This window comes from Papaver somniferum, chromosome 6 (genome assembly GCF_003573695.1).
Source record: "Papaver somniferum cultivar HN1 chromosome 6, ASM357369v1, whole genome shotgun sequence".
Lineage (NCBI taxonomy): Eukaryota > Viridiplantae > Streptophyta > Magnoliopsida > Ranunculales > Papaveraceae > Papaver > Papaver somniferum.
Genome location: NC_039363.1, coordinates 116,506,722 through 116,650,900, shown reverse-complemented (window position 1 = coordinate 116,650,900; position 144,179 = coordinate 116,506,722). Strand labels below are relative to the sequence as shown.

General features: G+C 36.3%; 6 protein-coding genes, 2 long non-coding RNA genes and 1 pseudogene across 12 annotated transcripts; 6 read left to right on the top strand and 3 right to left on the bottom strand.

The window, feature by feature from the left end:
• Window positions 1-30,361: 30,361 nt before the first annotated feature.
• Window positions 30,362-32,953, top strand: LOC113288993. 4 transcript variants are annotated; one of them, XR_003330794.1, is made up of 4 exons: window positions 30,362-30,666; window positions 30,868-31,022; window positions 31,605-32,421; window positions 32,533-32,953. It is a non-coding gene; the product is annotated as an uncharacterized LOC113288993 (long non-coding RNA). The 4 variants fall into 4 exon arrangements; XR_003330795.1 differs by having other exon boundaries at window positions 30,868-31,888; window positions 32,296-32,421; XR_003330793.1 differs by having other exon boundaries at window positions 30,873-32,421.
• A 5,233-nt stretch (window positions 32,954-38,186) lies between these two features.
• On the top strand, window positions 38,187-41,848 carry LOC113288992 (ribonuclease P protein subunit p25-like). The gene is made up of 9 exons (XM_026538151.1): window positions 38,187-38,324; window positions 38,495-38,621; window positions 39,142-39,222; window positions 39,485-39,573; window positions 39,771-39,845; window positions 40,715-40,776; window positions 40,869-40,940; window positions 41,096-41,290; window positions 41,382-41,848. Exons 2-9 carry the CDS (start codon window positions 38,499-38,501, stop codon window positions 41,477-41,479), a joined length of 795 nt encoding a protein of 264 aa, XP_026393936.1. The 5' UTR covers window positions 38,187-38,324; window positions 38,495-38,498; the 3' UTR covers window positions 41,480-41,848.
• A 434-nt stretch (window positions 41,849-42,282) lies between these two features.
• LOC113288990 (probable 26S proteasome non-ATPase regulatory subunit 3) lies at window positions 42,283-47,032 on the top strand. Its single transcript, XM_026538150.1, has 9 exons — window positions 42,283-42,443; window positions 42,540-42,630; window positions 42,741-42,931; window positions 44,533-44,667; window positions 44,790-44,926; window positions 45,017-45,071; window positions 45,158-45,268; window positions 45,743-45,982; window positions 46,283-47,032. Exons 2-9 carry the CDS (start codon window positions 42,552-42,554, stop codon window positions 46,796-46,798), a joined length of 1,464 nt encoding a protein of 487 aa, XP_026393935.1. The 5' UTR covers window positions 42,283-42,443; window positions 42,540-42,551; the 3' UTR covers window positions 46,799-47,032.
• A 9,322-nt stretch (window positions 47,033-56,354) lies between these two features.
• On the top strand, window positions 56,355-57,827 carry LOC113288989 (expansin-A11-like). The gene is made up of 3 exons (XM_026538149.1): window positions 56,355-56,581; window positions 56,666-56,987; window positions 57,128-57,827. The coding sequence occupies exons 1-3, from the start codon at window positions 56,443-56,445 to the stop codon at window positions 57,435-57,437; spliced, it is 771 nt and encodes a 256-aa protein (XP_026393934.1). The 5' UTR covers window positions 56,355-56,442; the 3' UTR covers window positions 57,438-57,827.
• A 2,921-nt stretch (window positions 57,828-60,748) lies between these two features.
• LOC113286080 lies at window positions 60,749-62,715 on the bottom strand. Of its 2 annotated transcripts, none has more exons than XR_003329094.1 (2): window positions 62,284-62,715; window positions 60,749-61,818 (listed from the first exon to the last, which is right to left on the bottom strand). It is a non-coding gene; the product is annotated as an uncharacterized LOC113286080 (long non-coding RNA). The 2 variants fall into 2 exon arrangements; XR_003329095.1 differs by having other exon boundaries at window positions 60,749-61,585.
• Window positions 62,716-73,612: 10,897 nt separating this feature from the next.
• LOC113291356 lies at window positions 73,613-76,608 on the top strand (annotated as a pseudogene).
• Window positions 76,609-85,588: 8,980 nt separating this feature from the next.
• On the bottom strand, window positions 85,589-85,945 carry LOC113291355 (pentatricopeptide repeat-containing protein At5g47360-like). The gene has a single exon (XM_026540899.1). It carries the CDS (start codon window positions 85,943-85,945, stop codon window positions 85,589-85,591), a length of 357 nt encoding a protein of 118 aa, XP_026396684.1.
• Window positions 85,946-99,783: 13,838 nt separating this feature from the next.
• LOC113291354 lies at window positions 99,784-100,524 on the bottom strand. The gene has a single exon (XM_026540898.1). It carries the CDS (start codon window positions 100,522-100,524, stop codon window positions 99,784-99,786), a length of 741 nt encoding a protein of 246 aa, XP_026396683.1.
• Window positions 100,525-104,867: 4,343 nt separating this feature from the next.
• LOC113291353 (extensin-2-like) lies at window positions 104,868-108,507 on the top strand. Its single transcript, XM_026540897.1, has 3 exons — window positions 104,868-104,999; window positions 105,084-107,351; window positions 107,417-108,507. Exons 1-3 carry the CDS (start codon window positions 104,868-104,870, stop codon window positions 108,260-108,262), a joined length of 3,246 nt encoding a protein of 1,081 aa, XP_026396682.1. The 3' UTR covers window positions 108,263-108,507.
• The last annotated feature ends 35,672 nt before the right edge of the window (window positions 108,508-144,179 follow it).

Below are 144,179 nucleotides of genomic sequence, written 5' to 3'. Positions count from 1 at the left end.
GCATGCAGAAACTCTATGTCCTCATAACTCTTTGGATGCATGGGACGCTGGAACGCTTTGAAGTTGTAAGTTTTAGTTTGATTTGCTGTAGGACTAGCAAAGTCTAAGTGTGGGGGAATTTGATGGGTGTCTAAAACACCTAATTTACTATGTAGCAGTTATGATTTCTTTGCTATTTTTTCTTGTGAATTTTGTATTTTACGTTTGTTTTGAGTGTTTTAGGTATTTTAGAGTCGCACGGAGGAAAAGAAGAAGAAATCACCCAATTTGTGCGAAAAGGGCAAACTTGCCATTTCATGGGAGAACACTTTCTGGAGCCTTGTCATGGTTAAGGGGCAACTCTTTTGGAGGAGCATTAAAGACAACCTAGCCAAGGATAAGCGGAAACTCATTCAAGTGTTAAAGGCATCCGGTTAGATACTCAAGGCACCCATGTAAGATAGCTTGGGATGTTATTGGCTGGCCCATGTTAGTGCCCGGTCCGGACCCAATGTGTACGACCTAAAATTGAGTTTTCTCTCTATCGTTATTATTTTCACCTGAAACCGAAAAAAGAAAAAAGCTGCGCAAGCAACTGTGGATGCTGAAATTGAGGAATTGGACTTGAATTTGGAAAGAGAAAGTGGAAGAATTTTACAAAGACAAGGATTTGGAAGTTGAGCTAAAAAAGGGAAAGGGATTCTATTCCTAAGAGGATTGCTAGGAAATTGAAGCCTATAAATAGAGAAGTTCTCTACACATACTTCTACACCTCTACACACACAACATTTGTGTTTTTGCTTGCTTTCAAAATTCTTCTTTTAATTATTTGTGTGAACTTTAAAACCTCTCCCTTTAATTATTTGTGCGAAATTTCAAAAACATGACTAGCTTATTTTCTTATTGATTGAGAATGAATTCCTAGTTCTTAACATGTTTTGTGTTTTGTTTTTAAATTTACTTTGAAGTTTTTTTTACATGATTATCGTTTGTTTTTACTAATAGGAATGTTCGTACATTCATGGTTGGCTGATAGATTGTTTAGGTGACCAACTAAATTGATTTGTTAATTGATCTAAATCTAGTGAAAGTTAGGGGATAAGTAATCGTTTCTTGACTCTTTACACAAGTAGCAAACACGAGACCTTGCGGAGGGATTCCTTGGAGCAATTGTATGTGGAAACAACGTTAGCAAGTAGACCTTGAGCTAAGAGTCTAACTACTAATATCAACCTAATAAATTCATAAATCTTAATGCGTTTAACTAAATTACATCTTGAGTGAGCTACTAATAGGTGGTTTAGTGAATAGAATCCGGTAGTCGGGAACTTCCGTATCCGATGATACTAGGGATTTAGGGGTTTAGCACTGAGCTAGCTGCTTTACCTACGGTTGGTGATAATCTGTGACTAATAAAAAGTGGAAAAGAACATAACTTGATTTATTGTTTTGCAACGAAGAAGGATTCCTTGATATAATCTCTCTTATTGCTTTCAACTTAAACTTTTAATTCCTATATTTACTTTCTTTTGTTTTTAAAATCTAAAACCAATTCCCCCTTTTTGTGACAACTAAACAACTAAAACCTCTTGCTCCTCGTGGGAACGAACTTGACTATACTATATTACTTGTTAATTAGGTGGAAAAATATTAATTAATTTGTTGTGGTTACGACACGCATCAGCAGTTTTCAAACTTACAAACTCAGCAGAAATTTTCGAACCTGTCTCCTTCACCAATACCGTATGCACACATATGTATACACTTGGTTTCCGGCACATGGATTTATATGCTAATGTGCGAACACACTATATATGCTTATATCCATAGTTGGTTACGTAATCTCAACTCTACATTTTAATCATTGAAACATTCTTCTTGAATGTTATAACAGTCGTTATTCACAATTATCGCCATCAAAGCTATTTTCAAGATTGAAACGTCATCATGACTTTCGTCACGGGTTAAGATGAAAAGTGGTTAAAGCGAAAGCTTACCAACACATATTTCGAGAAAAAAATTAGGCGAGTAAACTCGGCTCGAAATAGCAAATGTGTATGTATGAAAACTATCATACTTATACGACTTTGTCTCAACGAGATAGATAGATAGACTTTTGAGTGATAGATAAGTTCAAGTCTCCACATACCTTTTAGTCGGATGAAGTTCCACTGGTTCCTTGAGTAGTTCTTCGTCTTCGTAAGGTGATCGTCGTGGATTCTGGAGCTCAACTACACTTAACTTTCCTAGTCCGAGACTTAGCTATAAGTAGTCTAGAAATCAAGACATATAGTTTTGACAACTAAACTTGACAAACATGCTTGAGATAGCAATGCTTGCGAGTTCGACCGAGCAATGCTCTAACAAAAACCATATCTTGATTTCTGGTCTACAAATAGTTAAGTCTCGGTCTAGGATAGAGGTAGTTGAGAAACGAACTAGTGATCATTTGCGTTCTACCGTTTGAAGGCGAAGATCAACCGAAGCTTTTGGAGAACTTCATCGACAAAAGGTAAGTGAAGACTGAACCACATATTTCTCAAGTTATATTCACCTTCTATCCTTGAGACGTTTGTCGCATAACTAATTAAACTAGCTTGCATAAACAAGAATTTCGAGTCGAGAACTAATTATTTAGTTTATGAATTCCTCGAAATATAATGACTAAGCTTAATGAACATTTGTTCATACTTGATCAAATTCGGTGGAGAACAATTTATTGTTCAGAACCATTTCTTGATTCAAGTTTATCATTCGAAAATAGCCTGAAACAGGGATATGTGTCATTGACGTTATTCAGGAATGTTTCGAATTGATTTAGAGAAATATAGAAATACTATATTCGGAATACAAGACAGTGTTATCAGTCTTACAAATCGGGAAAACTGTTATATGTCTTAAGTCGTATTACATGTACTCGTACACGTAACGCAGTATCTAGATATCGACTTTTAGATTTGTGTGATACGCATATTCGTATGCGCATCATGGGAAAATATCTTTGTTTCGTGATCCGGATAGGTATATATTTTCGTATACAAACCATTTGGAACTGTGGAATCGGGTTAAAGTATTCAAATTGGTATGCGAGCCAATATAGTTTTATGTTCTACAAATAGTTTAGTACCCAAACCGGAAAGCAAAATGAAAAGGTTCTGTGAACTCTGGAACTGGTGAAGGTCTTAAGTTTGCAAACTGGTAGGTGAATTGAAAAAGTTCAGTCAACTCTGGAGCTTAGTATTGCACCTAAGTTTTGCAAACCGGTACGTGAACTGAAAAAGTTCAATCAACTTCAGAACTCGGTTTTACTTGTAAGTTTGAAAACCGGTCCGTGTACCTTGACTCAACCGATTCACGAACTATTTAAGTATTTGTACTTTGTGCATTTACCAACTATGTCAATTGTGATTCAGTTGCGATTAATTTATTTTTATGAGATAGTTTTCATTTGATCAATTCTTTAATTAACACTAGACTCATTCAATCACATGATTGTGCCTCAAGATAAATGTTTTTATGTTCATGGAAATGAGTATTAAGCTTTTAAGTTCAAACCGGCAAGTTTCGGCTAACCATGTTGGACATAGTCTTTGTACACGGTTCGGTTACGGTTTACCTAAACAAAGTGTATATCTTATTTATGTGAATAAGATTCAAAGCTTTCATCTAACGGTGAATATTGTTTTCTTGGTTCTAAAGCTATCTTATCTTAAACCTAACGCAACCTAGGCTCTGAATTCTATATAAGGGGAACTCTAGGCAACTGGGATCTTTGATCCCGACATTACTTTTTGGTATGTCCTAGTTGTATCTATAGTCGTCCTCTCCAGAAACCCTTTTAGGATTTAGCGACTATCAAAGACTTCATTGGGACTCTTGAAGCAAGGACTAGTTATCTTTTATCTTAATAGCTTGAGTATCCTGATCTTGTTCGATTGTTGATTTATCAATTGAACAAAGATAGATAGAAATTATAAAGTTATCTTTGTCTCAAAATTTGTGATTCCACAAGTTTTATAATTGTGAGGTGAATAATAATCTAGGCTGCACTTCGGGTTGCATAAGTCCGAATTTTGAGGATAGCCAGACTTTTGTCAAGTTGCTATCGATTTCCATCACCTGGATCTTACCTTTGACATGATCATCCGTTTCGATCGTAAAATCAGAAAATCAATTATATAGGCTTAATCTTTGGGAGGCAGATTTGGTTTAAAGTCTTCAATTGAGTTGAAGAAACTCTTAGTCGATTTGAGATCATCTAAGGGAATCAATTGCGTGGAGTCCTGCTGAGATTAAAGAGGCGTAAGGAGCGTGACTGTACCTGAATCATTAAGAGACTGTGTTCGGGCTCAACTACATTCCATGCCGAAGTTAATTGATAGTATGCTAGTGTTTGATGTTTAATCTGGATAAGATCCCGGGATTTTTCTGCATTTGTGGTTTCCTCGTTAACCAAATTTCTAGTGTTTATGTTTTTTTTTCTCCGTATTATATTGTTTATCTTTATAATGGAAATGTCACAGGTTATGCGTTGATCAATCACAATAGATAAGTACGACCTTGTTTGTTGGATAAGACTTGATTGATCTTTGTATATTGGTCTTTGTTACTGTCCAAGAACTCTCTTTGAGATAAGTTTCACGGATTCAATTATGTAAACGTTCTAATCACAAGAGAGATTGAGATATAACTCTAGACATTTTCCTTGATTGAGTTTTAACTCTCGTAATTGTGTTGAATTTGTCCATACATTACCTACGAAAAAGTTGGTGGTGTATTTTGGTATCCCTGTGTTTTCAATTATTAATAGGGGTGAAATTTTTAAATCTACCCCAAATCGGCTTTCCGTCTAGTAAAATTGGCTTTTTTTCCTAACAATTATCTAATGTTTGCACCATAGCGTGTAATTTACTTAATTTCAATTGGAACGCATGTGGTGAATACAATATGGGGAAAGAAAGTTCATTCACGCGAAAGAATATGGGGTGTTAGTCAATCGTGCTCGGAAGTTCATTGACGATGTATTGATGTGCAAAATTTAAGAATATGCATACTAAATTATCCTATTAATGTACAATGTACTAATCTTTTAAACTATATAATATGTTTATTTCCCACAACTATGAATGAATATTTTCTTATGTTAGTTTATATGTACATCCACATCCACCTAGTCCGAGAAACAATTTATTTAGCAAGTGATATCTATCGATTTTGGATGTTTTTCATGAATGCAGAACATCAATCAGAATCTGTATATGAGGGCAGGGACGGAACCAGTATATAGCAAGGATGTGCAACTGCACACGCTGCCCAACTGACTCCAAAGCCCCAAATCCTTAACATATTGGATTTTTAAGTCTCATAGTTGCACCTCTTAGAATCTTTTTACTTTCTTTAATTAGATCTGATTCTGATTGATTCTGGTTGCTTCCTTTAATTAGATCTTTTCCTTTTTTTTTTGTATTTTTTTTCTCTTGGTGATTCGTAAGTTAGTTTATTCCTAAGTTAACAAGATCTAACATCTTTTAATCAACCAAATTAATACTACTAATCAATCATTAGTGAAAGTAATACTAAGCTTCCATCCCAAGAAGGCCAGGCCAATAGAAAAGTACCCTGCTCCTAAGCTGCCATTTAGGGGTACAGAATCCCGTCGATTCGTAGCGTTTTGTGTTTCGGTGGTAGGCCCCAAATTAGCACTTTATCTTGATTTTCTTATTTACTCAACTAGGAGCCCTCATCTTTTTCTTTGCTATCTTTGGACCCTGCTTGACCGGGTTAATCAACATGTTCCACACCTTGTGCATTTGTCTCTCTAGTAAGTCCCTCCCTACCAAGTTCCTAACGCTGCCGCTATTAGCTTTATTTAAGACATCCAATCTGTATTCGTACCCGATAGAGATCATGTGTCTATGTTTTGACTAATGAGACATAAAATGAAACCTACGTTCCTAGTGCCAAAGTTTGTCCATGGTTATGACTCACGGAGACATAAAATGAAATCTACATTTTTACTTCCAAGGTGACTGTGAACACCATTAATTTGGTAGCACAACCAATTGAAACACATGATAAAGTACTGTCTATAACAAGATATAGATTCAAATCATGAACAAAATTAAGTGCAGTGAAATGAAATAGAAATCAACACAAGCATATACGTGGTTCGACAACGGAGTGTCTACATCCACGGGTGAAAAAGAGTTAAGGTGTTTATTAAGATTGTTGGGTTACATCGAAGGAGCTTCGTCAATTTCTCTGTGAGTAATCGATAGCAAGAATAGAAAAGAGAAATGAAATAGAAACAGAAGCCTCCTCTCTCTTCTGCCGACCAAGCACCCCCCTCTAGACCTAATCGTTTTGGTTTATAAAGGGAAAATATCTTCTGTAGAATTACTATTCTATCCTTAGCTTAGGATTGAAGCTGTGTTGGGGTTGATATGGTGTGTGTTGCTGTAGTCTTGTGTCCAGCTGCAGCTTCTAATCATCCTCCATGTGTCCATACAGATTATGGTATCTACAATTTGCCCCTTTTCTTGAGGGTTGTTGGTGAACGATCCTTGAGAAAAATCACTTCCACCTTATTTGTCATTGCATCTGTTGTTGTTTCCTTCAAATGCCCCCTGTCGAGAAGCGCGCATTCTCTTGAACTATTATCTTCATTACTCGTACTACAGCCCCTACGTAATTCTTATGGCCCATGGAACCTGCAGGGATTAACACCATCGCCGACTTGGTACCCTCGTCACAAGGTTGCACCCTCGTGACATGGCTTCGCATCGTCGTCGGCAATGCCCCTTCGTGACATGGCTTTGCATTGTCGGCGGCCATGCCCCTTTGTGACATGGCTTCGCATTGTCGTCGGCTATGCCCCTTTGTGACATGGTTTTGTCTTCTTTATGGAAGAACTTCGGTGAAGGATATACTACGACAAAGTATTAATACTTTCCCCTACTCTTCACCGAAGTTCCGGGACACCTTGAGACAAAGAGATTCTTGCATACCTTGATTTAATTTTCATCGGGTTATGATTAGCAGTATTTGGTCGTTTGTTTGCCCATGCAATCTTCGAGTTAAAAGCACTTTGTAGGCTCTTTGAGCATAAGATTTGGGTATACCTCTACAACCATAGATATACAACTGCCCAACGCAGTTGTCGCTGGGTGCGATGAGTGTTTGAGACCATAACGTCACAAAGGGATTACCTTGTGCTATGTTTGGGACCTGTCACCCCGTTGGCCAATCCAGGGCCAGGAGATTACCGAACGGTGGGGGTCTAGAGTTTATATATGATGGGTATCTCTTTCTGTTGGATGCCTTCCCCTGGTCATACACTCGTAGACGCTTACTGGGGAGTCCGGAGAGATTGCACAGAAGTGCTTTCCCCGGTATGATGATATGAGACCGGTGGTGCTTTCCCCGGTTCTCCATTGTATGCATTATTTAGAATGTATGAAATGTATCGCATTTTCGAAGTGTATGCAATTTCTATGAAACAATTTTCATTGAAATGTCTACACTATAAAAATGTATGCATTGGATTTGCAAAACGTATGTCATATAAAAAATTTAAAATTATTATAAGAGTATATAAGCATTTGCAACCTCTTTAGTTGTGTGTATGCCCCCTTTGGGTTTCGGAAGGTGGTTCTTGAAGCTTGCGAAAGCAAAAGTATCTGCTCTAACGTAGGCTGCTTAGGCTGTCGAATTTGAGCTGCCCCTTGAACTATGCTTTTGAATCGATTGCCCCGACGAAGAATTTATTAACTTTTCCGTTGCTGTCACTTTTTCTCTATTGCAGTTGCCAAAAATCATGATTTGCTGGAGATCTGTAACAACCAGCACATGCTTCTGTGTGTATTGCCGCCGGGCATCTTTGAGTGAAAAAAGTTTCGAGGTTACAGTAGAAGGCTTGTTTACTTGGCATCCACGTGAGATATTTAATCTCATATTGTATTACCCGCTAATTTTAGGATCGGTCCAGTACAAGAAATTATTTTATTTCTTGTGCTTCAAGATACTCGTTAGTAATACCAACACTATGAAATTATTTAATTTCAATTAGCAACTTGAAAACCGCCAAGAAGACCTCGAGATTGACCTTTGTTTATTGATTGGGTTAAAATTATTAAACCCCAAGGACACTGTAGGAGCTTGTAGGGAATCGTATTGTCATCATCATGCATCATCAGAATTTAACCGAAGCCATATTTTCGGAGTGGGGCCGACACCATATTGGCCAAGCTTCTTATGCTTCTCAGTAGTTAACTAGTGCGGTGTCTGGAGCAATAATCGTCGTCTTCAGCAAGCATCATGTCTGCGCTACTTCTCATTTATTGTACAGACGCCTTCGTCTTTGAATCGTCGTTGCAAAGCTTTGCACTCTCCATTGGATTATGCATCGTTGATGTCTTTGGAGCATCCCCACCGGATTTTGGATCATCGTTGTGAATCCGAAAGAGATATCTTCCTATCTCTGTGGTAAGGGATATCTTCATTTACGAAGATCATATCTCTTTTTTAAGGGATATCTTCATTCATGAAGATATGAAGTTCAGGGAGATTGATCCGTAAACATTGACCGTCCTGCTCGACCATCATATTTTGGATCATAGTTGTGAGCCTTTGGCTCATTGTTAGTCTTTGGATACTTGAATTAATGCAAAATGGGATGCTGAAGAGACCCTTATCATAAATCATGTGAAAATACGTTATCACAACAACCGCCTTGTTGTCATTGCATGATATATTATACTTGTCTTATACAGACAACGAGACAATGAGAGTTGTCTTATATATTAAACATTGATCTTCGTTCCCTGAATGTTGCTAGTGTTTTTCCAACGTATTGCAGATTCTCTAGATCTCCTCGTCCGAGTGGCGTCATCGAAGTAGAGTTTGTATGCATCATAGGGCTGAGCTGAGCATCGGGTGAACTCTTCTCAAGTTTGCTTTCAGCATCGTTATTGGAATGAAGATCGAAGCTGGGAAGAAAATGAAGGTACACCATCGCTGGAGTGGGGGAACGCAGGTACATCAGACTCGTGCTTCGTCGTTAGACTTGGCATCTTTATGGCATCGTAATGGTGCCATCGATGGCATCCCATTTTGCGTATGAACGAGGTTCGTACTTTGCGTATGAACGGAAGTATAAGAATCATTCTTATAAAGAATGAAGCATCAACTCTCATATCATCATACTAAGCATTGATGCTTAGTTTAAGGCAAGTCCATCGTACTGATATAAAGCTTTCGTCATTCTCTTCGTAATTTGAAGGTTTTGTCATCAGCTTCGTATTTTGAAGCTTCGTCCTTAGCTTCGTGTTTTGAAGCTTCGTTAATTATGATGATGACGTGTTTTGAAGTTTCGTGTTTTGAAGCTTCGTCCTTAGATTCGTGTTTTGAAGCTTCGTGTTTTAAGGCTTCGTGTTTTGAAGCTTCGTCCTTAGCTTCGTGTTTTGAAGCTTCGTGTTTTAAGGCTTCGTGTTTTGAAGCTTCGTGTTTGAAGCTTCGTGTTTTGAAGCTTCGTTAATTATGATGACGTGTTTTGAAGCTTCGTGTATTGAACCATAGTGTTCAGTATGAAGCAACGTCATCATATTTGCATATCGTTACCAGGTCCTTGTATTAGGTATGTAATCCCTGAAACTTTTGATACTTCCATAATTAGTGAATCGAGCCACACTGTCGATATTGGACTTAAGATCATCTCTTTAGACTTCACATCATTGGCTTGCCTTCTTAAGATCAGCGGACTTAAGATCATCTCTTTAGCTTGCCTTCTTCGCTCCTTGAACTACGAGACAGATAATCTCTTTAGCTTGCCTTCTTCGCTCCTTGAACTACGAGACAGATAATCTCTTTAGCTTGCCTTCTTCGCTCCTTGAACTACGAGACACTTTGTAGTACGGGTTAACTTGGATTATTAACATCGAGCATCATATGACTTCGAACCTTGGCTCAATGTCTTCAGGCCTTGCATCTTTGTCTGCGGATTTTGAATCGACATTGCAGGATTATGACAATCAGTTATGAAACATTGGCGTCAGTCTTCGGTTCTTCAGTTCATCTGTATTCGGATTCGGGTTTTGGCAAGCACTACTGGCATCGGACTTTGGCTGGTGCTCTGTGTCATCGGGGTGGAATAAGAGTCATTGGGATTGAGTTGTACGCTGGTAGACCTTGCATCATCGTCACTAGACTGCAACAACCTCGTTTATTACGATCGTGCCAGTCATAGACCTCCTTGAAGTATGCTTCGTAATTAACTCTTGTAGAAAGTAGGTTAACCCATCGTCGTCTACATCAGACTTGGGATTTTCATGCCATCGTTGACGTCAGTCTTGAGTTAAACCGTGGATTCTAGTTGTATTCCGACACATGCTTTTAACTAAGCTTGAGCCAAACTCTTTTAGTTTCCTCCACTGGTATTTTAGCTTAATTTATAGTCCCTTTTGAGCCGGAGCTGCATTATCTGGATATGGAGCCGAAGATATATTGTCGTGTTGATAGACCAAAGTTGCACCACTGGGGGTAGAATCGTTCTCGTCGATGTACCAAAGAAGGTTAGACCTGCAACAACTTATTGTAATCCCTTGAGTCGAACAAGCAACATCACAAAATATTAATACTTTAGTATTAATACCCTGTGCAATCGTCCCTGTTGGACTTCGTAACTTAAAAATCATACTTTGGTTCACATGCGTCATCTTTGGACCAAAACTGAGCTTTGCATTTTTGCTTCCAGGTTATACGTCGTCGTCATGTCCGGGTTTGCATCAGCAGACTTTGGATATTGTAACAAGACTTTAGCTCTTCGTTTCCCAAGACCGTCGTCATCAGATCATGGATCTTCGTTGGTTTTGCATCGTCATTGACTTTCAAAAGCCATCGACTTTTGATTGGCCTGAAGATCACTGCAAATTCTCTTGGTCCTCTCTTGCTTGGTTTTCTAGCTGGCCACTTCGAGGATTAGCATCCTATCAAGACTTTGGATTGTCATGGGAAAACTTGGGTTCTTGGTTTTTGTTGCACTTTGGCCGTCGGACTTTGATTCATTGTCATCATGGTTTGGTTGTGGTGTGCTTGTTAATCCATAAAAACTGGATAAGAATGCATGAGGAATTCCGAAGCATTCATCGATAAGAATGCATGAAGTATGAGAAATTCCACAACAAGTATTCTTTGATAAGAATGCATGAGGAATTCCGAAGCATTCATCGGTAAGAATGCGTGAAGTATGAGAAAGAAGATGTATTAGAATACTTCTTGTTCCCGGTCTCATGACCATTAGTGGTTGGAGATGCATCATCGGAGTGGACTTTGAACTTCATCGTCCACTTAGGTGAACTCTGTTATCACTCAATCGTCGTCGATATCAGTCTTGGCATCTTCATGCCTTTGTCGATATCAAACTTGGCGTCGACATTAGAGGTGGGTTAACTCATCGTCGTCGATGTCGTACTTGGCACCTTCATGCCAACGTCGATATCAGACTTGAGTTAACCGTGATCTGGCTCATTGTCTGTCGTTGCATTGGAAGCCTACATTGTCATCATTTTGATAACAAAGCATGCTTCGTAATTATACCATCGTATGTCCGGTAGGCTAACTCATCGTCGCCGACATCAGACCTGGCATTTTCATGCCATTGTCGACATCAGAGATGAGTTATACCATGACACTGGTTCATTGTCTTCCGTTGCATTGGACCACATACAGTCCTTGTGACTAATCTTAAAAGCAGGATGGTTCAAATCTTGTTTTAAAATGAAAACTAATCAAGAGGAGGTTACGATCCTCATAAACTGGTTAAGTTATTAGCCATGTAAAAACCCATTTGATGAAAATAAGGAAATTCAAAGATCACAAAGGGAAGGAATCAAGCTAATCGATTTGAACCAACATTAGCTTGGACTGCAACTACAGGCCAGTTTTTATAAAATCAGCCCCAGGCAAAAACTGCGGGGAATACAAAGCTACCGATGACAGGGTTAAAAATCAAAGCGAGGTTATGCTCGTTTCAAAACGAAAGCGACAAGAGTTTGTATAAAATGATAAGGCCAAACAATACTGGGTTAGAAACCAACATCGTTATAAAAAACAAATCCAAAGATTGGGTAGCGATCAAATCTAAACATGACGGTTCCATGAAAGGTTGGAGGTATACTAAAAAGTTGAATACAAGGCTGGTTTATCATTAGGAAACAAATCTGAAAAGTTTGTGTAACATCTTAGCACCTCAAAAATCATTCAATACGCAGGAACAAAGCCATGCATCAAGAGCAAATATAAGGCCAAAGTTGTGTTTGGGAAAAAATGTACTGAAAAGATGAGGACCCCTTATATAGACCCAGGAAAAAAATACTCATCAAGATACTCGAAGAGTTAATAAAAGTCTGCACATATGATAAGCTAAGTAAAATAGATTTTTGAAAAGAACCAAGTCCAGAAAAGAGATTCTTGTACCATTTCCATGAACAGTAAATTGAAAATTTGTAAAATTGAATACCGATTTTAGAGATAAAAACTTAAACAGTAACAGATCTGGAACAACAGGTAGGATAAATCCTTTACCCATTGCCTGATTCTAGCGCCAAATTGTGAACACCATTAATTTGGTAGCACAACCAATTGAAACACATGATAAAGTACTGACTATAACAAGATATAGACTCAAATCATGAACAAAATTAAGTGCAGTGAAATGAAATAGAAATCAACACAAGCATATACGTGGTTCGACAACGGAGTGTCTACATCCACGGGTGAAAAAGAGTTAAGGTGTTTATTAAGATTGTTGGGTTACATCGAAGGAGCTTCGTCAATTTCTTTGTGAGTAATCGATAGCAAGAATAAAAAAGAGAAATGAAATATAAACAAAAGCCTCCTCTCTCTTCTGCCGACCAAGCACCCCCCTCTAGACCTAGTCGTTTTGGTTTATAAAGGGAAAATATCTTCTGTAGAATTACTCTTCTATCCTTAGCTTAGGATTGAAGCTGTGTTGGGGTTGATATGGTGTGTGTTGTTGTAGTCTTGTGTCCAGCTGCAGCTTCTAATCATCCTCCATGTGTCCATACAGATTATGGTATCTACAGTGACACTATTATTTTCTTTCTTTCTTTCTTGTTGACAAGCACTCACTCGTCTAACTAATTTAGCGGGTCTATAGAAGTTGAGGATCTCTATCAGTATAATATTTCTTGAGGGTTATGTATTAACAATTTAAAATTTTGTTTGTCTTGTTTGTTCAGACTAGCATAGGCTTTGCAGTGTTAGACATTTATTGACTGACAATCCCACGTTCCTCACCGCCTACTGCTGTTCAAAAATATTTTCTGTCGAGATTTGGTGAGACTCTTACTTTTGTCAGTTTTGTTTGTATCCCATGTTTGTGATAAGCAACAAAACTTTTCTCCAACATTGCTAATAGGTAATACCAAATTAAGTTGGGTTGTACCAAAATTATAATAAAACAAAATAGATTTTCATATAAGTATATTTTGGAAATAAATATTGTTGGAAAATTCGGCTCGAAAAGTTGCTCGGAGTACCCTGGAGGATATTTGCTATACGGACCCTTACTTTTGCTAAGGAGCACCCACGGCTATGTGTAGCCCATTTGTCTATAGCACCCACTGGTTATTTGGCACCCAAGAAGTTGGATAAGGGATACCCATCTTCATCGTTTCAAAACTCTGGTTTTGGCGGGAAACAATGGCAGCAAGAACACATTTCTGGTTCGATTTTTTGGTGATGATTTAGCCAGACTCAATAGCTGGAATTGCATGGGAAGACTTGACTGAGCCTAACAGGATTGGTATGGGTCATCGGTTCGATTAAATTTGGCTAGAACCCGTGTTGAAGTGAAGCAGCGAAGATACATGCGAACACGACCTGGATGGAGATATTCACGGGACTTGGAAAGTTTCGTGAGACTACACCATGTTATGAGTCATGCAGAGACGTGTTGGAACGTGTTTGCAGAGATTTAACGCGTGCAGGAGAAGAAAACGGGAAGAAAATATTCTCGAGAATATTTTTCTTTTACTGCCGAGTATTGGAAGGATTTTCCGGAGTAATGAGCGAATATTCTTGTCCCTGTTGAGTATAAATAGCCTATTAGGGTATCACTAAAGAGGAACAGAGAGTTTGGGAGAGGCGGAAAGCAACAACAGAAGAGAAAAATCGAGTTGGAGGAAAGTCCATTTCCGCTGCTGCTGAAGAACACGAAGAATAAAATACCACTAGAGGCAGTCGTTCATGCTACAGTGACAACGACAGTTTTCTGTGGGTCGTAGGGTTTCAAATACTACTGCACTTCATATTTATCGTTCTTTGTAACAGTGTTTTGCAACAATTATAAACATTGCAAACACCCGATTTTTATCATTTTCTCCATTTCATCATTTGTAAACACTTTGAGCAATAAAATCAACTTTTGAGTGTGTTTCCAACATGATGAGAGGCTAATTCTCCCATAATCAAGGCAATGAGGAAGTTATTTACGCATGAATAATTGGTAACTATTTTATTTTCTCTAATTTATAATTTATAATTCACTCAATCACTGCTTTTGCAGAGCTTTAAATTGTTTGCGTAATTTTCTTAATTAGTTGTGATTCAGTCCGATAGGTTATACTTTGTTTAGTCAATTGATAATGTATGTTTAGGGAATACAATTGATATTTGAGAATATGCCTGATTATTTGTGAGTTAAGAAATAAAGGACTTAAAAGATAATTAGAGTTTTGGATTATTTACCATATTCATTCATGTGTAATATTGGAATCAGAGTCTTGGTTATTTTTAATATCTTGAAATCAATTTTGAATTAAGTTTTCTTTGTTTTTAAGTTTTATAAGTCTAAAATCTATTGCTTTCACAAGACTTAAACGAATCATCTTACTACAACAACTTTGAAAATTACATCAGGTAGTTACAGCACTGGCTGTTCTTATTACCAAGAGAGAAATGATTATCACCATCGAAGGTAAATCATACCATCTGATAACTGTATAGCCAGTGAGACAAGGGATGGTTATTACCGTTCGAGGTAATTCATATCATCTGTCTCGGCTCGTGAGTTAAGAAATGGTTTTTATCATACGTGGTAACTCATATCATCTGAGAGATGGTTGTTGTCTTTTAAAGGCAATTCGTACCATCTAACGAGGGATGGTTACTGCAGGGTAGTTCATACCATCTACTAGTCCAAAATTGGCACTCCCACCTAGATGAACCATCTGGATTGTGAGATTGTTAAGCCTAAGGGGCAACCCTTGTCAGGCCCACTGGAGAACCCCACTTCGGTGGCTACTCGGAAGACCATTGGCACCGGCCTATGGCGGTTGGTATCCATAACTACCCTGACATTGGCATTGGCCATCCTTCACCCGTCTGATACGGTGTGTGTGTTGTCAGGCCCACTGGGGAACCCCACCACCTCAATGGCTACCAGGAAGACCATTGGCACTGGTGGGTGGTGGCTGGTATCCAAAATACCCTGACAATTCTGACATTTACCTGACCGTTAACCGAGATTTCTGTTCAGCAGAATCTCAGTCTCTGAACCCTGATGTTCGCTTGGAGATGATAATCACGCTTGCACAAGGTGATTCATTTCATTTGGTTGGTTAGCAATGTTATCTAAAATTGATACATCAGTTTGACGGATTTCATCACCCTTGTGAATGAAAATAGAGTTTTCCTGCTCAAGAAGCAGTTAAGGATAAATTGGTGAACATTTGCTTGGTAAAAACCTAAACAGTCCGAAAAATTTGGAAGCCCACTTTTTCGAATGGTGCATCAGAGAGTCGGAGCTTTCCAAGCCGGTTGTAATCCGACCTGTTGGAAACGAATTTTTTTTGATCCGTCACAGTTGGTATGAGAGCAGTTCCGGTTCAAATGGGACTGTACATTTGGTATCCGCCAGTCTTCTACTCGTGCAATGAATACATGTAAGTTTCTTTACTGTTAAGTTTTATTTTCAACTTTGAGGACAAAGTTCTTTTTTTAGGGATTAATGGTGTGACAGTCCCTGCCTTGGCATAGGTAGTGCCCAAAATCCAAAAAATAAACGGCTTCAATTGTTATGTGGCAAGTGCCTTGATAATTTTCATGCAAATAAATATGTGTCAAATATCCAGGGACACTTTAGTGATAAAAAAAAGTAGATTAGGTTTGGGTATTTCTTTTTTTCAAGGATTGCACTCGTCTTAACTGGGGTTACTCTCATTCTATTGTTCTTTCACTCCTCCATCCTCCAGAGAAACCAGAAATCATAGGAAGAGATTCTTAGTACTTTTTGCAGGATTGGGTAAACCCATTCAGAGAGAATGAAAAACCCTTGATTTTCTGGTTATATTTTTTCCCCTTCTGTTTTACACACCAAAATTTGCACGAAAATAAGTTGAGAATGATATGCTGCTGCCATTAATTTAGAAGATTTATTGAAGATAATGGGTTCTTAGATTATTTTGCTAGCAACATCAACCCGTTTTGCTGATCTTTTATCACTTGAGATTTGAAAGGGAAACATGGTTTTGGTGTTATTGGAAATTGCTTGGGAGGCTTTAGCTTCGCTTAGTGATCGCTCATCGCTTTGAGGTATGAATTTTCTTTCGTGATAGTTTCCTTGATTTGAATCTGTTCAATCCAGTTGACATATATTTTGATGAATTTTGTTAAATAGTTTAATTTCATATTAAATGGGAAGTCATTGTAGAAAATCTCTAGCCAAAGTGACTCAATTATATGTAATGGGTTTGTAGATGATTTCGACCCAATTAATTATTTGAATGGATACAAAAGTTTGCTGTAGCTAAAGACTTACCCATGACTTGTTTGTGTAAATACTTAAATTAATGAGTTTTCAATGGTAAGTGTGTTGTTGTTTAATTGTTTTTCAAATATTCCTATAGGATCGCCAATCCTTTTCGGCAAATCTCAATGGGGTTTTCAGCTAGAGACCTTACTGATCCTTGCTCTCCATTTTAATTCAAAAGATATTCATTTTTTTTATTGGACTAGTCAATGTATTTGGGTAGTGCACTTTGTACCTTTTGTTAAATTGTTTGAAATAAGTTTTCTACTCTATTTGGATTGTAAAACCAAGGAAATTCAGAAGGCCACAGGTATTCTAACTACATAATTAGACAACCATCTACATATCATGGTTTTAACACTCGTATACTTGTGGTACAACTGCCTACTTGTTCCTTTGACATGGATGAGTAATTTAACATATGTTTGGTTGCATGTTGATGCATATATACATGCTACGGTCTGGTGTAAGGTTTGGATTGAAAAAATTCTAAAACTTCTTTTGGAATTTTATGTTAATATGAGTGAGTGACTAACTAGCTCATGTATATAAACTTGTCTGCATTTGAAGTGCATGGAAATGAAATGGTCACGAAATAATTATCTACTAGTAGTTATTTTGTTGATTAGATAAAGCAAATTACTCTTATCGTTTTATAAATGAATGGGAATCAAGGTCTAATGCTGCCATATATTTATTTTTTTATGTATGCCTACTCTTTAGAGATCTAAGAAGGTCTTGTACTTTTCTTTTGGAAGTCAGTTACATTGCAGCCACTGAAAATGGGAATATGCCTTCTTTTTCAGCTTATTGTTCACATGTAAGTAGAGAGTAAATTAATTTTCTATCTTGGAATTAATGCCTAAGAGTTGTAAATGATGATTTATATAATGGTATCATACGTTTCTTTGGTTCATTGGCTTATGAGCTATGGATTTCTTAGTGCAGGCCATACAAAACGTTATTAGAAACTAAAATCAACCTTATTCGTTTGTGACAACATTTTAATAAAAATCAAGATTATATTGCTAATCAATACAAAGCTGATAGTTGTAAAGTTCAGTATTTTGGGAAAAAAAACTAATGAATGCTAATGTACATATAGTTAACAAGGAAATGAGTAGATTAGTAATTAATCTACCGTTAGATTTGTATGTATGAGTTTCCTTTGTACCCCTTTTGTAACTAGTGTTGTTTAGCATCAGCCTTTCTTATATATATTATACTTATATGAAGTGCTAATATTTTATTGCGGAATGAACGTGGAACTCTTGAGAGATATAATAGTTACTTGTCCTGTTTCTCTTGAATTTGCAAAATGTTTCAAATTACATTTTCCAGTCGTCGAGCAGCAGTCCTAAAGATGCCGGAAACTGTAGTTATTGGTTGGTATCCACGTGATGCTTTCTTAACAAAAAGTGTTTCTATATGTGTCATCTATAATGTGTAAAAGGGGCTCCTTGTTTCCTATAGTAGTATATCTAGTAAATATGGGCAAAAATGCAAAGTGTGTAAGCTATGATTTCCGCATAAGTGCAGTTCCGTGCAGCGGGTACAGGCTTTTGGAAAATCAATTGAGATATTTAAAAATACTTATGAAGGCACGGTCATGAAATCAAAGGAGCAAAATTCAAGTGGAAGGAAAACGGTTTGAAGTTTCGAGACCGTAGTTCCCAGAAATGGTACGAGTTAAATAATGTTTTAGGAAATGGATTTTTTGTTCATATATGTAAATATTGCGAACTGATTGTTAGGATTAAAATTAGCATAATGTTTTAGGAAATGGATTTTTTGTTCATATATGTAAATATTGCGAACTGATTGTTAGGATTAAAATTAGCATATGTCTAGGAATATATTTAGTATGGAATACTAATGGACTGCGACAGGGACATTGTAAAGAAGCGGTTACCATTGGGTGCACAGAAAAATACATACTTCTGGTCGTTCCTTTATAATTTTTTCATGGAGCCAAGTTTGGTACTGTTAGTGTAGTATACATTTGTCAGAAATTGATTTTCTTATTAGCAAATTGAAATTGTGGGAATATCTTACTAAATGATAAAGTGCTAGCGGTATCAGTTTACTTGATAAATGATGAGAGACGGTCGCTACTGTGGGTAGTTCATACTGTCTAAATAAAATGACGAACTACGGTCGTGCTTGATCCCTTCAAGCAACATAGAGGGTACGTAGGCAGCCGTTTTGTGGTTCAGCACAACATTACAAGGTTGTTCATATCATCGGAAAGTGTTGGTTGCTGCTTGGCAGTTCATACCATCTATTCAGATATGATTGTGATCTTGGAAGATCATATAATGTTTGTTAGAGGTAGTTGCAGCACTGGCTGTTCATATTACCTAGAGAGAAATGATTATCACCATCGAAGGTAAATCACACCATCTGATAATTGTATAGCCTGTGAGACAAGAGATGGTTATTACCGTTCGAGGTAATTCATATCATCTGTCTCGGCTCGTGAGTTAAGAAATGGTTTTTATCCTACGTGGTAACTCATATCACCTGAGAGATGGTTGTTGTCTTTTAAAGGCAATTCGTATCATCTAATGAGGGATGGTTACTGCAGGGCATTTCATACCATTTACTAGGCCAAAATTGGCACTCCCACCTAGATGAACCATCTGGATTGTGAGATTGTTAAGCCTAAGGGGAAACCCTTGTCAGGCCCAGTGGGGCACTCCACTTCGGTGGCTACCCGGAAGACTATTGGCACTGGTCTATGGTGGATGGTATCCAGAACTACCCTGACATTGGCACTGGCCATCCTTCACCCGTTTGATACGGTGTGTGCTGTCAGGCCCACTGGGGCACCCCACCACCTCGGTGGCTACCCGGATTGGCACTGGCCGATGGTGGCTGGTATCCAGAACTACCCTGAAAATTCTGACATTTACCTGACCGTTAACCGAGGCTTCTGTTCAGCAGAATCTCAGTTTCTGAACCCTAATATTCGCTTGGAGATGATAATCACGCTTGCACAAGGTGATTCATATCATTTGGTTGGTTAGCAATGTTATTTAAAACTGATACATCAATTTGACGGACTTGATCACCCTTGTGAATGAAAATATAGTTTTCCTGCTCAAGAAGCAGTTAAGGATAAATTGATGAACATTTTCTTGGTAAAACCTAATCATTCCGAAGAATTTGGAAGCCCGCTTTCTCGAATGGCGCGTTAGAGAGTCGGAGCTTGCCAAGCCGGTTGTAATCTGACCCGTTGGAAGTGAAAATTTTCTGATCCGTCACAATGTGTCTACGTGCACTAGATCAAAAGATGTTTGGAATAATTTAGAAATCGTATTTGAAGGTAATTCTGCAGAGAAGGGATCAAGGCTTCGAAACCTAACTTCTGATTGGGAACACCTTTGTATGACTGATGAAGATTCGTTTGAGGAATTTAATCACAAATTGTCAGAAATATTGAACGCTTGTCATTCATTAGGGAAGACTATTCCTGAACCGGATATTGTGATGAAAATTTTGAGATATTTTTCGGCTCGATACGAGTACAAAGAATCTGCCATCATGGAAGAAAACGATCTTACTACACTTTCCACAAGCACGCTTATTGGAAAGTTAAATATCTTTGACCATGAACAGTAAGCTAAAGTTGATAAAGCTATTGCGTTCAAATCACTTAAAAAACACTGATGCACTTGCTAAAAGTGAAAGTATTGGCATCTCTGAGAAAGAGTTTGTTAACGAATTGTCAGATGAAGATCTTGAAAATTCGGTTTGTCTCATTACAAGAAAGTTTAGAGATCTTATCAAAAACAGGAATAACTAATTCTCAAGAGAACGTGTGGCATCATCAACCGAACTACACGATCTTATTCCCCCTAAAAAGTTTGATGAGGAAAGCGATGATGAAGATATGGCACAGTTCTTTGAGTGTAGAGGTTTCTGTCACTTTGCTAATTAGTATCCAAATCGACGAAAATACACTGGAAACAAGGGTCTTGCTGCAACTCTTGATAAAACTATTGATCATTATGATTCAGAAGAAGAACAAAGTTCAAGCTTAGCACTTCTAGCTGAAACAACTAATCATGATGAGAATAGTGATTCTTACATCAATCTTGATGATAGGGGTCTAAAACACCTTGATATTTATCTATTGTTTATGCTTTCTTTGCTAAGTTTTCTTGTTAATTATGTATTTTATGTTTGATTTTGAGTTTTAGGTACTTTGGAGCAAAATAAGAAGAAACGTCGCTTAAAAGGGCTAAAGTGTCATTTCATGTGCAACTGCTGTCGGAGGCGAATCATTTCTCATTATTTGCTTTTGTTTCTTCATTTCTATCTGAAAAGCATGTCGGCTTTAGTGATGCAAGTTACGTCTGAAAAGCATGGAAGCTTTAGTGATGTAGAAAAATTGAAGAAAATAAGTGGATCTGAGAGGTAGAGATGGCTGCTCGGGAAACTACTAAAGGCACCAAGAAAAGTATTGGAAGCATCCCAGAAATGCGTTGAAGACACCCTTAGGAGTTGATAAAGGCATCCGGAGGAGTTTTTTCTATTCACAACCCAAAATTACTCCTTATACCCCATAAATTGCTATTCGCACATCCAAGATTGCTAAATACACCCCAAATGTTAAAGGAACCCCCGGATTGGATAAGGGGCACTTTTCTTCAACATTTTATGGTTGGTGACTTGGAGTTTTAAGAAGACTCAATCATTGAATTTCATGGGTTAGGCATGTTTTGTCAATACAATGATGATACGGGTTTTTGATCGGATTAGATTGGGCCTGATATTCGGTTGATGAAAACAGGGGTTGAATAGGATTATCGGATTTGTTGTTGACTTGGGAGTGTTTCTTTCCCGGTTCTACTCATTTTGTCAATTGATATAGTCCTGTTTTGGTTACACAGGGAAGGTAATAGGTTTATTCACGTAAAAAGGGAACATCACAGCCGAACAAGGAAGAGAAGATATTTTCGGATTCTGTTGGAGGAAGTTACTTGCGGTACAAGAAGATATTCTGGGAGATTTAACTATATCAAGAAAGTTTAGATAAATAAGAGAGTTTTACAACCAACAGCCGCGTAGAAGAGAGAAAGAAGATTCGAAGAAAAGGGAAATATCTTGTGACTTGCAGAGAAGAAAAAGGAGTTATTACAAAGATATTCTCGAGATTTATGGGTCCTGTTGATTATAAATATGTTGCCTGGGATGTCATCTAGGGGGATACAGAGAGTCTGTGAAAAAGAATAGTTAGCTTGAATTCGAGAAATAAGAAAACACAGAAAGCTCACCTGCTGCTGCAACTTGAAGAAAACAAAGAACATGGCCTGTCAGAAACAGTCGTGGAAGAATAGCGTTATTCAACAGCAGAAAGCATATATCGTACTTCTTTTGGTAGCGAAAGACCTTTAGCAACAACAGTGGCTGAACAGTTTCGATCGCTGATTACCCTTAGCGACTAAAAATTGTTGTAAGCAGAATATCTTTATTTTTAATACAATGATTAATAAAATATTCTTCAATTCTCGATCTATGAGTAGTTAAGTTTCTTTTCCAGGGTTTTGGAGGAAACTATTTTTAATGGGTAATATTTAGTATTTAAATTCTTTGACATGTTTACTCCATATTTGTGCTTTCAATTGTCTAAAATTTTTCTCTTCTTTGTATGCTTTATAAAAACTACATCATATTTTGGCGCCGTCGACGCGGACTTGCCTTTAGGTTAGGTTTTAGATTTATTTTTTTGTAAATATTTTGGTAGTTTAGAATTTATTTTATTTTCTTTGTTTTACGTTGGGTATTTTTTTTTTAGATTTTGTGTGCAGGTCTAATTTGACATTTATTGGAGAATAAAACTTGACAACCAAAAAGGTGATTAAAGATATTCCATTTTTTTTTTTTTGTTAATATTGATATTTGGTAGATTTTTATTTTATTTTCTTTGTACATAATTAATTTAGGATTCTTTTTATTTTTTTGTAAATGTTTTATTTTATTTTTTTATTTAAAAAAAATACACGTGCACACACAACAATTGCATCTTCCGGCACCGGTTTTAGGAAAACTCGTGGTTTAGTACGGTGAACCCTCTGGGCGTTATTATCCGAAACACCACAAGCCTTAGTCTCGTATCGTTGACCAGTCTTTAACTGTAGGTATATTCTGCTTAAAGTAACCTGAGCCTACCTATTTTAGTTGACCTTGCATTTGCATGTGCACCAAGAAAATGTCGAACTTGTATTATGAGGACCAATATAATAGATATCGACCCGAATTTCAAAATGGACAATATTTGTGCTTTGACCATAGTGTGGATAGTACTTGGGACCACTGCCGACCTTCTGAAGGTAATGGTTCTTACCACGGTGATCCCAATTACTATTCACACGAACACCAGTCATATGGACGGGTAAGTGAGCAATATTATAATGACCAAAATGGAAGTTCTCCGTCTTTGGAGGATTTGATGAAACAGTTGCAACAAAATAATTCTTATGATCCTAGTATTTCTTTAGAAAATTCACTCAAGCAGTTGACTGAAAATTCAAATAGGAATGACATACTAAGGGAACAATTTTATGAAGAGTCACTCAGACATGACTTAGATACGAAGGAAATAATTACAGCTTTAAGTATTGCTCTAAATTAACTTAATTGCAAATTTGATAAGGTTCAAGCATCTTCATCTTATTATTATGATGATGAGGATAGTGTCGATGAAGAATTTGAAATTTGTAGACATAATGTCGAGGAAATTGTTACACCAATTGAGCCTTATGATTATAATGTTGTTTTTAGCTCAAATACTAATAATGTTGATAATTATTCACCAATTCAAAAAGGATAAGGATTTGACTAGGGATACCATTTTTTTAGATGGTGTAGTGTATCATTGTGATTATAAAGCTGATGATGGCTTGGAGGAAAGAGTTTATCCTGAGACTAGTGTTTTAGAGTCTAGTGATTCGGAAACAATAGTCCCTTCTGAGGATTATAGAAATGTAGAACCACATGATTACAATCTAGAAGAAATAAAGGACCATTTTCCAAAATCTGATAATTTAGAAATTAAGGAAATTGTGACTAGTTTATCCAAGGATATTGATAACTCTAGGTTTGGGGGTAAATATCAGTATCCCCGTGGTTTACCCTTGATTCTTGAAAAGGTCCCTAACGTGGGATTTAACATATGTGCCTCTACCATCTTAAGAGACTATCTTCATGCACGTTTTCCCGAACTTAATTATGTCCAAAAAGAAACTCAGTTGATAGAAACCCATCCCATGGTCGATGTGGTCAATCCGGTCCATGATACTATAATTGATTTTGGTTTTTATTTTCCAAATGTGGGAACGTATAAGTTTCAAATGTGTCAGTTATTAAGTTCCGAGACTAAACCTAAATACTTTAGGAGAATACAAACGACACATTTGTTTCAGAATGACCACCATTTTCATTGTGGTCAACTGTGTGAGTTAAATTTGATTGACTTAGAGGATCCTCAATTATTCAGGTTATTATTGTGTGCTTCTAAATTATTATTTGAGTTTTTCTAGACTCCACAACCTGATAATCCAGATCTTACTTATGAGGAGGAGCAACCCATGAAAATATTTTATTTAGACCCCTTTATTGAACCTGAACCAGAACCACAACTAGATGATGTTTTTTTAAATAGGAAACTAGGCAAGGGTGTACTATGTTTATTCTTGGTTTCTTGCAGTTTCCTATTATCTGTGGTAACACTTTTTAATGCAGACGACCCACAGTTGTTCCGGCTATTTCTTTATGATATGAGGTGATTAATTCTTTCTTATGTCTGGATGAAGACGTTAAACTTAACGCTTCTTGGGAGGTAACTCATTTTTATGCAACACGGTAATATCTTTCCTTAACTCTTTTGCTTCAAATGGTAACAGTTTCTCATTGTTCATGCTTTTAATTTCATATTTAGAACATTGAGGACAATGTTAGATTTAAGTTTGGGGGTATGGGAGAAACTTTTTAGTTGCAATAAATAAACTCCAGAGCCTAGAAATTTATGCTTATGAAGGATGGAACTAACCAACCTAAGTGGATGGAAAGCATCTTGGTTGTAGGACTTGAGGAACCAATCTGATTAGATGTAAACATCTAAAGAGTTTATTCATAAAAGCACAGAGCTCGGGTGTTAGAAATAACATGGTAGTTTCGCCATATCTCGTTGAGTCCTTTTCACTTCTGTTTTTATTTTGTTTTATTTTTAAAATATGTTTCTCTAAGTGATTTGGTGGGGCACACGATTCAAGTTGTTACCACTGCTAGGATGAAGTAGAGTGATTGAGATACCAAAAAAAAAAAAAGTCCAGGCCAATCAGACCAAACAGAATAATTCTCAAAAATAAAAATAAATTAACACTTGGATATCAATACGTGTGTGTTCTCCCTGTCTCCGTCGCCTAAACAAGCGTGGAACGCAGGATCCACGGGAATTACCATGTAATCTGCTGACAAGAAGCATGCGCTTAGATCCGCAAGATCTAATCATGTTGTTACAATTTTTTTTTGTTAATGTTCAATAAGTCGACCACTGGTTCCCTTGTATATTCCAGCTGAGTTGATCTTGAATTAGGATTATCGATCAGTGGTTCCCTTGTATATGCCAGTTGTGTTGATATTAGACCAGTATCTCGGTCCTTTAGGATATGTTCGTCTTGGCAGTGGCCTTCAGACAGATATGGAAAACACCGTTCACTTTAGTCAACATCGAAAGCCATCTATGTTTTCTCTATATCCATCTTCTGGATATATACATGTGATTAGTTTGACTCCAGATATTGATGTTCATAGTGCGACTATCTGAATAAAGCTCTGTCACTTATATATGAATTTTAGTATGCTTGAGTGCAAACTCGTGTACAACAATTGGAATTTCGCATCAGGGTATTTCCTCTTGTAATCAATGATAGTATGCAACCAAGGAGGTTCTTTAGTGCTATTCCAAGGTTTTGCGTAGATAGCTAAGGTCTGGAGTAAATATTTTGTGGGTACACCTCTGGTAAATCCTCACGAGACTACAACTCGTCCACTAGGACCACCTAGGAGTTTAAACGCTTGTTGCATACGCTAAATGTAATCGCGATATCTGCGACAGTGAGTTAGGATTTTTATTTTAGTTTCGCTCGGGACTAGCAAAATGTAGGTTTGGGGATGTGATGAGTGCATAATTCTCATATATTTACCAATCAAATTTATATTTATTAGTTTCGATTTTTATACATATTCTATAATTTTGTTTATTTTTGCAGTGTTCTAATAAATAAAGCTCTTTTGGACCAAAATGTCCAACTTTGCTGGTAAAACGGAGGAATGGATCAATATATCTCAATACACTGATGGACAAACAAGGAGCTGGTGCTTATGCGGTATACCAATGATGCACGAGAGCTTAAGTTAAGGGAGAGCATTGGCTTTATTGTATTTGGAACGTAGAAGAGGATGGACAACAATAATAATGGTTTGGAAATGAAATTAAGAGAAAATCTCAGTTGGGTCCCTAATGTGTCAAGCGTGTGCAGTTTAGAAGACAGCATACACTATTACACTGGACTTTGGAAGAGGCATGCATGGAATTAAACAATTAAGGAAAGTGGAGATTTGGAGGTCCACTTACATTATCAAACATGCAAGCACGTGAAAGAAATGTTTATGTCGACACTATGTTAGAATTTCCGTATTTTGTTCCTCATGACCACCACTTAATAAGCTAAAGAGAATCAATGGACCAATAAGATGTAAGGAAGTGGACACTTGTCACCCATTCATTGGTTAGTGACGTGGAGGGAAAAATCAAAATAGGAAAGTTACACTTTGGAACTTCTATAAGTACGATCACAATATCAGTTTCGAGGGCGAATTCCGGGAGGGTCAATACCCGACATCACTATAGTTTCTTTTGTTCTAAATTTTGTAACGCGATCTTATAGAAAGACATAACGATGCCTTATGAAAAAAAGAGGATTTCGTGCTGGGCTAAGGAGGAAACCAATAAATCGTGTAAGAAATTCCAGTAATCTTTAAATAAATATTATTTGAAGCATAAATGTTTCAATTAATCTCTATTCATATTTAGCTTTGTTTTAATTGTTTTGGATAGTCTTCGGCTGTCGATCTTTTATAAGCGAATGAGGTTATACTATTTTGGTATAACATAATAAAGTTGTACTTGTAATATTTGTTTTAATCGTTATATATTCCAAGACATGAGATTGAGTTCGATACTGTCTCGAATTATATCAAAAATATTTTTAAGGGGAATGATTATTTTACACAATTGATGTGGTGGAATCCCAAACCCTAGGTTTTTCTCCTATTGATTATCTTAGCAATTCTTTCTTTAGTATTTTTCTTAATTATTATCAAAACCAAATCTTTAGAAAATAGTCCGAGCAACGAATCTTTACTTCCACTGTTAAAACTACATCACTTGATAAGTTATTTGAAGATCCCACATCTATAAATTTTGATGATAATATGGATTTTTCTCCTTCTAAATACCATTACTGATTCTTCAGAAACATCTATGGTGCGTCTGTCAGCTGAAAATGAAAGTGTTCCCGAATCTCTTCCCAATAGATCCTGTCCTTACTGTACTACTGAAGGTCATGAACTTCAACAATGTTTCAAGTACAAGCAGAAAGTAAAGTACATTAATAAACTGCAACATAGAGCTAGTCGTTTGACAAATGTGCTTAAACTCTTCCAAAAACCAAACCCGGCTAAGGTATATGTAACTCTGTTTCCCATTCAAAGGAAAAAGATAATCCAAAAGAAAAGAACAGATCGAGATCTAAGCGATCGGTAAAAATGGATATTGATAAACTCGTGCAAGAATCAAGTGGTGATCTCACCGACGCTCAACTCAACACAAACTAATTTTGTTGAAAAGGTGTTTTCTTGTCTCATGTACCCTGAAAAGAGACAAGAATTGTGCGCCTCCAAGGGCTTTGGGACAAACTCTCTTGTTTGTGTCTTAACTTGAATTTTCTTTTATCACATACTCAAATTTAAAATCATTTTGAGTATATGTCATGTCATGTCAAACGAGAATAACAATAGTTCATGTTGAGCCTTGCTCCATTGAATCTTGTCCAAATTCCTTGTTTTTGACTAGGTTTGATTACTAGATGGTCAAGATTTGTTCTCACTCATTCCGTGAGGAAACTGACTTGAAAAAGTTAAAGTGGCTTGAATATTCAAAGAATTTTATGTCTTGAAACTATTATTTACGTTCTCCTCACACTATCTTTCAAGTAATAAGTATAAAGATTTTCCTTGATACTTCGTGTATCCTGATCTTGCTTGCGACAACAAAACTTGTGGGTTCAACCGAGAACTACTCTAACAGTTCGCATGTTGCAGCCATGGATAAACTCATTCCACTATGTTCCAGCTTCACGAGCATCAGTTGCTTTGTATTTCGAAAGAACGCCCAGAATGAAAACTTGACCCCATCGGCACAATATGCAAGAATTGACTAGGGTACCCAAGTACACCACAATCTTTTTGTATTCGAGCCATAAGATGCTTTTATAATTAAATAAGTTTTAATGCGGAAGAAGTAAACGCACACAAACACAACAATTTTGTTAACGAGGAAACCACAAATGCAAAAAAAAAAAGAAAACGGTACCTAGTCCAGTTTTGAGTACTCTCAGAGTTAAGCCGTTATACAAAGAACAAAGTCAATTTCATATAGTTGTGACCAAGTAATCAACCCTTAGTTACTTAGTGATGTAGTTTTTACAGTGGTAAGAAAGGGATTCGATTCTCGGACATGTGAAGTTGATTTTAGACTCAATTATAAATTAAACTAGCAGATAAATGAAAGATTATAACAAAACTGAGTGATATTGGGACTCAGCATTCCGTCATATTTCATATTAACGTGGTTCAAAATTATTTTAAGCAATTATAGCTCATATGATAAAAATTCGTTGACTTCTAATTCTTTGCCTAAAATGGATTTTGAAAGCAATGACTGTAAATCTAAAGAATGGAACATCAAAACACTTAAGCTAAGCATGGCCCGTCAATTAAAATCACAACCATACAATAAAAAATAAAAAATTCTCTATATAATAACAGAGTTTTTTAAAGCGTTCTCATTTATCGGAGCTCCACGTTAATTCTGAATTCTAGCTTCTGGTTGATTCTAACTTCCGATTGATTCTGGCCTCACCATTTACTTTTTCTTAGTAATAAAATATTGAATAACTAATAAAAAATTCAAAAATATTATTATTTCCATTAATAAGATAGCTAAATCTTAAAAAATAATCTTCCCTGCAATAGCTAAATCTTAAAAATTTCGATACATGCCAGAAATATATCAATGGATAGTTAATCATGATAATCAACAAATTAACTCACACCATGATAATCAACAAATTAAATCACGAACATCCACGATTTCATCGTGATAAATCGCATGATCAGAAAATAACAGTATTCCGTTTACATTCTTAAAAAATATAATTTTCCTAATTACATCCCCAAACTATCAAACTATCAATTAAATCGGGAAAAAAAATCTCTTAAAAGAAACTTGATTAGCGCGGTCATGAATCTCTTTTCCGAAAATCTTTATTGGTGGTCCTGCATAACAATTGGAATTTTTGTTAGTATTTTGGATGAATAATTTAGAGCAAATATTATGATCTAAATGAAGCTATACAAATCAAACAAGCATGAAAAAAAGCCTACAAATCAATAATCAATAGTTGTAATAATTTGCAAAGATTAATTTTTCTTAATTTGTTTTTCTCTATAATTAAAAAGAAGAAGAAGAAGATATGTTTAGATAATTTGTGTGCAAAAATAACCGCGGATACTAATTGCGGATATTTTGTATGAGATATTATTTCTCGATTTGAGGATTTTCTTCTATTTTCTTATTCTGTCTAATTGGAAAAGGATTATTTTACCAGATATTATTTCCTTATCTCAGAATTTTTTTACTATTTCCTTTTTGCAAAAATGAAAATAAAGCAAAAACTACAAATTAATAATAAACCAAAATATTTCCATAAGTAAATTTTCGGTGAATATTAAGCATTTACTCCCTCAGAACCTATTATATAGGCTGAATTTTGATTTTTCTTGATACCACTAGATAAGCGGAGTCCTATTTTCAAGATGAAATTTCTCACAAATACTCTTATTTATTGTACATGGAAAATTGTGTTAGTAATAAGACAAAGGATAAAACAAGAAAAAACATGAAAAATGATGAATTCAAAGTAATTTTTTTGATCTATGAGATTTGGTCCCTCCGCCTATATATGTGGTACGAAGGGAGTAATAATTTTTTTTTTTGTGAAGCAAGGCTTTAGTTTAGTTAACCATAAATAACAATATTGTAGATATTTTCCAAAAATAATTAAATCTATAATTATATTTTTAGAACTTTTTTCGCTTTTTCTTTTTTGGGTAAATATGAAATTTTTATTCCAAAAGTTATAATACGCAAAGATAAAGGAAAGAAAAATCTTCACAACTTTTCTTAATAAATATAAAATAAATTCTAAAAATAATGTTATCTTCTTCTATAAAAACGCTTGAGTAGAAGCAAACCCTAATTCTTTTGGCGTGGCTTCTCTGGTTGTTTTAACTTCTTCTATAAAAACGCTTGAGCAGAAGCAATTCAAGCAAACCCTAATTCTTTTGGCGTGGCTTCTCTGATTGTTTGTTTTCTTATTTCATTTTGTTTATGGATGCTTACGAATGAATTATTGGTCTGATATCCGGTTGTCATTTGTTTTGCAGGATGTAATGGAAACGTGGGCAGTCGATTGGCGATGCTTCTATCCTTTGAAAACTGAAAATAGGTCTGATAAGTTTTATTTTGCTTCTAATCCTTTATACATGTCAAAAATTGTTAGGATTTATGAATGCGGGATTTGCGTCTTTTTTATCAATGCTAATCCCGTTGAAGCGATTTCGTTTTTTTATTTTTTATTTGAGATTTTTCATTAAAATTATTAGTTGTTTACTTTTGAATCCCTGGATTTTTGTGATTAAAATGGTAGAGAAGCTTCGATTCTGGAAAAAATGGTAGTATAAGAGAACTCATCTCAGAAGATGTAAACTGTGAGAATTCCACCTGTTGCGGCTGTCAAGAATTCGGTTGCTTTAGCCATGTACGAGCTCACATATATTGAATAGAAAGGGTGCACGTATTAAGGTAATATCATTTCATTATCATGTAGGATTAAGCTCATTGTGATTAGCAGCTCTGTTGGGTTCTTATTTTAATCTTTTGTGAATTTTATTAATTATTGTATATTTTTCTAGGAAGGAAAAATTGAAAATCTGAAGAAGTTTTTGTGTATTGTTGCTTTTGGTTTTCATCTTCTTAAAAATTTCAAATGACCTTTTAGCATAACCTAGTAGTAAGGAAGATTTATTTCTCACATCATTGATGTTTACCTTGGTAACGCTTTCTTTTAATTCTGATTAAGCGTGTCAATCTTAATATGGGTTTTCTTTATATTGGGAAAGCGCTTTCGTTGGATCTCCAAAATGGTTTGTAATTGAATATGGGTATGCAAAGCAAACCAACAGTGATGTGATGTTTAGTTTGTTTTTTTGATTTGTAAAGTGGACTGGGTATTTTGTATCAGCATGTCAAGGGTGCGAGTCATTTGACTCTAGACAATGAATCTGATGTCATGTTATATGGGTAAAGTTCGTGATAATGTGCCCGTCAGGGAATTTAATCATCATAGGTTGATCATTCTCAATATTTTTGCAATGTTCGATAAAGGAAATGAAGGCATCGAAGTCCAGATGGTTGGAATTGGCCATCAGGCCGTGTTGAAGAGGGTTGTATCGTATCTTGCTTACTCATTTTTCAAATCCGACACCGTAGTGGTAAACTGTATGGTTACATGAGAACGAAAAGGTATTTTTTCAATTGATATCTCCCATTTGTGCTTAATTTTATCTTCTTTCAGTTTAGCCGGAAATGAAGATGGCTACTTCGTGTATATGAGTCACCACCGAAGTTACCCTCTTATATGTGGGCATCGGCGATGGAGAATTTTGAATGTAGGCCATCACATTACAACTCAAATGACGTCTGAGGATATCTCATAACATGCTAGAATTGATCCAATGGTGTATATTTTGTTTACTGTCACCTTCTTCAATGTTTGCCTAATTAATATGTTATGTTTTAATCTTCCCAATAACATGAGTTTACATGGAGTCCCCATAAGATCTTTCGTACAATTGTCTACTAGACTCTTAACTAGCTATTCGATGGAGATAAATAGAAACCGTGGTCAATTCGAATGCGAGTTACTCCACTAAGTTAGAATTAGAAATTTAGAATAGAATTAGAAATTTAGAATCCTGAATGTGGTCTATTTTACACCAACGAAGTTACCGCCGGTGAGTTGAAGTTATATGTAGAAGATTCTTTTGATGGAAACTAAAATGCATCTGTCTTGCAGGTTGTTGTTGAAGTTATATGTAGAAGATTGCTCGGGATATGCAGTGTTTGTCCTGATTGGTAAAACAGCTGAACAGATACTTGGGATGATCTAAGGAACTTCAAAAAACTCTTTGGTGGAGATCAGGTAATAAATTGTATTTCTTCCCTTACTAAGTATATTGTCATTTTTTTTATAAATGGTTACTAAGGAATGTTTAGAATTGGTTTCTAAGGAATTAAGATGTTATAACTGTAGGTACATCAGGTGGATATAGCTGAACAGATGGCTCGAAGAATCCAACGTCGTGAGTGGGTATTCTGCTTGGAGATTAGGAAGATAACTTGGGGTTCGAGAACCTTTGAGGTCAGCGAAATATAGCCAATTCAGGCATCATCCGATAATGGTTTTGTAAAGTTAATGGAACCTGAACTAATTAGCAGCGGTCATGAATTTTCTCCCAGGACACCTGTGAAGGGTAAAGATCACAAGGTTGTGGTGATGTCGTCCGATTGTGACGATTGAGTGATTTTAGACAATCATGAATTTGGAGTAGGTTTGAGTAGTTTGTTTACAGTGAACATGATTTTATTTAGTTTAGTTATTTATTTATTAGTTCTCTCAGATTCATTGGAATTTTGATTTTATCGAATAATTATTAGAATTTTACTGTCTAAAATGCATCAGAATTACATTCAAGGTTAACTTTTCAGAACAGCAAAAAAAAAATAATGCCTCCAAAAATAAAATTCCATGTATCCAGAAAGTACATGGGTGCTTAAAAAAGGAAGTACAAGGGTTGTACCTTTTACCCACTTTATACTGGCAAACACGTGCACGCCTGTGAACATATACGATGGTTACGATAAACTAATGCACCATGACAGGCTTCAAAGAAGGTTTTCCCATGATCATTCTTCATGGATAATGGTAAAATAAAAAATCCCGTGATCATTGTTCATGAACAAATAATGGTAAAAGAAAGTACATCATTTCCCGTGATCATTGTTCATGAATAATGGTAAAAGGAGGAAACTATTTTCCCATGATCATTATTGTTTCTATCATTGTCACGACAAAACTGATGCACCTTGACAAGTTCCAAAAAAGATTCCTGAACAATGGTGAAGAAAAAAGGAATTGATTTTCCCGTGATTTTCCCATGATCATTGTAATTGAGTTATTGAAAATTGTTTCCATTTAGCGCAAAAATATTTTATCCTTTTTGTTATCGAGTAGGTACAACTAAGATTCTCTACCTTAGTTAAGATTTACCATGGGGTCCCTATATTTTATTTTCTATTATTATGGAGTAAACATAATATACCCTTTGGAATACCAAAATTCTCCGACCCTTTGATATTATTTTTGATCGAAGTAGCAAAAAAAAAAAAAATTAACCAAGAATATATATCAGATTTCCTTACCTAAATTTATTGGAATTTTTAATTCATTATCACCGAATAGATTCTTAATATTAATTCGTAGATTTTTTTGCCTTAAATATGATCCACCGTGAGCAGGTAACCAATTTTTCTTTAGCGAGCCGAATATTTTTATTTCTAATTTAAGATTACTATTAATTAATTTGTCTTTTTTTTTGGAATACCGATATCCTCTGCCATGCTGTATTTTGCTTTTGACGAGACTTATATTTACATTTCTAATATTATCATTATTGAGTAGAATACCAAGATTCCCTACATATAAAAAAAAGTAAAATAATTTAGTTTTAACAATAACCATTATTTTAGGTATAGTAGATATACGTACCTTTATATATATATATACACATATATTTGTAAGAATCAATTTTTTTAATCTTCTCATTTTTTAAGCAAGACATGATTAGTTTTATTTGGATAAATTCCAAATCTGCAAATAAAAAGTATCCTTAATTAAAAAATTCAAAGTAGGTAGAAATATTTATAGACGGAAATAAATATGTATATAAAAATCAAAAAAGTATTATGTTAAATTAGAAATGAATTAATGCTAAGTATCATCAAAAATTTCGAGTCTGTAGACCGTATTATTCTCCGAACAGTGACCTATTGAAATGATACTCATGAATAGAAGGTTAAAATATCTTGAATTAGAGATTTGCTTTTATTTTTTCTTAGGAATGAATTTGTTTTATTTTTCTTAGGAATAAATTTGTTTAGATGGGATTTATGTAAATCACAAACAATACCAACTTTGTTACGGGTTCCCTTTTAGTAAATATTATGGAAATGGTATATATAGCTTTGCACTTATGATACCATTTTAAGAATATTTTTTTTTACTTGATATGCTATTGTGAAGTGTTTATTCGTGAAATATAGATATTCTCTGTTATTTATGGAGTGAATTGCCAAACAATAACGCATCTGAAAAGCCCTCCAAGTACAATGACCCTTATTAATTGTTAAGAAACAACCCGATTAATTTACATGGTATGGGATTATTACCATATGGATTTAGATTTTTGATGCCATAAATTTCAGTAGCTACATTGTCCAAAATCTTTCCATCATTCTTTACATGGTATGGGATTATTACCATATGAATATAGATCTTTGCTGCCGTAAATTTCAGTAGCTACAACGTCCAAAATCTTTTTTGTGCAAAAAGATGGCTTGCTTACCCTAAATAAGAATTAGGGTTTCTCAATTTGGATAAAAATATGGAAACAAAATAAGATATTTTAGAATATAATTCAGAATTTCAATAAAAAAATCTTGAAACAAAATATGGAAAAAAAAAACATTACACCCTAATTATCCTCTATATATATAAACCAAATGTAAACGATCTTTAGTCCAAAAAAATACACATGATGAAGCTAGAAAATCTTCGTAATATATACAGGTACGTGTATCACTACCTACATGCGGTAACTAAAAAGAATAGCAAAAAATGGCAGAAAACAACATATTCACAAAAAGAAAAACAGAGAAGACTTGTGAAATAATATGAAAAGAAGTATACTTATCTCTACCTTGAAGAACTTCACAACAAAAAAAATAAATAAAAGAGACATACAAGGACGACAAAGAAATCATAGGCGAAAAGGATGTGAATCTTCGATTGATAAGAATGGTATATGGTTTTATTCAACCAACCAAAACAAGTTTAATCATGGGGAAAACAGCTAAGGAGTCATCAAAACCACAGACGACAAAAAATGTTTGCTATTTTTGATCAATTCTTTGTTGGCTGCATAACTATAAAAACTATACAGTTTTATTGCTATAAATTTTTTTACCTTGGGCTTTAGAGTTTGTTTTTGTTTGACAATAGTTTATAGGAAAGATAATTTTGATCAGAGTTTATAAAATTTTAATAATCTTCGTGTTTGGCCCTCTTTGGTTCATTTTATTTATTGGGAATACTTATGTATAGTGACGTAGTATCAACCCAGTACCAAATGTGGAAGTATCAATATCGATAGCAACAACAAAATTCAGCAATTTGACCGAATTGGATGGAGGTGCGGAATCCCAAGCTTCTGTTTAGTGGGTACGTAATATGTCCTGTAAGCATTTAATATTCCATAAGCAATGAACAGACTCATGCATCGCACGTGTAACAAACTAGTTAATTTAATAATAGTGCAAAAATTCATAAAAAGAATTAATTTATTTACCACAATCTTGAAACTTGGCTTCCTCCATTGTCCCAGTGATGGAGTTAAAAAGAATAAAAAATTCTAAAACTATTGCTTGAACTTCCATCACTGCATGTATCATAGCGTATTTATAGCTTTCAAAGAAAACCACTTTTCTTTTCTATTTCCCATTATTGGGAGGGTTGTTTACAAACTGCTAAATATGTCATCAACAAACTGCTTGTAAGAAGTGTTGTTTTTATTTCATTTCTTATGAAGACCTTATCCATCAAACAAGCTTCAACTTAGGAGTAATCAATATTTTCCATTGGCCATTTGTTGGAAATTGTCCAAAAATAGAAGGATAAATGTTGGCTTCTGATTCCTCATGTCCTCTTCAAATTTTGCCTCCATCAGAAAACTCTCTATCACAACATAGCTTTGCATGATGAAGCACCTAAAGCCACACCTTACACATGAACATCTAAGTCTTGCACTCATCGCAAGCATATAATCTCGCCTCACATGCGAGTATAAAGCCTTGCATCAAAGCAAGCACAAAATTTCGTCTTAAGCGCAAGCCCAACATCCGGTGTTTGTCAAAAATTTCGTCTTGGACACAAGCAACACACCAACCATCCCTAACAACGAGCTATATATCATTGTTACGTCACAAGCAAAAAGCTTTTTCACTTCCCTAAACACACTACATTCAACTCAAGTCTCGATTAAATCACGGGCATCAAAAGTCTAATACTTGGCACAAAGTCTTACCTAACACGCGAACAAACTGAACATAATAACGCAGTTGCGGTGGTCTTTACAAATGCCCCTGCAAACAATGGGTGCGAGGTAAGTAACACTCCAAATAACATGTTTGGGGGCGATTTACGAGCACCTCACTAAACATGGTTCAAAAGGGTACTTGAACTTCTTAATCCAACAAAAGTTATAGGATTAGGAAGGAATGTGTGTACTCTAATATTTTGACACCAATGTCGCCTAAAAGCGGCTCATTCTCGCCGACCTACTTTCAAACCCAAAGGAAAGTTTTGGAACATTCCATATTGATTGACACACAAGTCTGCTCAACTGTATAATGAATAGGGAGATCTAGCCCCTAAAGAGAACGATAGTTCATCATTTTTTAAGAACGGTTTTTTTGGGACCATCCTTTTTTTTGGACACCATTGTTTTATTTTGAGTAAGACATAAGAAATAAATCTAGGTCACCCCTTATCTAAATATTTATATTAATACCAAAATTATCCATTTTAATTAAGTTAGTGTAATGATTAGTTGTATCGTTAGGTTAATAAATTAGTATGCAAGATTAAATCAAAAAAAATTAAACTAAATAATCAAAAAAATTAAGTTGTATCATTAGTTAACTAAATTACCCCTTAACATAATTAATAGTTTTGTTGGGAAATGTTTTTGCGACGTAACCGAACTGATGTTCGGTTGGGAAATATTTTGCGAAATGAAGTTCGGTTGGGAAATGTTTTTTGCGACTTAACCGAACTATTAGGGTTCGGTTAGGAAATGTTTTTTGCAACTTAATCAAACTGATGTGTTGTTGGGAAATATTTTGCGAAATGACCGAACTAAAGTTAGGTTGGGAAATGGTTTTTGCAACTAACCGAACTATTAGGGTTCGGTTGGGAAATGTTTTTTGCAACTAACCGAACTATTAGGGTTCGGTTGGGAAATGTTTTTTGCGACTTAGTTCGGTTATAAATTATTTTTGTGAAATAGCCAAACTGTTCTTCATGTTCATCATTTCCATTAGGTTCGGTTAGTTCGACAAAGTTTTTCACATAATTCCTAGCCGAACTTCTCTCTGCAACTTCCATTTAATCTCATTTTGATGGTTAATACTCATTTTTCAATCGAACGAGGAACGTCAGGGAAAGAGAGAAGAAGAAAAAAATAATTTTTTTTTCCAAAACTAAAAAATTTCGATTCCCCCTATTTTTCTTTTTGATTTTGGTTAATAGATTTATTTAGATTAAATACATATGATTAGATTTATATAGTTATTAGGTTAGTTTTGATTTAAATTAAAGTAAAGGGTAAATGTGTATTTACCTAACTTTAGGACACCCCTTATAAGTATAGGGAGGTTGGCCTAATAAGACCATGGTCCCCAAAAAAAAACCATGGTCCCTAAAAAGTGGTTCTTTTTTTAACACAAGGACGTGCCACAAGCTTCTGGGATGGGCTGGGCTTGGATTAATCTTCAGCCTATCCAGGCCACCCCAAGTTTTATCTAAAACCCTGCCACCAAATATAAAACCCTAGTTAGAACGGGTTCCACGCCACCTTGTAAAAGCTGGAAGAGTCTCGACTGGGGAGTATATATAGAAGAGAAGTGCCCAACTAAGCAAGTTTAGGGCGTAACAGAAGAAACGAAGCCGGAGAAGAGGGCAGTTCTACAGGAGGACCTAAAAGGAGGGTAAGTTACAGAAGCCTGTAAATTTACCCTACTTATCCAAAACCCTAGCTTCAATTTTTTAATTTCACTCTAATTTTATCTCCAATAATCATCTGTACACTATTGAGGTTAATAATTTGCTGGTAAGATTTTTGTGAAAGAAATTGATCTCTTTTGTTTGTGGGTGATAGAGAAATGGATCGGTACCAGAGAGTGGAGAAACCCAGAGCAGATACACCCATAAGTGAGAATGAGATACGGATAACTACTCAAGGGAGAATGCGCAACTATATCACTTACGCCACTGGTTTGCTTCAGGTATATCTATTTTGTTTCTTTTCCGCCCTTAATTTTAGTGTGTCTGAGTGTAGTTATTTCATAATCCGTGTGTGGCATTTTTAGGTACATATTCATGACATTCTATTATACTGTAACAGCATTCATGGGGGTAGTCTTTAAAACACAATATGATGATTGTGTTGAGTTTTAATTTGGTTTGTAAAGAGTTGCTCAGTCCATTCAATTGCTTACTTTTTCATGCAGGGGTGGGGGAAAGTACAGATTTTTTTTTGTTTGCTGGATAAGGCTAGAATTTTTTTGTCAGATGAAAATACATTGCTGTGTTATCTTTTTTAGCATGACATCTCAACTTTAAAGTGCTCGTGCTGTTATTCTCGTTAAGGGGTTCCGAATGATTTTGAATACTACCGTTATGAGCATCATGCAAAGGGGTTCGCTAGAACAAACATTTATGTTCTATATGACTTTGAATACTTGCAGTTATTGGTATATTGATGTCATTGGATCCTGACTTTGTTTCGAATTTTAATTTCAATAGGAAAAAGGCTCTGATGAGATTGTCTTTAAAGCAATGGGCAGAGCTATCAACAAGACTATAATGATCGTGGAGTTGATTAAGGTAGTGCATCAAGTAAACTGAAGTTTAATTTTCACATTGATCTTCATCCTCTAGGCCTCTGCTCTCTCTCTCTCTCTTTCTCTCTCTCTCACACACACACACACACACACACACACACACACACACACACACACACAGACGCACACATAGGAATTTATTTGCATAATAGTTATTATGCTACCATGGATTGTTTTTAATAGTTTACTGTTTTGGTTTGTTTGTGTCCCTTATAAATAAAGTAATTGTTCAATTTGTGATGCAGAGGAGGATTGCTGGTCTTCACCAGATAACATCAATTGGATCTACTGACATTACTGATACATGGGAACCCCTAGAGGAAGGCCTTCTTCCGTAAGTGATCTACTTAATATTTTCTATGCGGGTCTTATAGGCATAAAATTCTGCCGATTTTTCTGTCCCATCGAGTCTTCATACTTTTATCTTTTATTTACGTACTCTAGAATATTGGATATGCTTGGTAGCATGGCTTTAACATCTATACATGCTCTGCTATGTTTTCTTACATATACCTTTCGTTTACTTTATAGTCTGGAAACGACAAGGCATGTGTCAATGATTACAATTACTCTGTCAAAGAAGGACCTTGATGCATCCTCGATTGGGTAAGTTATAGCTGATAGTGTTATGCATCAGTGTGACTTGAGATGAGATATACTTGCTTAGTCATAAAGTATAATGTTTCAGCTGATTACTTGTGGTCATTTTTTATATGATTAAGCTAGTTAGACACTTGGACTGTAGAGATGGTGATGCATTTTTTAATTAAATTGAACCATCAAAAGCTCTTTCTCATTTGCGGTATTGTCACACATTCTCTAAGCATTTTTTTCGCAATGGAATGCCCTTCTTAAGTAAATGTGTGTATTATATTCAATATTGCTGATGCCACACTAAACTAATAAAACGAGGAGGTCAACATTAGTATGCATCTGTATGTTTGGTAGCAAATGTAGATACTTCTATGGGGTTCATAATCTCTGGTGCCAAATTAGTTATCACTGCTTGACTCTGAGGTGTACAGTCTACTATGAATTTGATCTTAATAGATTAATGTCTCTATACTATATACATCTTTTTGCTAAATTGTTTCATGTCTTTTTCACTCCGTCTGTTTTATAATTAGTCATTGTTGTGGTCCAATTGTCTTATTTTTGCCATAATCTCTGTATGTTTGGGAGCAAGATACTTTTATGTGATTCATAATCTCTAGTCCTGAATTGGTTACTACTGCTTGAATCTGGGTGGTGGTGTAGTCTACTATGAATGTTATCCTAGTTAAAAAATGTCTCTGTAATCTCTTTGTCCGATTTTTTCATGTTATAATTCGTTATTTTGGTCCAATTGGCTTATTTTCAACTTTAGAGGGATTCCGTTCTAAGTAAGATCTTCCTTTTTAATTGGTTTGAATGGTGCTAGTAATTTTGTTATGTCACCGTTGATACTCATCACCTCATCTTCATACCAAGTGCAGGTACCAGTCTCCATTGCCAGCTGATCAGGTTAAACCTTGGACAGAGTTCGATTATGAAGGAGGTATCTCAACAGAAATTCTATATCACTTATGGTTCTCTTCTTCTATTTTAATTGCTCCACAAGTTTCCTAACTCCTTTGTTTCAAAATGCAGACGGGTCACCTCGTGCTTCTGGCAGGGGTCGGGGACCTCGTGGTGGTCGAGGAAGGGGAAGGGGTGGAAGAGGTAAATGTTTACCATCTAATGTGCTGGATTAATATGTAATAATTTGTTGTCCCCAGGATTATCTTGTCAACCACTCTGACTGAAAGTTACACTGTATGGGTTGTGTATACTAATTATCACCGGGTTCATCTAAACACATTGCACTTCTATTTCAGGGAATGGCTTTGTGCCTGGTGATGATTATGGAGAAGGTGGTGGTTGGGACAGGGGTCGCGGCTTCCCCCGGGGTGGTTGGGGTCGTGGAAGAGGTCGTGGGTTCCGTGGCCGTGGAAGGGGTGGGTACAACGGTCCTAGAGAAGAGACCGAGCTAGATGGTGGAGGATATAACAATGAAGCACCTCAAGGCCGAGGTAAATTTGATTTCAGATACTTTTGCTCAACCTTGTTCTAGCTGACATACATAATAGAAATCTGAAACAAAGTGTTGACGATGATTCACAGGACGTGGTCGTGGGCGAGGAGGCCGGGGAAGGGGTCGTGGCTTTAGATCAAATGGTCCGTCCCATATTGCTGCTGATGCTGCTGTTGGAAGCGCATAATTGGCCCATCCTCTTTAGATTCCAACGCCAATTTGGATGTTAATGAAGTGTTTTGAATGGCTGCTCATCTTTTGCTACATGTTTAGGCTCTTTTTATCTTCCTAGAATATGTGTAATGTATCGACCCTGAACCAACGATATGTAATGCTTTCCCGAATTTCCCTTGGTAGAATATAGATGAACAGTAGGTGCTACAATTAACTAAATGTAGATCCCCCCTCCCTAACTCAGGCCTGAGCAGTACATTCTTCAATTTTTGTAATTTTCTCCTAAATCGACGGTTCAGTGGTTGATTAATCTTTCTCAAATCTTGTTTGCTTTTGGATAACATTAACATGGTATTCTCAAGTTTTTCCCCCTTGTTTTCAACTGATCATTTTTATACCAGTCGATGAAATTAACATAGAAAAATGATTCCGTTTAAATGCCTAGGCAAGCCACCGTAGAAGATGGAAGGATATTATTAAATTGCCTTCTCAATTATTTCCAGACTTTATCTTCCACAGTTGATGTGGAGACATTGTATATGGATCCAGTGAAGACACCACTAGATTGAACCCATACTTCGCACTGGTGACTGCTTTTTCCTATTCGATTGTATCATCAGATGGCGTATGTGGAATGTATGCATACCGCTAAACTATATGTTTGAATACGTCTCGAGAAGTTATTTAAAAGAATTAAATTTTTCTGAACCAAAATTTGAGTTGCAAAGTTTAGGTGGTCTCTCGACCAAAATACAATTTTGACTACCCCTTATCCTGACGGTAGTTTGCAGTTTGCACACGGCATTAGACTGGGGGAGTGAGAGTAGCCTTTATTCGTTTCCCGAGTTTTTAACTTGCAGAGAAAGAATAAATAATAAATAAAAAAACAACGAAAAGCTCAGTAGAAAACCCTAGTTCTCTTAAGCTGTGGATCTCTTCAGATCCCACCCGAAATCTTCTTCGTTTGATAAATCAAGGTCAATTACCTTGATTTCACTTTACAATTTTATCATTCATCTCTGATTTTAATCGAAGCCTCACAGTTTTTCATTTTTTTTTTTTTTTATCTTCAGTGTTTCTTCAGAATGACTCAAGATGTGGAGATGAAAGAACAACCAGCTCCTTCGAATTCTGTTCCATCTAATGTTCCCTCAACTTTGCATCGTAAGTCTATCTAAACTGTTAAACCCTAGTTTTTGATTTTGCTGGTTCGATTTGTTAATTGGGTTTTAAAGTTAGGGTTTGAATTTGTGAGTTTATTTTTTGTATTTTAGATTTGAAAGAGATAGCGGCTATAGTTGAGACTGGTGCATATACTAAAGAGGTTCGAAGAATCAATAGAGCTGTTCGACTCACACTCGCATTAAGGAAGAAACTGAAGACTTCAGTTGTCTCTTCGTTTCTCAATTATGCCCTTGCTTCAGGTTCAGAGGCACTCATTCGATTGCTTTCTTATCTTCCGAAGGTAGTTTACAAAACCCTTTTGCTTTTTATATATTTGTTTTGGTGAAATTGTTCTTCTGTGTTACAGGGTTTTTACTGATCTTGTTTAGGAAATATCTCAAATTTTATTCAGTTGATCATCACTTACCCGTGTTTGCTTAACATATGTTTGTTTGCAAAACAACCACTAGGTTGCAGTTCTGTAGACTGTGGTGTAGAATGGACATAGTATAATTGCTGCGGGAAGAGTTACACTATGATAGTTATGTTAGGTAGTGTTTATTTGTATGATCGAATCAGGATAATACATAACAAATACAAAACATGCTGTTCCATTTAACCGTTTGTTAAAATCGAATTACATTTTTGTTGACAGTATGCTAGTTAGGTTTGGCGATTGTTAGTTATTGATGAGATACCTATGTGTTTGATGGGTATGCTAGAACTATGAATACCTAAGGAATTGATTTTAATAAGTTTTTAGTTAAATTGGTCCAGAATTTGGGATACAGCAAATATTGGAGTGCTAGCATAACTAGGTTAGTGTGTAGGAGGCTTTGAAGGGAAAACTCAGTGACGGGCCTTACTGTACCAGTTTTGAGTTCATTTCAGTAAATTAATCAGTATCTGCTTTGGGAATTGTTGCATTAACTTTTCAGTGAGTTGAATGTAACACCAAGAAGCATATAGGAGTTAGGACACAAACAGATCATTCCAGTGTTAATACATGTTATATGTTTTAATCTAGTTTAGAAAAGAGGAAAGTATAGAAGTTTCAGATGGACTTCGTCAGGCAGGGGTCTGTACCATGTTCATATTTAAATATGGTGTTAACTGTGTCCTTAGAATAATGGCTCATCTTAATTGACCTTGGAGTTGAGTCCTTGTATCGTATTTTTGGATAGAACCTTCCTGATGCTAATATAAACCGGTGGACTGCAGTTACACTGGCATGATGTGTCACTTCAGTCTCCTCCTTGTCCAGTCCCCAAACTTATGACATTGGGAGTCATTCAGATTTAGAAATGTGTAGCAAATTGGCATGCCCACCTGGCCACCCATGTTTCTTCCTTTCAGCAATTAACTTGTGGGAACCTCTTCATACCCTCCTCGAATTAATATGTATATGTGAGAGGTAGACTCTACACCCAATGTGTGGCTGCTGAATGATGACTGCTCAGCATCAACGTTGTCGGTATAGCATTTGCCTCATAACATCAGCCTGAGTCTGTAACATTAACACTATCAACCTCCCTCACCCCTGAGGTATGCACCCACCTTGATCGTCTATCAAATGCTGGCATGACCATTGCTCCCTTCAGGTTAGGGGGATACTGGCGATAAAGTTGACCATAGTTGTTCAAGTTTTAGCAGACTGAGTGTAGACTTTAGTTTATGCTGGAAAATTATGTTTACTTAATGGCTTTAAGGTTTTGAGTCATGGTTTTAAAACGTTCCCTATTGTTGTGGGGTGAAGGATATACCCAAGGAGATACATGAGTAGGTCATATTGGAGACTCTTGCTTAATGGTTTAAGATATGTATCTTTCTCTGCTGCTACCATTGTATCACATCCACAAGGCATATCACATTGATCTTAAATGCTTGCTTATTTGGTTGCAGGAAGATGACCATGACATGGAAGTTGATACTGCAATATCTGCAACACACACCCCTGCTAAACACTCTCCAGAACTTGAAATTTACGCATACCTGCTTGTTCTGATATTTCTGATTGATCAAAAGAAATACCCTGAGGTGAGGCAGACAGACTATAAGTACATAATTTTCAGTTTTTTTTTCTTCTTCTTTTCTGTCTGTATTTTACTCCAGGCTTAATGTTCTATTGGTTGGTTGCCTTTGGTGTTTACTGGCTTTAGGCTAAAGCTTGTGGGAAAGCAGGTATTGCTCGCTCAAGGAATATGAACAAGAGAACCATTGATGTTCTAGCATCGAGACTGTATCACTTTTACTCTTACTGCTACGAGATGACTGGTGATCTTGTTGAAATCAGAGGGTGAGTCATTATTAGCACAATTGAAGTACATCTGAATTATTTATCTCATTTTTCTTTGGAATTACAATTTCGATGGTCTTTCTTTACCAGAGACCTCTTGAACTTGCATCGGATTGTCACTTTGCGTCGCGATGAGCTTGGTCAGGTAAGTTTCCAAATAAATTAGACATTCTATGTTATGCTAGGTTCCTTGAGTTTGAGTCTAATTAAGTATATAACATTGAACTGCAGGAAACACTACTCAACTTGCTACTTCGCAATTACCTCCATTACAACTTGTATGACCAGGCAGAGAAGCTGAGGTCAAAGGCTCCCCGTTTTGAAGCTCACTCAAACCAGCAGGCAATTCCTGTTTCTTTCCCTTTAGTCACACATTCTGATTTCCTTTGAATATCAGTTGCATTGATTTTCATTATAAGAAGCTACATTTTTTTTGGTCTTAGGAGCTTTACAGGTGTTTTACATGTTCTTCAAATGTGTAGTGTGTAAAATAAATGACGTATCTTCCTTTTTTTTTGGTCTTAGGAGCTTTATAAACGTTTACATGTTCTCCAAATGTGTAAAATAATTGATGCACCTTGTTTATTTGGATAACTTTGATGCACATTCACCCAAAAGGGGAAGTATCATGAAAGGTTTTTGTGTACTAGGTCTTAATATATCAGACATGTGAATACATATACCATTTCTGAGGCAGGTTGTGCGGTTATGGTTAGGGAAAGCCTAGGTAGTCTACATAGTAAGTTGTAGTATAGTAATCATTAGGTAAGTGAGGTACTTGTTGTCAGGTTATTTAACTGTACTTTCTTTCTGCAGTTCTGTCGATACCTTTTCTACTTGGGAAAGATTAGGACTATTCAGTTGGAGTACACTGATGCTAAAGATAGCCTTCTGCAAGCTGCTCGTAAAGCTCCTGTTGGAGCCCTTGGCTTCAGAGTTCAATGCAACAAGTGGGCCATCATAGTTCGATTGTTGTTGGGAGAAATACCAGAGAGAACTGTGTTCATGCAGAAAGGCATGAAAACAGTTTTGAGGCCATACTTTGAGCTTACAAATGTGAGTCCGACTTGTCAAACTTGCACTGAATTAGTTATTGCTTATTCTGCTCATGTTGGTTACATGCTTGCTTATTTTTTTCATTCTCTTTTTTCGGTGTCTATTTAATTTTGTATGTGTAATTTATTCGTGACCTGTTATCAAACCTATAAGAACTTATAAAATTAAGTCACACTACTCGATTAGATGGGTGCTCCTGTTAGAGTTATTCCTCCTAGCGATCCCATCATATTAAATGTTACTGTTCACATTATTTAAGGATTTTTACAAGAGATCTTCAAATTTTCTTTTGGTTTTCAGGCTGTTCGTATTGGTGATTTGGAGTTGTTTAGGAATGTCGCGGACAAGTTTGCAAGTACTTTCAGCGCAGACAGGACTCACAATCTGATTGTAAGGTTGAGACATAATGTCATCAGGACAGGGGTTCGCAACATAAGCATCTCTTATTCCCGCATTTCACTTGTCGATGTTGCTCACAAGCTGAGGTTGGACTCACCAAACCCTGTAGCGGATGCTGAGAGCATTGTAGCCAAGGCAATCCGAGATGGTGCCATTGATGCAACTTTGGACCATGCAAATGGGTGGATGGTATCAAAGGAGACTGGAGATGTTTACTCCACAAATGAACCTCAATCTGCTTTCAACTCGAGGATTGCCTTCTGCCTCAACATGCATAATGAGGCTGTGCGTGCTCTGCGATTCCCTCCAAATTCACATAAGAAGGAAAAGGAAAGTGCAGAAAAGAGGAGGGAGAGACAACAGCAGGAGCAGGAGCTTGCAAAGCATATTGCCGAGGAAGACGATGACGAGTTTTAAACCCCACCTTGTTAAGTTGTTACCGAGACAGTACCATTCCTTGTATTTGTTTTTGTTCAGCTTTTCCTTGAAAAATTTCATCCCCAAGAGGGATGCTATATTACTTTCTTAATACTGTTACTCAGGATAGCTTTTCTTTAACTTGTACTTGTTCTCGATCTTATTTTTTGTTTTATAGTTTCAAGATCTGAATCTAGTATTGTTGTCTGATTATTAAGAGTTTTTCTTTTCTAATTCCGGACTTCTAAGTTCTAGTGGTCTATGGGCTTTTGCTGCTCTCCCTGATGTTTTGGCACTAATAGGACATCTATGCGCGTTTTACTATTCTCATATATTAAAATGTTTCAAGATGGGTTGTTCTTAGAAGTTGTGAAAGCAATTTGTCTTCTTCTATGAGCTTAGTCTTAAAACTGGAAATTTGAAACCTCGGATATAACAATGTTCCGGGAAAATGCATGCTATTGAGTTTGAATGTATTCGAGAGAGAACATTTCAGCAGCGCAGGGAGTTGGATATTGTTTGATTATTGAGTAGAGTTTTCCTGAGGTGCGACTTGGACTAGGCATTCATGAAGAAACTGTTAGGGCAGTGTAGTGTATTGTATTGTTTCAAGAATTTGCAAGACCCTAAGCAAGAGCCTCATGCGGCCTTTGATTTTTCTTTTTTAAAGAAAAAGAAGTTATCAACAATCAATGTCAAGTGGTGTTAGTCCTTTTCTTGGAAGATGTTAAACAGACGTACAGAAAAGGTACTTATCAGGAGCCCATATCCACTCTGTCCTCTTTCTCATTGTCCCTCTGCAGATTGGTAATTTTTTATTTTATTTTATTTTCTTTTTCTTTTGTTTTGTTCTTATAAATGTCTATTAGTGAGAAAATTCCCTCTGCAGATGGCAATTAAACACCAAAAATGCAGTTCATTAAACTGTAAGTCACAAATGTAAAAGTTGGCTTTAGAGAAACATGAAATATCACCACCGACAAATGATCTGTCTTGCATGTGTTAAGATCAAAATGATAATGGTACGAGAGATGTGGGTTCTTAGTTCGTCCCATTAACACATTATTGTGCAACGACCGACCTACAGCTGGCCTAAAGGGGTTTTAGTCCGGGTAGGCTTTCCGGTCCACAAGTCAATCTTTTTTTATTTTTGCTCGACCTAGGCTTCCAGCCTGGATCTTAAAAGGAAATTTACCTTTTCCGGGTCCGTCCATGTTATTGTGTATGTGGCACCGAGTACGTACGGCTAGCATCTAGCTAGTATTTACTAAAACTATTCCTATATACAGATTCAACTTAATTAAGACTCGATCATCGTCGATCCATCCATTATATATACACATCTCTGCTCTTATCGATGAGTTGTGAAGTTTTAAAAGTAACACCAACCTCTGATGAACTTGTACGTCTTATGGTACATTGATTAATTAATCATGTTGATGCGGTTGGTACCCGATTAATCATTACACAAAAAAGTCTAAGTTTGAGCTTAACCCACTCTCTTCGTTGTTTATTTAATAGCTTTAGATTGCAGGAAGAAGGGATTACAGATCTGATCATCTAAACTTAATTAGTTAGTTATATGTTTATAATTAAGAAGCAAAGCACATGGCTGATGCCTGTTGTTTGACTCCAATCCACTCTCCCGCCCCTTGCAAGTTGCATGTGTTATCCATTAACTGCTCAGAATGATAGAGTTGTGGCAATTGACAAACAAATAGAGCCTAACTTTGTTTCCTTTTAATCTGTTATGATTGATCGAACTGCAATCATTTTTATCAAAAATCAGCATTGGATGCATATTTTTCAGGCCACTAAAAATAACTTTCAAATGTTACAGAGGAGTAACTAAACTGATTATGGACTCTTCATTCTTGCTGTCCCCGTACGTTGTATGAAAATCTTCATGGACATTATCTTTGTTGCGTATTAGTTGCATTTGTTGGTATCTGATTCTGACCTTCTCTGTTTGTGTTAGACCAGATGGTTCTCATTTTATTTTGGCTTATTCTTGACAGACTGTCTTAGTTGTACGGATACCTCTTTTATTGTTCTGTAAGTTGTAAACACATGAGTCACGTGTTTGTCTTTGTCAGGTCTATATAAGGACCTTGTCTTGTATCTTTCAACTTTAACTTTTACCTTCAATACAATCACTACTCTTACATGGTATCAGACACCATAAAAGAATTCTAACTTCTCTCTGATCCTACCTGTTTCTCACCATTACACCTGCAATTTTTTTCTTCATGACGAGATCCACACAAACTACTCAACCTTCTTCCGCTGCATCACAACAACAACAATCTCATCGTCAAGTATCAAATCTTGATATGTTTCCACCTCTTACATCTCCAAACAGATCTTATCAACCACCACCACCACTACAACCTTCTTCATCTCAACCACCGCCACCACTACAACCTTCTTCATCTCCTTTATCTTCTCCACTGGTTAATTCTCATGTTTCACCACCAATTTCTCAAAGATCTCCACCTTTTCTTCAACACACACCGATACAATTTCCATCTTATACTTCTGCTTTTCAAAACTTTTCTCAACAATACAGACCTTTATACCAACCGACATCACAACCAACACCACAGTTTACCTCATTTCCCCAATCTCAACCTCAACAACCACAAATTCCACAACAACAACCATAATTTCAACAACAAACCTATCATCCTTTTATGCTTCCAAGTAAATTTAGTATTCCTTTTCCTAATATTGCAAATTTTATTTCAGAAAAGTTAAACAATTCCAATTATCTTGTTTGGAAAGATCAAATGGCCTCTATTTTGATTTGTACGAATCTCTATGGCTTTGTTGATGGTTCTATCACTGCAGAAGAACCTTTCGTCATGATCAACGACACTCAGGTTCCAAACCCTAACTATCTTGAGTGGTTACAATTTGATAAATTTGTTGGATCTTGTATCAATGCTTCTGTTGATAAATCTTTATCATCAGAACTTCTTGGAAAAATAACAACTAGAGATACTTCGAAACTCTTTACTGAACAATTCTTTGCGAGGAAATCAATGCTTAGATCTCAATTACACTCCATCAAGAAAGTATCATCTACTGTTAGTGAGTTTCTACATCAACTGAAAACTATTTCTGATGTATTAGCTGAGATCGGAGAACCAGTTTTAGATTCAGATCTGGTCATGTATGCTCTTAAAGGACTAGGGAGAGAGTAGATTCATTTTGTTGTAAGTGTTCAAAACAGAGAACCTCCTCTTCCTTTCTCTGAATTACGTTCTCGTTTAATCAGTCATGAGCAATTTTTAAAAGAGCAAGAAACTGAGTCATTCTCTTCTCTCGTCACTGATCCAACAAACTCAGATTTCTTTGTTAAAAGGAAAAATTCCTCTTCACATTCATCCTTTCGTAAACCTAGTATGCCTCCTGGTTTTCCTCCATTTAGCAGCTCAGTTCCATCTCAATTTCATCATTCATCATCTAGTTTCAAGAAGACTGAATTTAATCCAACTCAGAAACAAGTCATTGATTCAGAGGTTCCTTGTCATATTTGTTATAAAGTTGGTCATTTGGGTAATACATGTCGTTTTAGATATATGCCCTCAAAGAATAGTGGTCCACCATCCTACAAAGCTTTTCTTGGCCTTGATCTCAATGCTGGAAGCAACATGGATTCTACTCCTTGGTTTCAGAATGAATTTGATTATAATGCTCAATCTTCTTCTTCTCCTGGTTTTGAATCTGGAGGTTATTGAGGACATACTTCTTCTGGACCTGTTTGGATACCAGATTCTGGTGCTTCTAGTCACATTACCAACACCTCAAGTTTGTTGACCCAACCTACTTCTTATTCTGGTTCTGATCAAGTAATGGTGGGTGATGGTAAGCTTCTACCTATTTCTTTAACAACGTCTTCTACTCTTTCTACTTCAAATACTACATTTCAGCTAAATAAAGTGCTTTATGTCCCTCACATTCAACATAATCTACTATCTATTGCTAAGTTTACACTGGATAATAATTGTGCATTTATCTTTTATTCATGGGGCTATGAAATAAAGTCATTGAAGAACCATCATACTCTGGCTAGTGAAAAAGTACAGGATGGTCTATACCCAATCAGAACTAGTTCACCAGCTCCACATGTGGCTTTCTCTTCCATTGTGGCTTCTTCAACTATCTGGCAATCAAGATTAGGCCGTCCTGCTTCAAAGATACTTCACAAATTAGATGCTGCTGCTGCCATCAAGATGTCTACCAAGTCTGTTAATTTTGTTTGTGAATCTTGCCAATTGGGTAAAAATAAATGTCTTCCTTTTAAGTCTACTGGTTCTATGTCCAATGCTCCTCTTGTACTAGTGCATTGTGATATATGGGGACCTGCTCCAATGCAATCGCATTTGGGTTTTAAGTACTATATTCTTTTTGTAGATGATTGCACAAGTTTAGTTGGATTTACCCTATGAATAATAAAACAGATAGTACTCAGTGTTTCAAAGCGTTTAAATCTCTTGTTGAGAATCATTTTAATATGAAAATTAAACACTTTCAATGTGATGGAGCACTTGAGCTAACTAAGGGTCCATTCAGGGAGTTTCTTGACTGCAATGACATTGAATTAAGAATATCTCGTCCTTATCTTCATCAACAAAATGGCTCTGCAGAAAGAAAACACAGGAATGTCACAGAAGTTGGTAATACCTTATCTTTTAATGTTTCTCTGTCATAAAAATTCTGGTTTGACTCCTTCTTGGCTGCTGTGTTTCTTATTAATAGACTTCCAACCAAAGTTTTATATTATAAATCCCCCTATGAAGCTTTATATCACACCATTCCAGATTACTCTATGCTCAAAGTGTATGGTTGTCTTTGTTATCCCAAATTGGTTCCTTATAGAAAAGACAAACTCAGTCCAAAGTCTTCATCTTGTGTTTTCTTGGGTTATAATAGTCATCATAAGGGTTATAGATGCATGGATTTGAAGACTCACAAGATTTATGTCACTACTAATGTAGTGTTTGATGAATATAAATTTCCATTTGCTGCTTCTCCTTCTACAATGGTACAACCTAGTGTAACTATAATTTCAGTTGAGCCTTCTTCTGCACAATCTGTGGACATTCTACCATCATCAACTTCAGATGACTCAAGTTCTAGTCTTCCTACTTCAGCAGATACTTCAACTCCTTCTTTGCCAGATATTCCTTCATCAAATGAGGCTAGTTCATCTGATACTTCTAATGTCTCCAGAATGCACACAAGATCAAAATAAGGTATTTATTTACCTAAACAACTTTCTAAAGACTTTGTGGCAAATAATGCTCTTAAACACCCAGTTCCTTTTGCTCTTCTTAGCAAAGTAAAACCAATATCTGATCCCAAAACTTTCAAGGAAGCCATTAAGAAACCAGTTTGGATTAAGGAAATGCATAATGAATATGAGGCTCTTCATAATAATAATACCTTTATTCATGTTCCTTATGATCCTTCCATAAAATTTCTTGGTTGTAAGTGGGTTTACAAAACTAAGCTTAATGCAGATGGCACCATTGAAAGGCATAAGCTAGGCTAGTTGCCAAAGGGTATCATCAAGTTAATGGCATTGATTTTGAAGAAACCTTTAGCCCTATTGTCAAAGCCACTACTATTAGATGTGTTCTTAGTCTTGCTCTATCTCAGAATTGGTCTCTTAGACAGTTGGATGTAAGTAATGCCTTCTTACATGGCCATTTATCTGAAACTGTCTATATGGAACAACCCCCTGGGTTTGTAGATCCTAAGCACCCAAATCATGTATGTTTACTTCAAGAATCCCTCTATGGCTTGAAACAAGCACCAAGGGCATGGTATGAAAGGTTCAGCAAATATCTTCTAGCTTATGGCTTCTTGAATTCTGTTTGTGATACTTCCATGTTTATTTATCAAAAAGGAGATGCAAGAATGATATTGTTGGTCCATGTAGATGATATTATTCTAGTAGGATCTTCAGATGCTCTTATGACTTCATTCATTGCTTCTCTCAAAACTGAATTTTCCATGAAAGATTTGGGTCCTTTGCACTATTTTTTAGGCATTGAGGCTACATATGATTCTGCAGCTAAGAAGTTATTACTGACACAAAACAAGTATTCCTTAGAACTTTTAAAGAAGCATGATATGATGGGTTGTAAACCATGCAAGACCCCAGTTGCTCAAGGACAAAGAGCTTCAGTATGTGATGGAACACTCGTATCTGATGTTGCTTCTTATAAAAGTTTAGTGGGTAGTCTTCAGTACTTGACTCTCACCAGACCAGATATCACTTATGCAGTTAATTATGTGAGTCAATTTCTATATTGTCCAACTGATGTTCATCTCCAACTTGCTAAAAGGATATTGAGGTATATCAAGGGATCACTTGGTCAAGGGCTTACTCTTAGTGCAGGAATTTGTTCTGAGTTACAAGCTTTTAGTGATAGTGATTGGGCAGGCTGCCCTGATACTAGAAAATCTACCTCAGGCCATTGTATTTTTTTTTGGTGGTAACCTTGTATCGTGGTCCTCAAAGAAGCAGCAAACTATTTCTCGTGCTTCTACAGAAGCAGAATATCGTGGCTTAGCTAATGCTGCTGCGGAGATCTTATGGCTGTCATATTTGTTTGAAGAATTGTCAGTTCATCTCTCCTTGCCTTGCAAGTTATTCTGTGATAATCAAGGTGCTGGAAGTCTCACTGCTAATCCCATTTTTCATGCGCGCACCAAACATATTGAAGTGGACTATCATATGATTCGAGATCTTGTTCGATTTGGTTTTCTGCGAGTCTCCTACATTCATACTTCTCATCAGGTGGCTGACATATTCACTAAGGGACTCTCCAAATCTCAATTCAGTCTGCTTAAGTCCAAACTTATGCCTGTTGTCCAGACTTCAGTTTGAGGGGGGCTGTTAGACCATCTAATGGTTCTCATTTCATCTTGGCTTATTCTTGATAGACTGTCTTAGTTGTACGGATACTTTTTTTATTGTTCTGTAGGTTGTAAACACATGAGTCATGTGTTTGTCTTTGTCAGGTCTATATAAGGACCTTGTCTTGTATCTTTCAACTTTAACTTTTACCTTCAATACAATCACTATTCTTACAATTTGTAAAAAGAAACCTAGCGGTCTTGATCGGTAGTTGACTTCTCAATCATAATGTACTTCCTAAGCAATTGAACTCTAAATTTTAATCATCAAGTTGATGTATTTTAATCCATAAACATAATCAAATACCATGTTCACGGAGGTTAAGCCCACCGAAGTAACCGCCGGAATTACTCGATATACGAGGGGAGATTAAACCTGAACCCTCTTATTTTATGCTCATTTATGTAAACCGATCCTTTGGTTCTGCATCTAAAGTTCATAGATTTTCCTTAAACAATTTAATTAATTTTCCCGCTCAATTAGTTTGGCATACTAGTTAAGAGAGGAAGCATGTGGTAGAAGGTGAGTTAGACCCTTAGGAATTGGCTACAAATGCTGCGAAAAATATAATACAAAGTAATCAATTACTTGTCTTATCAGAAAAGTTTAATTATAATCAAGATTTATATGGAGATTCCATTTAGTTGGTTAACATATCTTGATTAATACATAATTACGCAATGAACAGTTCTCCTGTCTCCCTCTCACGTGCAGTCAACTCTACTTTGACTTTCATTAGCTATTTATCAACTTGATTCTGCAGTAAAAAAAAATTGTTGGGTTTTCCCGGGAGATATGGCCAATGTACTGACCTTTTTTTTCCTTCTTTTCTCCGAAGTATAGAAACTTAGACACCAAGGTCTCAAAGAAATTTCGTCTTTAGATCAACAAAATTGCTGGGTAAAAACTCTTCCAAAATCGACATGGACACATAGAATTTGTTTTACGAGGTCTTTTGGCATTCATTAAGGATCTACCATCTCTCATGTTGAGCTTTTGAAATAGATTTTAATACAGTTTTTCTCACGATTTATAAAGGGGATACCAGTCTTATTAAGTGCTGATACCATTTCATCGATCCAACGGTCAGGATGGATGGGATCTTTTTGTCCTATTTGAAACATTATCAGCACTTAGTAAAAATGGTATCCCTTTTATAAATCATGGTTTTTCTTTCTACTATGTCCAGATGTCTATCGCCGAATGTAATAGAGAAAAATGAAGAACATCCATATAGACCATATGCGTCAGCAATGGATACGCACGTAAATTTGTTTTTACTCATTTGTATACATAGTACGGTTCAACCAGACTTGTACCTTCTAAATTTTGTAGTAAATCCAACCACAATCCAAGGGGTCACACGCTAAGTTTAGACAGATCGATAATATAATATTAGTAGTAGTATGCATCCACAAATCCAACTTTTGGCCGTCTCCTTATTGAAATTTGATTCGGATGTACAGTTCATTCATCTCTCATACTGCGAAAACATCAAAATCTAACTAAAAACTTGGTGCACCAGAGCATCTCCATCCATGGATCATAAAAAAGCAAAACCAGCATATACTTCCACGAAACATATATAGGAATGGCAGGATCTCTAAAAGTCTTGTGGGGTCAGGTGTCCCCGCGATCCTCCCAGTCCCTGGATCAGACGGTGGTTAGCAAGAAATGACAAATGTGCATATGTTTAGTGATATTGCTAGATTATCAGACAAGTAAGTTCCTGTTAGACGAGTAAGATTCAGACAAAGTCATGGCTAAAAAACAAGCTTAGCGAGCTAGATCATGTCACTCAGACACCGTCAACATTCTACTGCTGTAGATAAAAAAATATCATATTCATGGACATGTGCAGGTAGATGCATAAATTATGGTTTTGTTTGCTCATAATAGTAGAAAAGATCATTAATGTCCCCAAAAAAAGACCATGTGAGATGTACCATTTCCCCTCTCTTTCTTCAATCAAAGCAAAACAAAATTATTCTGATCTGATGGATGTATATGCATCATGCACATCTAACCAAGCCAGCATGCAATTAATTCCCTTTTGCAGATCGGATAGCAACAAAACCACACACATCAAAATGGTGTCCTATAGTTTTTGATTCATCCACGACTCTTAGAGTCTAGAGAGAGTGATAGAGGAGGGGTCTGAGCATGTGGGCTTGTTGTTAAGAGAACGTGAGAATAATTGAATGTGACCTCAGAGATGATAATTAATAGAAATAGTTTGCAGTTGTAGCAATATCAAGGGAATTGATTGGCAAAACAATAAAAAAAATTTCTTCTACTTTGCAGTTTCTCACATGTACTTGTTTTTCATTTCAGAGTTGATTTTCTTTCACCTATTTAAAGACCTACAAAGTCGTTTCTCATAGTGTAAGTAAGCCATTACCCATCTTCTTCTTCTTCTTCTTCTTCTTCTTCTTCTTCTTCTTCTTCTTCTTCTTCTTCTTCTTCTTCTTCTTCTTCTTCTTCTTCTTCTTCTTCTTCTTCTTCTTCTTCTTCTTCTTCTTCTTCTTCTTCTTCTTCTTCTTCTTCTTCTTCTTCTTCTTCTTCTTCTTCTTCTTCTTCTTCTTCTTCTTCTTCTTCTTCTTCTTCTTCTTCTTCTTCTTCTTCTTCTTCTTCTTCTTCTTCTTCTTCTTCTTCTTCTTCTTCTTCTCTTCCTTTTGTCCGAAATCTTAACTACTTTCTGATTCTGAAAATGAATCTCATGATTCTTTCACTGGTAATTGTGTTCGGATTGAGTTATGGGTCTATCCATGTCGATGGATATGCAATTGGTCCATGGAAAAATGCACATGCTACATTTTACGGCGGTAGTGATGCCTCAGGAACAATGGGTATGTTGATTCTACTGATGCTTTCATTTTCTTTTCTTTTCCTGGTAAGGTTGGTGTGAACGTTTTGGATATTGCTCTGAACAGGGGGAGCTTGTGGGTATGGAAATTTATACAGAACTGGTTATGGAACAAGAACGGCAGCTTTAAGTACTGCTTTGTTCAACGATGGGGCTTCATGTGGAAACTGCTATCAGATGACTTGTGATTATGCAAATGACCCTAAGTGGTGTTTAAAAGGAAAGTACATTACAATCACTGCAACTAACTTTTGTCCTCCCAATTTCGCTCAAGCAAGTGACAATGGTGGATGGTGCAACCCACCACGCGAACATTTTGATATGGCTCAACCAGCATGGGAGAAATTTGCAATTTACAGAGGCGGGATTGTTCCAATCAAGTACCGCAGGTTTGTTACTTTGATCTCTCATCTTTTCCATCTTCAACAATGCATCCTTGTTCCTTACTAGTGTATCCGTCTTCAATCTCACTAATGTGGGATCATCCATTTCAACAATAACTCAAACGTTTTCTGGGTTTATGCTGCAGGGTTCCATGCAGGAAGAAGGGAGGGGTTCGGTTCACAATCAACGGAAGAGACTACTTTGAACTTGTTTTGATAACTAATGTTGGAGCGGCCGGATCAATTGCGTCGGTGCAAATTAAGGGTTCAAAGAACGGTCAATGGATGCCGATGTCCAGGAACTGGGGAGCTAATTGGCAATCCAACTCCTACCTCAATGGCCAAACACTGTCCTACAAGGTCACTACTACCGACGGAGTTACCCGTACTTTCGACAATGTCATCCCGTCTTCTTGGACATTTGGTCAGACCTACAGTACCTCTGTACAGTTCTAAGCTCCCCAGGAGCTTAGAATTGCAGGGTTTCAAGCTGGCAGAGGCGTGCTTCTTTTTTTACTGAAGCAGCCCGCCATTGTTAATGTGTCACTGGATGAGTTACAGACAGGAACATTTCATCCCATCCTTGTGATTATTAAACATGGATTGGGAACTGTCAATCTGGGGTTATTAAGAAACTTGGATCTCAAACAGTAAGACACAAAGCTTTAAACCCAAAAATGATTATTAGTATTATGGAAACCTATTTTTGTTTTTTAAGGATGAAATTGTAGATTACAGCCAATTTTATAGTGCACTGCAATGTTTTCCCTTTCATTATTTGTCTAATGTAACATGATTTCTCATAATGTTCTGTTTTATCCTAAATGAAAAAGGCTTCTAAAGAAATCTTTATCTGTTTCATCTTAAAAAATGTCTGTAACTGAGGTTTCTTCATTTCCTGTATTTATCAGTGGCATTCTTCAAGTCTCTAACAAAACAAAAAACTAAAATAAAGAGGGGTCTAGTTGTCAGATGGTCACAATCATTTACATTTTCGATTCCTAAATATGTGTCATACATGAATTGTTCATTAAAAATCCTGCACAGCGCTTCTGATTGTTGTTGTTAAGGTTCTTAAGGATCAGCAATGCAGACCAATGAGTTTTTGTCTACCCAGGGCACAAACTAATCCATGCATTGGCAGAAGAGTATGCCTATAGTAACTTATGATAACTAAGAAACAATGCCTGGAAGAGTTTAAACATTCAAGTGGAACAATTTTACAGAATAAAAACATGTCAAATTGAATCATTCCGTGTTTCGAAAGAAAAAAGACTACCATCATACAAGAACTGTACTGATCCTCCATAAGAAAAAAAATATTTAGAAGCATACTTTAAAAGAGGGTAACATCATACAAGAATTGGGCTGATGCAACAATAAGAAAAGATTGTGTATAAGAAAAGAAATATTTAGCGGCATACTTTCTAGATGCCTTTCTAATAAGTTGCAGAGTGGGGTATAGCCTAGGTTATATTGCACAGGGGTATTATGTATCTTTGGATTTGTTCACCTTTCATATTGTTGGGAAAATTGGCACTACGAACACAGCGGAATCACAGGATCATAAAGAGCAATTGGTGATTTGAACCAAACATGAGAGAAATAATAAGATAGACAGAAGATGAACAAGCACACAACCACAACACAAGATTTACGTGGTTCACCTTTACAGGCTACATCCACGGCCAACACCACCATAAAACTTCCATTAAATCAAAGACCATTACATGCTCTTTACGCAACCCAAGACAAGACCAAAGAGTTAATATGACATACTCGAGAATACCATTGAAGAAATCATAGAAACCAACTCTCTAAACCATTCTCCAAACCAGCCTCCTGTCTTCTCTTCTACACCGTCTTCATAGTCGCTAGTAACAGAGGAGCAACATGAAAACACTAGAAATTAGGTTTAGGGCAAAGTCCCAAACCCCAAATCCTAGAACACCAAAATCCTCTCTCTACAAGTTTTTTCTCTCGCACCGATATTGACCTTCACGTTAACACGTGATCCTCCCAACAAAGAGACAAAAAACCTAACCACAAGGTTCTACCACTCTTCTAGGTTGGATGTCTAGAAACTTACAATTCTAGTCATATATATAGAGAACACAAACTTGATCACCAAGTATTAGTCTCCAACTTGGAAACTATACTCTTTCCTAAATTCTATACCACCTAGATTAGGAAACCCACCCAATGTGGAAAAGGCCCAAAACAGGAAATCCACTTATTTCCTAACACATATGTACCTTCTTTTGATTTTAGGAGGCTCTAGCTAATCCAATGGAAGCTTAAGACAATCAACTTTTGCACATTTGATAGCTATACAGCTTCAAACTCACTAAATTGATCCGTACCATCTCGAATCTGTTTATCTTGTCTGAGAAACTACTACTTTGTAAGTTAACCTTCCCTGATTAGTTACTGAAACTTAGTGTTTCAAAGGTTCAGGTTTCAGAACAGTAGGAGTCACATGTCACCGAGCAGAGAAACCAGTATTTCTAGTATGGAAAATGTTAGTATAGTTATATGAGTTCTCTTACGAAACACACATCATCTACGTATAGGGGCAGCATGACAGTTCACGAATGCTAAAACAGAGAATTAAAACAACGCAGTGACTTCGTTTGTCACCCAATTTAAGTTTTGTAGGCATCACGAGTGTTCAAAAACTACAAACACGAGAAAGTCAAGGACTTGGTTGCTTGAAGTCCTGGAAACATTAATCAACAGTTCATTATGCCAGTTTACCAGCCACATCATGGGTTGACAATGTAGGTTTAGAGAATGCCAGTAGCAAGAACAATGGTGGCTAGAAAATGAAGAGGAGAAATGACGTTGAAGATGCTCATATTAAACTCAAAATAAAGAAAGGTGTGGGAATACCTCAGCATTCCTTTACCAGGAATGGTAGTCTTGTTTTTATAGATGTTCCCGAGGCTTGGCTCCTAGGGGTGTAAATAATACCCGAAAATACTCGGTCTGCCTGTATCCGCCCGAGCCCGCCTGTACCCGAAGTAGCCCAAAGCCTGTTATGGCCCGTCATGGACCACCCGATCTGGCCTGGATTAATTTATTGGGCGGTCTCGGATTTTGCGATTAATTATGATGCCCGGCCTGGTGCCCGACCTGAAAGTCTTATATGTGCCATTAATCATTTAATATCCTCTTAAAAAGACTTAAAAGTTACAATTTTATAATTGTCAATTTTGTGTCAAGAAAAATAAAATATATAATTGTTTTTTTACTTATAATTAACCTTTTCAAAACATTAATGGTAATATATTTTCTTATTAGAAAGTTTATTGTACTCTAATTAATTATTTATTATAGGCTAAAATTAAAAATTTGTCAGTGTAATTTAAATATAAAATAATACTATCACTTATGATATGCGATGTTGGAAAGTAAAGGATATTGTATTTAATACCGTTCATTTGAAAATTTAAACTTAAAAGAAAAAAAATTCAAAATAGTGGCCTGTCCGGCCCGATCTGGTCTGCCCGTATAAAAAGCGGGCTTTGGGCGGTCTTTGGGTAGTAAATTATCTACTTGTGCCCGGCCTGTCCGGCCTGAATTTGTTTACGGGCTCATAAATATTAAGCCTGACCTGGCCGACCTGTCTTAGTTTTTGGGTCGGGCGGCCCGGCCTGCCCGAATTTACACCCCTATTGGCTCCTGATGCTTGAGCTTTGAAATTTTTTGTATGACCTAGTTTTTCACTGTAATAATTATGCTTTTGGCTTGCAATTCAGTAATGCTGAAGAAGAAAATATGTATCGGACTACAAAAGACTTCATAAAGCTCCACATCGGTTTCACTTCAAACTCATCAAACGCTGAGCAAGCTCCTTTTCACCAATTCTACTGAGGAGCACAGCTACATTATCAAGATAAGGAGCTTTAAACTGGATCCTTTTCTCAACCATTACATTAACTACATTTGCAGCTATATTACCTTTTTGAAAAACTCAATCAAAAGAATCGAATAAATATCTGAATCAACATGTGTTGAGGAAATCTTTCTTTTGCATCTCACTGTACCAGTCCAATGCTTCAAGAACCTTTACTGTAAACAAAGTTGCTTAATAAAAGAAATGTATGCCAACCCGACTGGCCTGATTCCACTTGCCAGCGTCTGCTTGAAGAGTTTCTCTGCTTCTTTCATATTCGTAATTTGCAATAAAGCCAGAGGTAGATAACTGTAACACCCTTCAAGTGTAACGCTTCCATCTGCACCCACTTTGTCAATCAGCTTATAAGCAAGTCTATAAGGCCGTCATTGCATAGACATTTGATCAAAGTACTAACTGTAATACGATATGCAGGACAACCTTGGCTACCCATTCGTTCAGAAAGTCTGACCGCCTCACTTGCCCTACTTTGCTCACAAAAACTCTGTATCACAGAAGTGTATGTAATGACATTAGGCCCGAAATCTTTACCTTCATTTTCCATCTCACCTAGCAACTCCAATGCTCTGTCGAAATCCCCAGTCTAACAAACCGCATCCAGCAATGCAGCATAAGCAACGACATTCAGGTAACATTCATGACTTTTCATAACCTTAAACAATTGACGCGCATTTTTTTAACTGATCTGCATTACAAATTACAATACCCCTTAATCATCGAAGTATAAGTATAAGTTAACACATTCTTACGATTTACACATTGACACTCATTCTTTCATTAAACTCACTAGCCAAATCCATTTCCTCTTTCTCACAAAAAATCAAAATAACACCATTATAAGTAGCCTTTCCGGTCGATATTTAAACTCCCCCATTTTTTTTGAACACCGTTAAGGCTTCTTCAGCAAGCTTAGCTTCTCTACATAGATTAAAAATGATCTCAAATGTCTTAACAGAAACCAAACAGACCTCATTTCCATAAATATCTAAAACAACAGCCAAGGTTTTTTTCGGCTTTTGTTCAAACAATTTATAAGCATTATTCTTAATCATGTTGAAGAGCAGCCTAAATAAAAAAAAACTAAGACCTAATAGTGATCTATCTGAAGAAAATTTCCGCATAATTTCTTCAACAATAGAAGAATTCAATTTTACCTTAGTTTGAGCTAAGGCTTTTTTTAAATTCCTTCTAGTCAAAAGCTTCCAGTGTTGTTACTATCAGAACTATTCCCAGTGAGCAAAACACTAGAGCTTTTAAATAGATATAAAGACATTGAATGGATTGGCATCAGAGCAATTCAATAAAACTAAACTAAGGTTTAAGCAAAAATTGGTGACTGAAATGAAACCCTGATAAGAAATGAAAATGGTGATTGAAACGTACCCATTGCAGTGTCCAGCATTGCTAGTCCGCAGCAACCCATTATGCTTATGTTTGAAGTCTGCTTCCTGGTAGTATCCCGTCGGTCAGCAGAGTTCGCAAACAAGGCTTGCCAAAGCTCTTGTGTATGGTCCCAGTACTCTTACCGGTCTTACCAGCAGTTAGCAGAAAAATTGCCTGATTGACCTAAATCATGACTCATTACTGATAATTTTCTTTAAAATAGATAATAATGCAAAAAAAATAAAATAAAAATTGCAGTAAAAGTGGGAGTCACAATGTTGAATCGCTCAATCTACATGTATAAGCTTAGCAAAAAACCGAAAAAAGAAATTTTTTTTGTAAAATGATACTGATAAGCGACTTAGTATTTCCACACTAACTCAAGGTACTGACATGTGCAGAAGGACTAGGGTACAAGTGTATATGCTAGTTACTTAGTGTTAGCTGCTTTACTAATTGCTGACTTTGAACTTGGAAGTAAAGAGGACATTTCATTTCATTACTCAAGTTCTATATCTTTTTTACACAACCACTCAAGGCTATTTATAGCCAAACTCAAAAATCACCCACACAATAAGGTGTTGCCAGACTCAAAACATGTGGCATCAAGTGGAGTCACTAGTCAGTTTAATGTTAATCTAGAAGTGGATTAATCTTATCACTAAGTTGGGCGGGTCCCACGGAATAATGTGGTCAGCCACATTTTCAAATGCCAACAATACATTACACTCCCCCTTGGATGACCACAGTTGTAATAGTAAAGTTCTCCCGATTCTTCTTAAGGCGAAAAAAAATGGTGGGCCACCCACAAGGCATGTTCACACAACACTGGTAGATTTAGAGTGATGATGGTCGTCACGAATATTCTCCCGTCGCCGAAACCGTGTCAGGAAAACCATTTAGGAAAAAACCTGAACTTGAAGTGAGCTTGATCACCGCCATGAAATGCTTCCTCTGTCAAAGTTGCGTCAGGAAAAACCATTTAGGATAAAACCCGATCTTAGAAAGAGGGTGGTCGCCGCCACAAAATATCTTCTTTGACAGGATTTACGCCAGGAAAACCACTTGGGATAAAACCTTAGCGCCGAGAAATACTTCCACCATAAAAAATTGCGTTAGGAAAACCACTTGGGGACAAAACCTGAACGCTTGTGCCAGGAAAACCGCTTGGGACAAAACCTGACCACCAAAATTCAGAATAATGCCGACGTCGAAGAGCATGTTGCCTCGTTAAAAACCTCGTCTGGAAAACCACGTGGGACAAAACCAGACCAAAGGAAAAGAGTACAACGGACGTCGCCCAATGACAGTGCTGGATACGTATATGCTGCCTCGTTAAAACCTTGGCAAGAAAAACCCCTCGGGACAAAACCTTGATGAAGGAAAAAGAGCACAACGCGTTTAAGCTCAGCCAAAGATTCTACGAGTTTACTCCTCCTGAAGCATGACTTCTTAAAGCGGTTGGTGGTGTGGACATTTTACAACCTTTAGAAAAACTGCTCTACTAAGTTCAGTTTATGGAGGATTGACTGCCAGATTTTGCGCCGGGTGAACAATCGCCATTGTACACCTCGCATTTAAATCCTCCGCCCATTGCACACCAAATTCAGTTTTCCGCTTTAACTTCAGGCATAACAATGAAAGGCCTTTTGTAAACTCATAAATACCATAGAATCAATTTCAGCCTCTAAAAGTGTAACCTGCAAAAGAAAAGTTGAAAAAACAAGATAATGCATGCATTATATTCGTATATGGTACTTCTGGACCATAAAGTATTATTTCGACATACATATCATATAGATCGATCACTTCCCATTTTGGGGAATCACATAGTAATGGTGTTAATTTTGGTAGCACAATAAGTATTACCAGTATCAAAAGTTAGATACTCTAGTCTGTGCTAGCATATTCTCGAACTTCTGGCCGAGAAATATTTCAATTTCGACGAGATCTCACAGTTTAGTTGAAGTGTGGATTTTAGCGCTATTAAGTGCTCGTTAAGAGGCCAAGGATGATACCATCAACTTATCCGGACTTTAGTCATTTTTCAACAATTCAAAACACACAAATGATTGTTCACAAAATTCTCCTCTTCTAACTGGTGATTATGACTTGATTTCAAGCCTCACATAGTTCATAAAGTCAGGTGGCTGCCTGAGTTGGAAACTCGAATCCTTCAGGGATTCATCATATTCACTAGTCATAACAAGATGCAATATGAGTCCTTCATGGAATACCACGCTAAAGTGCATCTATATTAGGATAATACTGTTTGTTTTACAGAATCAATCCTGGGGGGTTCAGCAGGAAAAACCCTTAAATCGCACCTTGAGCGATTATATTACTCTCTCTGCGCTTCATCTCAAACACCAGCCTGTAATATTCAGGCCTCATGATTTTTACGGTGTGAGTCGGATCCGAACTTTTGCTCTTTTTCGAGAGATTCCATCTTCTACCTTAGTTTGAGGTAACATGTCATATGCCTACCAATCACAATGTCGATGTTCCTCTACATAGGGGTACACAACCATTATTGTAAACAGTAATCGACAATCATATATGATCTAACACATTCTCTATTGCATGCACATTCAAGAAAATTTTACAAACTGGTACCAGCGCCACTTCAGGGGGTTTATCATATCCTCATCTTCAATAAGGAGTTTCAAACTTAGAGAATGTGGATCATATTTTGATAGTCTCCACGAGCACTATCTGTGTCTCTCTTCAAGAGCACTACATATTAGAAAAGTGATTGGAATTTCTTTTAAGAGGTATATATGAGGCAGTTATTCAGGCCTCAAGCGTGTTTTAACACACGACTTTGGTTATTGCGAGATGCATGATTTAACCTGTTGTGACAAATTCTCGTGTCTGCATCCTCAATCAAGTGACAAACAATATTTTTCCAGAACTACTGCAGTTATTTGTTTTAATCATGAGTAATCTCCAACACCTCAATTACATCCAATATCTTGGTATGAGAAAAACAAATGAGATGTTTCACGCCAATTCTTGTGGCAGCCAAACTTTGTTTGATCAGGATAAATACTTAATCAGATAACCTGTTGAATTGTCAACATTGCTTACTGCAATCTTTAGGTGGTGTCTGTCATCTTTATGACTTCAAGGGAAAAGTCCTTAAATTTGTCGACATAATACGTGCCATCTTCAGGTGGCAGTCTTTCTCCCCCTGGTTAAGGCGGGAAAACATTTTAGGTTATCATAATTTGCACCATCCTTTTATGGTGACGTTTCTCCCCCTGACTAAGGTGGGAGAACCTTTAAGGTTATCAACCCTACTCTTGCCAAACTTCTGGTGGCGGGTTTCCATGCCAACTTCTGGTGGCATTTTAGTTTTCCTGATCATGGCGGAAACATTATTATCTCATTTCTGGAAACTTCTGGTTCCATAATTGCCTGATTTTCAAAGGAAATTCTGCTCATGATAGTTTTTGGGTAGTAACTGTAGGACCGATAAGAAATGAGACATTTCACGCCGTTCCATGCAACGGCTTACTTCCTCCCCCTAACGGCGGGAATACAGTCTCATCTTTAATAAGACATTACCACTGTAGGGTTTTGAATGTCTTATGAATTGAAACCAACATATATATAGTTCGGTGACGCCATGGGCCAAACACGTAAATTTGAAATGTAAGGTTGCTTCCCAATCCGGTATTGATGGTAGATAGTTGGTCGAGAAATAAACTAAAGATGCTTAAACAAAGAACTCAACTATACCATGTTGAGTACGCACATGTGCTACATAGTTCTCGACATAATACCAACTGAAGACGAAGCATCAAAAGTCTGTCAATTTACCATTAAAATAAATGGACTTGATTGGAAAGTCCAAAAATGGATACGCAACCACAAGATTTGCACAAACAGTTTGGCAAATTATGTGTTAATATGAAAGATACCGTTCAACGGTGCAAGGCCTCTACTAAAAAGTATTATATAAAGATGATAGCTCAAATTTTACTCAGTTGACCAGGTGTATCTATCAATACCACAAAGTATTGAAAAATTGTTCATAGTGTAGGGTGAATAAGTCCTACAAATGTCACCAAATCCTATGCAGGAATGTTGGTGATTCAACGGGTTACCATAATGCTTATGTTAATGCCATTTAAATAGAAAAATATCTCAGGGAACAAGCAACACAATTTACATCCTCATCTACTGGCAGAAGCTTCTGGTTCTATAAAGGATGTCTATGAGCATTTTGTATTGTCTACTCATCTTGGTAGAACTTTGGTGTCCGTATCGACCATGCCTGAGCATGAAAAAAATCAAAGTCATCAGACTTCTGGCTAATGACAATGTGAGATTCTACTTATAGAATTTCACATGCACACCTCGTAAAATAGATAGCCTCAAGCTTCTCTAAACGTGCTTCTAGCACAAAAAAACAAATGAAGTAACACGATACTCCATAAAAATGCTCATTTATCATTTCAAGGTGGTAACGCCAAATATTCTCAAAAACTCAACAGATTCTTCAGGAATCCTGAATAATATAAGGCGTCAATAATGATGATTGTTATACCACCAAAATGATACACGCTCTTCCGGAGCCGTCTATCATATTATTTGAAACTGAAATGATGTTTTGCATTCCCAAAAATCAAACCTCTTCAAGGTTGTAAAATTATTGGTAGTTTGAAAAATCGTGTCTGTTGTTCCGGTTTCTGAGACAGATATCTCTATCGTCTATTTAAAATGGATAGATTACTTCAGGAATACATATCCGTTGTCACAGATAGATGAGAGACAAATATTAATAAATCATTACGCAACCATGGGCTACTTCGGGAATCCAAAATTTTGTAGATTCCTGGAATCCAACTATTTCGATAGGAGGCATTTCTTCTTTAGTCCACTAAACCCGATCCATCTTAATCCCTAGTCCAGCAGGACAAACAATTTAATCGCTAGTCCAAAAAGGTTTGAAAACAGTAAAATTACTGTGCTAACCCTAATAACACGCGTGTCAGAGTCACAAACAAATTAGGCAGAGAGAAAAAACACGCGTTATTCAGTTTCTCCTAGTTTTCATCGACCTTTTTTAGTTTTCATTCTTCTTCATCTACAGTTTTTCATTCTTCAGAGAATACAAAAATCAAAACTAGGTCAGTTCATCTTCTTTATTCAAAATCGAGATCTTCTTCTCCTAAATCGAAAAACGAAATCAAAAAACAAACCAGATCTGTTTCATCTTCGTCAAAACCAAAACCAGGCATCTTCTTCATGAGATTCAATTGAAAGTTTCCAATCGAAAAACAAAATCAAAACCAAAAATGGTTACCAATCGAAAAATTAAACAAATAATTACGGAAGTAATTGTGGAAGAAAGTGCTTCACGCTCAAAAAGTAGAAGAAAAATTGTTGATGATTCAAATAACAAAAAGAAAAGCCTGCTTCTAATTCACCAACAGTACATAATATATCCAACAATAGTTTATGTTTTTTTTTTTATGTATCACATGCTTTTATGCTTTCATGTATTACATAAGGTAAAAGATTTCATACATATTAGTATGTATTACATTGTTTTTTTTTTATGTATTACATGCTTTCATTTAGTAAAAATATTGGTATGTAGTGCATGTTGCTTTCATGTTTTTTTATGTACTAAATGGTTCCATGCTTTCCTAAATATTGGTATGTATTGCGCTCTTTCATAAAAAATGTCCTAAAAAAAGTACATGTCTATATGTACTAGGTAACCCCTAATTCATGCTTTGAATAAGTATCAGTGCATATCAACATGTACATATATATTAGGTACATATCAATATGTATGCTACCTTGCAAAAGAAATAATATAATTGTTTTTGAGCTTATTGATATGTATTGATTGTGCTTATTGATATGTACTGAAGGAGAAAACTGATTTATGATGATTGTGTACTAACAATTTGTCTTTGACCAAATGAACCTGTACATATTGATATGAATTTGGGGTTCATATTTTTTTGAGAATTTTTGTTCCAACATTACTGCTATGAATTTGGGGTTTTTGTCTAGTGGAATATTGGAAGTTTCACAATTTTTTTTCAAGTTTTGGATATATAAATTTAGGAGTTTTCAGATTTTTGCTAAACCCTTAGTTCATGCTTGAATACATATAAATATGTAGTAATACAAAGAGTGATTAGTTGATGATATGTACTGTATAAAATCCTAGCATAGTTTATGCTTGAACATATCCATATGTACTTAGGTAAAAGTGATTCGTTGATGTAATACATGTCAATATGTATCCTTTGAATACCAAAAAAATAATATGTAGTATGTGTTAATACAATACATAGCAATATGTATTGTAGTGTTGAATACAAGTAGAATTCATCAGCGCTGTATATCAATATGTATTATCGAATACTTGGATTGCATATGCATCAGGTACATATCAATATGTATTGTCGAATACTAATGGATATTTGGTTGTACCGTGAATAAATGGATAGTTTTGATAGTGTCAACTGCCAGTACGTATTTGCCTGTATTGCGAAAAATGAAGTGCATATCTCCATGTACTTGTTGATGTATTGTTGTTACTTTGTTTTCTTATGAATACCCTTGTTGATTATGCATGTGATATGAAAGAAAAATCCATATGTACTGGTAAAAATTGCAGTACATATTTGGTTGTACCGTGAAAAACTGGATGGTTTTTGATAGTGTCAACTTCCTGTATTGCGGAAAGTGGGTGGTTTTATTTTTCTTTCAATACATAATTGTTGCAAAATTTTAGTTCTAACAATATGTTTGGTATTGCATGCCAGGTCACTTACTGTACTACAACAACAAGGCATAATATTGGTTTCAGTAAACTCATGCTGAAAACTCGAATATAACAAAATGTTTGGGATTTCTGCCAAAAAAGGTGTTGCTTATAATTTTAAAAATACAATCCAATATGTGTAATGTTTTCAGTTTTATTTTTGTTGATTTTTTATACCAATTTTCTATATGCTCCTAGCATACATATCAGTGTGTACTGTTAAATTCTTGATATGTACTGCTTACCCCCTTCTACTGCATGTTTATGTATGATCTTACAATATATATCCATATGTACTGTATATATGTTGTGTATAATCCTACAGAACATGCTGATATATACTGCTAAAATCCCTAGTTTGTAGTTGATATATGTAATGTTGATGTAATTTGTTCTTGAATTAGTACATATCAACATGTATTGCTGGGTATATATATGACCACTGCAATAAATATGTACTGGGTAAACCTTTTTATGCTTATTATGTACTATAGGTAAACCCCCAATACATATTGATATCCAAAACACACTATCTTGACATTGTTCATTCTTGTTGCGTTACCAGCTTTGGTGCAGGGTTCCTTGGTTCTTCATGATACGCCTGCATGGTTGGGATCAGTTGGGAAGGCTTGGCAGATGGATCTAGAGGGGCCATCAAGTAAAATTTCTTTTCCTTTAAACATACTTTGATCTTTTAACATCTCAAATTGCACAAAATCACTATGTGCAGTAGTTGGTATAATTAGAGACATTATGTAACTCTAATTATATCAATATGTACTAGGTAAACCCAACGATACATAACAATAGGCACCATGTAAAAAAACCTAATTTATGTATGTTTTTGATAGTACATATTGATATAATTAACTATCTATTTGTGTGTAAAACATCATTTATTCTTGAATATAAGAACTAATACATGTTGGTATGTACTGTTTGAACCCTTATTGATGCAAACAGTACATATCAATATGACATGTTATTTTGCTTTATGATGCAGACAGTACATATCAATATGACATGTTATTTTGCTTTATGATAAAACAGTAATACCAACTTGAAAAAGAGCATGTTATCTTGTTGTGGAAAAGAGCAACATGGTTAGTGTATGAGTTGTTTAAACACATACTAACCATGTTGTTTAAACCCAATATAACAGGTAATACCAATATGACCTGTTATCTTGTTGTGGAAAAGAACATGAACATGGTTAGTGTATGAGTTGAAATGAATAAGCGTTAGCACATATCAATATGTAGTGTTGCCGAACATATACTTTTGAAGTACATATTCATCAGTACATATCACCATGTATTTGTTGATGTATTCTTGTTACTTTGTTTTCTTATAAAATACCCTTGTTGATTATGCATGTGATATGAGAGAAAAATCCATATGTACTGGTAAAAATTGCAGTACATATTTGGTTCTACTGTGAATAACCGGATAGTTTTTGATAGTGTCAACTGCCAGTACGTATTTGTTTTCGCTAACTCAACTGCAAATTAAATCATATGCATCCTACTGATCATATGTATTGTTGGGTACTAGATTACATATGTGATGTTGACAGTACATATTTATCAGTACATATCTTCATGTACTGATGGATACAAATTACACAGATACTAGGTGCATATCAACGTGTTATTGTTACTTTGGTTTCTGATAAAAAATGACTTCACATATCCAACTTCGAGTATTCATAGAAGAAGAAAAAATGACTTTACAAAGCCAGAATTTTCATGAAGGCAACTCTTTATCGTCATATGTTTTAACACAATGTTAGCATTTTATTCTTTCTGTATTACTTTTATAGCCTCGTCAAAATCATAATCAACACAAATGATATATGCAGGCACCGTAGATGGAGGGGAATCTGCGGTATTCTGGGTAGTATTGGCTAGGTGAGGCTGTTGATGAGGAGCTTAAGAAACTGAAATTAAAAGATAATGGGGCAAATAAAGTAGTAGGTTCTGCTACTGGGGTGCTACTCCATTGCTGACCCTGAAGCAAAATCTGAAATCTCACACTCTAACTTAAAATGACATGGGTGCTGAGAATAACTAGTTGAAAAGAGCTCTATTACGATCTGAATGGATGCATTCATGGACAGTTGAAATCCTTTTTATATTCAGTGTTTTTCTTTCTTCTATATTAGTTTCTTGGAACTGAGATTTGCTGGTTGGTCTCAATTTGTTATTTACTGTTTCCTTGTATATATATCTGGAGACTGGAACTGAGAAACTATTGCTTACATTCATCTGTGAAACAGTGTTTATTACTTTGATATTCATTTTTTCTGAAAGCTGTGTATTAGAATTTCTGGTTTCTAGTTTTATATAAATGATTAAAATGAAAATTACATATATTACAGGTCATGTCTGAATAAAGTGATGCAAGGTTGAGTGCGAGCTAATTTGGCCATTTCGAAAAAATATACACGTGCGACAAGATCAAATCATTGAGATATTGGACCTCCGGATAATATTTTTAGTCCAAAATCATGACTTTGGACTACACAGTAAACAGGTTCCCTAGAAATAGATTAACCAGTAATTCCTAGTTTCGATAGACCACTTCTGGAGTCTATTTTATGGATTATTACAGGAAAGCACAAAATATATGTTGGACTACTTCTGGAATCGACAACATCTCATGGATTGCTTCTGGAATCCAGTACTTACAAAACAAGAAAATAAAATAAAACTCAAAACAAAGATAACATAATTGAAAATATGGTACCAACATAATGAATTTCCATTTTCGTTCCTCGGGGGTCGACGGAATATTAATTTACAAGTGTGCAAATGGATACACGCTTTATAGGAAAATTTCTCAATATCAGTCGCAGGTCACTTCAGGGACCGCTGATAGAAACCGGATAGCACTTTGTAACGTGTCACTTCTGTGACCGACCGGCTAGCGGAGCGAGTCTTTTGTACCCATACGATGTCACACAATATTCCATCTTCTGGTGGAATTATTTCAAATTTTCCGGAGATTATCAAAGCTGAGAAAATCAAATTTACGTCATCCTAGGAAGGAGGCAATTTCTCTCTCAACCGATATTAAACTATTAGTAACACAGTAAATAAAAAGATAATTATTAAAATTCGACAAACTACAGTTCTCACCAATTCCTGTCTTGCCCGTGACCCTGCTTATGCTTGCCAAAAGCACAAATACCTTTTAGACATACACTGTTTAATCGATCACCAAAATGATAACGCGTTTTGATCCACTAAGATCCTGGTCACACAAAATACCAATTAGTGGAGATTATACGTACAATACAAATTAAGATAAGTGTACATAAAATCGAAAAAAAAGCTTAGCCATCATATTTGTGCCGCCAACTTCACAATATTTAGTGAAGTTCAATGTCTGTCCTTGTTTAATCAACAAGAGGACACGTCCATGGTTTATATTTCTCCACCATGGCATTTCGGGAAGCAGCTTTCATTTGTATTGCGATTAAATCATCCGATCATGGTTGAAGAGCTAATTTCGTGCTGATAATGTTTTATAAAATGATACTGATAAGCGACTTAGTATTTCCACACTAACTCAAGGTACTGAGATGTGCTGAAGGACTAGGGTACAAGTGTATATGCTAGTTAATTAGTATTAGATGCTTTACTAATTACTGACTTTGAACTTGGAAGTAAAGAGGACATTTCATTTCATTTCATTACTCAAGTTCTATATCTTTGTTACACAACCGCTCAAGGCTATTTATAGCCAAACTCAAAAATCACTCACACAATAAGGTGTTGCCACGACTCAAAACATGTGGCATCAAGTGGAGTCACTAGTCAGTTTAATGTTAATCTAGAAGTGGATTAATCTTATCACTAAATTGGGCGGGTCCCACAAAATAATGTGGTCAGCCACATTTTCAAATGCCAACAATACATTACAAAAAACAAAAAAAGAAAAAACCAAAAAAAGAAAATAAGAAAAATATAAACAGTCATAAAGGAAGTTGGCATATGTGTGCAGTGTGCTGTCCTGCAAAGGACAGTAAAAACGCCTTCGGCAGTTTCAAACTTAAACAGAAATCATCCTGAATTCTAAATTACCATTTTGATATATTCTACGAGGATATTAAAATGAAAATTATTAGCAGACACTAAAATTTTGTGCACCCAATGGACCATTGAAGGCTAAATGGTATGCATTTTCGTTGTCTAGATTAATCACAGGTAACGCACGTCGCTGAGGCAGCAAATGAATGAAGCATGCGGACTTGAAGTTATTATGGGTTCATTGATGGTTGAAACTCTAAAATCGTGCTATATTATTGAAATTTTCTCAACTACTAACATCCTTGCATGACTCGGCCCATTGAAATATGCAATATACGTGACAAAGCACTAGTTAGCAATATAATACTTTCAATAATGCATGTTATATTATCTATATAAAGGGGTTTGGGATCGGTTCTAAAAATAAGCCGAACATTCTCGTCTATACATACCTAAATTCTCTCTTCTTCCTCTTTAACGGTTTTCCCCATCTCCCACCATGGCACGGCTCTTGCCTTGCCTAGTCTATGCATTGGCTATATGCTTATTGGCCAATGTTGTAATTGCCGAGTATGAGCCATACACTCCAGAAAAAAAAACTCCAAAACCAATTGTGGATGCTACCATTGAAGTAGCTTTACCAAAACCAGATTACAGCTCTACTTCCCCACCCCATCCTTATGAAGAAGTGGCTCCTAAAACTGCTTACTCATCGCCTCCACCCCCAGCCTACGAAGCACCTAAGGAAGTTCACTCATCACCCCCTCCTCCAGCTTACGTAGTTCAAAAAATCTACCCATCACCACTAGCATATGAAGCTCCAAAAGATGTATACTCATCACCCCAACCTTCAGCTTATGTAGCTCCAAAAATTTACCCATCACCATCACCACCAGCATACGTAGCTCCTAAAGAAGTCTACTCATCACCTCCACCTCCAGCTTACGTAGCTCCAAATTATGTCTACTCGTCACCCCCACCTTCAGCTTATGTAGTTCCAAAAGTTTACCCATCACCACCACCATCACCAGCATACGTAGCTCCTAAAGAAGTCTACTCATCACCCCCACCCCCAGCTTACGTAGCTCCGAAATATGTTTACTCATCACCATCACCACCTGCTTATGTCACTCCCAAAGTATACCCATCACCATCTCCTCCCAAATATGTTTACTCATCACCACCACCACCAGCTTACGTCGCTCCCAAAGTTTACCCATCACCGTCGCCTCCAAAATATGTCTACGCGTCACCCCCACCACCAGCTTACGTCGCACCCAAAGTCTACCCATCACCACCACCTCCCAAATACGTGTACTCATCACACCCACCACCAGCTTATGTAGCTCCTAAATATACGTACTCATCACCACCACCACCAGCTTATGTCACCCCAAAAGTTTACCCATCACCTCCTAAATATGTTTACTCATCACCACCACCGCCAGCTTACATCGCTCCCAAAGTCTACCCATCACCATCACCTCCTAAATATGTTTACTCATCACCCCCACCACTAGCTTACGTAGCTCCTAAATATGTTTATTCATCACCACCACCACCAGCTTACGTTGGTCCAAAGGTATACCCATCACCATCACCTCCTAAATATATTTACTTATCACCCCCACCACCAGCTTATGTAGCACCCAAATATGTTTACTCATCACCACCACCACCATTCTACATCGCTCCCAAGGTATACCCATCACCATCACCTCCTAAATACGTCTACTTATCACCCCCACCACCAGCTTACGTCGCTCCCAAAGCATACGCATCACCATCACCTCCTAAGTATGTTTACTCATCACCCCCGCCACCAGCTTACATAGCTCCTAAATATGTTTACTCATCACCATCACCACCAGCTTACGTCGCCCAAAAGTTTACCCATCGCCCACACCTCCTAAATATGTTTACTATCACCACCACCCCCCCAGCTTACGTCGCACCCTAAGTTTACCATCACCACCACCTTCTAAATATGTGTACTCATCACCCCCACCACCAGCCTTACGTTGCTCCTAAATATGACTATTCATCACACCACACCAGCCTACGTTGCTCCCAAAGTATACCCATCACATCCCCTCCTAAATAGGTTTACTCATCACCACCACCACCACCAGCTTACGTCGCTACGAAAGTATACCCATCACCACCATCTCCTAAGTATGTTTACTCATCACCCCCTCCACCAGCTTACGTAGCTCCTAAATATACATACTCATCCCCACCACCACCAACTTATGTCGCCCCAAAAGTATACCCATCACCACCACCTCCTAAATATGTTTACTCATCACCACCACCACCAGTTTACGTTGCTCCCAAAGTCTACCATCACCATCACCTCCTAAATATGTTTACTCATCACCTTCACTACCAGCTTACGTAGCTCATAAATATGTTTATTCATCACCACCACCACCATCTTATGTTGCTCCAAAGGTATACCCATCACCATCACCTCCTAAATACGTATACTCATCACCACCACCACCAGCTTATGTCGCTCCAAAGGTATACCCATCACCATCACCTCCTAAATATGTTTACTCATCACCCCCACCACCAGCTTACATAACACCTAAATATGTTTACTCATCACCACCACCACCATATTACGTCGCTCCAAAGGTATACCCATCACCATCACCTCCTAAATACGTCTACTCATCACCCCCACCACCAGCTTACATCGCTCCCAAAGTTTACCCATCTCCATCACCTCCTAAATATGTTCACTCATCACCCACATCACCAGCATACATTTCTCCCAAAGTTTACCCATCACCATCCCTTCCTAAATATGTTTACTCATCACCACCACCAGCAGCTTACGTCGCTCCCAAAGTCTATCCATCACCATCTCCTCCTAAATATGTTTACTCATCACCCCCACCGCCAGCTTACGTAGCTCCTAAATATGTGTACTCATCACCACCGCCACCAGCTTATGTCGCTCCCAAAGTTTACCCATCACCTCCCAAATATGTCTACTCATCACCTCCACCACCAGCTTACACGGCTCCCAAAGTATACCCGTCACCATCACATCCTAAATATGTCTACTCATCACCACCACCACCATCTTACGTCATTTCCAAAGTCTACCCATCACCATCACCTTCTAAATATGTGTACTCATCACCTCCACCACCATCTTACATAGCTCCTAAATATGTCTACTCATCCCCTCCACCACTAGCATATGTCGCCCCTAAGTATGCCTACTCATCCCCACTACTACCATCATACTATTGCCTATCTCCCCCTCCAAATTCACCTAAGGTTGAACCTAAATATGTATACTCATCCTCACCACCACCGGCATATGTTGCCCCTAAATACACTTATTCATCTCCACCACCACCGGCATATGTTGCCCCTAAATACACTTACTTATCTCCACAACCACCGGCATATGTTGCCCATAAATATATTTACCCATCTCCACCACCAACAACTGAAACACCTGCATACTATTAGAAATTTGCAACTCCCCTATTCATTCCCACGTTTTTCGCATTACTAAAAATCCAGGACCAATTCACTGCTCCGACGTTGGTTATTCATTAGTTTGTTTATTTTGAAAATCCATAGCCTCCAAGGTCACTTAGTGGTACCTCAATCAGAATTTGTGTTCTTTGAAATTTATTCTACATGGAGGGTTGAATTGCAGAGGAGTTCAACGAAATGATCTCTTGCGACCTTCTAGTAACGGACCGTGCAAAATAAACCAACATATGCCTTTGGAGGGTGCTTCCTTATTTGTTTGTTTTTTAACTTACTTTTTTTTATGACTATTATCGTTTTCCGTTCTGTTGTGTTGGTTATTATTTCATTTAAATATCTTGGAAGATCCATGTATTTAATTTGTAATAAAGATATTTAATTATTTACTTTCTTGTTTGAGCAATTTTTTTTTTCTTCTTTTCGCCTCACCTTAGCCTGGTGTTTTAACCTAATAAACTCATTAAAAAATAAACTAAAATCTTAAAGCTTAAAATTATAGAGGTTGTAATTAATAATGAGAATGATATACCCTTAAACAAATTCAACATTCATTATTTCGATAAAGATCTCATAGACTGGTCTAAGTGAATGTAAAGAAGTGATATTGAAGAACTAAGAAGTTACAAAGCATGGTAATATATTTTGATCCCAAGTGCCATTAATTTCTGATCCATAGGATTAATGGGGAAATCTGGATTGGCTTGCCTGCAAAAAATTGGAGTATGAATTACACTGAAATTTGAGTAGACAACAACGTGCAAATAAGCCTTAGTAGAGAAAATAAAAGAGACATTGTTATTCATACCTGCAAAACAAGTATCTTAACTCAAGATACTTCATGACTATCATAACATCTAAACTTGTAGTAGGTAAATGTATGTATTTTGTAAGTTTTAGACGATAATATCCTAACCAGTACAGGGCAAAAATTCTGTTGTAAGTACCGTAACTTCTAATCCAGATCATACTTGAACTTCTACGTAAGTTTCTAATGATACTAACTAATTCTTACACTATGATTCCGCGGTTGGTGTAACATAAACTCATTTGTAAACTAACGAAATTTTCTAAAATGCTTATACTTCAATCACGAAATGATATCTACTGTTATAAGATTGTTTAATCAATTAAAATTCAGGTAATTGCATATAGGAAATGTAAACTCTGTTTCAAGTTCTGCTTTATACAATATGAAAATGGTCAAGTACAGATGCAGGAAATGAAGTGCCATGACTGAAAATCTTCACCAGTTTCAAGTAAAGGCCTCCGAGAAGGTCTGCTCTTACTTACACAGCTGCACCCAACCCAAAGGACTTGACGATGGTACTGACTATTTCAGCAAAAATCCTCGAGGTTATTTTCTTCCATGCTTATGTTGCTCCAAAAGTCTAATTGTTAGAGCATTGCTCGGTCGAACTCGCATGCGTTGCTATCTCAAGTATGTTTGTCAATGTTAGTGACTAAACCTATAAGTCTTGATTTCTAGTTTACTATAGATAAGTCTCGGATTAGGATAGAAAGTGTAGTTGAGCTCAAGAACTCCATGGTGATTATCATATAAGACGAAGAACTACTCAAGGAACTGGTGGAACTTCATCGACTAAAAGGTATGTGGAGACTTGAACTTATCTATCACTGTCTATCTACTTTATCTCCTATCTTGAGACAAAAGTCGTTTTGCTATATAGACTTTGATTATACACATTTGCTATTTCGAGCCGAGTTTATCTCGCCTATCTATTTCTCGAAATATGTGTTGGTAAGCTTTCGCTTTGGCCAAGTTCATCTTTACCTAGTGAAGAAAGTCATGTTATGTTTCAATCACTTTGAAAATGGCTTTGACAAAAAATGGTTTGTGAATAACAACTATATAACGTCCTCTAAGAATGTTTCAATGATTGAAATGAGAGTTTAGATTACATAACCACTGTTGGATATAAGCATTTTGTGGAAACACATATATGTATAAGTCCATATTCCTTGAACCAAAGTATGCGTACTTTGTTGATCAGGAAAACCAGAACAAGAGCTGTGAGCTCAGTTCGCGAACTCAGTCCGCGAACTGGCGGAGGTTCTCATTCCGAGAATATCTGCTGGAGTTTGTGAACTCCCTCCGGGAACTTAAGTCCCCGAAATAAGTCCGCGAACTTGAGTTGGTTATATCTAAAGACGATTATTTGTGAACTTATATTTATATAAACTAAGGAATGCAAATTGCAAACCGTGGATATAAAGTTCATGAATCGATTCGAGTGAATCAAATCGTTTTTGATTCGATTGTGTCTTGTGTAGTTACATAAGATTTATACAATTGAACAACTCTCTAACTAGTTCATTTGAGTCATTTGAACTAGTTATGGTGAAGAAGAATATGATTGATATGAAAATGCTCATATGGCTAACCATTTGGTTAACTACTGTTGAACCAACAAATGTACATGTTTGGGTACGGTTACACAAACCTAAAATCGTGCATTTCATTTGTGTGTAACAAGCTAAGTTTTCGATCTAACGGTTGAAAGATATTAGCTTGAATCTAATCAGGTTTTCATCTAATGGTGAATATTGAATGCTTTGTTACCAAGCTAACATTGATTGCAAACCTTGATTTGAAAGACTATATAAAGGAGAACTCTAGCAACTGGGAAACCTAATCCCCACACCTCCTGTGTATTACTAGTTGTATTAGCTAGAGTCGATTTTCCTTTAACCTTAGGTTTCTTCTTGTAAACCAGGTTAACGACTTAAAGACTTCATTGGGATTGTGAAGCCAGACCGATACTACTTTCTCGTAGTTGTGTGATCTGATCTTGCATATTCTATCATGTTGAGTACAATCGTAACGACTGGCTTGAGATTAATATCTCTGATAGGAAAGATAAAAAAGTAGTCACAAAAATCTTCGTCTCATCATTTGTGATTCCACAATATCTTCTTTCACCGCGTCGATTAAGATTATTGTGAGGTGATTGATAATACTAGGCTATTCTTCGGGAATATAAGTCCGGGTTATCAATTGGTTGTTGTTCAACTTGATTTATCAAAAGACGGAACAAAAACTTGTAGGTATTTCTGTGGGATACGGATTTATCTATTACCGTAGACTTTTCTGTGTGATACAGATTTTTTTATTAAAGTCTTCGACTTTGGATCGTAGAAACTCTTAGTTGTGGGTGAGATCAGCTAAGGGAATCAAGTGCGTAGTATCCTGCTGGGATCAAAGACGTAAGGAGCGCAACTGTACCTTGGATCAGTGTGAGATTGATTGGGGTTCAACTACAGTCCAGACCGAAGTTAGTTTGTAGTAGGCTAGTGTCTGTAGCGGCTTAATACAGTGTGTGTTCAATATGGACTAGGTCCCGGGGTTTTATTGCATTTGCAGTTTCCTCGTTAACAAAATTATGGTGTCTGTGTTATTTCTTTTCCGCATTATATTTTGTTATATAATTGAAATATCACAGGTTGTGTGTTAGAATCAATCAATTGGAAATACGACCTTTGGTTGTTGATTGAAATTGATTGATACTTGAACATTGGTCTTTGGTATCGTTCAAGTGATTTCTCTTGTATTCAATTAGACTCGCAGAATACTATTTGCTTGAGTAAGATTTGAATCGATAAAAAGAGATATAACTCTTGATATACTTTATTAAGATTGAATCTAGCTGATTCTCTTGAAAGTATATTAGAGTTAGTCCATACAAATTGCTAATCGAAATATTGGGTGTGGTTGTTATACCCCCGCTTTTTCACTACCCATCACCATCCCCTTCTAAATATGCTTACTCATCACCACCACCACCAGAGTACGCAGATTCTAAATATGTTTACTTATCACCACCAGCAGTTGCTCCCAAATTTTACCCATCACCATCACCTCCCAAATATATTTACTCATCACCACCACCACCAGCTTACGTCGCTCCCAAAGTTTACTCATCACCACTGTGAGTACCAAAAATCTAATGTGCCATGTGGCACAACATTAAAGGTGGAGTAACTTATTATGTTACAATGACACACTACATCGCTTCTTAGACTGCTTAGTTATGAAGTTATCTCCATCAACGTGTGGCACACTATTAAAGGTGGGAGTATCAAAGTACACTACAACGAATATACCACAACAATACCAAGAGTGCTTAATTGTTAAGAAATAGGCTATAGTGTAGGCACGTGTGTGTGTGTGTTTGACATAGGCAGATGAGCAATCTATACAACATTTAATGCGACGGCGCGGTCTTCAACCACGTGGGTTCAGAGTACGTGGAATTCTCTGACTGGGGAAGGTATGCGGCCAACGAAGGTACAACTTGTACGGAGGATTCACAGTTCACGATGGCACATGAAGGTAACTTAGGTGGCATGGTCTGATTGGAGATGGTGAACGTCTAACGAAGGTACCAGTTTGACCAAGGACCATCATATCTCGATGGAACTAAAGACAAAAAAGATATCCCGGACACAAAGGGATTTATAATTGGGTTGGTTTGGAATTAGGGAAAGTCTCTCTCTTTACTCTTTTTATTTTAGGAGCTTCGTACTCTCTTTAATGGAGTTTTTCCACCCATTTGTACCAAGATTATCAATAAAATTACCATCTTTACCCGTGGACATGGGTTAGAATTAACTGAACCACGTAATCTCTCGTGTGTGATTTGTTAACTTAGTTTCACTTACATTATCTTCTCACTAATTAGCTATTTATTTACTGAGTTATCTATGTTTTCTGAGTTATCTATTCATCTGAGGTATCTCTTTATTTAACTTATTTGCTTACCTGCCTCTGTATTACAAACATAACTTTGTTTTCTTAGCATCTGCTCTTGCGAAGTATCCTTACTTACTTAGTATATGATCTTCTGAGCATATCTCATTTCGAACGTATTTTTTATTTACTCAGCAGTATCAGTTCAACTGAGGTATCCATACTACTTAGTATTGAATTCTCTGAGTTGTTCATATTACGTAAACTATGGGAAAAATAGTAGTCACAGTTTGGCGCTAGAAACAGGGACCAAAAAGCTCTCGATTTTTGTTAATTATGTTTGCTATTTCATCAACATTTTTCTTTAGATCTTCGTTAGAGGATCAGATATAAGAGTAAAGAGACAGATCTCACTCCCTAGTGAAGATTTATCATTCTTTGACAAGTTTTCGAGTATTAAACTTCGAAAAAATCTTGAAATCTTATGGATCTACAAAAAGTGGTTAACAAACACCTTTAAAGACACTTTTCAAAACTTAAAAAGCTATTATTTTATTCTTATTTTCTTGTTCATGAGAAAACCTTCTCTGAATCTGAATACCTCTGTTTTCGAGGGCATCTTAGTAAAAAGTTTTGCAATAAAATCCTTAAGATCTTTGGATTCGTTAATCCTTAAGATCTTTGGATTCGTTCACCTTTCATATGTACCTTCTTTTGATTTTAGGAGGCTCTAGCTAATCCCACGGAAGCTTAAGACAATTAACTTTTGCAAATTTGATAGCTATACAACTTCAAACTCACTAAATTAATCCGTACCATCTCGAATCTGCTTATCTTGTCTGAGAAACTACTACTTTGTAAGTTAACTTTCACTGATTAGTTACTGAAATTTAGTGTTTCAAAGGTTCAGGTTTCGGAATAGGAGTCACATGTCACCGAGCAGAAAAACCAGTATTTCTAGTATGGAAAATGTTACGAAAAATGGGTTATTTGTCCAAATATTTATAAAACATGGTTCAATTGGACGAGTAAAAATTATTATGGGTGAAATGGACACCAAAAAAATAGCAAAGATGAAACTGGATTCATCCTGACTTAAACTTAAAAAATAGCAAGGATGAAACTGGATACATACTGATGTAAATTAAAAATAAGAAAAAGTATTTAAAAATGGGTAGGATGAAATTGTTTACATCCTGACTATTTTTACATTTTTTTCCATTTAAACAGTATCAAAATTTAAATGTCTTTTTCACCCAGGAATTGTTGATTTTGATCTTTTTAACCAATTTTGTGAAAATATTAGTATAGTTACATGAGTTCTCTTAAAGAAGCACACATCATCTTTGTATAGGGGCAGCATGACTGTTCACGAATGCCAAAACAGAGAATTAAAACAACGTGGTGACTTCGTTGGTCACCCAGTATAAGTTTTGTAGGCATCATGAGGGGTTCAGAAGCTACAAACACGAGAAAGCTAAGGAATTGTTTGCTTAAAGTCCTGGAAATATTAATTAAAAATTCAGTATGCCTGGTTACCAGTCACATCATGGGTTGACAATGTAGGTTTAGAGAATGCCAGTAGCAAGAACAATGGTGGCTAGAAAATGAAGAGGAGAAATGACGTTGAAGATGCTCATATTAAACTCAAAATAAAGAAAGGTGAGGGAGTACCTCAGCATTCCTTAACCCATGAATGATAGTCTTCTTTTTATAGATGTTCCCGAGGCTTGGATTTCAGCTTTGAAAATCTTCTATGACCTAGTGAAAAAGTAGGGGTCTAACAACCACACCCAATATTCCGATTAGCAATTTGTATGGACTAACTCCAATATACTTTCTAAAGAATCAACTAGAAAGTCAGACTCAATCTAGAGAAAAGTATATCAAGGAGTTAATATCTCTCTCACTTGATTTGATCTTTACTCAAGAAAATAGAAATCTGCGAGTCATTATCAAATACAAGGATAACAACTTGGATGGTACCAAAGACCAATATCCAAGTGTCAATCAATTTAAATCAACAACCAAGGGTTGGATATTCTAATTGATTGATATTTAACGCACAACCTGTGATATTTCAATTATATAACAAAATATAATGCATAATAGAAATAACATAGACACCAGAAATTTTGTTAACGAGGAAACCGCAAATGCATAAAAACCACGGGACCTAGTCCAGATTGAACACCACACTGTATTAAGCCGCTACAGACACTAGCCTACTAAAAACTAACTTCGGTCCGGACTGTAGTTGAACCCTAATCAATCTCACACTGATTCAAGGTACAGTTGCGCTCCTTATGTCTCTGATCCCAGTAGGATACTACGCACTTGATTCCCTTAGCTGATCTCACCCACAACTAAGAGTTGCTACGACCCAAAGTCGAAGACTTGATAGACAAATTTGTCTCACACGTAGGATTGAATAAATCTGTCTCCCACAGAAATACCCAAGAGTTTTTATTCCGTGTATGATAAATCAAGGTGAACTGGAACTAATTGATAACCCAGACTTATATTCTCGAAGAACATCCTAGTATTATCAACCACCTCACAATAATCTAAATCGTATGGTAGCGAAACTAGATATTGTGGAATCACAAACGATGAGACGAAGATATTTGTGATTTCTTTTTATCTTGCCCTATCGGAGATATAATCTCAAGCCATTTATTCAATTGAACTCGTACGATAGAAAATGGCAAGATCAGACCGCTCAACTACAAGAGAAGTAGTTTCGTCTGGCTTCACAATCCCAATGAAGTCTTTCAGTCGTTAACCTACAGGGTCTCGAGAAGAAACCTAAGATTAAAGGAGAATCGACTCTAGAAAACCAACTAGTATCACACAAGAGGTGTGGGGATTAGTTTTTCCAGATGCTGGATGTCTCCTTTATAAAGTTTTCAAATCAAGATTTGCAATCTAAGTTACCTTGGTAACAAAGCATTCAATATTCACCGTTAGATGAAAAACCTGATTCAACCAAGATAATATTTCCAACCGTTAGATCGAAACTTAGCTTGTCACACACACAAATGAAATGTATTCATTTAGGTTTGAGTAACCGTACCTAAACGTGTACATTTAATTGGTTTACAAATAGTTAACCAATGGTTAGCCATATGAGCACTTTCATATTAACCGTATTCATCTTTCTCATAACTAGTTCAAATGACTCATAAGAACTAGTTGAAGAGTTGTTCAATTGCTTAGGTCTTTATTCATAGACACAATTGAAAAGATTGTATTGCATATAATTTATTGTTTTAAGTTCATGAACTACTGATTTGAGATATCACCAGTTTGAGTACGCGTACGAGTATGCATACCTTAACTACCGGATTTGAGTTACAAACTCAGCAGAAATTTTCGGCTCGAAAACTTCCGTGGGTACGCGTACCTAAGGTGACTGGTTTACAAGTTTGCAAACTACAAGCTCAGCAGAAATTTTCGGCGGAAAACTTCCGCCAGTACGCGTACCCAACCTGTCTCCTTCACCAATACCGCATGCACACATATGCACGCACTTGGCTTCCGGTATATGGATTTATACACTAATGTGCGAACACTATATATGCTTATATCCATAGATAGTAATCTCAACTCTACATTTCAATCATTGAAACATTCTTCTATAATGTTATAACAATCGTTATTCACGACTATCATCATCAAAGCTATTTTCAAGATTGAAACGTCATCATGACTTTCGTCACGGGTAAAGATGAAAATGGTTAAAGCAAAAGCTTACCAACACATATTTCGAGAAAAAGATAGGCGAGTAAACTTGGCTCGAAATAGCAAATGTATATGTATGAAAACTATCATACTTATACGACTTTGTCTCAAGAGTAGGAGATAGAATAGACTTTTAAGTGATAGATAAGTTCAAGTCTCCACATACCTTTTAGTCGGATGAAGTTCCACTTATTCCTCGAGTAGTTCTTTGTCTTCGTAAGATGATCGCCATGGAGTCTGGAGCTTCAACTACACTTGACTATCCTAGACCGAGACTTAGTCATAAGTAAACTAGAAATCAAGACATATAGTTTTGATCACTAATATTTTGACAAACATGCTTGAGATAGCAACGCATGCGAGTTCGACCGAGCAATGCTCTAATACCTAGTTTTTCTCGGTAAGAGTTATATTTTGGATTGCAATTCTGTCTAGCCAGTAACGCTGAAGATGAAAATATAGATCGAACTACAAAAGACTTCGTAAAGCTCCACACCCGTTTCACTTCAAACTCATCAAACGCCGAGCAAGCACCTTTTCACCAATTCTACTGAGGAGCACATCTATATTATCAAGATAAGGAGATTTCAATTGGATCCTATTCTCAACCATTACACTAACTACATTTGCAGCTTCCACCAGATGACCTTCTTGAGAAAGATCAATTAAAAGAATCGAATAAATATCTGGATCAACATGTGTTGAGTAAATATTTCTTTTACATCTCAATGTATCACTCCAATGCCTCAAGAACTGTTCCTGTAAACAAAGTTGCTTAATGAAAGAAATAGATGCCAACCCGCCAGGCTTAATTTCACTTGCCAGCATCTGCTTGAAGAGTTTCACTGCTTCTTCCATATTATTACTTATGCAATAAATCACATAAGTAGATAACTGTAACACCCTCGAGTGTAACGCTTCCATCTGCAACCACTTTGTCAATCAGCTTATAAGCTTCGTCTATAAGGCCCTCATTGCATAGACCTTTGATCAAAGTACTAACTGTAATACGATATGCAGGACAACCTTGGCTACCCATTTGTTCCAAAATTCTGAGGGCCTCATTTTCCCTACTTTGCTCACAAAAACTTTGTATCACAGAAGTGTATGTAATGACATCAGGCGCTAAGTCTTTACCTTCATTTTCCATCTCATCTAGAAACTCCAATGCTCTGTCAAAATCCCCAGTCTAACAATCCCCATCCAACAATGCAGCATAAGCAACGACATTCAGGTAACATTAATGACTTTTCAGAAACTTAAACAATTGATTCGCATTTTTCTAACTGATCTACATTACAAATTACAATACCCCTTAATCATCGAAGTATAAGTTAACGCATTCTTACAATTCACACATTGACACTCATTCTTTCATTAAACTCATTAGCTAAATATATTTCCTCCTTCTCACAAAAAATCTAAACAACACCATTATAAGTAGCCTTTCCGGTCGATACTTAAACTCCCCAAATTTTTTTAACACCATTAAGGCTTCTTCACACTACACCATTTTTCCCGATTAGCAACTAAATTTTGCAACAGCTCTTACGCAATTGCGTATCCGCAACTGATTTTGCAACGACTTAAATATGAGATGGTTCGGGGTCGAAGGAGAAAATAATTTTCTTGTCATGGATTTACTTGGACCTATTCCGGAAGATCTCTTTAAAGGCTGATTTAATGCTTGTTGATAAGATGGTAAGTCTTTTTCTTAAAAAAATCTAGTGTTAATGCTGTTAACTTTTAGTGCCATTGTTTTTCTATAAGTCGTGTCTTTATGGTGTTTGCGAATAATTTTTCAGATCAATCGAGTAGAATTAGTTCATGTCAAATCTTTATTGCATAGAATTATTAAGCCATACATGCGTTAGAGGTTTAGAACTAATTATAGACACTCTGATACTTAACACATGGTAACTGGGTTTGCTATTTGTAAGAGTCATCAAATAAATAGAAGACAATATCTACCGCATGTGGATATATTTTACTGCATTTTTGTAATGTGTAAGAAGTCAGAAGTCTCATCTTAAATTGCAGCCTAATGACCTTCTGAATATTATACATGTATTTCATGTCATAGTGGAACATGTATTGTTAGAGCATAGCTCGGTTGAACCCACCAAGCGTTGGTATGTCAACTTTGTTTATCATATTTTAGTGAATCAAAACTCATGTTAAGAGTCGCTTGATTATGTATGAAAAAGCGGGGGTCTACAACCACACCCAATATTTGTTTAGCAATCTGTATGGACAAACTCCAATATACTTTATAGAGAATCAACTAGATAGTCAGACTCAATCTAGATAAAAAGTATATCAAAGAGTTTATATCTCAATCTCTCGATTTTATATATACTCAAGCAAATACAAATCTGCGAGTCTTTATCAAATACTAGAGAGATAACTTGGATGGTACCAAAGACCAATATCCAAGTGTCAATCAATTTAAATCAACAACCAAAAGGTCGGATATTCTAATTGATTGAACAACCCACAACCTGTGATATTTCAATTATATAACAAAATATAATGCGGAAAAGAAATAACACAGACACCAGAATTTTGTTAACGAGGAAACCGCAAATGCAGAAAAACCCCGGGACCTAGTCCATATTGAACACACATTGTATTAAGCCGCTACAGACACTAGCCTACTCCAAATTAACTTCGGTATGAAATGTAGTTGAACCCCAACCAATCTCACACTGATCCAAGATACAGTTATGCTCATACGTCTCTGATCCCAGCAGGATACTACGTACTTGATTCCCTTAGCTGATCTCACCCATAAATAAGAGTTGCTATGACTCAAAGTCAAAGACTTTAATAAACAAATTTGTATCACACAGAAAAGTCTATGGTAATAGATAAATCCGTCTCCCACGAATATACCTACGAGTTTTGTTCCGTATTTTGATAAATCAAGGTGAACATGAACCAACTGATAATCCGGACTTATATTCCCGAAGAACAGCCTAGTATTATCAATCACCTCACAATAGTCTTAATCGACGCAGCGAAAAAAGATATTGTGGAATCACAAACGATGAGACGAAGATGTTTGTGATTACTTTTTATCTTTCCTATCGGAGATAGAAACTCAAGACAATTATTACAATTGTACTCGTACGATAGAAACAGCAAGATCAGATCACACAACTACGATAAAGTAGTATCGGTCTGGCTTCACAATCCCAATGAAGTCTTTAAGTCGTTAACCTGGTTTAGAAAAAAAACCAAAAGTTAAAGGAGAATCCACTCTAGATTAACACAACTAGTATCACACAGAATGTGTGGGGATTAGGTTTCCCAGTTGCTAGAGTTCTCCCTTATATAGTCTTTCAAATCAGGGTTTGCAATCAATGTTAGCTTGGTAACAAAGCATTCAATATTCATCGTTAGATGAAAACCTGATTAGATTCAAGCTAATATTTATCAACCGTTAGATCGAAAATATAGCTTGTTATACACAAATTAAATGCACATTTCTAGGCTTGTGTAACCGTACCCAAACTTGTACATTAGTTGGTTCAACGATAGTTAACCAAATGGTTATCCATATGATCACTTTCATATCAACCATATTCTTCTTCACCATAACTAGTTCAAATGACTCAAATGAACTAGTTAGAGAGTTGTTCAATTGCAAGGAAATCTTACACAAGACACATTTGAAGCAAAAACGATTTGATTCACTTGAATCGGTTCATGAACTATATAGCCACGGTTTGCAATTGCATTCCTTAGTTAATATGAATAAGTTCACAAACATCATTTTTAGATATAACCTATTCAAGTTCACGGACTGGGTTCGTGGACTTAAGTTCCTGGATGGAGTTCACAAACTCCAGCAGAAATTCTCGAGTTTGAGAACCCAGTTCGCAGACTGAGTTCGCGGACTTAGCTCACGCACTACTCCGGTTCACTTGATCAACAAAGTTCCCAAACTTCGGTTCAAGGAATAAGGACTTATACATATATGTGTTTCCACGACAATGCTTATATACTCCAATGATTATATAATATAAACTCTCATTTCAATCACTGAAACATTCAGAGGACGTTATATAGTTGTTATTCACAAACCATTTTTCATCAGAACAATTTCCAAAGTGATTGAAACATAACATGACTTTCGTCACTAGGTAAAGATGAACTTGGCTAAAGAAAAAGCTTACCAACACATATTTCGATAAATAGATAGGCGAGATAAACTCGGCTCGAAATACCAAATGCTTATAATAGCAAAATGACTTTTGTCTCAAGATAGGAGATAAATAGACTTTTGAGTGATAGATAAGTTCAAGTCTCCACATACCTTTTAGTCGATGAAGATCCACCAGTTCCTTGAGTAGTCCTTCGTCTTGTATTATGATTGCCATGGATTTCTTGATCTCAACCACACTTTCTATCCTAGTCCGAGACCTTAGCTATAGTAGAATAGAAATCAAGACTTATAGTTTTGATCACAAACATTGAAAAACATGCTTGAGATAACAACGAATAAAAGTTCGACCGAGCAATGCTCTAACAATGTACTAGAGTCAACTTCGTATTGGTTAGCTTGAAAGTATTAGGATATGAGACTTTACAAGTATTGCGAAGACTTGAAAATGTGAAGAAGCAAGTCGTTCATATTGAAAACAAAACTGCGAAGCATGTTTGAACTCTAGATAGACATAGTATTAAGTAATACAATACAGGTTTATTGCTTAACCATTAAACTTTGTAGATAAGACATCAACATAATAGTTTAAATGCTATTGTGATTATGTATGGGTATAAGGTGAGGATTTCATCCTAGGGAGCAATGTTTTACATGTGTTATACGGAAGTAAATTCATAAACTTGGTTTGTGAATCGAAAAGGAAATCTCCAGGTGTTATTGGTATTGTTATTCATTGCATATATTGTGAACAACCAATATGTGTGATTAGTATAACCGTTCAAGACTTGTTATGTTCTTGGTAAAACTATTCACAAAGTCCTGACTTATGTATTGTATGACTTTTATTAGTGAAACCGATCTTAAGTAATCACCTGAGATGGTATGATCGAGTTTGTGATTTTATGTCTGACCAAATCTGGGAAAAGGGGAGCCGATCCTAGTAAGAGGTGCAGTACATCACAAAGAGAAACCAATCCTTGTATGAGGTGCGGCAAGGTTTATAGCAGAAAAGGGAACCGAACCTATGAACATGTGCAAAACGTTTTTATGTAAAGGGGAACCGATCCTATGGACATGTGCAACACATATAAGTTAGATACCATATATATGTGGGGAACCGATCCTAGTACCTAGTCAACCGAATTTTGGAAAGCTAGTGTGACTAAGCACAATACTCATATGGAGGTAGAACCGAAACTTGTTTTGGTAGAACCGTTACACCCATGATTTGTGATTGAGTGTTCTTAATCAATCACATAGTTCTTGAAAGTCAGATAAACCAATTCTAAACTTGTTTGGAAGTGTGGCAAATCGGTTTCAAGGTTGTAAGTATGAAAGAGGACTTACAAAGTAAGGATGTCGACATACTTTGAACACGTGTTGTGAAAGTTAATGTTTAATTGTTCAAAGTTATTCCTTAATAGCTAAGGAAAGAGAATCCCATGATCAAAACATAAATAAGTTAAGAATATTTTAATTAAGGTTATTAATTTCATTTTAAGAAAAATAAGAATTAGTAAGTGCATTTACTAATTAGAGATTTTCCGAGAGATTTCGATCATTATTTTTGGACAGAGCGTTTCCAGGAATTATGGAAACCGAATTTGAAGTTTGGATATCTAGCAAACTAATTCTTCGTAACAACAAACTACCTCTTATTATGCTGCTACTGGTGAAGCCGCCTATTCGGAGAGGAGAGTAACCTAATTAGGCGAAATCTCTTACGACCGCTCGTTTTAAAGTCTTATTTGGGATTGGGAAACTCTATTAGTACCGTTGGTGGGAACTAGATAATTGCGGTTTATCTTTTGTTTTCGATTGATTTGATTGACTAACGGTGGTTGGACTTTGATTGCACCTAGTTTGTTTATGCTTGAGGATCTTCTCTTATGATATAAGATTCACTCAAACTAGTTCAGAGTTTCCACAGGGATCTTTAGACTGTTGTTAGTTCTAAAGACGATCTTGTGATAATCCATTGTTAACAGACTCCGTTCTGTGCATGATTGATTACAAGAGATTCAAGTGATTGTGTGCAGGTGTTTATTGAAGATCTAAGAAGATTTGAAGACAAATAAGAGTTTGAAGATTTCTGATTTGAGGTTCATAATCTTTAGTGTGCACTATACTTGTTTCGGTAAAAAGAGGATCCAACTATAATCGTTTTTATCCTTGTGATATTGATTAGTTGTGTATATCGGCATCAACACAATTCTTTGGATTAAGAGTGTTGATTGCAAAATATTAACGATTACTTCGGTAATTGAACATAAGATAGATCTAAGGACCTGATGAAAGAGTTTATGTTAAGATAAACAGAAGAGCCTTTGTCCGACTCATATCACTTGGTTGAAGAGAGTTGATACCAAACAGATTTTTCGTTCCTTTATTGTTTGGAATACGAACCAAAGGAATTGTTCCAAGTACGTTACTTATTCATAAGTTGGAGGCGTTGGAATACATACGTAACTAGTATGGGTTTAGTTGCTTGGTCTCAACTATACGAAGTTAGGTTTAATTTTGTGTAGCGGCTTAATCCTGAGAGTATTCAATTCTAGACAAGGTCTCGGGGTTTTTCTGCATTTAAGGTTTCCTTGTTAACAAAATCTTTCTGTGTCATTTACTTTTATTTTTCGCATTTTAATTGTTTTATTATAATTAAAGTAAATCACACAAAACGTTAATTCTTATTTACTTGATAAGTGATCCCATTGTGTTTGGTTAAGTCTGAACCTTTTTATCAAGTAAACATACTTCGTTGTTGTATTTTCTCGATCTCGTATCCATAGACGATCACACGAAGTGTGAACCGATTAGTTGCATTGTCTCGACTCAGTCCATAAACAATCACTTTAGGAGAAAGGACTTATAGGTAGGAAAAGTTTTAGATTGAGGTATATGGGTACCCTCGTCTTTTCATGTATGTCCTAGACATTCGGTCTTATTGGATAATGTGATTGTGTAGGTTTGTGGATTCCGTAAAGTTTCTTAATGAGTGGCTGCATTATTAGCGCGAAAAACGCCCTCAAGCCAACAAGAACTCTGCTCTTAATAATAAGTTTATCACCCTAGATAACGATTGTAGCTCGGGCGAGAACTATTCTGAAGCGTAAAGTGTTGATGAAGGACTTAAGAACGTTCTTTAATTACAGGACCAGTTGGGGTACGTTCCTTTTGTATTTGACGAAAAAATGAAGCTCATCTGTTTTTCTCTGTAGTCTTTATCTTTGTTATTGGCTTAAAGATTTTATCTCTTGATACATGAATCTGACTGTAGATTTATGTCTTGTGCCATAAACCTTAGTAACTTTACCCAAGAAATTTTGTTATAATTTTATGTTTTGTATTTAAAGGTTTTCATTTTGGCTTGAACCGTGGCCTGAATGTTCGCCTGAAAATGTTGCAGGGAACTGACTAGGTCAACAGAAGATTGACTTGACTTTTTTTTACTGTTGCAAAAATTTAGCAACGGCCATAAGCTGTTACTAAATTTTGAACCAGAATAACAAAATCTGGTCCAGCTAAGAAGAGCCGTTTTAAGTTTTTTTGGTTCAAAATTTCGCAACAGCTGCACGACAGTTGCGAATTTCTAATTTCGCAACTGCTTGAAGCTGTTGCGAAAAAAATATAGCAACAGCTAAAACATTTGTAAAGTCAAGGAAAAAACAGTTTGCTGGACCGAAAACCGTTGCAAAAAAAATTTCGCAACGGCTTTGGAGCGGTTGCAAAAATTATGCAAAGCCACGTTTCGCAATGGCTTTCTACTGTTGCAAGTCCCTTTAGCAACTGGATGCAGCCGTTGCTAATCCCAAAAAATGGTGTACTGTCAGCAAGCTTAACATCTCTACATAGATTAAAAATCATCTTAAATGTCTTAACATAAACCAAACATACCTCATTTCTATAACTATCTAAAACAACATCTAAGGTTTTTTTCGGCTTTTGTTCAAACAGTTTATAAACATTATTCTTAATCATGTTGAAGAGCAGCCTAAATAAAAAAAAACCTAAGACCTAATAGTGATTGATCTGAAGAACATTTCTACATAATTAATTATTTCGACAATAGAAGAACTCAATTCTACCTTGGTTAGAGCTAAGGATTTTTCTAAATTCCAATCTGAATTACTTCTAGTCAAAAGCTTCTGGTGCTATTACTATCAGAACTATTCCCAGTGAGCAAATCACTAGAGCTTCCAGATTGTTTGAATAGATATAAAGACATCGAATGAATTGGCATCACAACAATTTAATAAAACTAAACTAGGGTTTAAGAAAATAATGGTGACTGAATTGAAACCCTAACAAGAAACTTTGGTCATAGAAACTTACCTATTACAGTGCCCAGCATTGCCAGTGGATTGTACTTCTCCTCAACCCATTATGCTTACGTTTGATGTATGGTAGTGTCCCATCGGTCAACAGGGTTTGCAAACAAGGCTTGACAAAGCTCTTGTGTATAGTCCCGGTACTCTTACCGGTCTTACCAGCATGATTATCCAGCTGTTAGCAGAAAAATTGCCTCATCGACCTAAAACATGACTCATTACCGATAATTTTCTTAAAAAAAGACAATTATGCAAAAATAATAGAAATTGCCGTAAAAGTGGGATTCACAATGTTGAATCGCTCAGAGAAAACATAAAAAAACTCGAAAAATATAAACAACCAGAAAAGAAATTCGCATGTGTGCTGTCCTGCAAAGGACAGAGTGAAAACAGAAAATGGGCTATATAGCCAAAATGACACTTTTTCTGGGCCCAATGGACAGGTAGGAATTCGTCCTGGGTCAAACGACCAAAAGAATTTTTTAATGTGGAGAGACATTACTACCCTTTTGTAACTGTTCGCCCACCACGTTCTCCTTCTCTCTTCATCAAAACCACCCCACGTTCTCCTCTGTCTTCAACAAAACTCAGAACCATCGTTCATCTTCATCTTCTCAAAAAATCTTTGAGTTTTCAAACCACCAAACTCCTCCACCGTCTCCCCTACACCAGAAGATAGTTTCGTCCACCGTCTCATAACAATCTTCACTACCATAAAATCGTTTTCCTCCACCGTTTACTAACAATCATCACTAACAGAAATCAGTTTCATCAATCGGTTCACCACTATCAACACTACCAGAAATTGGTTTCATCCGCCGTCTGTAAAACACCATCAACACTACAAGAGGGATTTCTGAGAATTAGGGTTTCAATCATTTCAATGAATTGGAAGAGTTAGGGTTTCAAACGATTCACAGAATGTCTCCTAGAACTCGTAAGTTTTCAAACCCTAACTTTGTTTTGTTTTTAATTTCAGAATTTCATGATTAAATTGTTGAATTGGTTGTTTTAATTTTCATTTCAGTGAAATGGTTGTTTTATTTTCATTTCAGTTAGTATTTTTTAGATGAAATTGGTTTGCATCTGGTTATTCAAGTGTTTTCCATGTTAAATTGGTTGAAGTGAAATTGGCTGAATTCGGTTTTCATCTGGGTGTCTGAAGTTGGTTTGAATTTGGTTATATCAACTGTTTTAGCAGGTTTACACTATGATGAAACTGATTTCATTTAGATTTAGTTTGCAGTTTATGTTGTTTCAGCAGATTAAGACTAGATGAAAACAGTTTCATCCAGGTTTAAACCTGCAGGATTTTGGTACTTTTGTTGGAAATATCATGCAACTTTTTAAAGTTAGGATGTAACTTATTGTCATCTAGCAATAACATAGGATTTTGCTACTCAGATTCAATCAGCATGGCCTCAACTTTTTAAAGTTAGGATGTAACTTTTTAAATATCATGCATCCCATCCGAGAGTGCACAGAACGGTTGCATGTGTTTAATTCTGTTAAATGATTCGCAAATGCTTTTGTTGTAGTGCGTAAATGAGTACATGATTACTTTATTATATGTGCTGCTTGGACTTGGAATCTGATTGAGTGTCTATAGCCTTGCAATGATGTGGATTCTTATATAGTGTACTTTGCCATAAGTAGTGCCTCTAAACGATAAGTATATTTGCAACAAGTCATTCCAGCTACACTGTTGTATGATTTTCATTTGCTTTATAAACTCAATGACCATATATGTGTTGTGGTTTGCATATTTTGGTGTGATTATGAGACTAATAACAGCGTAGATATAAGCGTAAACTCCTTGTCTTTGTTTCTTCAGACCATGTTAACATGTATAATATATAGGATGTAAGCGGGTTTCATCTGATACCTGCAGAAACTTGGTTTCATCTAGCTCTAATATTTATTATGTAACTGTGTTTCATCTGAAACTTGCAAAAACTGGTTTTCATCTAGCATTAAAGATAGGATGTAATTGAGTTTCATCCACAGAGTTAACTTATGATTTAACTGGCTTCATCCAAATTGTTGCAGGAAGCAGTAGCAAGAAGAGTGAGAAGAGTGCTGGTGCTGAAAGAAGAACCAAGAATAAGCATGATGTGAACGTGGGTGTTGAATCAAGCACATGGGATGATGTGGATGCCGAAATGGATGAAGACAAGGAAGAGAAAAAGGAAGGGAAGAAAACGTTCCGCTCAAACATGAAACCCACAGTTGAAGTGTTGGGTTCACTGGTGTTTACTAAAAGAAAAGAGGATGTATTAAGGAAGAATAAATTCTAGAACTTTATTGAGGCGATCAAACAAGGTAAGGTGGGAAAGGCCGAATGTAGCAAAGCTCCAAGGGCGTTAGAGTTCATCATAAGAAATTTTACCCCGAATGAGTTGGTATTCAAGATTGGTGATCAAGAATTCAAGACCGATCCAAACCATCTCGCTGTTATTTTCAAAATGCATAGAATACGTATGAGTGAAGAAGATAAGAAACTTTATGGACCAAAAGAAGACCCTAATTTGAAAACTTCTGAATTTTACAAAAAGTACTTTCTGGAGCCAAAGAGAAGGGATGAAGAGGAGAAAAGGGAAGGTGAAAAGAAGCAAGATGGAGCCAAAGAGAAGAATATTGGGGACAAATTGGATAAGAAATAGATCGTTGAAGGAATAAAGGCTGCTATGAATGGAGAAGGAAAAGAAGAAGACTTGGCGAAACTTTTGTTGTTGTTCATGTTCTGTACAGTATTCTTCATAAACACTGGAGGTATGTATGTCCACTACAAGTATTTGAACTGCCTACAGTCAATCGATACAATTAACAGAGTCTCTTGGCCGGATCTCATCCATGAGCATCTAATGCAAAACGTTAAGGCCGTGCACAATACACCTTACTCAATCAATGGTTGCAACTTCTATTTACTGGTGAGTATCATCTTCTATCTTTTGAATATATTTTTTTTACATTAAATGAATCATGTGGCGAGTATCATCTTCTAAACTATACTTCTTTTTGTTGTTGCAGTTATGGATTTTTGAGCAAATAAAAGACATTAATAGGAAAGACGACAGTGAAGCATGGCCAAGGTTTGCAAGATGGGACTTGTATAAAGTATATTGCGAAATTTAGGGGAGGCTTGAAACTCTTTCAAGCAATCAGGTAAAAATCTATCCCTATTGTAACTGGATGAAACCAGCTACATCTTATGTTGATTTAGTTTAGATTCATTTTTAAAAAATCTATCCCTATTATAACTGGATGAAACCAGTTACATCTTATGTTATTAATGGATGAAAACCATAAAACCAAGTTACATCCCGTGTTATCCGTGGATTAAACCCAGTTACATCATGTGTTATCACAAGATGAAATCAGTTACATCCTGTGTTAACTGAAATGAAAAATTTGTTTTTACGTGTTTGCAGGTTGTTGATTTTGTTGCTAGATGGAGTGAAGAGGAGAAACAATTATTCTTGTTTGATGAGGATGAAGAAAACAAAGATGAAGATGATGTTTCCAAGTTGAAGAATGAACTAGAGGAGAAGGACACCATTATACGTCACTTGAATGCCGAGTTAGGAGTAAGGAATGCTGAGTTGGAACCAAAGGAGGTTGAGTCTGAAGCTAAGGATAAAACAATCTCGGACTTGCAAAGTCAAGTGGAATCCTTGAAAGCGCAACTCAAGCCTCAACCGGGAATTCCGCAAGCTTCACCCCTTGATATTGTTGTTCATAATACACCTGAGAACTATTTCAATCTAAAAATCACCCAAGAGATGAACAAACCGTGGAGCGTGCTGTTCCTGAAGACGCTAGCAAGGAAGGTGAAACCAGTGGAGCCGTAAATCCAGATGCTGACGATATTCATGAAGCAGAACCGGTAGAACTAGTTCCTCCAGCAGAAATCACCGAAGAAGAGATTGTCGAAGCAGAACCTCTGTCAGTTACAAATGAACTTGGATCGATTGAGAATAGAGTGAAGAACGTATATAAAAGGACTAGATAGAATAAGTTTGTAACAGATGAGGATCAACGTGCAGAGAAGAAGCATAAGGAAGATAAGTTGAAGAAGTTAACAAAGAACAACAAGTTGTGGAAAAGTTACTTGAGTGGTGGAGAAAGAGAAGCTGAAGAAAAGTTAATAAAGGATTACTTTGTAACTGGAAACTTGAGATACGTACACGCATTCTTTTGTTGTTATTTTTTTTTCATTCTACCATAATTGTATCTAGGATGTATCTAGTATCATCATGATAAGTTTAAACTAGGATGTATCTAGTATCATCATGTTAGAAAATGAAGCGTATGTGCTTGTATGAACATATTTGCTTGTATGAAATTTGATGTACTCGTTTAAATGCAGTGAATGCGTTTGGAAAAGCGATAAAGGCATATGTATCACTGGAGAACACATCCAACAACTTGTTTTCAATCAGCCATTAGTGAACACGATTTTTGAGTTCAAAATGGCAAAATGGAGACAAATGTTTCAATCTGGTGGTGATAGAAAGGGATACTTAAAGTCGATCTTTATCAGCGCGTATGCATGGGTAATTATCTTTCTTAGCGCGCTTGCATGGGTATAACATGATTTAAAACCTGATATAAATGTTTGAACCTTCATTTTAGAATGAATGAACTAAGTTGTGCAATTTATCTTTAGCTTGATGTCATTGCGGGAGATGAGATGAAGGCTACAGACATGATAAATGCTGAAGTGGAGAAAATTGATGTCGAAACGCAACACTTGTTCATCCCAATGCTGAACACGAAAGAACATTTCACATTGCTTCACTTTGACATCCATGGCAGATCTTGGACACACTAAAATTCTCTCCTAAGTTCATCAAACTACTTAAAGGATGCTAAATTTATGGCGCAAACAGTAGGTCAGCTCCTTGGAATTTACTTTGGAAGCAGTAGTATAGATGAAATTAAAGTCGACGTGAAATAAGATTGTCCACAACAGGGCGAAATGTAAGTCACCAACTCTTTGAAACTGAAATTATAACATACAAACTGAAACTGAAACCAAGTTTGAACTGACATTACATATTTATTTATTTTTGATCGTTAAACTGACATTACATATTCATTTGTCTTGCAGTCCCAATTCTTTAATGTATGTTATCTACTTCATGGAATGGGCAATGACAAACAGTTACTCCTTTGAAGGCGAAGATATGACAGAGGAGAAGGTGAACACAAGAAGAATCGATCTCGCATATGAAATCCTAAGTGATGAGAATAGTTGCTGGAAAGTTTGATGTATTTAGGTTATTAATGTAGGATACTCATTTGGAAGTACTTTTTTTGTTGAAATCTTTCTTCGCATACATTTGTGATCCGTGGATTTGTCAACGTAGTTGATTTGGAAGTACTTTTTTTGTTTTTGTTGAACTCTCTGTCTTTGCATACATTTATGAATTTGAAGGTTAATTAAATATGAATTTATTTTCTGAAAATTTCCTGCACTTCAATTTTCTGATAGTTTGAATATAATGTTGTGATGGAATATGCAGGATGAAACCAGACATGATCACATTTTTCTGTCGGAATATTCTCAGAGTTGCAGGTTGAAAAAATATATTTTTTTGTTAGAATGTAACTAGGCTAGGATGTAACCGGTATAAGACTATTTTTTTTTTCAGAATGTAACCAGGCTAGGATGAAACTGGTTACATCCTAGCCTGTATAAAACTATTTTTTTTATCAGAATGTAACCAGGCTAGGATGAAACTGGTTACATCCTAGCCTGTATGAATTTCAGAGTGTGCAGGTTGAAAAAAATATTTTTTTGTCAGAATGTGAAGGATGAAACCAATTTCACCCTGGCCAAAAATCTCATTTTTTTCCAGAATAGGCAGGATGAAATTGGTTACATCATGTACAATTAAATTTGTATCTTCACAAACATTCAAATTTCACAATGAAAACTGAAAAGAATGTACAATTAAAAAACCAACAGAAGACTATAAGATATATATATATATATATACTATAAAACCGAAGAGAAATATGTTTTTATGAAGAAAAAAACAATTCAAGGTAAATACTAGTTGCAAAAATATAATTCCAGGTAAATGAATCTTAAATGTGCAACAAGAAGCTGCAGAGAAGAATAAACTAATAAAAAAATCATAGTAAGATGCTGCACAGAATGAAGGCTGGAGATGTTCTTAAGCAGGTTCTTAACATTGCTTTTTCGCAGGAGGATGAGGACACGTCGTCTTGTTATGATGTGCCTGAGTATGGCAGTTACTGCACGTAATTGGTCTCTTGAAACTTGCGCTACCAATGTTAGGAATCCGCTTCTTCTTCGGCGTACCAGCTTTTTTTCCTAGGACAGTTGGTGGGTTCACGAGATCTCCAGTAGCAACATCAATAGGCTTGTCGTAATCGGGAATGGGCTTGATAGGACGATCATACGAAGTACGGAAGCTAGCAATCCTGAAATACGGATTAATGTACTCGTAAACATTGATCTTATTTGAATGCATACACGCAATAGCGTGTTCACAAGGGAACTGCTCATTAAACCAAACCTTGCAGCTGCATTGAAACTTCGCAATATTAACAACATGCGTGTGCGTTCCATCGAAAAATTCCCACTCCATGTCACCAGACTTGGTTATTCTCCACTGGACACCAGAACGAATGGAAGCCATCACTTTTTTCTCTAGCCTGGGACAAATGAATCCTTTATACGTCGCCCCCTTCAACTTCCTTTTACTCATCTGATCCATAATTTTAAGTCTAATCCAGTTGACAAGTGTTGCAATAGGCATACCTTTTGCTTCCTTAATCCAAGAGTTAAACGACTCTGCAATGTTTGAACACATGTCTCCATAACGACAACCCAGACAATATGCATTGGACCAACATTCCACTGGAAGGTCACTCAAGAATTTGTGAAGACCATCACATCCCATATCCTTCAACTTTTGCATACCTTAATGAAAGCCTTCATGCGTTGATGAATAGAAACATTGTTTGAATAAATCCATCGCAGCACCATGGTCTCCCTTTTTCTTGTTGGTCTTACTACGGACATTATTCTTCAAATGCTGGTAACACCAACCATGATGGAAAGTTGGAAAAACATCACGAATTCCTTTTATCAAACCCTCATGGCGATCCGAAGTAATAGTTAGTACAAGAGGACCCAAGATAGTTTTTAGTTTCTCCAAAAACCAATGCCAATTCTCAATAGTTTCACCTGATACAATACCGTATGCCAGAGAAAATATTCCTACAGAAACAAAACAAACACAAAAAGAAAAAATCATATTAAACTGACTGAAACTGTTATTATACATAATGAAACCAATTTCATTTTCTAGTCTGACTTCACAAATTAAGGATGAAACTGGTTTCATCCAGTGATAATCTGACATAAAAAAAATTTCTGAATTTTTTTCAAATTTATAATCTGACATCAAAAATGAAATCTAAAAATATAAAACGTACCATTATTCGCATTCTTCCCGGTAGCCGCCATAAGACAACCCCTAAATTTTCCAGTTAGGAAAGTTGCATCCAAGGAAAATACCGGGCGACAATATTCGAAACTCGAGATGAAAGCATCGAAGTCTAAGAACAAACTCTTAAACTGGTCCCCTTCAATAACTAAATCAGCCCTACTACCTGTATCGTGTTTCTTCACGGCTTCACACCACCAAACCAAGTCGGCGTATGATTTAGTGTCCTCGCCATACAATTCCTTCAAACATAATTCTTTACCGGCATGCGCCTGATCGTAGCTCAATTCTAACCCATAATCACTTTTGAACTCTCTAATAATATCCCTGACTTTCTTGTTTGGATTGTTTGATCTGGTCAAATATCAAGCTCTTGACAAGTTCGCGCTTAACCGGATCAGCCTTTGTTCCGTCACTATAACCAGCACAACATGTATGTTCCCCGTTATAGGTCTTGAGGAACAAATGACCCTTCACATTGGAAGTCTTCGGAGCTGCATGGAACATCCAGTCGCAAGTAAATTGCTCCTTGTAAAAACACTCCACCGCATACCGTTCTGGATTGCTCTTGACGACTCTGACCTTGTGACCAAAAAAATGGTTATATTTCTCAACAACAAGACGAGCTTCATCTCGTCCTCCATAAAAATCTTGACCAACACCCTTTATAATAAACTCCCATTCAGACGCCTTGCAAGATCTTTTAATTTCCAACTTTCCATTGAATGCACGTTCTTGAGACATGGGGATATCTTGAGACGAAGCAACCTCTTGAGAGGAAGTAATAGGTGACTGATCTGAGATATTGCCTTTACCTAAAAGCAACTCCGTCATTGTAGGTGTACGAGTAACTTTACCGCTGCTCGGAAGATGACGAGGAATAACCAACTGATCTCTGCTAGGGTCTGGTGCTAAACGAAACTCGCTTATTATACTGCTGCTCGGAAGATGACGAGGAATAACCAACTGATCTCTGCTAGGGTCTGGTGCTAAACAAAACTCGCTCACAGTAGGTTCACGAACAAAATCAGGAGCACGAAGAGGAACACGTTCAAATAAACGAAGCTCCAAGAAAGACAACTCCTTAACAATACACAATGATAAGAAAGACCGGAGCTTCACATCACTGCCAACAACATTGCTTCTCCCCTCATAGTCAAATACAAACTGAATTGAGTCCGATGAAAAGTTATTCCAATAAGCACAAGCATGCGACTTAAACTCATCAACTGTTGACTTTACATTAACATGGTATGGACATGCATCGGTACCCCGGATAACCAAACAGAGAAAATGACGATCCATCTAGAAGGAATATATATACAACAATTGTGAATCTGGCTGTATTCAATGGATAAAAAACAAAGACAAACAGGTTGACTAAAAATAAATGATGAAGCTAGTTTCATCCTTCTTTAAAAGCTGGAAAATAAATCAACTAGCCTAGCCTTCACCATCAGGTGCATTTACTCATACTCATCATACCAAATGGAGACATCTACAAGGAATATCTAAATTGTCAGACAACAAACACACAATTAACAGGTGAGGAGGACCAACTAAAACCAAAATTGGTTTGCATCTGTGTACCATCAAAGTACCCTTTGGGCACAATGTACCACCAAAGAAGCTGTCATAAGTTACTATGTACTTCTACAACTACCTTCAGATTAGTGCAGAAGGAACCAATCAAGTGACCTTCTACAAGTACTGCTCTAAACAGTTCTGTATAGTACCGGTATAATACTTTCTCCTTCAGCAGGGTTGTTCTTGACAGCTTAATAGAAAAGTTCTATTTCCCTTAAACCTATAACACTCAACCAAGTTATCATGATTGCATAACTTACCCGTATAACAATGGAGTAAAAAGAAAGATAACAAAAAAAAAAGAGACCCTCTGCAACTAAATAAAACCATAAATCATGAACCTAACTTTGATCTCCTCTAGGACTCCAATGCAAAATCTTATTATATAAATCTAGCTAGATTCAATTTCTTCTTCTACTAGACTACTAAGCAATATCAAGAACACCTTCATCATCAGTAAATACCCCCAAACAACAAGAACCCCATCCAATCAATCAATCTAGAGTTCATCACCGATCTTGAAGTAACATAAGCATCAATAACTGCATGCATAATCAGTGGTTGTGTACAGGTATTTTTGATTCCAATTGCTCACAATAACATCTCTAGGTCTTTCAATAACATCTCGGTGGTTGTGTAATGTATAGGTGCTGAATCAGAATCCGAGAAAACATTTAAAAACGGAGAAATCCGAAACCCGAAATTGGTTTGCATCTGTGTATATTGCATTGAAAGTAAGATTACTAAACCCAAAATTGGTTATTAATAAAACCCTGGATAATCAAAATCAACAACTAAAATCAAAAATTAACAAAATCGACAGAGAAACTTCAATTGGACAAAAACCAAACCAGAATTATATCGATTGAAACTTCAAACTTACCGATTCGATGCTATTAGCTGATTTGAAAGTAGAGTATTCTAAACTTCGATTCAACAATCGTGGATCACCATGTATTGAGCTCACAAATCTGAAAGGGAAACAAAAATCGCTCTAAAGAAAAGTTTCGAATCTCTGATTCGAAAATCACTCAGAGCTTAGAAGGGACGAAGTTGTTTTGTTTCTTCAGGAAAAGAAGAATACTGTTTGAAAAGAGGGGTTTAAAAGGTCAGAGGGTATTTTAGGTAAAACATATTATTTTATTTTATTTTTCCTGGGTGAAATATCCAAATTGGCTATATAAACAGTATATTTCTGAATTTTGGCTATATAAACAGTATAAAAAGCTAGCAATCTATTTCACCCAGGAATTGTTTGTTTTGGTCTTTTTGACCAATTTTGTGGAGTGAAAATGCCTTCAGCTATTTAAAACTTAAACAAAAATCGTCCTTGTCTTGAATTCTAATTTACTACTCCCTCTGTTCCAAAATAATAAGCTGATTTCATGTGCAAGAAATGGAGGGAGAACCATTTTGATATATTCTATTAAAAGGAAAATTATTAGCCGGCACCAAAATTTATGCACCCAATGGACCATTGAAGGAAAAATAACAAAACTAGTCATAAAAACCCAAGATGACCAAACTTGTGGTACAAAAACTCCACTCAAATGTTGGGATTCATTAAAAATCCATCTTAAACTAAAGTGATACAAAAATCCCAAATTTCAAAATTGGTTTCATCAAATTTTACGATGAAAAACCAAAAATTGATTTCGTTAAATTCTATGAAGTTTCATCAAATTTTATGATGAAACCAAATTTTGGTTTCATCAAAATTTTGTTTTTTGGGGTTTTTGTGTTACTTTTATTTTGGCGAGTTTTTTATGGATGGATAGTGACACTTTTGGGGTTATAACTCGCTGACCGGCAGAATAATATGCATTTTCGTCGTCTAAATTAATCACAGGTAACACACGTTGCTGAGGCAGCAAATGAGTGAAGCATGCAGACTTGAAGTTATTATGGGCTCATTGATGGTAGCAACTCTAAAGTCGTGCTATATTATTGAAATTTCACAAACATCCCACCACGTTGCTGGGAATATAAAAGCTCAACTACTAACATCCTTGCATGACTCGGCCCATTGAAATATGCAATATACGTGACAAAGCACTAGTTAGCAATATAATACTTTCCAATAAATCATGTTATATTATCTATATAAAGGGGTTTGGGATCAGTTCTAAAAATAAGCCAAACATTCTCGTCTATACATACCTAAATTCTCTCTTCTTCCTCTTTAACGGTTTTCCCCATCTCCCACCATGGCACGGCTCTTGCCTTGCCTAGTCTATGCATTGGCTATATGCTTATTGGCCAATGTTGTAACGGCCGAGTATGAGCCATACACTCCAGAAAAAGAAACTCCAAAACCAATTGTGGATGCTACGGTTGAAGTAGCTTTACCAAAACCAGATTACAGCTATACTTCCCCACCCCATCCTTATGAAGAAGTGGCTCCTAAAACTGCTTACTCATAGCCTCCACCCCCATCTTACGGAGCATCTAAGGAAGTAAACTCATCAACTCCTCCTCCAACTTACGTAACTCCAAAAGTCTACCCATCACCATCAGCACCGGCATACGAAGTTCCAAAAGATGTTTACTCATCACCCCCACCTCCATCTTATGTATCTCCAAAAGTCTACCCATCACCACCACCACCAACATACGAAGCTTCTGAAGATGTATACTCATCACCCCCTCCTCCAGCTTATGTAGCTCCAAAAGTTTACCCATCACCATCACCACCACCATCATACGTAGCTCCTAAAGAAATTTACTCATCACCTCCACCTCCAACTTATGTAGCTCCAAAATATGTCTACTCATCACCACCATCACCAATTTATGTCGCTACCAAAGTATACCCATCACCATCTCCTCCAAAATATGTTTACTCATCACCACCACCACCAACTTACGTCGCTCCCAAAGTTTATCCATCACCGTCGTCTCCTAAATATGTATACTCATCACCCCTACCACGAGCTCACGTCGCACCCAAAGTCTACCCATCACCATCACCTCCTAAATACGTGTACTCATCACCACCACCACCATCTTACATATCTCCAAAATATACGTACTCATCACCACCACCACCAGCTTATGTTGCCCCAAAAGTTTACCCATCACCTCCTAAATATGTTTACTCATCACCACCACCACCAGATTACGTCGCTTCCAAAGTATACCCATCACTATCACCTCCTAAATATGTATATTCATCACCCCCACCACCAGCTTACGTAGCTCCTAAACATGTTTACTCATCACCACCAGATTACGTCGCTCCAAAGGTACAACCATCACCATCACCTCCTAAATATGTTTACTCATCACCACCACCACCATCTTACGAAGCACCAAAATATGTTTACTCATCACCACCACCACCAACTTACGTCGCTCCAAAGGTATACCCATCACCATCACCTCCTAAATACGTCTACTCATCACCCCAACCACCAACTTATGTCGTACCCAAAGTATATGCATCACCATTACCTCCTAAGTATGTTTATTCATCACCTCCACCACCATCTTACGTAGCTCCTAAATATACATACTCATCACCCCCACCATCAGCTTACGTAGCTCCTAAGTATACATACTCATCACCACCACCATCAGCTTATGTCGCCCAAAAAGTTTACCCATCGCCATCACCTCCTAAATATGTTTACTCATCACCACCACTTCCATCTTACGTCGCACCAAAAGTTTACCCATCACCATCACCTCCCAAATATGTTTACTCATCACCCCTACCACCAGACTACGTTGCTCCTAAATATGTCTATTCATCACCACCACCACGAGCCTACGTTGCTCCCAAAGTCTACCCATCACCATCCCCTCTTAAATATGTTTACTCATCACCACCACCACCAGCTTACGTTGCTCCCAAAGTCTATCCATCACCGCCATCTCCCAAATATGTTTACTTATCACCCCCACCACCAGCTTACGTAGCTCCTAAATATGTATACTCATCACCATCACCACCACCACCAGCTTACGTCGCTCTTACTTATACATATTCATCACCACCTCCACCATCTTATGTCGCCCCAAAGGTTTACCCATCACCACCACCTCCTAAATATGTTTACTCTTCACCACCACCACCATCTTACGTCGCTCCCAAAATCTACCCATCACCATCACCTCCTAAATATGTATATTTATCACCCCCACCACCAACATACGTAGCTCCTAAATATGTTTATTCATCACCACCACCACCAGCTTACGTCGCTCCAAAGGTATACTCATCACCATCACCTCCAAAATACGTGTACTCATCACCACCACCACCATCTTACGTCGCTCCAAAGATATACCCATCACCATCACCTCCTAAATACGTGTACTCATCACCACCACCACCAGCTTATGTCACCTCAAAAGTTTACCCATCACCATCACCTCCTAAATATGTTTACTCATCACCACCACCACCAGCTTACGTCGCTCCCAAAGTCTACCCATCACCATCACCTCCTAAATATGTCTATTCATCACCCCCACCACCATCTTACGTAGATACTAAATATGTTTACTCATCACCACCACCACCATCTTACGTCGCTCCAAAGGTATACCCATCACCATCACCTCCTAAATACGTGTACTCATCACCACCACCACCAGCTTACGTCGCTCCAAAGGTATACCCATCACCATCACCTCCTAAATACGTGTACTCATCACCCCCACCACCAGCTTACCTCGCTCCAAAGGTATAACCCATCACCTCCTAAATACGTCTACTCATCACCCCCCACCAGCTTACGTCGCTCCAAAGGTTTACCCATCGCCATCACCTCCTAAATATGTTTACTCATCATCCCCACCACCAGCATACGTTGCTCCCAAGGTTTACCCAACACCATCCCCTCCTAAATATGTTTACTCATCACCACCACCACCATCTTACGTCGCTCCCAAAGTCTATCCATCACCATCTCCTCCCAAATATGTTTACTCATCACCCCCACCACCAGCTTACGTAGCTCCTAAATATGTGTACTCATCACCACCACCACCTTCTTACGTCGCTCCCAAAGTTTACCCATCACCTTCTAAATATGTCTACTCATCACCACCACCACCAGCTTACGTCGCTCCCAAAGTTTACCCATCACCTCCTAAGTATGTCTACTCATCACCCCCACCACCAGCTTATGTCGCCCCCAAAGTTTACCCATCACCATCGCCTCCTAAATATGTCTACTCATCACCCCCACCACCATCTTACGTCGCTCACAAAGTTTATCCATCACCATCACCTCCTAAATATGTGTACTCATCACCCCCACCACCAGCTTACGTAGCTCCTAAATATGTTTACTCATCCCCACCACCACCATCATACGTCGCCCCTAAGTATGCTTACTCGTCCCCACTACTACCATCATACTACTACCTATCTCCCCCTCCACCTTCACCTAAGGTTGCACCTAAATATGTATACTCATCCCCACCACCACCAGCATATGTTGCCCCTAAATATACTTACTCATCTCCACCACCACCGGCCTATGTTACGCCTAAATACACTTACTCATCTCCTCCACCACCAACATATGTTGCCCCTAAATATGTTTACCCATCTCCACCGTCACCAACAGAAACACCTGCATATTATTAGAAATCCGTAACTCCGCTATTCATTCCCACCTGTTTTGTACTCCTTAAAATCCAGGTCCAATTCGCTGTACCAGCATTGGTTCTTCCTCAATTTGTTTATTTTGAAAATCCATAGCCTCCAAGGTTACTTATTGGTACCACAATTAGAATCAGTGTTCTTTGAGCTTTATTCTACACAGAGGGTTGAATTGCAGAGGAGTTCAACGAAATGATCCCTTGCGCCCTTCTGGTAACGTACCGTGCAAAACAAACCAACATCTTCCTTTGTTGAGTGCTTCATTATTTATTTGTTTTTTATTTTACTTTTTTTTATGACTATTACCTTTCTATTTTGGTGGTTATTATTTCTTTTAAATATCTTGGAAGATCCATGTATTTAATTTGCAATAAAGATGTTTAATTATTTTATATGCTTGTTTGAGCAATTTTATTTTACTTTTGGACACACCTTAGACCGGTGTTTTAAACCTAATAACCTCATTAAAAATTTGAAACACAATTTAGAAACTGCAATTACTAATGAGAATGATCTACCCTTAAACAAAGTCAGCATGCATTAAAGAACCCATAGTCTGGTTTAAGTGAACGTAAATAAGTGATATTTAAGAGCTAAGAAGTTACAAAGCATGGTAATATATTTTTCATTCCAAGTGCTATTAGTTTCTGATCCATAGGCTTAATCGTGTATAACACTGAAATCTGAGTAGACAAAAACGTGCAAATAATCCTTAGTAGAGAAAATAAAAGAGGCATTGTTATTCATCCCTGTAAAACTAGTATCTTGACTCATGATACTTCTTGATTATCATAACATCTAAACTTGTAGTAGGTAAGTGTATGTCATTTGTAAGTTTTGGACGATAATATCCTAATCAGTATAGAGCAATTTTTTTGTTGTATGTGTTAGAGCACTGCTCAGTCGAAATCGCAAGCGTTGCTATCTCAAGCTTGTTTGTCAAGTTTAGTTGTCAAAACTATAGGTCTTGATTTCTAGCCTCTTTATAGTTATGTCTCGGATTAGGATAGAATGTGTAGTTGAGCTTTAGACTTTCATGGTATTCATCGATTGAAGACGAATATTTACTAAGAGGAGCTTGGAGAAACTTCATCAACAAAAGGTACGTGGACACCAAGGAATTTCCAAAACCGAAAAAATTCTCAAGATATTCATTAAAGTACAAATTCGGTTTTCATAATTCCTGGAAATGCTCTGTCCAAAAATAATGATCGAAATCTCTCAGAAAAACTATAATTAGTAAATGCACATTACTAATTCTTATTTCTCTGCAAAATGAAATTAATAACCTTAATTAAAAGGCTCTTAACTTATTTATGTTTCGATCCTGGGATTCTCTTCCCTTAGATATTAAGGAATAACTTTGAACAATTAAAGAAATAAACATTCACATCACGTGTTCAAAGTATGTCGACATCCTTACTTTGTAAGTTCTCTTTCACACTTACAACCTTGAAACCGATTTTCCACACTTTCAAAAAAGTTTAGAATTGGTTTATCTGACTTTCAAGAACTATGCGATTGATCAAATAACATTCAATCACGATCATGGGTTTAACGGTTCTACCAAAACAAGTTTCGGTTCTACCTTCCATGTGAGTACTGTGCATAGTCACACTAGATTTCCAAAATTCGGTTGACTAGGTACTAGGATCGGTTACCCACATGGCCACATATATATGGTATCTAACTTATATGTGTTGCACATGTCCATAGGATCGGTTCCCCTTTGCCTAAATACGTGTTGCACATGTTTATAGGCTCGGTTCCCCTTTCTGCTATAAGCCTTGCTGCACCTCATACAAGGATCGGTTCCCCTTTATGATGTAATGCACCTCTTACTAGGATCGGTTCCCCTTTCCCATATTTGGTCAGACATAAAATCACAAACCCGATCATACCATCTCAGGTGATTATTTAAGATCGGTTTCACTAATAAAAGTCATACCAATACATAAGTCAGGCCTTTGTGAATAGTTCTACCAAGAACACAACAAGTCGTAAACGGTTATACTCAATCACACATATTGGTTGTTCATAAGATATGCAATGAATAACAAAACCAATAACGCCTGGCGATTTCCTTTTCAATTCACAAACAAGTTTATGAACTTACTTCCTTAGAACACATGTAAAACATTGTTCCCTAGGATGAAATCCTCACCTTATACCCATACATAATCATTCAAATGATTATTGCGATGTCTTATCTTCAAAGTTTAATGGTTAAGCAATAAACCTCGTATTGTATTCCTTAATACTATGTCTATCTAGAGTTCAAATATGCTTCGAAGTTTTGTTTTCAATATGCACGACTTGAAAGATACGTTAGGGAATGAAACAGTTCAAGTCAAATATCACTAACCTCAAGTGGAAAGATGATTGTCGTCGTTGTATGCTTCTTCACATCTTCAAGTCTTCGCAATACTTGTAATGTCCTATTATCCTAATACTTTGAAGCTAACCTATACGAAGTTGACTCTAGTACATAATCAAGCGACTCTTAACATGAGTTTTGATTCACTAAAATATGACAACCAAACTTGACATACCAACGCTTGGTGGGTTCAACCGAGAAATGCTCTAAAAATCTCCCGCTTTGTAAATTTTAGTGACAAAACTCTTATATCATATGGATAAAAAAATTACAAGAATTCATTACACATACGTTTGATTCCCGATTCAACAACACAGTAAACTGCTTACATTCAATCCTTGAAAATGCCGCTGTTGACATTATAATAACAAAGAAAATACCCCCCCTAAGGAAGATAGGTAGATATTAAATCCGCACGTCTTTGTTATACCAATTCATATGACATGTTACTCCCCCTTAGTCTGTGCTTTCACTCTTTCGTTTAGATAAAACGTTTAAGCACCAATGTTCTTTTCCTTAGCGATACCAATCAATATAAAATCAATGCCCGTATCACTTGTTTACTCCATATATTTCTCCCCCTTTTTGTCACAAAATGACAAAGAAACGAAAAAATAAAGGATAACACAAAAAGAATCTTACAAATCTCAAAATAGACTTGCAACCTGTAGAGTTAGGCACGAGGGTTCCACACATCATGTTCTGATAACCAATATCAAAACTGAAACTACAAGTAGTTTTATTTTGATATGTTACCAAGGAAACAATTGTCCGAAACAATTTTTCCAATTTAGTTTAGAAAAACAAAAATCAACTAAGCACCTTAGTCCCTTTGCTAAACCGATTGTTCTAAACCAACCGCTTAATTCGATAAGACCAAAATAAAGATAACTCTATTTTTCTCATCAGGTTCTAATTATCCATAAACTTAGACCTTTCAATTTTAAACAAGACAAGTACTAGGTTAGTTAACTAGCATTTCTTGTTAAGGTATTCGATTAGACTTGAATAACCGAAACCTCACTTCGATAAGTCTAACTAAGATCAGAATTAACTTAGTTTCTCTTATCCGGAATCGAATTGGACTAAACAACTCATCCCGTAATCCTATTATTTCGTTAATCCATAAATAATTCATACAAACCAACATAAATAAACTTGCATAATTATTCACCTCAACCGGAAGCAATTGAAACAACATAAGCATTAAAACACCGCAATTGTACCGAAATTTTGTAAGCCTAAACAATTGATACCACACAATAAAGCAAGATAACAATAGTTTTTCTTAACCGGAACCAATTGAATCACACACATCCACACACACATCATGGAATAAACATCAATTGAACCGAAATTTTGTTAAACAAAAGCAATAAATATATATGATATAAACTCAGGCTTTTCTTAAACAGGAAAACAAATTAACTAACAAGATTGTTACCTCAAATTTCGCATCCACTTCTCCAATATGATTGCATCTTCGTCCAGGGAGAATTGATATCGAAATATCATCATGTTGTCATCCTTATGCATAAACAAAATAATAACAACAACCAACCTTTACCAGAGAAAGGTTGAAAATCGGTTTTAACAATTGCAAGCAAAAGTTGAAAACCGTCGAAACACATATGCTTTTATGCTAAACCAAAATCGATTCAACATATTGTGACTTTTTCACATATTGTTTCTACCAGAACCCCTCATGATTCTTTAGTAAAGCCTACCAACATGGGCTAGAACTTAATCCCGCTAAATCAAAAAGTTACCCAAACCACAAGGGTTCACGACATATGAGATCGAATATTAAGGTAGTAAAACCGAAATCAAACATCCCATAAACATACATAGCAATAATATAAAAGCATTCAAGCACATGCTATGTAAACCGAAAACTATCATAAGAAAAATTATAAATCAAATAATTTTATTCATAATAGACTAATACAATCAATGAAACAAATCTAAAATTGATGTCTACTTTTTTAGATTAAGTAAAACAGCAAATAACATAATCTCTATTAACCTTCAGATAGGTGTTTTTCAGAGATCATATTCAATTTCCTCAAATTTTTCAGGATCTTCATCAACAACATCTCTACCGATATCTCGGATTCTGCACACAGTACCTTGGTTATGTTCACAGGCTAAAGCATTAACCTTTCAATTAATATTCTGAGCATACTCCCTATTACCGATTCCAAGCTTAATCAGTTTCCTTTGGTTACGTATAACAGTTCTTAGTAATGCTTCCTGTCTATGATGAGTTTCGATGGTACTGAGGAGGACTTGTCGTAGATTGATAATATCAACCTTAGCATCCAAACTGTTTTGGACAAGGAGATGAGTCACATCTTCCTTTTCATTATCGATATTTTCACAACCAGATTTCTTGAGGTATTATCAAGATGAACACTTTCCTTAGAAGTCATTCCACTTAAGGATTTCAGAAGTTGTGCTTGAGATCCGGTTTGAGAATACATCCTTTTGTATAAGTTCTCAGACACGTTGAGTACAAATACTTGAAGTACCTTTAACACATTCCAAACACATATATCAGCCTTAAATAAATAATTCTGACAGGATTTGAAAAGATTTTCGCATCTAATGTGTTACAGAAACACAATATTCTTCAAAGAGATTATCTCCAAAATCGGTATCAAGAGATACTTCAAAATAACCATTCAAATCCTCTTTACACAAGTTGTTATAAGACAACCTTTCTACACATAAGAATGATTAAAGTATACTTAAGGTAGATTGTGTATTCTCTCTATATTGAATAAGAGATGTTCGTAGGATTCTGATTTCCCAGGTATATGTGCTTCCTTATATCCGAATATTGGGTAACATAAGAATGCACATTCTAATGCGATTAAGCATTAGGATGAGGAACTTCCTCATCAAATACCTTTAAAGGAGATTCTTCCTCCTTTTTCTTAGGAGCATTATTGTGTCCCTTTTCTTGGGTTTTGATCCCATTCTCTTGGTTAGGAAAATTGCGAGATGCAATATCCTTAATTACATCTTGTGCCCAGGATGGTATGTTCTTTGAACTCGAACCCGTCTGATCTAGATCTGCCAGTTGGCAGTATGCTAATGTCCCCTGTTCAAGACATTCTATACGCCCTCTTAAGGTATCCATTCCTTGTTGGAATTCCTTTTCTAAACATTTGTTTAGATATACCTCTTGACATATTATAGTAAGAAGTTTCTCAATAAGGACCTTATTCCTTATATGTGAATGCTCCAGCGAATGATTAAGAATTTCACACTCTGTAGTCTGATGATGAACTTCCTTGCACAAGGCCAGTTTTTGTTCCATATAATCTTCCAGATTATTTTGAAGACTGAGTGTTTCTCGCTTTCCTTCACATATTCTTACATTTAGTTGAACAATAAGTTCTGTAACATCATCTAGACTGTCAATGATCTTTCCCTCTTCTGAATATTTTTCAACATGTTTGAAAAATCTTTCCAACATCTTTCGAAATTCAGAACTTGGGCAGACTAGTGAATCGAATCTCTTTTCAGAAGATTTTTCACTAGGGATTGGAGTAGAATCCAAAACATTTTTCTTGAGTTTCGAACTCATTCTTTTCTGATCAGTAACCTGACTCCCAATCAAGTCAATAGTCAAAGACTTTTTCTTTGATTTACGAAAATACTTTCGAGACCAATTTCCATTGGTTTTCCTTGAGATCTTATTCTTATTATCTTGGCATATGTTAACTGAATCACTCATTAGATTTATTCTTATAGGTTGGATCGTACAAAACACATATTGTTAGATCTTTTCGTGTTTTCCTGCTCTGATACCAATTGAAAAGGCGAGGGTACCCAAATATACCTCAAGCTAAAACTTTTCCTACCTATAAGTCCTTTCTCCGAAAGTGATTGTATATGGACTGAGTCGAGACAATACAACTAATCAGGTTAAAATTCGTGTGATCGTCTATGGATACGAGATCGAGACAATACAACAACGAAGTATGTTACTTGATAAAAAGCTTCGGACTTAACCAAACACAATAGGATTCACTTGTCAAGTAAATAGGAATTAACGTTTGTGTAATTTACTTTAATTATAATAAACAATTATAATGCGGAAATATAAAGTAAATAACACAACAAGATTTTATTAACGAGGAAACCGCAAAGGCAGAAAAACCCCGGGACCTTGTCCAGAATTGAATAATCTCAGGATTAAGCCGCTACACAAAATTACACCTAACTTCGTATAGTTGAGACCAAGCAACTAAACCTATAGTTCACCTAGTTCCGTCTGTATTCCCACACCTTCAACTTATAAATAAGTCACGTACTTGGAACAATTCTTTTGGTTCGTATTCCAAACAGTAAATGAATAACAAATGTTTTTGGTATCAACTCTCTTCAACCAAGTGATATGAGTCGGACAAAGGATCTTCTGTTTATCTTAACATAAACTCATTCGTCAGGTCCTTAGATCTATCTTATGTTCAATTACCGAAGTAATCGTTTAATATTAAGCCAACAACACTATTAATCCAAAGAATTGTGTTGATGCCGATCTACTTAATTAATCAATCCAATCTATCACGAGGATAAACCGATTATTAATTGGATCCTCTTTTACCGAAACAAGTATTGTGCACACCAAAGATTATGAACCCACAAATCAGAAATCTTCAATATTTTCTTCGTCTTCAAATCTTCTTAGATCTTCAATAATAACCTGCACACAATCACTTGAATCTCTTGTGATCAATCACGCACATAACGGAGTCTGATAACAATGGATTATCACAAGATCGTCTTTAGAACTAACAACAGTGTAAATATCCCTGTCGAAACTCCGAACTAGTTTGAGTGAATCTTATATCATAAGAGAAGATTCTCAAGCATAAACAAACTAGGTGCAATCAAAGTTCAACCACCGTTAGTCAATCAAATCAATGAAAACAAAAGATAAACCGTAATTATCTAGTTTACCACGAACGGTACACGCTAGAGCTTCTCAATCCCAAAGAAGAATTTAAACTGAGCGGCCGTAAGAGATTTCGTTTAATTAGGTTACTCTCCTCTCCGAATAGGCGGCTACACCAGTAACAACACAACAAAGAGCTTGTTCTTACGAAGGATTAGTTTGCTAGAAAGGAAAACTTCAAGTATTTATAGACAAGGAAGTTTGGACACCAAGGAATTTCCAAAACCGAAAATATTCTCAAGATATTCATTAAAGTACAAATTCGGTTTTCTTAATTCCTGGAAATGCTCTGTCCAAAAATAATGATCAAAATCTCTCGGAAAATCTCTAATTAGTAAATGCACATTACTAATTCTTCTTTCCCTATAAAATAAAATTAATAACCTTAATTAAAAGATTCTTAACTTATTTATGTTTCGATCTTGAGATTTTCTTCCCTTAGCTATTAAGGAATAACTTTAAACAATTAAAGAAATAAATATTCACAACACGTGTTCAAAGTATGTCGACATCCTTACTTTGTAAGTTCTCTTTCACACTTACAACCTTGAAACCGATTTTCCAAACTTCCAAACAAGTTTAGAATTGGTTCATCTGACTTTCAAGAACTATGTGATTGATCAAATAACATTCAATCACGATCATGGGTTTAACGGTTCTACCAAAACAAGTTTCGGTTCTACCTTCCATGTGAGTATTGTGCATAGTCACACTAGCTTTCCAAAATTCGGTTGACTAGGTACTAGGATCGGTTCCCCACATATATATGGTGTCTAACTTATATGTGTTGCACATGTCCACAAGATCAGTTCCCTTTGCCTAAAAGCGTGTTGCACATGTTCATAGGATCGGTTCCCCTTTCTGTTATAAACCTTTATGCACCTCATACAAGGATCGGTTCCCCTTTGTGATTTACTGCACCTCTTACTAGAATCGGTTCCCCTTTCCCATATTTGGTCAGACATAAAATCACAAACCCGATCATACCATCTCAGGTGATTACTTAAGATCAGTTTCACTAATAAAAGTCATACCAATACATGAGTTAGGCCTTTGTGAATAGTTCTACCAAGAACACAACAAGTCGTGAACGGTTATACTCAATCACACATATTGGTTGTTCATAAGATATGCAATGAATAACAAAACCAATAACTCCTGGTGATTTCCTTTTCGATTCACAAACAAGTTTATAAACTTACTTCCTTAGAACATATGTAAAACATTATTCCCTAGGATGAAATCCTCACCTTATACCCATACATAATCATAATAGCATTCAAATGATTATGGAGATGTCTTATCTACAAAGTTCAATGGTTAAGCAATAAAACTCGTATTGTATTCCTTAATACTATGTCTATCTAGAGTTCAAATATGCTTCGCAGTTTTGTTTTCAAAATGCACGATTGAAAAATACGTTGGGGAATGAAAGAGTTCAAGTCAAATATCACTAACCTCAAGTGGAAGGATGATTGTTGTCGTTTTAGCTCCTTGCTTCTTCACATCTTCAAGTCTTCACAATACTTGTAATTTCTTATTATCCTAATACTTTCAATCTAATCTATACGAAGTTGACTCTAGTATATAATCAAGCGACTCTTAACATGGGTTTTGATTCATTAAAATATGACAATCAAACTTGACATACCAACACTTGGTGGGTTCAACCGAGCAATACTCTAACAGTTATCTTTCTGATGACTTGTCTCTGTATCTCTTTCTGGAACTCTAATTTCTGAGCCAAGAACCGTCTCTGTGCTTAACGGTTTTCCTAATAAAGTTTAGTTTTGGATATCCAAAATTCTGTTAGGGTTTTGGTCAAAGGTCCTTTTAGGAATTTATCCCATATCTTCTTCCTTTTAAGTTGTAAGATTTCATTCTTGTGAGCAAACATTTCATTTACAATATTCTATCATGTATTCATCAAGTTTTTCCAGTAAAGAAGATGATGTCTGGACTATTCTCTTTCCTTCTAAGAAAGTTCGTTTTGGTTCCTCTTATAATGAGTCGTGTCAAGAAAAACTTGATTCCTCGTCCGATGTGAATCATGTTGTCTCTTATTTTGAAAAGCTCTCATTAACTATGAATCTTGTCTTGGAACAAGAACGTGCTTTGAAGAGTGAACTCGAATCTTCAAATAAAAGACTTGAGGATAAGATGGATAATTGTTAGAGCATTGCTCGGTCGAACTTGCATGCGTTGATATCTCAAGCATGTTTGTCAATGTTAGTGATCAAAACTATAAGTCTTGATTTCTAGTCTACTATATCTAAGTCTCGGACTAGGATAGAAAGTGTAGTTGAGCTCAAGAACTTCATGGCGATTCATCATACAAGTACAAGAACTAATCAAGGAACCGGTGGAACTTCTCGATAAAAAGGTATTTGAAGACTTGAGCTTATCTATCACTCAAAATGCTATCTACTCTATCTCCTACTTTTTGAGACAAGAAGTCGTATACTATATATATAGACTTGGATTATATACATTTGGTATTTCGAGCCGAGTATACCTCGCCTATCTATATCTCATATGTGTTGGTAAGCTTTTCGCTTCGATCAAGTTTATCTTTACCATGTGATGAAAGTCATGATATGTTTCAATCATCTTGAAAATTCCTTTGACGAGAAATGGTGTAACAACTACATAACGCCCTCTAAGAATGTTTCAATGATTTAAATGAGAGTTTAGATTATATAACCAATGGTAAACATAAGCATTTTTGTGGAAACACATTTATGTACAAGTCCTATTCCTTGAACCAAAGTTTGCGAACCTTGTTGATCAAGAGAACTGGAAGAATGGCGTGAGCCAAGTCCGCGAACTCAGTCCGCGAACTGTCGAAGTTCTCAAAACCGAGAATTTCTGCTGGATTTGAAAAACTACTTGTGTGAAGCTCAGTCCGCGAACTCAGTCCGCGAACCGGCAAAGTTCTCATACCCGAGAATTTCTGCTGGAGTTTGTAAACTCTTCCCGGTAACATAAGTCCGCGAACCTATTCTGCGAACTTGAGAAGGTTATATATCTGAAGATGATTTCTGAACTTAAACTTAAAAAGACTAAGGAATGCAGTTTGCAAATCGTGGAAATAAAAGTTCATGAACCGATTGAAGTGAATCAAATCATCTTTGCTTCAATTGTGTATTGTGTAGTACATAAGATTTCCTTGCAATTGAAAAACTCTCTAACTAGTTCATTTGAATTCATTTGAACTAGTTATGGTGAAGAAGAAAATGGTTGGTATGAAATGCTCATATGGCTAACCTTTTGGTTAACTATTGTTGAACCAATAAGTACATACGTTTGGGTACGGTTAACAAACCTAGAAGCGTGCATTGTCAAGTGTGTGTAACAAGCTAAGTTTTCGATCTAACGGTTGAGAAATATTAGCTTGAATCTAAATCAGGTTTTCATCTAACAGTGAATATTGAATGCTTTGTTACTAAGATAACATTGATTGCAAACCCAGATTTGAAAGACTATATTAAGAAGCCATATAGTATTGTCCAAAACCAATCCCCATACCTTACGTGTGATACTAGTTTGCGTGCTAGAGTCGATTCTCCTTTAACCTTTGGTTTTCTTCTTCTAAAACCAGGTTAACGACTTAAAGACTTCATTGGGATTGTGAAGCCAGACCGATACTACATTTGTCGTAGTTGTGTGATGTGATCTTGCATCTTTTATCGTACGAGTAAAATCAGATTGATTGGCTTGAGATTGATATCTCCGATAGGAAAGATATAAAAAGTAATCACAAACATCTTCGTCTCATTGTTTGTGATTCGGCAACATCTTGTTTCTCTACCATACGATTAAGATTGTTTTGAGGTGATTGATAACTCTAGGCTATTCTTCGGGAATATAAGACCGGATTATCAATTGGTTCCTGTTCACCTTGATTATTATCAAAAGACGGAAGAAAACCTTTAGGGTTTATCTGTGGGAGACAAATTTATCCTTTGATAAACTTGTATATGTGAGACAGATTTGTTTATTGTCAAAGCCCGCGATTTTAGGTCGTAGCAACTCTTAGTTGTGGGTGAGTTCAGCTAAGGGAATCAAGTGCGCGGTATCCTGCTGGGATCAGAGGCGTAGGAGCATAACTGTACCTTGGATCAGTGGGAGATTGATTGGGGTTCAACTACAGTCCAGTCCGAAGTTAGATTGGAGTAGGCCAGTGTCTGTAGCGGCTTAATACAGTGTGTGTTCAATCTGGACTTGGTCCCGGGGTTTTTCTGCATTTGCGGTTTCCTCGTTAACAAAATTTATGGTGTCTGTGTTATTTCAATTTCCATATTATATTGTTTTATCTTTATAATTGAAATAATACAGGTTGTGCGTTAGATCATGAATTAGAGTAATCCAACCTTTGGTTGTTGATTTTCATTGATTGATCCTTGGATATTGGTCCCTTGTACCATCCAAGTTATTCTTTGTATTTAATTAGAACTCGCAGTTCCTGCTTGAGTAAATCAAATCAAGAAGAGAGATATAAACTCGTTGATATACTTTTAATTGATTGAGTCTTGTTGACTTTCTTAAAAATATATTCGAGTTTGTCCATACAGATTGCTAAGAGAAATATTGGGTGGTGTTATTAGACCATCGCTTTTTCAATGGGTATCAGAGCAGGCAAACACGTTCAAGACCTTACAAGTATGTGTTTGTAGCGATCTGACTCTATGGACAGAGGTGCTATCTCTAATAACGTACACCAGTCTGATGTAGTTTTGAAAGTGGTAGTAAAGTTCGTTCAACTCGGATTGTGTGGACTCGATTTTAGACTCAAATTAAAATAGAAAACTTAAAAAAAAATTGTTATCAAGATTATAAAAAGCACTGAGACTCAGGATTCCACCAATCTCCAATTTTTATGTGATTTAATCTAGTCAATAATTATGCAACTCTTTACGTTTGAAGTGATTCTAATATTCGCCTAGACAAGTAGATTCTCAAAACAATAGATGTAATTCGAAAGCATGGACCATCAAAAGACTTAACCTAAGCATGACCCATCAATTGAGAACACAACCACTTAATCAGAATCATAAATTCAATTTCACTTCAGTGCAAATAATCATAAAAGAATTACAAAAATTAAATTAAGTAGAATTTACCACATAATATTTAGAAAAACGGCTTCCTCCGTCGCCTCAACAATGGGGTTTAGCTCCTCATATTAATCACTTGCTCAAAATATTTGTTCTTAGCCCAAAAGTTGATTAAAAGAATGAAAAACTATAAAACTGATTGTTTGCAACGATGTAATGGCGTTGCAAAACAAAGGACTGACTGTTACAAAGAAGTTATTGTAGCAGCGTTACAAATTTGAGACGTTGTTCTTATTTGCAACGTTTGTTCTTCAGCAGCGGCAGCAGAAACTCGGGTTTTCCTGCAACTTGATCAATTCAACTCTGTGGTGTTACAAACTCCTCTGCGACTGCTCCAATGACTTCATCCCCTTACCTGGGACTCGGACACACCTTTGATACTCCTTAGAAACCTAAAAATAGCGATTAAATTCCTCTTTTTCTTTTCGTGCAAGCCACGACAATAATCTTCTCTGCCGACTTCCTTACGCGTTTCTAAGACTTCCAAATCATCCGAAACTCTTCCTTAGATAGAATATCACCTTAGGAAACAATATCACGCCTTTAGTCTCCCTGAAATTCCTAAAATTAATTCCATACAGTTTCCTTTTACAAGTCAACCTCTGTTTTCTTCTTCCGGATTATTCATCCCAATTTGGTCGATTAAATCACCCATACCAGGCCTGTTTAGTTATATCACGTTCAGCCCAACAAATTTCAGCGATTGAATCTCTCTAAAACACCTTCGAAATCCAACCCAAAGTTTGGTTCTTTGCTGGATATTTCCCCCCCCAAAATTTCATTCGAATTTGAGAAGAAAGTGACCTCCCCCTATCCTGTACTGGTCTCCCTTTAGCAGATGCCTAGAAATGGGTCACCCCTTAGTAATTAGGTTACCCCTTATCCAAAGTGAGAGTTCGTATAGTAATTTTCTCCCACGGGCGCAAAAACCACTTTATTAGCCAATTTCGTCGCAAAAGCTTATTTCTCCAAAAATACCTACAGGGACATAAAAAGCCATAATAAATATAAAATCGAGCACTAATAATATATACAATTGAGATTATATAAGACACAAAAATGTGCCTATCAAATACCCCCAAACTTATTATTTGCTAGTCCTCGAGCAAATCAAATAGAAAATAAAACCCTAACTCACTGTCGCAGGCATCGTCAATTGCATTTAGCGTATGCAATAAGCCTTTAAACCCCTAGGTGGCCCTAGTGGCCGAGTTATAGTCTTGGGAGGGCTTACAAGAGATATACCCACAAAACCTGTGCTCCAGACCCTAACTATCTACGCAGAACCTTGGAAGGCACTAAAGAATCTCCTTGGTTGGCATACTTATTGTCTACAGGAGGAAGTACCCTGATGCGAAATTCCAATTGTTGTACACGAGTTTGCAATCAAGCATACTAAAATTAATATAAAGTGACAGAGCTCTACTCAGATAGTTGCACTATGGACATCAATATCCGGAGTCAAAAAATAATCACATGGATAGATCAAGAAGATGGATATAGAAAAACATAGATGGTTTTGATGTTTACTAAGTGAACGGCGTTTCCCATATCTGTCTGAAGGCCTCCGCCAAAATGAACCTATCCTAATGGATTGAGATACTAGTCTGACTAATATCAACACACTGGCATATACAAGGGAACCAGTGATCGATAATCCTAATTCTAGTTCAACACAACTGGCATATACAAGGGTACCAGTGGTCGACTTTATTCACTGAACATTTTTTTTTCCAGCTTTTTCATTTCATTCAATTTTTTTTTTGTTCCGTTTGGTATAATTGGTCTGGTCTTTTTTTTTTTGTAACTCAATCACTCTAATTCACCCTAGCATTGATAACAACTTGAATGGTGGGCCCCACCTATCACTTAGAGAAACAAAGTTTAAAAACAAAATAAAAATAGTAGTGAAAAGGACTCAACGAGATACGGTGAAACTATCATGTTATTTCTAACAACTGAGCTCTGTGCTTTTATGAATAGACTCTTTAGATGTTGCCATCTAATCAGATTGGTTCCTCAACTCCTACAACCAAAATGCTTCCATCCACTTAGATTGGTTAGTGCAATCCTTAATGGGCATAAATTTCTAGGCTCTGGAGTTTATTTATTGCAACTAAAAAGTTTCTCCCATACCCCCAAACTTAAATCTAACATTGTCCTCAATGTTCTAAAGATAAAATTAAAAGCATGAACAAGGAGAAATTGTTACCATTTGAAGCAAAAGAGATAAGGAAAGATATTACCGTGTTGCATGAGATTGGGTTACCTCCCAAGAAGTGCTAAATTTAAAGTCTTCAGCCATACGTCAAATACCACAAAATGGCTAATTACCTTTCAAATCATATATCAATAGTCGAAACAACTGTGGGTCAACAAAAGCAAATAAAATTGCCACAATTATCAGACAACTGCACCAAATCAGAAAAATGAACATACATAGAAATCCTCATCCAAGGTTTCCTGCAAGACAACTGGGTTTTTCTGTTGTGCCCATTTGGGCTTCATATGAGTGTCTTGACAAATTGACTCATTCGAACAACAAGTTTTTAGAATTTCCTCCTGGACAATATCAGGAGGATCCGGTTGCGGAGTCGTAAGTGACTCAAGTAATACCTCAGGTACACTAGGCTCGAATCCCAAGTTAGGGACTTCTAATGGGGATAATTGACCATTACTACCCCCAAACTTAGGGTAGTCATTGTTCTCGGACAAACCTCTAACTACTGCTTGAATTTATGGATCCTCAGAGTCTTTAAAATACTCAAAAGCTTCTTCTAGTTCATTACCCCCAAACTTAGGGTCAACACTACTCTCCGTAAGGCCTAGCACTATGGCTTGAATCTCAGGGTCCGTACAGTCTTTAAAGTACTCAAGAGCTTCTTCTAGTTCAAAAGTTTGGTCACCTAACTGACTTAAGAGAATTTCCTCATCAAGTTCATCTAAGGAATCACCAAATAAAGTGTCGTCCCAATTATCCTGAGTTAGATCTGAACTAAAGTGCTAATCATATTCACTTCCTCTAAATCGTCAGAAGGTTGTCTATTAACATTAAAGACATTTAGTTCAGTGGTCATATTACCAAAGGAGATGTTCATAAGTCCGGTCCTACAGTTGATGACATCGTTAGCTGTGGCTAAAAATGGGCGACCTAAAATCACCGGTGTTTGAGCACTAGGATCCTAAACAGGATGAGTATCTAGAACAAAGAAATCCACTAGATAAATAAATTTATCAACCTCAATCAGAACATCCTCTATGACACCACGAGGTACTTTGACAGACCTATCAGCTAATTGCAATGTCATTTTAGTCGGTTTCAACTTACCAAGACCTAGCTGGTTGTATACATGATAAGGGAGTAAGTTCACACTAGCTCCTAAGTCAAGTAATGCCTTATCTACTGAATAATTACCGATCACACAAGATATGGTGGGGCATCCAGGATCTTTATACTTAGGGGCTGTTTGGTTCAGAAGGATTGAACTTACCTGACCAGCTAAAAAGGCTTTCTTATGGACATTAAGCTTACGCTTTCGTGTACAAAGGTCCTTAAGGAACTTGGCATAAGCAGGCATTTGCCTAATTGCTTCTAATAAAGGGATGTTAATGTTTACCTGCTTAAATATCTCTAGTATTTCGTTGAAAGTCGACTCTCTCTTTGTTGGAGCTAACAACTGTGGATATGGGGATTTGGGTACAAAATGAGACCTGTCGGGAACCACATTGGCATCACTAGAAATTTTATCGGTTTCTTCAGTTAGTGGCTCCTTCTGGGGATCATCTTGGAAACTAGAAGGTGGATCTACAGTATGTCCACTATTAGGCTTGGCTACCTTATTGTCTACCGTTTTAGCACTCCTAAGGGTTGTGACAGAATTCACTTGATTAAATGTTTTATCTCCTCTAGGATTGGGTATCGGTTGACTAGGGAATTTACCTTTTTCTATTAGAGACTCATTGATCAGACTAACTTGGTCTTTCAATTCAGAAATGGCCTGACTATGTTCTTGTCCTATCCTATTACTAGCTGCTATGCTTTGTGAAAGCAATTGACGCATATTTTCAGTATTTTGAATAAACGAGGTGAGAGTTTCCTCTAGACTTAATATTTTCTTATCAGACTGATTCTGAAACTGAGCTGATCCTGAAGTATTCTTAGTATAGCCAAAACCTGGGGGAACATTAGAATTACTAAACTGACCTTGGTCCTTAGACCATGAAAGGTTCGGATGGTTTCTCCAACCAGGATTATAGGGCTCTACTCTACCACTAGTGTGACCCAATTCTAAGGCTTCTAATCTTTTTGCTATAGCAGCAATTTTGGCATCTAATTCATAACCTCCTTCTACCCTATTAACGTTTCCTCTACCTAGAAGAATTGTTCTCTTGGGGTCCCTACAATATTCCCATTGCTGGGTCTTTTCGGCGATTTCATTCAAAAATTCAATTGTCGCATCAACAGTTTGGTTTTCAAAACCACCAGTGCATAGAGACTCAACCATGGTTGTTGTCGAATAATATAAACCCTCTTAAAGGATTTGAACTAGCCTAACCTTTTCTAAACCATGATGAGGACATTGGGCTAATAAGTCATTGAACCTTTCCAAATACCTATATAACGATTCTCCCTCCTGTTGAGAAAATGTGCAGATTTGCGTCCTAATAGACGATGTTTTGTGCCTAGGGAAAAACTTGTTCAAAAAGGCAGATGTAAGTTGTTCATAGGTTTCTATCGAACCGGAAGCCAAACTATATAGCCATTATTTGGCTTTATCTTTCAGAGAAAAAGTAAATAACCTAAGTTTCAAAGCATCATCATCAAGGTCTCTAATCTTTAGGGTACTACAAATTTCCTCAAAGTCCCTAACATGGAAGTACGGGTTTTCATTTTCTTTCCCTAAAAAGATTGGGAGCATCTGTAGGGTTCCAGGCCTAAGTTCATAATTTGCTTCAGTTTCAGCTAACCTGATACAAGAGGGACGAGTAGTCCTAGTAGGATTCAACAAAGCTTTTAAAGTTGCCATTTTTGGCTCTATCGGGATATTTGAGATTCTATGCAATCACAAAACAAGGCTGACTCAACCAAATCAAACCTAATTTTCTAGCAAACAAAAAGCATGATGGTTCCACTTAGATTGTTTCTAGACCAGCTTCTATTCTTTCGAAAAGGAACTCGTTACAATCTGAGCAAACCTCTGGAATCAATCCGAGTCAAAGTAAGTTGAATCTAGGCGAGGGAAGCTCAGTGGAGCTTTGATACCCAAAGCCTCACCGGTTACAAGGCGGCGCAATCACACATTCAACTCACAGAAACCATCATGAACTTCGAAGTATGCTCAAAAGAGTAACCAATATTTTTCGAACGAATTTCTTATTAAGCTCGTTACCCTATAGGTCTCGTTCTAGTCAAAATTTTAGGCTTAGGTTCGCGTTTTTTTTTTCCTAAGGCGGGCAAGAAGAGAACGGTGATGAAATCCGAACCCTTATCTTGTATGGCCAGTCCTTTCCCTTTACTAGGAAATTAAAGCATTCGTTTTCAAGTCCTCAGCATATATGCAAACGAAGGAATACAGTAAACCCGCTGACAGGGGATTCGCGGGTGTTTCGAAAAACTTACCTCCCGTACCAGACGGGCGAAGAACCACTGAAATCGACTCGGGCCACGACTCCTATGTCATGTACGAACCCGAGGGGCCAAGGCGATATCGTAATCACTGTCCTTCTCTGCACACAGTTTTTATTTAAACCAGCCCTTCTGTAGGGTTTAAAAATAATAATGTCCCAGTCCAAAAATAAAGTCCAAAAAGTGTCCAAAAATAAAAAGAAAAATTACAAAAAATAAAACCCTATTTACAGTTTCTAAAAATAAAACAAAATAACTATATACAAAATCTTCTTCTTCACTCCTTTTGGATTCCTCTTTGCTTTCCTTATTTGGCGATGCTTTCCTTTTATAACACTTTTTCTTCCCTTGTAGCTTCGCTCCAAATCTGAAAAGAATCGAAAAATACCAAAACGCGTAAAAAATAACCAAAATAAAAAGAAACCTAAAACAAATCTAAATACAAGTCCGCGTCGGCGGCGCCAAAAATTGATGTAGTTTTGAAAGTGGTAGTAAAGTTCGTTCAACTCGGATTTTGTGGACTCGATTTTAGACTCAAATTAAAATAGAAAACTTAAAAAAAAATTGTTATCAAGATTATAAAAAGCACTGAGACTCAGGATTCCACCAATCTTCAATTTTTATGTGATTTAATCTAGTCAATAATTATGCAACTCTTTACGTTTGAAGTGATTCTAATATTCGCCTAGACAAGTAGATTCTCAAAACAATAGATGTAATTCGAAAGCATGGACCATCAAAAGACTTAACCTAAGCATGACCCATCAATTGAGAACACAACCACTTAATCAGAATCATAAATTCAATTTCAGTTCAGTGCAAATAATCATAAAAGAATTACAAAAATTAAATTAAATAGAATTTACCACATAATATTTGGAAAAATGGCTTCCTCCGTCGCCTCAGCAATGGGGTTTAGCTCCTCATATTAATCACTTGCTCAAAATATTTATTCTTAGCCCAAAAGTTGATTAAAAGAATGAAAAACTATAAAACTGATTGTTTGCAACGATGTAATGGCGTTGCAAAACAAAGGACTGACTGTTACAAAGAAGTTATTGTAGCAGCGTTACAAATTTGAGACGTTGTTCTTATTTGCAACGTTTGTTCTTCAGCAGCAGCAGCAGAAACTCGGGTTTTCCTGCAACTTGATCAATTCAGCTCTGTGGTGTTACAAACTCCTCTGCGACTGCTCCAATGACTTCATCCCCTTCCCTGGGACTCGAACACACCTTTTATACTCCTCAGAAACCTAAAAATAGCGATTAAATTCCTGTTTTTCTTTTCGTGCAAGCCACGGCAATAATCTTCTCTGCCGACTTCCTTACGCGTTTCTAAGACTTCCAAATCATCCGAAACTCTTCCTTAGATAGAATATCACCTTAGGAAACAATATCACGCCTTTAGTCTCCCTGAAATTCCTAAAATAATTCCATACAGTTTCCTTTTACAAGTCAACCTCTGTTTTCTTCTTCCGGATTATTCAGCCCAATTTGATCGATTAAATCACCCATACCAGGCCTGTTTAGTTATATCACGTCCAGCCCAACAAATTTCAGCGATTGAATCTCTCTAAAACACCTTCGAAATCCAACCCAAAGTTTGGTTCTTTGCTGGATATTTTTCCCGCCAAAATTTCGAATTTGAGAAGAAAGTGACCTCCCCCTATCCTGTGCTGGTCTCCCTTTAGCAGATGCCTGGAAATGGGTCACCCCTTAGTAATTAGGTTACCCCTTATCCAAAGTGAGAGTCTGTATAGTAATTTTCTCCCATGAGCACAAAAACCACTTTTTTAGCCAATTTCGCCGCAAAAGCTTATTTCTCCAAAAATACCTACAGGGACATAAAAAGCCATAATAAATATAAAATCGAGCACTAATAATATATACAATTGAGATTATATAAGACACAAAAATGTGCCTATCACAGTCTTCGATGGCTCTAATTACTTATGGTGGAAAATTGCTATGCGAGCTTTTCTTCAAGCGCGTGATTTTCAATCATGGGTATATGTTGTTAATGGCTATGATGCTCTCGTTGTGGAAGTTGGAGATGTACACATTCCCAAGAATATAGGTGAATATAATCCTGCCGAGATACTTGCTGCAAAGAAAAATTCCGACGGTTTGAATGCTATTATACATGCCATTACCCCAAATCTTCAGTACCATGAGTCAAATTGCACCAGGTCTAAAGATGCTTGGGATATATTAGAAACCGTATTTGAAGGTAACTCCAGTGAAAAGGAAGCTATGCTTCAAAACCTTAATTCCGATTGGAAGAACCTTTCTATGGTAGATGAAGATACATTTGATGATTTTTACCACAAAGTGTCTGAAATTGTTAGTGCATCGTTTGCATTGGGTAAAACCATTCATGAAAAGGACATTGTGATGAAAATCCTCTGATCGCTTCCATCAAGATACGATTCTAAGAAGCATGCCATCATTGAGGGAAATAACCCTGACACTCTTTCCAAGATCTCACTGATTGGAAAGTTAAGAATTCTTGATCAAGAGACAAGAAGAACGTTCGCACTTAACGCTGTGAACAAAACTGAGATGTCTTCCTCTCACCTGTCCTGGGCTGATGAATGTGATCGTTCACTAATAGTCAAAGAGGTTAAGAATCTAATAAAAATGAAGAATAGATTTGCAGGTTTTCCATCTTCTCCGTGTGCTGGAAATAATTCAACAGAAGACAATACCTCTCAAAATAACTCAGAAGAGTCTAACTGGTGCAATGAATTTACTTCCCTTACTTCAGATTCTCTTTCAACTTGAAATTCTGATTCGGAACTTGAATTTGACGCTGAGTTGGTTGATCTATTGAATAAAGAGATTCTTCAAGAGAACCTTCGTCTTAAATCCTCCTTAAGGAATGTTGAATCATCACTCCAGACGAAAAATATTGAGATAAAGCATCTTAATATTAAATTCGTCAAAACCATGTCTCTAAAGGAAAAAGAGATTAATTCTCTCAGAGATGACCTGCAAAGGCTGTCGGGAAGCTCTGACAAAATTACAACAATGTTGTTTGGTCAGAGATCATTTGGAAACAATCATGGTTTAGGATTCAAAAGCAAAACAACAAAAGTGATGGATTCTGCAAATCAGGAAACAATGGTTGGATGTTGTGTCAAACAGGAAAAATTACATGGAGACGAAAAATCCAAATTGATCTGCTCCTTCTGTGGACACTCAAGGCATGTTAAAGATACCTGTTGGATATTCAAGAAGAACAACAAAAGAGTCACCAAACTTCAAAAGAACATGCAAAGAGTTAGTCTGGACAAAGAAAAGAAAGGTAAATATTCCAGAATAAATAAGAAATCTGTTAGCACAACCAACAGTGACAAGCCACGAAAAAACAAGGGAAGTGGGCATTTGGCCCATCCGGTCACCAACTTAATGGTGACGATTGCCTTCTCATCCTCAACTTGGGAAAGATGAGAAATGTCTTAGAAGTGGCTCAAGTAAATGTTTGTGAATTTACTCTTATATTTGTGTAGGTATTTTTCTTGGAAGACCGTGTCAAAATGATCTAGTGTTTGACACTTATAAATCTCCTTTTTATTGTTTGTTTTCCTCTTCTTTCAATTACGTTCTCATGGTTCATGTAACTAGAGGTTCTACCAAAAGAGATGCAGTAGAAGCAATCAATGTACATTATATGTGCAAAGGAATCACTTCCTCGAGAATGATAAAGAATAAGTCAACAACCAATGGAGAAGGTTCTTCCTCTAGCTGTCTCTTTTCCGTCTGTCATGCTAGAGACATGGTGGAAGTTTTCATCAACAAGCGAAATGATTTAAAATCTCAAATCATTTCCTCTTTATAAGAGATAAATCACTATGAACAAAGGTTGTTTCTGACCAAATATACCCTGCGTGATCTAAAAAGAGAACTTAGTGAGTTAGCTGATATTTCTGAAGATCTAGAGGAATTGAACGATCTCATAATCAATAGTTTCTTCAATAATAAGAAGGAATTTTCTGTAGATGCTCTGAGAAAGATCTACAATGCCTAGTAAGTCTTCCTTTTGATTTAGTTGGAAGAATAACTAGTGCTTGAATAGAAATGATTGTGACTACACAAAGCTATTATTTTTCATCTTCTTGTTTCTTTTCAGGTTTATTTGGTATTAAATTCTAAAAATATTTGGAGGATGATGTGTTACAATATTAATCTTTATGATTTGTCATATTGCAATTTATTATGGGATATTGGTGTTTACATCCGTGAACTATGTTTGTCCCATACTCTGTCAAAAGTAAAGTCGTTTGTGATCGGTATTCACGTACTGGTAAAAGAATGAATAGACTTTTGACAAATACAAAAGTTAAGCCTATATTGTCAAACATTTGATGGAAGATAGGTTAAACTCTTTTGTTTTCGAGGATTATGTCTATTAATTGTCGTTATGCAAATAGTGATTGAAGATAGAATGGATCCTTGTGTATTCCGCAGTATTGATCATCCCTGATCCATATTTTATGTATTACTGTGAGGCTCCGTAATGTATCTTATGTTGAGTACTGTACAACCAAGTTGATCTGTTAGCTTAGTTGGTGTTCCGTGAGATATGTTATGTCGAGCATATTGAACTAAATTAATCATCTTGTTTGGTTAGTTATTGCTCCGTAAGTTTTCTTATGTCGAGTAAAATAATTGACAATTAAATTGATTACTTTTGTGATTAGTTTGGTTGTGTATTCCAATTAGATTAATTATGGGTTCTCTTGTAATTAATCTAGTTGAGTATTTTCATGTCTCCATAAGTTCTCGTATATTGAGCATAATCAATTGAATTGATCACCTCTTGTGTTTAATTTGATTGTGTATTCCGATTAAATTAACCATGGGTTTAATTGTGATTAATTTTATTGAGTTTTTTGGATATAGAAAATCATTTTCATGATTTTTGGTGTCCAAAAAATCCTTCTTTTCTTTTGAAATTAAGGTCACTCTTGTTGTTCTTTCGGGAATGACATCAAATGGGGAAGAGTTCTTTTGAACTTGTGCTTAATGGTCATATATTGAGGGGTGTGCGGCTGTGGAATTTTAGAGGGGTTATCTTGTATCTTTAAACTCCTTGATGAATGCATTTATCCTCGGCTTTATGATTGCATCTAAATTAGTTGCTATGTATTTTTTTCCTTTTGTCATGAAATGTCTCTCGGAAATTTCATTATGATCCCGCTCTTATACCTTTGCCAATTTTATTGGCAAAAAGGAGGAGAATTAATATGTAGTTCATACTACAAATACATATGGTTTTCGGATCATTATGTAAGGAGGAGTGGTTTCCATGTGAGATGGAGTATTGACTAAGGGGGAGTGATACATATCACCATAGTATTATTGTTGAAATTGTGATACAATTGAACTTTGACGCTATGTAATAATACTATGACACTGTATAACAATGATCGAGAACTATGTTTTCTCATTGTTATAGCTACGGATCTTCAACAGCGGTGATGCTAAACTTACAACCTTTGGGATCATTGGAGTACTTGGAAGTGACGAAGATTTCGAGGAATGTTGAAGATTAGACATGTGGAATAAGATCTACTAAAGTTTCTTTATCTTTTCTGTATTCCATATGTATTGATAGTTTTGTCACTAAAATTGAAAAAGGGGGAGAGTGTTAGAGCATTGCTCGGTCGAACTCGCATGCGTTGTTATCTCAAGCATGTTTGTCAATGTTAGTGATCAAAACTATAAGTCTTGATTTCTAGTCTACTATAGCTAAGTATCGGACTAGGATAGAAAGTGTAGTTGAGCTCAAGGACTTCATGGCAATTCCTCATACAAGTAGAAGAACTACTCAAGGAACCGGTGGAACTTCTCGACAAAAAGGTATGTGAAGACTTGAACTTATCTATCACTCAAAAGTATATCTACTTTATCTCCTACTCTTTGAGACAAGAAGTCGTATGCTATATATATAGACTTGGATTATACATATTTGGTATTTCGAGCCGAGTATACCTCGCCTATCTATATCTCGAAATATGTATTGGTAAGATTTTCGCTTCGATCAAGTTTATCTTTACCATGTGACGAAAGTCATGATATGTTTCAATAATGTTGAAAATTGCTTTGACGAGAAATGGTGTAGCAACTATATAACGTCCTCTAAGAATGTTTCAATGATTGAAATGAGAGTTTAGATTACATAACCAATGGTGGACATAAGCATTGTTATGGAAACACATTTATGTATAAGTCCCATTCCTTGAACCAAAGCTTGCGAACTTTGTTGATCAAGAGAACTAGAAGAATGGCGTGAGCCAAGTCCGCGAACTGCCGAAGTTCTCAAAACCGAGAATTTCTGCTGGAGTTGACAAACTACTTGCGTAAAGCTAAGTCCACGAACTCAGTCCGCGAACCAGCGAAGTTCTCATACCCGAGAATTTCTGCTAGAGTTTGTAAACTCTGCCCGGTAACTTAAGTCCGTGAACCTAGTCTGCGAACTTGAGAAGGTTATATATCTGAAGATGATTTCTGAACATAAACTTAAAAAGACTAAGGAATGCAGTTTCAAACCGTGGCTATAAAAGTTCATGAACCGATTCAAGTGAATCAAATCATCTTTGCTTCAATTGTGTCTTGTGTAGTACAGAAGATTTCCTTGCAATTGAAAAACTCTCTAATTAGTTCATTTGAAGTCATTTGAACTAGTTACGGTGAAGAAGAACATGGTTGATATGAAATGCTCATATGGATAACCTTTTGGTTAACTATTGTTGAACCAACAAGTGCGTATGTTTGGGTACGATTAACAAACCTAGAAGTGTGCATTGTCAAGTGTGTGTAACAAGCTAAGTTTTCGATCTAACGGATGAGAAATATTAGCTTGAATCTAAATCAGGTTTTCATCTAACCGTGAATATTGAATGCTTTGTTACTAAGCTAACATTGATTGCAAACCCTGATTTGAAAGACTATATAAAGGAGACATCTAGTATTGTGAAAAACTAATCCCCACACCTTACGTGTGATACTAGTTTGCGTGCTAGAGTCGATTATCCTTTAACCTTTGGTTTTCTTCTTCTAAAACCAGTTTAACGACTTAAAGACTTCATTGGGATTGTGAAGCCAGACCGATACTACTTTTATCGTAGTTGTGTGATCTGATCTTGCATCTTCTATCGTATGATTACAATCAGATTGATTGGCTTGAGATTGATATCTCTGATAGGCAAGATATAAAAAGTAATCACAAACATCTTCGTCTCATTGTTTGTGATTCTGCAACATCTTGTTTCGCTGCCATACGATTAAGATTATTGTGAGGTGATTTATAACTCTAGGCTGTTCTTCGGGAATATAAAACCGGATTATCAATTGGTTCATGTTCACCTTGATTATTATCAAAAGACGGAACAAAACCTTTAGGTTTTATCTGTGGGAGACAGATTGATCCTTTGATAGACTGTCTGTGTGAGACAGATTTGTTTATTATCAAAGCCTGCGATTTTTGGTCGTAGCAACTCTTAGTTGTGGATGAGATCAGCTAAGGGAATCACGTGCGCAGTATCCTGCTGGGATCAGAGGCGTAGGAGCATAACTGTACCTTGGATCAGCGGGAGATTGATTGGGGTTCAACTACAATCCAGTCCGAAGTTAGCTTGGAGTAGGCTAGTGTTGTAGCGGCTTAATACAGTGTGTGTTCAATCTGGACTAGGTCCCGGGGGTTTTCTGCATTTGCGGTTTCCTCGTTAACAAAATTTCTGGTGTCTGTGTTATTTTAATTGAAATAATACAGGTTGTGTGTTAGATCATCAATTAGAGTAATCCAACCTTTGGTTGTTGATTGTCATTGATTTATCCTTGGATATTGGTCTTTGGTACCATCCAAGTTATTCCTTACATTTGATTAGAACTCGCAGTTCCGGCTTGAGTAAATCAAATCAAGAAGGGAGATATAAACTTGTTGAGATACTCTTAATTGATTGAGTCTTGTTGATTTTCTTAAAAGTATGTTCGAGTTTGTCCATACAGATTGCTAAGCGGAATATTGGGTGGTGTTGTTAGACCCTCGCTTTTTCAATAATCTCGAATCCAAGATTGATCTAATCGAAGATGATCTTGATGATTATAGGGAATATGAGAAGATTCTTCAAAGTAAGTGAAATTATTTTTGTTTCTTTCTTAAATAAAGTCTAGGAAACTTCTTATGAGAATTTACTCTTGTGTTTTAAGAAGGATAACCAGGGTTTGGAATAGCAAATATTATGATTACACATAGCTATTGCCAACGATTTTCATCTTGCAATGTTTTAGAACTATTTATTTAAATTCTAAGTTATTTGGAAGATGATTTTCCAGTATTAATCTTTATTGGTTTTATATATTGCAAAATATGTTATGGGATATGTGTGTACACGTCCTTGAACTATGATTGTCTCATATATGTCAAAAGTTAAATCTATTATATCGTTATGCAAATACTGATAAAAGATAGAATGAACTTTTGTATATTCCGCAGTATTGATCTTTCCCTGATCCACTTCTATGTGAAAGTATTGTATGGCTCATAAGTTTTCTCATGTTGAGCATTTACGATTAAATTAATCATTAAGGTCTCTTTGTGGTTAATTTAATTGAGTTTTTGGATACAAATTCATGTTTCATATGATTTGTTAATTTCCAGAGAAATCCTTTTTTTCTTGTAAATGTAAGGTCGCTCTTGTTGTTCTTTCGAGAATGAAATTTTATGGGGGAGAGTTCTTAATTGAACTTGTGCTTAATTTCCAAATCTTTGTGGGGAGTGCGGCTGTGGAATATTGTAGGATTTATCTTGTATCTTTATAAACTCCTTGATGAATACACTAAGTTTCGACTATGTGAAATCATCGAAACAAATTTGATATGTTCTCTTTTAGTCATGAATAATCTCTTTGAGAATTTCATTATGATCCCGCTAGTTTTCGTACCTTTGCCAATTTATATTGACAAAAGGGGGAGAATTATTTTGTAGTTCACACTACATACATATGGTTTACGGATCATTATGTAAGGGGGAGTGGTTTTCATTGTGAGATGAAGTATTGACTAAGAGGGAGTGATACATATCACCATAGTATTATTGTCAAAGTTGTGATACAATTGAACTTTGATGTTGTGTAATAATACTATGACAATGTATAACAATAATTGAGAACATCTTTTTTCTTATTGTTATGGCTACGGATCTTCAACAACTATGATGTTGAGTTGAACACTTTAGAATCACTGGAGTACTTGGAGTGACGAAGAATTCAAGGAATGTTGAAGAACCAAGGAAATCAAACATTTGGATGAGAAGCTACAAAGTTTATTTATTTTTGTAGTCCATATGTATTGATAGTTTTGTCACGGATTGTTAGAGCACTTCTCGGTCGAACTCGCTAGCGTTGCTATCTCAAGCTTGTTTGTCAAGTTTATTTGTCAAAAATACAAGTCTTTATTTCTAGTCTACTTATAGCTACGTCTCGGATTAGGATAAAATATGTAGTTGAGATGTAGACTTCACAGCGTTCTTCTATTGAAGACGAAGATCTAATAAGGTGATCTTGGAGGAACTTCATCAACAAAAGGTATGTGGAGACTTGAACTCATCCGTCACTCAGAAGTCTATTCTATTTTATCTCCTATTGATATTAAGTCGTATAACTATATAGACTTTTATATTATAAACATTTGATATTTCGAGCCGAGTTTAACTCGCTTATCTCTTTCTAGAAATATGTGTTGGAAAGCTTTTTGCGTTAAATACGTTCATCATTATTCTTGAAGAAATTCAAAAGATGATCCTGTGAAAATCGCCTGGTAACATCTTACATGATTTGTGTGAGACAGTCATTTGATGTACACTTGGAATGTTTCGTATTGCTCATTCGATCACTTGAAAATTTCTTATAAGCTAATAGTTTGTGTGAGACAGTTATTGTCGTCTTCTAAGAATGTTTCAATGATTGAAATGGGAGTTAAGAACAATTAACCATTATCTGGATATAGCACAGTATGCATACCAGTATGCAAACTGTTGTAAGAATGATTCAGGTCCATGAACCAAGTATGTGTATCCGTATGCGAACGGTTTTAACTGTCAAAGTACGGGAACTAAGTTTGCGTACCCATTTGCAAACTGTTTCCTGAATTTGGTCCGGAACGACAGTATGCGTAACCGTTTGTGAAATATCGGAAAAAGTCAAGTCCAGAACTTAAATTTTCGTACCCGTTTGCAAACTTATATGGTTGAGTTCTAAAATCGGTTAAGTATGATTTCAAACTCATGAAAAAATACATTTATAAATTAAGGAATGCAATCTTTGCAAACCGTGACTAAATTGTTCATGAACTAATTCTTTTGAATCAATCCGATTTTGCTTCAGTTGTGTCTTGTATACTTCTTTGAGAATATAAACAATTGAACAAATCTATGAGTAACACAATTAGATTCATTTGATCTAAAAGTGTTAAGATGAACATGGTTAATACAAAAGTATTCATATAGCTAACTTCGGTTAACTGTTATTGAGCCAACTCAATATACACGTTTATGTACGGTTACCCATATCTAAATGAAGGTATATTTCATTTGTGTGTAACAAGCTAAGACCATCTAATGGTGAAAACTTCGTTTGAATCTTAAATCAGGTTTTCATCTACTGGTGAATATTGGTTGCAGACTATATAAGGGAGAACTCTAGCAACTAGGAATCCTAATTCCCACACCTCCTGTTTGATACTAGTTACGACTAGAGTCGATTCTCCTTTAAACTAGGTTTTTCCTAAAACCATTATAGGTTAACGACTTAAAGACTTTATTGGGATTCTGAATCCAGACCCAACTATTTTCTATGTAGTTGCGTGGTCTAATCTTGCTTGTTCTATCGTATTGAGTAATATATTCTCTAAGATTTGCTCAAATTTATCTCCGATAGGTAAGATATAAAAAGTAATCACGAAGCTCTTCGTCTCATTCTTTTTGATTCCACAATAACTTATTCTACTACCATATAGTTAAGTTATTGTGAGGTGATTGATATTTCTAGGCTTTTCTTCGGGAATATAAGACCGGATTATCAACTGGTTCATGTTCATCTTGATTTATCAAAAGACAGAACAAAAACTTCGTAGGTATTTCTGTGAGAGACAGATTTATCTATCAGAATAAAATTTTCTGTGGCAGACAGATTTGTTTATCAAGTCTTCGACTTTGGGTCGTAGCAACTCTTAGTTGTGGGTGAGATCATCTTAGGGAATCAAGTGCGTAGAGTTCTGCTGGGATTTAGAGGCGCAAGGAACGCGACTGTACCTTAATCAATGTGAGATTGGTTAGGGCTCAAACATTCCATTCCAAAGTTAACTTTTAGTAGGCTAGGGTCTGTAGTGGCTTAATACGTTGTGGTGTTCAAATCTAGACTAGGTCCCGAGGTTTTTCTGCGTTTGCTATTTCCTCGTTAATAAAACTTCTGGTGTCTGTGTTATTTCTTTTTCGCATTATATTTGTTTATATAATTGAAATATCACAAGTTGTGCGCAGTTCAATCAATTGGTAAATCTAACCTTTAGTTATTGATTGACACTTGAACATTGGTCTTTGGTACCGTTCAATTTTTTTCTCATAATAATCAGGGTCACGGATTTTATCTGTTTGATATGCTGATTACATTGAGAAACAGAGATATAACTCTTGGATATATTTCCTTGATTGAGTCTGACTATCTTGTTGATTCTCTAGGAATTATATTGGAGTTAGTCCATACAGATGGCCTAACAAAATATTGGGTGTGGTTGTTAGACCCCCGCTTTTTCAGTAAGCACCACAACTCCATTCAACATCATACTTGAACTTCTACATAAGTTTCTAACCATACTAATCCATTCTTATACTACAATTTCGTTGTTGGTATAGCATAAATTCATTTGTAAACCAACGAATTCTCTAAAATGCTTATACTTCAATCAATCACAAAATGATATCTACGATTACAAGATTGTTTAATTAATTAAAATTCAGGTAATTACATCTAGGAAATGTAAATTTTGTTTCCTGTTATGCTTCATACAATATGAAAATGGTCAAGTACATATGCAGGGAATGAAATAGAATGACAGAAAATCCTCACCAGTTTCAAGTAAGGGCCTCCTAGAAGGTCTGCTCTTACTTACACATCTTCACTCAACCCAAAGGAATTGACTACTAGAGCAATGCTCGGTTGAACCCATAAGTTTTGCTATCTTAATCTTGTTGTCAATGTTAGACGATCAAAACTATATCTTGATTTCTAGTATACTAAGTCAAGTCTCGCACTAGGTTAGAATTTGGTAGTTGAGTATTTTTGAGCATTGCTCGGTTGAACCCACCAAGTGTTGGTATGTCAAGTTTGGTTGTCATATTTTAGTACCAAAACTGAATTAAAATCGCTTGATTAAATATACTAGAGTCAAATTCGTTTAGTTTAGACTAAAAAGTCTAGGAATGTTGAGACATAAAAGTATTACCTTGAAGACCTGAAGAACGTGAATATGTATCGACTAAAATGAAGGCATCATCCTTCGAATTGAGGTTAGTGATACTGACTTGACTTGTTTCCATTCCTCTCGTTACTTTCAAGTCGTTTAAGATTAAAAATATAACATGCGAGGTTATATCTGATACTCTAGTATTAGACTTGGTAATATTATTATGATCAAAGTGTCAAGGAAGAAAATTTAATTATGAAGTATAACGTTTATCTTTTGAACTTCGTAAATGCGACATCGTCATAATCTATGTAACTTGTTACTTGATTGTGTATTGGATATAGGTGTGGTTTCATCCTAGAAAACTATGTTTCATTACATATATTTAAAGGAATTATATATACGAAACGTGTTTCGTAATAGAAAATAAATCAATAGGTGTTTTGGTCCGGTTTTCTATGAAGATCTATTGGATGTCCAATTCGAACCTAAGATGGGAATTCAGGTAGAACCGATCTTAACTTATGTTGAGAGTCAAGATCGAACCAATCCCTACCTACTTTGTGATACACGGTAGAACCGATCCTATCTTTTGTTGGGATTCTTTGTAGAACTGATCCTTACCTATATTGGGAATCTTGGTAGAACCGATCCTAGATATTGTTGGGAGTCATGGTAGAACCGATTCCTACCTATACTGGTAGACCTGGTAGAACCGATCCCTACCTATGTTGGGAGTCATGGTAGAACTAGTCCTACGAACAAAACCAATTTTCAACATTCACATATTATTTTACGATTTCGTGTGAGCATGGAATTAGAGTTTGCTAAATAGGAAAGTTCTAGATGTCGACATAATTTGAACATGTACATAATTCTTATCTCTAATATTTTAAAGGTATTCCTTGATACTCAAGGTGATCCCAAACCAAAATATTTAGAAATTTAATTAATTTTTTCGAATTATACGCTTTTGATTTTCTAGCAATCAAAACATATCTCTTGAAATATATGTTAGTTAAGTGCTAAACTAATATTATATATTTTTTAACGAGAGACTCCGAAATTACAGGTTGGATATTAGTTGAAAATATGAAAATCGAAATTAGTTTCTTTATTATATATCTTGAGAATCTTTCGGTTTTGGAATTTCCTTGTTGTCCAAACAACCAAGGTCTATAAATAGTTAAGTTTGCATTTCTTGCAAACTATCCTAAGAGCCAGAAAACTTCATTCGTGTTGTTTTTGGTGGAGCCGACTATCCAGAGATGAAAGTACCCTAATTAAGCGAAATCTCTTGCGTCCGCTCGTTTGAAGACTTCTTTGGGATAAAGGTGCTCTACGAGTACCATTGGTGGGAAACTAGATAATTGTATTGCCATTTTAGTTTTCAATTACTGATTTGATTGACTGACAGTTGTTAAAACTTTGATTACACCTAGTTTGATTATTGTTGACTAGATCTTCAGAACTGTTTTAGACCTGAAGACAACTTGTGATCATCCATTGTTAACAGACTCCGTTCTGTGCGTTATCAATCATAAGTGGAATCAAGTTTTTAGTGTGCAGGTACAATTGAAGATTTGAAGACAAGAAGATTTTTCTGATAGGTTTTCGCATTTCATGATATTTGTACACACATCTTGATAGGATGGGATCCGACTAAGATCTGATTTCTCTTTGATAGATTAGATCAAATAGTCGTATAAATTGACAACTATCATTTGGTGGTATTCTTCAGTATCTGAATCTGATGGTTGTGAATTTAGATCCGATTATTCCGTAACTGGATTGATCTTAACGGACAAAGGAGTTTACTTGTTTAAACGGAAGAGCCTTTGTCACAAAATCAACATATCTTTTTATAAAAACATTATTGGAGTAGTTACCAAACTGCTTTATTCATTTACTATTTGGAAGACGGTCAAAAAGATTGAGTGCTTAAGGCTTTACATCGGTAAAGAAACTCAAGATAGTGATTTCTATCTTGGGATTCACGTGCGTTGGCCAGACGGTTGTAAGCGCAGGGATACTGAGGGAACTAAGTAATTAGGGGTAGATTATTTAGTCTCAACTATACGAAGTTGGCTATGTTTTTTATATAGCGGCTTAACTCTGAGAGTACTCAAAAATGGACTTGGTCCCGGGGTTTTTCTGCATTTGAGGTTTCCTCGTTAACAAAATCTTGTTGTGTGATTTACTTTTAGGTTATTTGGTTTTTGGTACTCATGTTTTAATCAAAATATGGGTTTGGTCTAACATTTGCCCAGTTTTTTCGTTTGGTCTAAAAACCAACATTGACCCACGTTGACTGTCTCAAATCTTGACTTCTGTTACATAATTATTAATAATTTTAAGTAAAATCAAATTACTTGACACCATTAATTCCGCCGTTATCATGTGAGTGACTTAAAAAGTCACATGCTTTATATTTATATCTAAGGTCCTAATAGAACAAATCCAACGACCTGATTTTTATCTTCAAACTTTGTTATAATACCACTGCTTCAACTGCTTATCCCATTGATGAATTTACTGAAAATGGAAGTGAAACAGTTGATTCGGATTTTCGTCATTGGCCCAAATGGGGTTCTTTTTCTTGATAAATTTGAAAAGTAAAGGTTACTTTAATCAATTTATACTAGAGGAGGGAGATATTGTCACTGTCAATGTTAATCCTCAAGCTGACTTGAATCTATTGAAATTGCTTGTCCCAGTTTTGCACGAGCTGACTTCATCAATTCCATCTTAACAAACCCATTTTCTAATTCTTCATCAATAAACCATCCAACCCATTTTAAAACACCAACAACATTACCTTCATACCCTTGATACTCTCGAATCAATTAACAGTACCAGCTCTCAGATCCCCTTTTTCATTACAGAAACGACAAACCTAAATTCAATTTCATCATCAATTTCTTATTTATTGTTATAGGCAACATCAGAATCTTCTTATTTTGTTCCTCATATCACCACCTTCATATTCCCTGATTTCTTAATTCCAACTTAACAGCAGCAGCCGCTATTTTTTCTCGTATAAGTTTCAGGTGAATGATTGAGAGAAATTGATTTCTCTCAATTTTAGGTTTAGCTATAAACCCTAACAATAACACTAGATCACCTTCTTGAACAACCTATAATGATCTTATATTTCAAATTCCGGAAATCCTAAAAACCATGCTTAAAAAATCATGTTAATTGGAAAAGCATTGGAACGAGTCGATAGTTCTTCAGGTTATATCTATTTAAAGAAGAACTAATCTCAGCCATTAATCTAATTTTCTTGGAGATCTACTATTGATTGACACGTGTAAGGTTTGGGACTTAATCTGTCATTGTTAGTAAAGTTTAAAATATTTTAGTCATTACCCATTTAGTTGACGGAAAAGAATACACGTCACCACTTGACACAATCTAACGAGGGTCAACATTGGTCTTTAGACCAAACACAAAGGCTGGACAAATGTTAGACCAAACCCAGTTTGATATTTTATTATAATTAAAAATAAATACACTAGTACGTTAATCCAAGACACTTGATTGTGATCCTATAGTACAGTTTCATATCGTAATTATTATCAAGTGTATACCTTGTTGTTGTATTGTCTCGACTTTGTCCATAGGCGATCACATTTGGTATCAAACTTACAGGTTGAAACAAAAAGATTGTGTTGTACTTGGGTACCTCATCATTTCAGAGTATCATACATCACCCTCAAAGACTGAAGATCGACGAAGATTTTTGGAGAACTTCTGAATCAAGTATGTGAAGAATGAACCATTTTATTTTACTCACTATCTTACCATTCTATCTGTTGAGACGATTTCATATGACTTCTAGTAGATTTAAAAAGATGAAGTTTCGAGTCAAGCTTGTCTTGTTAAAAATCTCAAAATATGATTTTTTTAGCAAAGATGTTCAATGATCCTTAACAATATTAGTTCTAAGAAATTTATTGTTTGTGAATTAATTTGTGGATGAATTGAAAATTGCCCATGCAAATGATTTTATAACTTGAGAATGTTTCAAACATCATAAGAGAGAAATTCAGAAGTAATGATAATTCTACTCAAGGTCATTATTTTCCAAGAATATATTTCCCTTCTTTGACAAGATGTTACATAATAATTCTCTTTTTTCTTCTCTTCTTTTACGCTTAATTTGTTTTCAAGCTCTCCCCAAAGATAAACCAAATCAATAAGAAGATATTCTCCATTTTTTATCACACCCAACTTCCAAATATAAACCCAACAGAAACCCGGGACAACTTGTTCCCCTGTTTAGCTTCAACTCGATGAAATCTTTCTTTCTTTACGATTCTAAGAGAAATACCTTCCTTATTGTGTTTCCATAACTCATTATTTCCAAAGATATCGAAAATATCCAAGGAAATAGTCAGAATCATCACGCATGCGACTGTATAATTTTCCATATTTTATCTTCAAACTCGATGATCTAGCGCAAGTTGATTGAATTAAAACGAGTTATCAGTCACGTTTACCCTTAACAGACCTAAAACAATCAAAATATGTGATTGAATCTCGTTAAAACAACTTCAAAAATCCAACCCTAATTATGTTCTTTATTTCCCTTTAAAATTGTATTTGAATTTTGGGAAGATGATGGAGTCCCCTTATCTGTTCCTGGGGTCCCTTTAGCACATGTACCGGGGTGCAAATAGTAATTTTTGGGTGTAAATAGTAATTTTTTAGGTGCGTTTATCAACTTCTCCGGGTGCCTTTAATACTTTTCTGGGAGTGCCTTTAGTAATTTTCTCCGGAGGTTCAAATGCCACTTTTCGAGCCAATTTCTCCTCAAAAGTTTATTTCTCCAAAAACACCCACAAAAACATAAAATAGGACAGAATTGAGCACTAACAACATAGAGAATTGAGATTAAATCAGACACAAATATGTGTCTATCAAATATCCCCAAACTTATTATTTGCTAGTCCTCGAGCAAATCAAATCTAGAAAATAAAATCCTAACCCAATGTCGCAGGCATCGCGATTGCACTTAGCATGTGCAACAAGCCGTTGAATCCCTAGGTGGCCCTAGTGGCCGAGTTATAATATTGGGATGGTTAACAACAGGTGTACCACAAAACATTTACTCCAAACCCAAGTTATCTTTGCAGAATCTTGGAATGATACTAAAAATCTCATGCTCTCATTGACTACACGTTGAAGTACCCTGATGTGAATCCAATAAAATTCAAATATAAGTGACATAGCTCTACTCAGCTAGTCGCACTATGGATATCGATATCCGGAATCAAACAAATCACATGAATAGATTAAGAAAATAGATATGAGATAAATGGTTGCGATGTTGACTAAGGTGAA

What these genes read in the sequence shown, in the direction of transcription:
- LOC113288990 (XM_026538150.1), top strand. Translation starts at nt 42,552, where the DNA reads ATGACTCAAGATGTGGAGATGAAAGAACAACCAGCTCCTTCGAATTCT. An exon ending in TGTTCCCTCAACTTTGCATC is followed by an intron (nt 42,631 to 42,740) that starts GTAAGTCTATCT and finishes TTTGTATTTTAG; the next exon opens with ATTTGAAAGAGATAGCGGCT. An exon ending in GATCTTGTTGAAATCAGAGG is followed by an intron (nt 44,927 to 45,016) that starts GTGAGTCATTAT and finishes TTTCTTTACCAG; the next exon opens with AGACCTCTTGAACTTGCATC.
- LOC113291354 (XM_026540898.1), bottom strand. Translation starts at nt 100,524, where the DNA reads ATGGGATGTGATGGTCTTCACAAATTCTTGAGTGACCTTCCAGTGGAA.
- LOC113288989 (XM_026538149.1), top strand. Translation starts at nt 56,443, where the DNA reads ATGAATCTCATGATTCTTTCACTGGTAATTGTGTTCGGATTGAGTTAT. An exon ending in TGATGCCTCAGGAACAATGG is followed by an intron (nt 56,582 to 56,665) that starts GTATGTTGATTC and finishes TGCTCTGAACAG; the next exon opens with GGGGAGCTTGTGGGTATGGA. An exon ending in GTTCCAATCAAGTACCGCAG is followed by an intron (nt 56,988 to 57,127) that starts GTTTGTTACTTT and finishes TTTATGCTGCAG; the next exon opens with GGTTCCATGCAGGAAGAAGG.
- LOC113291353 (XM_026540897.1), top strand. Translation starts at nt 104,868, where the DNA reads ATGGCACGGCTCTTGCCTTGCCTAGTCTATGCATTGGCTATATGCTTA. An exon ending in TTGTGGATGCTACGGTTGAA is followed by an intron (nt 105,000 to 105,083) that starts GTAGCTTTACCA and finishes GCTTACTCATAG; the next exon opens with CCTCCACCCCCATCTTACGG. An exon ending in CAGCTTACCTCGCTCCAAAG is followed by an intron (nt 107,352 to 107,416) that starts GTATAACCCATC and finishes GTCGCTCCAAAG; the next exon opens with GTTTACCCATCGCCATCACC.
- LOC113288992 (XM_026538151.1), top strand. Translation starts at nt 38,499, where the DNA reads ATGGATCGGTACCAGAGAGTGGAGAAACCCAGAGCAGATACACCCATA. An exon ending in ACGCCACTGGTTTGCTTCAG is followed by an intron (nt 38,622 to 39,141) that starts GTATATCTATTT and finishes TAATTTCAATAG; the next exon opens with GAAAAAGGCTCTGATGAGAT. An exon ending in AAGGGGAAGGGGTGGAAGAG is followed by an intron (nt 40,941 to 41,095) that starts GTAAATGTTTAC and finishes CTTCTATTTCAG; the next exon opens with GGAATGGCTTTGTGCCTGGT.
- LOC113291355 (XM_026540899.1), bottom strand. Translation starts at nt 85,945, where the DNA reads ATGGAAGAAGCAGTGAAACTCTTCAAGCAGATGCTGGCAAGTGAAATT.